This window comes from Rhamphochromis longiceps, linkage group LG12, assembly GCF_057381845.1.
Source record: "Rhamphochromis longiceps isolate RC_006_pf linkage group LG12, R_longiceps_female_GT1.1, whole genome shotgun sequence".
NCBI lineage: Eukaryota > Metazoa > Chordata > Actinopteri > Cichliformes > Cichlidae > Rhamphochromis > Rhamphochromis longiceps.
Genome location: NC_140568.1, coordinates 26,064,226 through 26,197,803, shown reverse-complemented (window position 1 = coordinate 26,197,803; position 133,578 = coordinate 26,064,226). Strand labels below are relative to the sequence as shown.

The 133,578-nt window shown below is 41.7% G+C and overlaps 9 protein-coding genes across 14 annotated transcripts in view; 3 read left to right on the top strand and 6 right to left on the bottom strand.

Moving 5' to 3' along the window:
* Positions 1–3,675, top strand: part of thoc5 (THO complex 5) — an 8,088-nt gene extending 4,413 nt beyond the window's left edge. The window contains exons 8-20 of the mRNA XM_085425397.1: positions 28–160; positions 255–332; positions 429–472; positions 923–1,022; positions 1,814–1,922; positions 2,011–2,112; positions 2,191–2,287; positions 2,379–2,490; positions 2,572–2,675; positions 2,771–2,858; positions 2,959–3,074; positions 3,160–3,350; positions 3,439–3,675. Coding sequence (XP_085281523.1) covers positions 28–160; positions 255–332; positions 429–472; positions 923–1,022; positions 1,814–1,922; positions 2,011–2,112; positions 2,191–2,287; positions 2,379–2,490; positions 2,572–2,675; positions 2,771–2,858; positions 2,959–3,074; positions 3,160–3,350; positions 3,439–3,502 — 1,338 coding nt within the window. The 3' untranslated portion in view covers positions 3,503–3,675. The remainder of the gene's footprint in view (positions 1–27; positions 161–254; positions 333–428; positions 473–922; positions 1,023–1,813; positions 1,923–2,010; positions 2,113–2,190; positions 2,288–2,378; positions 2,491–2,571; positions 2,676–2,770; positions 2,859–2,958; positions 3,075–3,159; positions 3,351–3,438) is intronic.
* Positions 3,676–6,113: 2,438 nt separating this feature from the next.
* LOC146657368 (neurofilament medium polypeptide-like) lies at positions 6,114–10,325 on the bottom strand. Its single transcript, XM_085426951.1, has 4 exons — positions 9,591–10,325; positions 8,181–8,380; positions 7,939–8,063; positions 6,114–7,843 (listed from the first exon to the last, which is right to left on the bottom strand). Exons 1-4 carry the CDS (start codon positions 10,312–10,314, stop codon positions 6,565–6,567), a joined length of 2,328 nt encoding a protein of 775 aa, XP_085283077.1. The 5' UTR covers positions 10,315–10,325; the 3' UTR covers positions 6,114–6,564.
* A 2,533-nt stretch (positions 10,326–12,858) lies between these two features.
* fancg (FA complementation group G) lies at positions 12,859–24,855 on the top strand. 3 transcript variants are annotated; one of them, XM_085425394.1, is made up of 14 exons: positions 12,860–13,036; positions 13,587–13,683; positions 14,582–14,707; positions 14,834–15,006; positions 15,400–15,553; positions 19,470–19,600; positions 19,690–19,836; positions 20,034–20,194; positions 20,311–20,377; positions 20,459–20,775; positions 20,859–20,899; positions 20,992–21,165; positions 21,808–21,922; positions 24,026–24,855. In XM_085425394.1, exons 1-14 carry the CDS (start codon positions 12,968–12,970, stop codon positions 24,117–24,119), a joined length of 1,866 nt encoding a protein of 621 aa, XP_085281520.1. In that variant the 5' UTR covers positions 12,860–12,967; the 3' UTR covers positions 24,120–24,855. The 3 variants fall into 3 exon arrangements, with proteins under 3 accessions (XP_085281518.1, XP_085281520.1, XP_085281519.1); XM_085425393.1 differs by having other exon boundaries at positions 13,584–13,683; XM_085425392.1 differs by having other exon boundaries at positions 12,859–13,036; positions 20,311–20,775.
* Positions 24,856–25,155: 300 nt separating this feature from the next.
* Positions 25,156–34,957, top strand: vcp (valosin containing protein). Its single transcript, XM_085425391.1, has 17 exons — positions 25,156–25,314; positions 27,102–27,213; positions 27,323–27,495; positions 27,579–27,721; positions 27,840–27,970; positions 28,069–28,200; positions 28,777–28,879; positions 29,077–29,210; positions 29,580–29,715; positions 30,701–30,813; positions 31,215–31,379; positions 31,630–31,752; positions 31,855–32,067; positions 32,216–32,524; positions 32,966–33,121; positions 33,234–33,388; positions 34,355–34,957. The coding sequence occupies exons 1-17, from the start codon at positions 25,298–25,300 to the stop codon at positions 34,458–34,460; spliced, it is 2,421 nt and encodes an 806-aa protein (XP_085281517.1). The 5' UTR covers positions 25,156–25,297; the 3' UTR covers positions 34,461–34,957.
* A 561-nt stretch (positions 34,958–35,518) lies between these two features.
* On the bottom strand, positions 35,519–38,148 carry akr1a1a (aldo-keto reductase family 1, member A1a (aldehyde reductase)). Its single transcript, XM_085425396.1, is given in 8 exon segments — positions 35,519–35,572; positions 35,826–35,997; positions 36,098–36,247; positions 36,339–36,388; positions 36,464–36,659; positions 36,772–36,923; positions 37,838–37,957; positions 38,056–38,148. Coding segments are annotated over 8 exon segments (975 nt in total). The 5' UTR covers positions 38,137–38,148.
* Positions 38,149–40,497: 2,349 nt separating this feature from the next.
* Positions 40,498–51,661, bottom strand: dnajb5 (DnaJ heat shock protein family (Hsp40) member B5). 3 transcript variants are annotated; one of them, XM_085425390.1, is made up of 6 exons: positions 51,240–51,661; positions 50,063–50,180; positions 48,601–48,864; positions 47,216–47,877; positions 43,007–43,055; positions 42,352–42,487 (listed from the first exon to the last, which is right to left on the bottom strand). In XM_085425390.1, exons 3-5 carry the CDS (start codon positions 48,809–48,811, stop codon positions 43,014–43,016), a joined length of 915 nt encoding a protein of 304 aa, XP_085281516.1. In that variant the 5' UTR covers positions 48,812–48,864; positions 50,063–50,180; positions 51,240–51,661; the 3' UTR covers positions 42,352–42,487; positions 43,007–43,013. The 3 variants fall into 3 exon arrangements, with proteins under 3 accessions (XP_085281514.1, XP_085281515.1, XP_085281516.1); XM_085425388.1 differs by lacking the exon at positions 43,007–43,055 and having other exon boundaries at positions 40,498–42,487; positions 51,240–51,658; XM_085425389.1 differs by lacking the exons at positions 43,007–43,055; positions 50,063–50,180; positions 51,240–51,661 and adding an exon at positions 49,515–49,647 and having other exon boundaries at positions 40,498–42,487.
* Positions 51,662–52,608: 947 nt separating this feature from the next.
* Positions 52,609–76,623, bottom strand: epg5 (ectopic P-granules autophagy protein 5 homolog (C. elegans)). Of its 2 annotated transcripts, none has more exons than XM_085425386.1 (46): positions 75,713–76,623; positions 75,178–75,372; positions 72,658–73,308; positions 72,289–72,549; positions 72,009–72,207; positions 71,784–71,923; positions 71,577–71,684; positions 71,409–71,482; positions 71,133–71,241; positions 68,728–68,842; positions 68,498–68,648; positions 68,216–68,377; positions 67,962–68,119; positions 67,549–67,700; positions 67,289–67,429; positions 67,001–67,165; positions 66,795–66,917; positions 66,440–66,702; positions 65,940–66,080; positions 65,695–65,839; positions 64,923–65,120; positions 64,644–64,751; positions 64,420–64,542; positions 64,022–64,188; positions 63,695–63,928; positions 63,446–63,569; positions 63,205–63,349; positions 62,642–62,813; positions 62,382–62,544; positions 62,029–62,171; positions 61,762–61,918; positions 61,316–61,510; positions 61,006–61,219; positions 60,338–60,525; positions 59,731–59,938; positions 59,542–59,617; positions 58,994–59,097; positions 58,703–58,878; positions 57,829–58,053; positions 57,520–57,729; positions 56,260–56,404; positions 55,346–55,588; positions 54,992–55,205; positions 54,685–54,903; positions 54,449–54,563; positions 52,609–54,362 (listed from the first exon to the last, which is right to left on the bottom strand). In XM_085425386.1, the coding sequence occupies exons 2-46, from the start codon at positions 75,229–75,231 to the stop codon at positions 54,180–54,182; spliced, it is 7,761 nt and encodes a 2,586-aa protein (XP_085281512.1). In that variant the 5' UTR covers positions 75,232–75,372; positions 75,713–76,623; the 3' UTR covers positions 52,609–54,179. The 2 variants fall into 2 exon arrangements, with proteins under 2 accessions (XP_085281512.1, XP_085281511.1); XM_085425385.1 differs by having other exon boundaries at positions 52,610–54,362; positions 72,652–73,308.
* A 135-nt stretch (positions 76,624–76,758) lies between these two features.
* LOC146657362 (protein limb expression 1-like) lies at positions 76,759–82,817 on the bottom strand. Its single transcript, XM_085425387.1, has 6 exons — positions 82,559–82,817; positions 81,766–81,962; positions 80,995–81,135; positions 80,820–80,915; positions 79,789–79,866; positions 76,759–79,708 (listed from the first exon to the last, which is right to left on the bottom strand). Exons 1-6 carry the CDS (start codon positions 82,632–82,634, stop codon positions 79,253–79,255), a joined length of 1,044 nt encoding a protein of 347 aa, XP_085281513.1. The 5' UTR covers positions 82,635–82,817; the 3' UTR covers positions 76,759–79,252.
* Positions 82,818–83,606: 789 nt separating this feature from the next.
* riok2 (RIO kinase 2 (yeast)) lies at positions 83,607–90,758 on the bottom strand. The gene is made up of 10 exons (XM_085425383.1): positions 90,582–90,758; positions 89,109–89,247; positions 88,866–88,982; positions 87,954–88,129; positions 87,760–87,848; positions 87,446–87,637; positions 87,261–87,353; positions 85,643–86,083; positions 84,435–84,534; positions 83,607–84,113 (listed from the first exon to the last, which is right to left on the bottom strand). Exons 1-10 carry the CDS (start codon positions 90,645–90,647, stop codon positions 83,952–83,954), a joined length of 1,575 nt encoding a protein of 524 aa, XP_085281509.1. The 5' UTR covers positions 90,648–90,758; the 3' UTR covers positions 83,607–83,951.
* Positions 90,759–133,578: the final 42,820 nt, after the last annotated feature.

The following is a 133,578-nucleotide window of genomic DNA, read 5'->3' as shown; positions in this document are numbered from 1 at the left end:
ACATATGCCTCCTATGTATGCTCACAGGCCTCCCTCCCAGTCCAGGAGTTCCTGTCTATGCCTTTTGAACAGACTCAGAAGCAGACGGAGATTGCCCGCCATCTGCCTCCACCTCTCTATGTCCTGTTTGTTCAAGCAAATGCTTATGGCCAGGCGTGTGGTGAGTAAGAATGAGAGACAATGATGTTTTCCAAGACAAAATATTAGTTTTTCTTTAAAGGATTGAAGTTTGGATCGCTTTGATTTTATTGCAGACAAGAACCTGATTGTCTCAATTAGTGGTGATGTAGATGAGGCCAAAGCCCTGTCCAAACCTCCAGAAGATTCCCAGGGTACAAAGGCACACATTTAATCTATGTATAACACACAGACGACTCATTTTGGGATTCATCAACAAACTTAAAACTGTGTATTCTGGTTTTATTCAGATGATGAGAGTGATTCTGATGCAGAGGAGGAGCAAGAGAAAACTGTGAGTATCTGGCACTGCTTTACTCATGAACGAACACACACACTCAGGACACTGAGGTCTATTGTTAGTTAGTATACAAATCACTGCTCTGGACACATGAACTGTCTCTGAAGCCATAGCTGTCATGCATTGAGTGGCAGCTATTGATCGGAGTGGCAGTGGGGGTGTTCTGGGAAATATTTACCGAGAATGGCTCTGTGACTGTAACCGGATCTTAGGTTTGTATTTGATTGCAAATACAGTGTGTATTTCTTTTGTTCTATCTCCATATTTGAGCTCATCTGGAGCACTGTTTGCTTTTCAGGCTTCCTTTCGGTATTCTTTTTAAATGTGCTTGCAGGGGGCTAAGATTTTAGAGATGCTTTGTCACTGGAATTACGTCTTTTATTTATTATTTTTTTCTTTTTTTTTGTCTTTTTATTCAATTGCTTTTTATTGTCCATTTGACAGAAGAGAAGAAGGCCAACTGCAGGTGGCCAGCTGGATGATAAAAGACGAGAGATGCTGAAGAGGCACCCTCTGTCCCTAGGCATAGACTTGAAGTGTAAAGGTAACTCTTTCTCTGTGCTTCATGTCCTTGTTGGCAAAATCATTCTCTGTATTCACACAGCATCCTTCAACCCAAATATTTGCAGCCCCTTTGTGCTCCAACCCTTGTAACGTGACCATATATATATGGTGCTGTGCAACTGTACACCTATCAGATGGCATGTGAAACAAAGCAACTGTGGCTGTGACATGACACCACTTGACCCTTGTGTTCCCTCTGCTGGCGATATATGGAATACAGTGACAGATTATAGGGAGATCTGCATTGCAGGTGTAACTCTACCTAAGGGGGGGTGGAGTGAGGAAGTGAGGGGGAGGCCGAGGGATGGAGGTGAGAAAGATGCTTGCAGCCTTGTAGTTCTGCAGCACCTACAACATCTTGTAAGCAGTTTTTCTCATCACTGCTCTTTGTCTGACTTCTGCTTTTATTTCTGGAGCCCCTCCTTTCCTCAGTTATCCTCACTGCTGCCAGCTGCAGCATTCGGTCTAGTGCAGTAAAAGCAAAAAGTGAGCGGTGTAGGTGTGAGTGAGTGACAGTGTGTCACTGAGTTCACCGTGACTGCAGGGAGTGCAGCGAGAATGATGACCATCGGTGTAGTGGGTATCCCATAGGTGCCATTAGCTGCTGCTATGACCAAGGCCTGTTATTGCTCTGTAATGCGCTGCAGTGTAATATAAACCCAGAGGAGCTATCGCTGGCAGGATTAATGAAAATATTGAGTAGAGAGAATATAAGATTAAGATAGCAATCCATTAGTGTAACACCATGTGTTGTCTTCCTTGTGTCTACAGATGGCAGTGTACTCCATCTTTACTTCTACTACCTGATGAATCTGAACATTATGACTGTCAAGACCAAAGTGTCCACCTCCACCGATCTCAACACGGCCATCAGCGCAGGGTATGTGTGTAAACGTAAGGATTTGGCTCTCTCTCTCTGACCATGACAGCCTTATAAAAAAACCTAACAATGACTTTTTTTCCCCCAGGGAGCTCCTGAAGTCAGACACTCTCCTCAGCTGTCTCTACACCAGCGACCAGGGACGAGAAACACCCAATCCAGCTAATCGCTACCAGTTTGATAAAGTCGGGTAAGGAAGTAATGTTCATGGTTGATGTGGTGTGTACTGGATTACAGCTGGCTGAATTAACCTATAAGTTATTTTTAGGATCATTTCCTTTGGCGATTATGTGGAGGAGCTGGGCCATCCCTACATGTGGGTTCAGAATCTCGGAGGACTTCATTTTCCTAGTGACGCTTCGGAGGTGCGTGTGTGCTAACCTCAAGTATACAGCATGTGTTACAACTGTATAATGTTAACTTTTGCTAATTTTTTTTTTTTTTTTTTTTTTTTAGGGTGTGCGCGTGGGTAGTTCACTGAGTGCGAGCCACATGGAGAACACCATGAAGCTGCTGAGGGGACGAGTCCAGTCCCGCTTGGCTTTGCACAGACAGTTTGCCTCTTTAGGTATGTTATTTGATTACAACCTTGCACACTGAATCATCCTAATGAAGAGATTGTTAAGTTTGTTTGTGTTCCCGTCATCAGAACACAGCATCATCCCCATCTCCAGCGAGTGTCAGCACCTTTTTCCTGCCAAGATCCTTTCCCGTTTGGCACGTTGGACCACAATCACTTACCAGGAGTACTTGGTAAGTGAAAGCAAATTGTCAAACGATTGTACTCAAATGTAAAGAAAGCATTAGTTAGAAGTGTGACTGATTTTGATATTTCCTTTCTTTTGCAGGAATTTCCATATACACGTCATGTGACTGAAGCTGGGCTGGCAAAGGAGACTGATCTGTACTTTATGGGAGTGGTTGAAAGAGGCACAGGTAAATCCTGTCGCTGACAGCATAACTGAATATTGCTGATGTTTTTTTTTGTTTGCTTTGAATGTGATTCTATACGCAAACTCATCTGTGTCCCTTTCAGCTCGTCTTAATGCTGCAGTGGTGCTGAGTCCCAGATACCCAGAGATATCTCCTGTCTTCTCCCTCTCTCTGAGCTGGAAGGGAGAGCGCAGCGGACGCACCGACGACAACCTCCGAGTATGAACATTTCAAAACCTCTCAATATGATTGTTTATAAATACAAGTCATTTTTCACTTTTTGACTCCCTTTTTCACTTTTAAGGCCATGGAGAGCGAAGTTAACGTGTTCAAAAACGAACTACAAGGACCACGTCCTGGGCACCAGCTCCTGACCAATCAGTTTGCACGACTGTGCGTCTGCCTGGATGTTTATTTGGAGACAGAAGGACAAGACGACAGCGTGGAAGGACCGCGAGAGTTCCCCCGTGAGAAGATGTGCCTACGCACTGTCAGGTACAGTTAGAGAAAGAAGTGGGAAACTTTTTGATACATTTGGTGAAAGATTTTATCTCTGACCACCGGTTTGTCTCGTTCAATTCAGGGGTCCTAATCGTCTGAAGCCGTTCAAGTATAACCATCCTCAGGGTTTCTTCAGTCATCGCTAAAATTTGTGTGCACATAATTGTGTGTGTGTGCGCGCGTATGTATATAATTCTCCTTCTGTAGTTTATCACTCTTAACTCCCTCAAGATTACCTTTGTGACTCTTTGACACACAAGTATCCTTTTTAAACACTTCATACCAGTTTGAAAATAAAAGAACATCCTATTTTCTGGAATGAGTTTGTCTTTTTTTGTCTTCCTTCGCTGCGTACAGACTTTGTTGTGCACACAAAATGTTTCTGTTTTATCCCCTTTCCTTCCTCTCCACCCTCACCTCTCTGAGTGCTGCTCTATTTATAGGTGTCGTCTGAGCTTGCTGATTATTATGCCATTGTGGTTCAGTGCTGGATATAGCTGAGTCATTTCCACAGAGGATCTCTCGCATTGAATAAAATATTTGGGCTATTGTCTGCTGTTAGCCTTTGACTTCTCATTTATCATCATAGTTTCAGTAAAGAGCAACAGGTTTTCATGTAGGATACTGATCCTCAATTTCTGACTTGATGCTAAAGTCAAGGAAAACGGTCATTTAATGATTAGCTAGCTTTAGCTTTATAGAAAAATCTCTCCTTTGCTCTTGTGTGTTGCAGCAAAGATCCAGCAGCAGGTAATCGAATCTAGGAATTCAATGCTGCACTGATGCATGGAAATAATGTCTGTAATTGCAAGAGAAAGGAAGCATTACTTATTGGAAAATGGGCAGTAAATGCTAATGGTTGAGATGAGACTGGTAAATGGTACAAAATGATTCAATAGATTGAGAATACTGTAAAGCTTACCAGTGGCACAAACATAAAGCCCAACAGATGAGTGTCTATTGGCTGTGCAAAGCTAGGGGAGCATCTTACAAGCATATTGTTGAGCCAGCCTATCCCCATTTGGAGTTAAGAGTCACCGCTAACCAGTACGAAGTTGTGAGTGATCGTCCATGATGAAATGTGAATACTGAAGTGTTTTCCAGTGTGTCATGGTGGATTGGTTTGCACTGCGACCTCACTGGGTATGAATGCACCACCCAGCCACTGTGTAGAGCAGGGCTCCCCAATCCCAGTCCACGAGGGCTGGTGTCCCTGCAGGTTTTAGATGTGTCCTTGATCCATCACAGCTGATTTAAATGGATAATTACCTTCTCAACATGTCTTGAAGTTCTCCAGAGGCCTGGTAATGAACTAATCATATGATTCAGGTGTGTTAAACCAGGGTGAGATCTAAAACCTGCAGGGACACCGGCCCTTGTGGACTGGGATTGGGGACCCCTGGTGTAGAGTGTGCATGTTCCCCCTGTACTCCAGTTTCATCCAACAGGCCAAAGACATGCACGTTAGGTTAACTTGTGATTCTAAATGGGCCATAGGTGTGAATGTGTATCTCTGTTCGCCCTGTGAGAGACTGGCAATCTATCCAGGATGTACCTCTCCCGCCTTGTGACAGCTGGGATAGGCTCTGCGACCCCAAAGAGGACGAGCAGTTAAAATTGATGGATCTTATATTGGTTCACTTTTGTTCAGTTTGCACCGAGAGCAGTCACATTTAGCAATGATGTAAATGTTTTGGAAAAAAATAAACTTTACAGAGTACACAATCATCAATAAAACAGTCAATTTCTGTTTAACAACAGATGGCAGTGACAGCAGTCAAAGCAATCTCCGTCTTCCGACTCTGGTTTTTTAATGACACAGTCGCTGATCTCATTAATACACAGCCATCTATTAGATGCAGTGAAATTGGATTACAGGGGGGTGCAGTCGTGCCAGGAGAGAGAGCCTCACAATGTCAGCCAAAGTGTGTCCAATGTCAGTGTTTCACCAAGAAAGAGAAGCTTTTGGTGATGGCACAAATCTAACAGTTACCTGCTTTTCAGTAGGATGGTAATGAATGTCTTTTTCATCAGCACTCATTAGAAAATCCTATTAAAAGTAACCACACATTTTATTTCTGTCAAACAAAAGAAATCTTAATATTTCAAAATATTACCAAACCACAAGTGACAGAGGAGGATTTGCATTTCTTAGTTATACGTTTCAAAGCAAAAGCCTGCTCTGTTTAATTTTATGGCTGTGCCTGTAGGACAATTTGATCATTCTGGTGATTTTTAATTAACAATCCTAAGATAAATGTGTGTCCTCTGCTCCTGTTTGTAATGAGACAGGCCTTGGAAATGAGAGAGAGAGTCTGTGCGAGCCGGCGACACTGCTCTTGATTTATACATGAACGCGGTCTGTGGGACATGAGGAGAGTGGGTACAGCCCCCCCTCTCCACAGCCGCAATGCAGTGCAATAACTCGCAGCGTTTACCTTTTGGCATCGCACCTCGTAGAATTTCTCTTGACACTTTATTAATCTTCACTTTAATGAGCTGCAGATTTCTGCATACATGAAGAAAAGCCGCCAAGCCTTGTGTGCTTCATTTTTCATTCTTTATTTTTGTGTTTCATATTGCATATTCTCAGCAGTTTATACAGAGCACAGTCATCATTGTCCTAACACTGCAGACTAGAAGAGTGAGACACTCCAGTTCACCCGTAAGGAGAAGCTGCATTAAGGTGCACAACAAGCAAAATTCAAGTCTTCCTTATTTATTCATTTGTAAATATAACATTTGTGTTTCCCTAAATATAAGTTTTCATATTCAATATCTGTGACAATCTTTAGCTAGACATTGGTTTGACATCTCTACCCTTGAAGGCTTGCGTAGGTGCAGCAGGGTCCTCCTGCCCCCATCAGCGGGAATCCTGTTTAAATGCACTTGATATTGATTAAGGGCAGTTGTCACATTCTGATAAAGAGTTTAAGAGCATTCTGTATTCACTACAGTCATACATCAGAAGCATCAGGGGCATATAATGGCCATACGTAGGGAGCGGGGGGGTATTTGCTACAGAAATCACTATTGCTTACATACTGTTACCTGCTTGGCTTTGGGCATTTTATTGCCCATCTGAACTGCTGGGTACATCCAGCTTCTCTTTCTCTTCAGTCACTTTTTGCCCTTTCCTCACCTCACCTCCCTCCATCACAGATCTTTGGCATCTCCTCCTCTAGCCCTGAAACGCAGCATTTTTGTCTTACTTCTTGGGTTTCTCCTCCTTGCTTTCCTTTGACTCAGTGCCAGAAGATTTCTCAGCCTTCTCCATCTTTGCTCCTTCCTTCACCTCTTTACTAGCCTCCTTTTTCTCCTCTGGCTTCTTCTCCTCTTTCTTGCTATCTTTTTTCTCAGGCTCTGCTTTAGGCTTCTCTTCTGGCTTCTTCTCCTCTGTTTTTTTCTCCTCTGGTTTCTTCTCCTCTGGCTTCTTCTCCTCCTTCTTGCTCTCTGTTTTCTCAGGCTCTGCTTTAGCAGCTGGCTTTGCCTCAGGTTCGGCCTTCTCTGATTTAGGAGCAGAGGGCTTCTCCTCCTCCTTGGCAGGGGGAGTACTCTCTTTAGCCTCAGACTTGGGGGCTGGCTTGTCCTCAGCAGGCTTGCTGGGAGTTACAGGTTTTGAAGCCTCTTCCTTTTTTGGTGTTTCCTCTTCTTTGCTTTCTTTCTTTGTTTCAGGTTTGTCCACCTTCTCTGGTTCTTTCTCTTTGGGTTCCTGCTTCTTCTCCTCCTTCACAGGCTGCTCTTTCTCCTTCTTTTCCTCTTTGACAGGCTGAGGCTTCTCTTTTTTCTCCTCTTTTTCCTCCTTTTTAGGGGTGTCTTTGGCAGAAAATGGTTTGGCCTTCTCCTTCTCTGGAGACTTTGGTTCAGGGCTCTTGGGAGGAGGAGATTTGGACTCAGGAGACTTGCTGGGTGGGGATTTGGACACGGGTGACTTTGACTCATCTCCTGCAGGAGACTTGGCTGCAGGGGATTTGGCTGCTGGTGATTTGGCTTCTGGTGATTTTTGTGGCGATTTAGATTCTGGTGATTTGACAGTAGGAGATTTAGATTGAGGAGATTTTGAAGGAGGGGAAGCAGCTTTTTCTGGAGATTTGGACTTTTCTTCTTCTTCACCTGCCTTTTCTTCCTCTCCTTTCTCCTCTTCCTCTCCCTCTTCTTCCTTTTCCTCCTCTTTTTCTTCCTCTCCCTCTCCTTCCTGCTTCTCATCTCCTTTTTCCTCACCTTCTTCTTCACCCTCTTCTTCTTTGGTTTCTTCACCCTCTCCTTCCTCTGCTTCTTCTTCATCTTCTTCTTTCTTTTCCTCCTCATCTTCATCTGCTTCCTCTGTCACCTCCGTCACCTGTGTTTCATCTGTCTGTTCCTCTACAATGACTGTATCAGAGATCTCTTCTCCTTTTACTTTCAAGTGGGCAGAGATTCTGCTTTCCAGGTAGGAGTATGGGCCTCCACCTGACACAAAGCGATTCTCCTCTCCCTCCAGTAGTTTCCTGTTTGGAAGACAAGAACACAGAGAATGAAAGTGTTAATCACTTTTAGCATAAAGAAACCAATTTAAAGTTACATTTTTTAGATCCCAACTAACCTGTAAGCAGCAATTTCGATATCCAGAGCCATCTTCACATTCAGAAGCTCCTGGTAATCTTTTAGCTGGCTAGCCATCTCCCATTTTGTAGTTTTTAACTCGTTGTCGAGCTGATTGATGGTTTCCTGCAAAACAAACGTAAACATCCTCTCTGGTCACATATCATTCATCAAGTGTCTGAAAAGAGATTTGCAGTATTGGTGCATTTCTGCTTTTTCTGCATGTCTGTGCTGATGCCTTGCCTGTAGTGAGTTGAGGTCGTCTTGGTGTCTGTCTTCACTCTCTATACGCTGCCTCTCCAGTGACTCCTTGGTTCCTCGAAGAGTCTCCAGCTCAATGGTGCGGCTCTGGAGCTTGCGGCGGTATTCTGCAATCTCTTCCTGGGTTCCACGGATTGCATCCTGGTTAGACCGAGCAGCCTCGGACAGATGCTCCATGCGCACTGTGGAAAAAAACGAATTTTAAAAAGTACATGACATGTTTAGAAATCACTTTTAATTAAGATAATCGCCTGAAATATGACACATATGCATACTTTTAAAAGAAAGGGGAACATTTTGAGTCTAAAGACGTAGGCCTTTTTTTTTAACTGAAAATATTTAACCAGTCCTGCTTTAGAGAACAGACAGTTACTACAAAGATCCTCTGTAACCTTGACACTGTCCAGCTGCCAGTCAATAGTCTGACTCAGCTCCCTCCTGCATCCAAGCATGAATAAACCACTGCTGCAGTCAGCTGGACTCAAAGAAGGTCAATTTGTTTGTACCTTTTACTAGCTGTACCAGGTCAAAATGTACACCTACTGAGAGGGATTGGGTATAGACCAATATGTCCTTTGACATACCCAAAACTACAATGCGCAGGAAACCCTTCTGGGCCTTCAAAGTTGTCAGCAGTGTGTTTATGTAGCACCATAAAAGTCAGCAGTGCTGTGTCTAAGTGCTGCTCACAGTGGCTGTAAGATCATGTCTCACTTATTGCTTTGCTAGTAATTCTATGCATCAGATCTACGTCCAGGTGCTTTTATTAAACACATCAGCCAGGAGAAGATGGCTGTAAAAAGCACGACCGACTGATGAAACATTATCAGCCCGCCGCGACCTTGAAAGGTACTTTTCTACTCGTGGAAGTCCAGGGTCAGATCCATCAGCACAGCAAAAAGAGAAACAGGTAGTGAACACCCACTGCTAGTCGGCAAGAGTGCAAATTAATCGTAGTCTCTTCGCTGTGTGCCACCTCACCTCTGCAGGGCTGGCCTTTAATTTTTTTTAAATATTCTTTTAAAAGGTCACTATGCCGCAACTGCGCAGTCATAGAAAAGGGCACCAACTAAGATAAAAGGCAAATTATTGATATTATTTAAGTGATTATTATTATTTTATGTATTTATTTGCGCATTTCCAAACTGGTTACCTTGCTTCTTTCGCGTAATTCGTCACTTGTAATTTAACCTCTAAAGTTTTCGATGTGATAGATTAATAAATGTTATCAACCAACATTCCAACGTAACAGTCGGAGACGCCTCAAATAAATCCCGATCTGGATCCATGAGGCACACTTCAGCACCACGGACAGCGGACAAACGTGACTTTACGCACGGAGACTTTTGATCGTTTCAATAAACTTTCCTCCTCTTTTTTGATCGGACTCACCTTTGAACCACTCCTCGGCGTGCACTGAGGTCTTGGATGCGTGACTGTCCAGCTGCGAGCGGATCTCGCGCAGTGCGGTGGTGACATCCGCCTTCAGGGTGTCCCGCATGTCGAAGCTCACCTGCGCGCTCTGAATCTGCTCCAAGAGCTCCGCCACTTCTTCCTCGTGGTTCTTCTTAAGAAAAGCGGCCTCCTCTTCCAGCGCACGGAGCTTCTTGTCTAGCTCCAGGCGTACCAGCCGGCACTCCTCGACATACTTTTTCATAGCGCGAGCGGCAGCCTCCGACTCTTCCCGGTTCCGCGCTTCATCCTCCAGCCTGACCCGCAGGTGCTGGATGTCCTCTTCCAAGTGCTCGTGCTCCACAGCCGCGCGGGCCTTCTCTCCGGTCAGCTGCTGCAGGAGACCCCTGAGGTCACCCAGTTCCCTCTCGTAGTGCTCCCCGACCGAGGCGCGCCCGGCTTGGTTCTGCCGCAGCGCCGCCGCTTCCGCCTCCAGGTTGCGGTTGTGCATCTCCAGGTTGCGCACCTTGTCGATGTAGCCGGCAAACCGGTCGTTCAGAGCTTGCAGGATCTCTTTCTCGCTCTTCCGAGTCATGTCGCCGTTAAAGGTCTCCAAGCTGTCGATTGAGGATGGCTGGCTGTAGGTGAGGCGACGGCGCTGGGAGTGAAAGCCGCTGGAGGACACGGAGGCGGGCCGAGCCTTGCGGTACGAGCTCGGGCCCATGAAGTGATGCTCTACCGTGAAACTCATGTTGGCTGGGCCGGTGAGAACTGACTGCAGTAGGAGGGAGAGCGATCAGCTTTTATAGGAGGGAGGGAAAAGACAGTAGTCAGCACCAAGACACGCTCGTTTTTAAAGAGATACCTTTTCCTCAGAAAACTACCGGCTGCGCAGGAATGGCAAGACGATACTCGCTCCCGTTAGTGTAGGATCCTGATGATAAGTATGTATTTTGAAGGTATTAGAGGTGTTGATGAGGGGATACTTTACTGACGGAACAATCCTAAATATTGGGACTATAACATGCGATATGTTTTTTAAGCATCCAAAACTGCACCTGGAAATATCTAGGCGATGTTTCAAAACAAGATTGTAATATAAATAATTTTAATCATATTCACAAATGCCTGCTTCTGGGTTTCTTTACGCAGTTTAAAATATATATATTTAAAAACACATGGGAATACTGTGGGCATAGATGTGGCTAAAGTCCTGGTGGACCTTCTTTCTAATATGTTTCTTTAATAGGGACAACTCATCTTAATAATAAATACCACTTTAAAATGTAACAAACTGTAAATGATTTTAGCAAATTTGCTCATTTCCATCTGTGACTGATTGTGTGGGTGTCCACTGTGTACTGCTGATGCTCTCTGTAGCTTCACTGCTGCAGTGTGAGTTTGCAGATCCACAGCCATACCCCCTGGGACTTAACTCAACTGCTGGGCCATTGACAGACTCCTTCTTTTAGTACAGGCACACACACAAAGAGTATTTCCTTCTTTCCCCTTTTCAGAAAGCAGCTTCCCATCACTTAGTTTCTGCTTCTTTTTGAGAGAGCAATTTTAACATGTGCAGAATCTGATTGCAGGTTGAGTGTGTGATGCACACAAATGACACAGAAACCAAAAACAGCAGCATGAGTTACACTGATACAGCATTCACAGAAACCCCAAACAGCTGTCTCTGCTGATCTAAAGAGATGTCTGCTCTGAGAAGAGGAGCAGTTCTGAAGAGCACATACAGCACCTATTGATCACTCAGGGTGAGTGAGTTTATTCTACCTTAAAGGGAAACTGTAGGCCTCGCCTTTAATATGAGCAAATATTTGGAAGAATCCACCATTTAGCAGACAGCAGCGATTTCTCATTTTCAGCCATTCTTTGTTATTGTAACATTAATGTCATCAGCTCAGTGACACCCATAGATGTGTGACACTTAAGTGCTCTATAGCAGATGCGCTACATTTGTAATGAAACACGCAAAAGTCTCTGTGTGCTTTGCATCACGTCTCACACGTTTGGGGTGGGGTGGTGGGGGTTCTCCAGCATAGGAATTACATGCGTCACAGCCCCTCCATCCACTGGCTGCATGTTTTATAGATGAGGATAATGCAACAGAGATGACAGGATTCTGCTGTGAAAGGCACTTTCTGTAGCGCATGTCAAAATGTAAGTGCACATGAAATATAAGCAGCAGGCCAGATCTGAGGTTTATCAGCAGTTATTGCAGTAACTCAAAACAGGCTGGCCTGAAAGCACGAGTATCTGTTACTTGAAACCAAAAATCTTGTAACAGCCAAACTAAGATATATTGCTTGGAATATGACCTCCAAATAACAGGTCACCTGCAGTCTGTCTCCTGCTTTTGCTTCTCAGAATTAACATAATCCTCTCTCCTGTGCTGTCATAGGTGAATTAATCAGTCACATTTTTCAATATAGCTGAAAGCTTGATGACTGCCACTGCAAAGGCTTTTGATAGAAGAGCACAAAGGATGTTGCCATGTAGCGGCCTTGTCCTTGAAGCGATGGATGGACAGACAGCAGCAGAGTGAGACAGATACAGAGATGGAAAATAGCAGAATCGATGCAGAGGAAAACGTCAGAAAAAAGTGAAACGTGTCCCAGAGGAATGATATCTTGCATTTGCAGGTGCACTGAGTTTAGGCTGTGGAGTTTCCCTTGTTTCAGAGGGGTATATTTAGACATTTCAGTGATTTGAGACTATCAGAGAACAGAAGAGCTGCAAGGCTGTGTTGGAAGGCAGACAACGAAGAACACAGTCGTCAGGGAACAAGTGGATGCACTGAAGGAGGGATGACAGGGTGTGACTGGAACTGGGGGACAAAACAGGGAGTCACCTTGGGAATGACATCCAGAAAAATGGTAGTCCGAAGTCTAACGGATGAATCAGCTGTAATTCAATTAAGGTTTAGATAGTGTTTCCTTACATTAGACTTCTGTGTGTTTGAGTATGTGTGCATGCATGTTTATACATGTAACTGAGGCTGATGCTTTTTTTTTTTCAGAACTACACAGCAGTCATGCAGATAATAAAAAATAGCTTTGTAACTGTGGAAATTTACTGACCATAGAGAAGTAGCTCACAGCTTGATCATGGCTCTGCCAGACCCAGAGATTGAACTTTCTAGAAAGCATCTAAACTTGACTCCGTTACAGCACCACCTGCTGGTCAGTCAGCAGAATGCCGGTGTCATCCCCACATGTGTCCACAGGGGGCAGCAGAGCCCCGCTGCCACTCAGCCTGTAACGTTTTATTTCCTGTGTTGCTCGCTTCTCTTTCACAAACGAGGGAAAGTTCAAACGAAACCACTCCAGCTTTTTCACCAAACACCGATGTGATGTGTGGTTAAAATGTATCAGCCGCCCTCTTTACTCGAGAAGTGGAGTCAGGAGAACAACGAGTTGGTAAATAAGTGTAAGGTGGGTAAGGCCGGCTAGCAGGTCTACATTTAATCACAGCTCTGCGATTAATTAGCAATACTAACATCAAATAAAACTGTAACTGCGAATAGATTAGATGACCAAAAATCTCATAGTTTAATTCATGTGCTAAAATGTAAAACAGAGCCAGTTTTTCTCCTGACAGACTGAAGTCCTTCTGTGCTGTCTTTTTCTTCAATGATTGTATATTAGCCTCCCTACCGTAACATAATACAGAAATAGAAGAGGTTTGCGTATGTATTAAGGTGTTATACAATTATGTAAAATACTCTACCTGGAGAACAAGTCATGAAGTCTTCTTTATGATATTGTTTTGGATTATTATTGGAGATGTAGAACAGCGTTAAGTTACACAAAGCCACTTATACCAAACATAAGAAAGGAGTAGGGGGTATCCCTCATGATGGTAGTTTGCAATGTGAAGTGCTCTCAAAAATACTCTCATGAAGGTATCTGACATAAATTTATCCAACACTGTGGTACATCCTGATCATGGTGTCATTTTGCTTTCACTTGATTGTTTCAGCAGCAGGAGGCAGCTGGAGGTGCTGTGAGCCGAGACCACAGGCAGTCCAGCCTGAGGTGGTGTTCCTCTGAATTTCACAAACTTTTGAGGAAAATCCAAGGTACTATGTGATATATTTGTCACATTTTATTTTTCAAATCATCACAAATGTTAATATTAGACACAGATAATTTGAGTAAATACAAAAAAGCATTTTTTAAATGTAAATGATTAGTTCATTTATTAAGAGCTATTCAATAAAAAAAGCTATCCAAACCTACCCACCTCGGAAAGCTGAGAATAGGTTCACTAGCCACACCCAGGTCTGATTACTGCCAGACCAGCTGAATCAAGAAATCTCTTAAATTAAAACAGTCTGACAAAGTGAAAAGTTCTCAAAAAGCAACACATCATGCCACGACCCAAAGAACCACCCGAGAAAAAAAATTCACTGACATCCTTCAGTCCGGAAAGGGCTACAAAGAAATTTCCTACGGCTTTAGGATTCCAGTGAACCACAGTAAGAGCCATCATACACAAATGGAGAAAAACTTGGAACAGTGGGGAAACTTCTCAGGAGTGACCAGGAGGCCAAAATTACTCCAAGAGTGCAGCGACGACTCATCCAGGAGGTCAGAAAATACCCCAGAACAACATTAAAGAACTGCAGACTTCATACGTCAGTTAAGGTCAGAGTTGATGATTCAATAATAAGAAAGAGACTGGGCAACAATGGCATCCATAGGAGAGTTCAAGGAGAAAACCACTGCTCAAACACAAAGACTTCTCGATCCCCAAGACAGGAGAATATTTTGTAGGCTGATGAAATGAAAGGTTGAACTTTTTGAAGGTTTAATAAAAAAAAATTCTGATTTACTCAGTTTATCTTTGTCTAATATTGAAATTAGTTTAATGATCTGAAACATGCAAGTGTGACAAATATATATTTAAAAAAGGAAGTCATGACACCGTATAATTTACCTCAATGCAGCTTCTTTCTACGCGTCTCTCTTCTGCAGGTATTCCTCCTCATGTAGATCACTCGCAGCTGGAGTTGGCAGTGGTGTATAATACGTGTGTATGCTTTACTGCTCAGTCTCAATTTTCAGAAGCTGAGCTGCTCCTCAAAGAAGCCACTGAGCGAGGTAGGCCTCTATGTGAAAAAATGGCCATATATGATACGATTCAGGAACTAATGCCACAAATCCAAGTTTTTGTAAGTTCAGAGATTCTCAAGTGTGAATTTTACAGCCTGCCATTCTTCTTTACAGTGTTACAGGTGACAGGAAATAACGCTGATACTTCTGATCCGCTTGTGCTGTGGAGAGCAGGGCTTAAATCAGCGGGAAACACAGCTTTGCATCCTCATGTTTTGTACCTCCTCTGTCTGCAGTGGGCACTATGGCTGGCCAAATGCCAGCTAGAAAATATAGGGGAATTACAGGTAAGATGATTTTTAGGTTATGTCCACGCCTTTCTACTTTCTTTTTAGTTTTAAACAAACTATAGGATCTATGCATTGATTAGCCACATGAGATGCCTGTTTAACTGCTTTATATGGGAAAAATCACTGTGTTGATTTTGACTTGTTCTTTGTCACCTGACACAGAGTTGGTAGAAACTATTTTCCCACAGTTATTAGCTGGATTCATGCTATCCCAGTGTTTTCTGTCACTGCATGTAATACAAACTACATTGATGATACTCCACAGTGTATAAGCATTTAAAGACCTGTGTGCAGTCCCCATCTGTCGAGTGGAGATGGAAGTTTGATCTTGGATTTGTTTTTGTTCTTGTTTAAAATGATTCAGTTATTGTATTTTTTCATGTCATGCAGGAGCAGATGTCTTCTCTTTGTGAGATAGTATGTGATGGAGTTGGGGATTGCAGTCCAAGCGAGGCAAAAGGAAGGTTGTCAAAGAGTCCTCTGTTGGTGATGGAACCGAAAAGGCTTACCGAATTATTACAGATCTGCACTTCCATTGCTCAAGGTTGGCTACATTCATGCTTTTTAGCAATGTATTTTTGAGGCTCAGTTATAGTTGTTTCTGCTCATGCTACCATAATTAATAAGGCATAAGTCATAGTGTAGATTTCTCCTCTCTGCTTTGCAAATTAACATTTCACCTCGGTGATCCCTTGTCAGCAAACTATTATTACATGCTTCCAAAATCAGTATTTGTGACATGTTTAAAGGTTTGTGTGTTGCTAACAGAGACGGGCAGTAACGCGTTACTGTAATCCGATTACTTTTTTCAAGTAACGAGTAAAGTATGGGATTACTATTGCAAAAACGGTAACTAGATTACCGTTACTTTCCCGTAGGAACGCTGCGTTACTGCGTTACTAAAACCGTGATTTTTTTTTTGCGAGAGTGTCTCATGACAGTGACATAAGCGAGTGCGACGTTCGTGGCAGCAGCTGTGTGCAGATCAACAATGGATCATATATCGAGTACGGGAGAGAGTATGAGAGCCCTTCTCATAATATCAGGGGACTTCAATCATGCCTCTTTGGACTCCACACTGCCCACCTTCACCCAGTATGTGACCTGCTCAACCAGAGACAATAAAACACTGGACTTACTGTATGCCAATGCTGAAGAAGCATACAGTTCATCACCTCTCCCTCCACTGGGCAAATCTGACCACAACCTGGTGCACCTTGTCCCTGTGTATGAGCCCTTAGTGCGCAGGGTGCCACCAGCCACCCGCACAGTGCAGAGATGGTCAGAGGAGAGCGAGGAGGCTCTTAAGGACTGTTTTGAGTCGACTGTGTGGGAGGTGATCTGTGACGACCATGGAGAGGACATCGACAGCCTTACTACATGCATTACTGACTATATTAATTTCTGTGTGGATAACACCGTACCTACCAGGACTGTACGGTGTTTCTCCAACAACAAACCTTGGATTACCCCAGAAATTAAAGCTGTCCTCAAGCAGAAGAGGAGGGCCTTCAAATCCAAAGACAAAGAGGAGTTGAAAAGGGTGCAGAGAGAGTTGAGGGGACTGATAAGGAATGGGAAGGACAGCTACAGGCAGAAGATGGAGAACCAGCTTCAGCAAAACAACGTTGGTGAAGTCTGGAGAGGCCTCAGAACCATCTCAGGCCACAAACAGCAGAACTCTCTGCCTGGGAGGGATGTGAGGTGGGCAAATGAACTGAATCATTTCTTCAACAGATTTGATTCAACCATGAGACAGTCTACAACATCGGCTGCAGACTCACCCACCCCCACTGCTGCTGTTCCACCTCTGACACCTCAGACACTTCACACCTCCTCTATTCACCCTGCTCACTCCCCCCCACCCCCAACAACAGCATCCAATACACACTCAACACAAGGCTCCAGCCTGTCTCTCTCAACCACCCAGGTTAGGAGGGAACTGAGGAGGATTAATGGCAAGAAGGCAGCGGGCCCAGATGGCATCAGCTCGAGGGTCGTCAGGTCCTGCGCGGACCAACTGTGTGGGGTGATGGAGCACCTCTTCAACCTGAGCCTGAGGTTGGGAAGAGTCCCACAGCTCTGGAAAACCTCCTGTGTTGTACCAGTGCCAAAGACTTCACGCCCCAAGGACCTCAACAGCTACAGGCCGGTGGCTCTGACATCCCACCTGATGAAGACCCTGGAGCGGTTGGTCCTGGCTCAGCTTCGGCGCCTAACAAGCTCATCACTGGACCCACTTCAGTTTGCCTACCAGCCTGGCATTGGCGCGGATGATGCCGTCATTCACCTCCTACATCGTTCCCTCGCTCACCTGGAGACCGCTGGAAGCACTGTGAGAATCATGTTCTTTGATTTCTCCAGTGCCTTCAACACTATTCTTCCCTCGGTTCTGAAGGACAAGCTGGAGAACTCTGGAGTGGACCATCACCTCACTACCTGGATTTTGGACTACCTCACCGACCGACCACAGTATGTGAGGACTCAGGGCTGTGTGTCGGACAGGGTCGTCTGCAGTACGGGGGCCCCACAGGGAACGGTTCTGGCTCCGTTCCTCTTCACCATCTACACTGCAGACTTCTCCCACAATTCCACCCAGTGCTTCCTGCAGAAGTTCTCTGATGACTCTGCAATAGTCGGCCTCATCACTGATGGGGACGACAAGGAGTACAGAGGACTGACTCAAGACTTTGTGGACTGGTGCCAGCTGAACTACCTCCAGATCAACGCCAGTAAAACCAAGGAGCTGGTGGTAGACTTCCGCAGGCACAAGCATTCTCCACTGCAACCACTGAACATCCAGGGTATGGACATTGAGGCTGTGGACAGCTACAGGTACCTTGGTGTTCATCTGAACAACAGACTGGACTGGACTCATAACTCAGACGCCCTCTACAGGAAAGGGCAGAGCAGGCTGTACCTGCTGCGGAGACTCAGGTCGTTTGGGGTGGAGGGCCCACTCCTGAAGACCTTCTATGACTCTGTGGTGGCTTCTGCTATCTTTTATGGTGTGGTCTGCTGGGGCGGCAGCATCTCTGCTGGGGACAGGAAGAGACTGAACAGGGTGATCCGAAGGGCCAGCTCTGTTCTAGGATGCCCTCTGGACCCAGTGGAGGTGGTGAGTGACAGGAGAATGGCGGCTAAGCTGTCATCCCTGTTGGACAACGTCTCCCACCCCATGCAGCAGACTGTGACAGCACTGAGCAGCTCCTTCAGTGGGAGACTGCGGCACCCACGGTGTGGGACGGAGAGATTTCGCAGGTCTTTCCTCCCCACTGCTGTCAGACTCCATAATAAAGACTTTAACTGAACAAACACACACATCCACACATGTGAAATAACACTAAGTGCAATAATCTTTTCTGGCATCGTTGTATTTTTACTCAGTTGTATATAGCATTCGTATTCTATTTTTATCTTATTGTATATTTTTATTCTATTTTATTCTACTGTATATAGTATATTATTTTATTCTATTCTGTACAGCTGTGTACTGTATTTATTCTTATTGTATTCTAATTTTTGCGTCATAACTTTTGCACTGTCCACTTCCTGCTGTGACAAAACAAATTTCCCACGTGTGGGACTAATAAAGGTTATCTTATCTTATCTTATCTTAAAGCGTGGAAGCACTGACCTTACTTTGAGTTTGATTCCATAAAAAGTGACAAAAACATTAATGTCCGTTGTGCGTGGGAAGAAAACTTCTTTTTACAGCGAAAAAAACCCCTAAACTTCCAAGCAAGCACCGAGTGCGCTATGACGTAATGTGAAACTCACAGAGAAATTCGCGGATTCTTCCACTGACCGCTGCGGCACACCTGCACCAGGGTAAACCTCCGCCTACCCAACTCCTGCTTTACAGGTGAAAATAGAGCAACAGGACCGCTAGTCTTTGACTTTATTTATTTTCTGCTGTGTTTTACTTGCATCTATTTGAAAGAGTGAGTGTAAACACACACAAAAAAAATTATTTTATGTGCTGGAATGTGCACAAAATAGGTTTAAATATTAAACAAATTTCTTCCAGTCAGAGAATGTTGCATATAATTAAATTTTTGCTTGATGCATAAAGTTAAAAGATTAAAACTAATAAAACAAGTTTTAAAAAGGGACTTTTCCTTTTGATTACATTTTGTATGATGGATTATGTAGAAAAAGTAGAATTGGGCTGAAAGATCTATCGCTTTATCACCTATTCAGGTTGTAAATCGTGTTTTTAAAAAGTAACTAAGTAATTAATTACTCTTGAAAATAAGTAATCAGTAAAGTAACGGGATTACTTTTTTGGGGAAGTAATCAGTAATTAGTTACTGATTACTTTTTTCAAGTAACTTGACCAACACTGGTTGCTAATGTGTCTTTTTACACTAGCGACAGCTATGAACACTGATGATGGTGAAATATGACTGTGATGTATTCATAGACTTCCTCTGTGTGACTCCACATGTTTAAAAAAGGTGCAGAAAAGCTGAATGAGGGTCGGAGTTCAGAAGCGTTGTCTGATCTACAGGCGGCTTCTGCCCTGCCAGCTACCAGGGCTCTAGTGGCATATACACACCTTCTTTCAGGCTCCTGCCTCGCTCATATGGTATACACATGCACTGTAATCATATAAACAAAAGAGCAGCCTTTAAGCAGTTGTCTTAAGTTAATGTTTGTCTTTCCGATTGTCTCTAGAACCGCCCACAGATGGCACTGCAGTGTTACAAGAGGGCACTCGAGACAGACTCCCGTTGTGTGTGTGCTCTGTACCGAAGCATGCTCATCTATAGACAGCTGGGAAACACACAGGCTGAGATACAGGCTCTTCGCCTACTGCACTCAGTGAGTGATGCACATACACTCTCCACATAAAGGCCATACATGCAGACGAGAGAAAGGATGCCGGTAATCCCTGCATGTACATATATTTTTAAGTTAGAAGCCTCACAGATGAAGATAAAGAAGTTTATTTTGATCACTGACATATTTTCAGTTAAATTCAGGCCTGCATCAAACATCAGACCTATCTTTTCCCACAGACTTTGATGTTGCCCCCTGCTACAGAGCCCGTTCTGGGAGGTATCCAACCCCTCTCTCCGTCCTTACTCCTCAGTAGCCAATCACTAAGCAGGCTGCTTTCAGTCCCGTCTGCCCTAAGTGTCCTTTACAGCCTTGCCCTCAAATGTGTGCTCAGTGGCAGGTAAGAAGAGCAGCAGGGATGCTTGCTGACCTCTACTCCAAAACAGAAAATGCCAATAGAGAGGAGGACAAAAGTATACTTGTATTAACAGTGGAGTGTTGCTGATGTTTCTGCAGGGTTACTGAGGGTGTTGAACATTATCTGGATCTGCTGGCTGCTCTTCACTCAGAGGATCAACATGCAGTAAGAGTGAAAATAATAACAAACAAAATCACAATTCAATTCTCCTTAATGGGTTCAATGACATGTATTTGTTTGCCTCAGGTTGATGCTGAGGTTTCTGTCCTACCCAGGATGCCGGAGCTTTACCTGGAGGCTGGCACTGCCTTGCTCTTTACCCGGCGTCCTGCAGATTGTATGGCGTTCTGCAATGAAGTCATCAGCACGACACTGGAGCTGGTACCAGAGAAAGTGGTGTTGGAAGAGCCAGAGGAAGGAATTGGAGGAGACGCGAGGGGTCTGAGTGTGGAGGGTGAAGATAAAGTGGCGATGCTCCTCTGGGCTGCAGCTGCCTACCTCGTCCAGGGTCACTGCCACGCTCACTTGAAGGACTGGAAACAAGCTGTGACTCATTACACGAGGTGTGAGAGATGAAAGTAATTTTACTTGTTTCAGCGTAATTCAGTTATTAAAACAAAACAAAACACTGCATTCTGTATTACAGGTGCATCAACCTGCTGGTGAAGGTGCACTTAAAAAACAGAGGTGAATACCTTAATGAGTTTATAAATACTTGGGAGACTTTTGCCTTTTTTTCTGTCTTTCTGTTATTTTCTGTATTTTATGGTCGATTACAGATTTCCAACCACAGATCCCTGCTGCAGATGTGAATGTTAAGCATGGGAAAGATCTCTGCACCCTGCAAAGAATGAAGGGGCTTTCACTAGCATGGAGGGGTATCAGCTTCACCCAGATGGACCAGCTGAGAGAGGCGCTGAGGGACCTCCAGCTCAGCCTGCAGGCCTTCCCAGGTATACACGCCACAGCTGTAACTTAATCCTGTGAATAGCAGAAGTTGAAGCTATTTCTGACATTTGATATATCAGCAGTACTCTGTCATTGTAGCTAGCTGGTCATACAAAGAGAAAATAATATAAGTCATAGACTCCTAATCTTATACATCAGTGTATTTAATACTTTTTTTCTTATATGTAACATTTATCACATTGTTCTTCACTATTGGCCCACACTCAGTGACAAATAGGGGACACAAGACAAGTTGTATTGCTCATCATTGTTTTATTTACCATAAAGAAAACTAATAAACATGAGGTATGAGGAGTCAGAAGTATCAGTCATTACATGGATGCACGGATGAGCATTACATGTATGTGCTGATGTTGGCATCGGTGTGAAAGAGGAAACAAAAACAAAATCTGGAGGTGTCATTCCTAGGAGCTCAGGCCTGCTTAAACCATGTGGAATATGCTACACATGTGTAAACCAGTTATCCCAATGACCCTCTCCACTACTGTCCTCTGCAGGAGGAAACCCTGCAGAGACAAAAAGGGGAGGGGCCATAACACTGTAGACCACAGGATTGTATTGAGTGTGGATTTGATTTACATGGTATTGTGCTATAACACGTTGTTGTGCTGTATGTGTTGTCTCAGATTATACAGGAGCTGGGCTGTGGTGCGGTGAGGTGCTATGGAGGCTTGGCAGGAAGCACGAGGCAGCAGCTTGCTGGGAAAAGACCTGGAGCCTCACGACTCAGACCTCAGTGGAGTAAGGCTTTCATTCTTGTATTGTTAAATGCCGTCGCTACATTTGAAGTTTATAATGTTAACTGCTGTACGTCATACTGTAGAAGATATTTGATCCTATGGTGACTGGAACTCCGGGACACAGTTGGGGAGCATGATAAGGTCAAGGTTAGAGGTCAAGTTTTCTGAATATCTTGTGAACACAACAGCTCGAAAAGGATGTCACCTAGGTTTTTTGTTTTTTTTTCTTAAAACTGGGTCATTGATGTTTTTATCCAGGAAGGATGTCATACTGGCCTCTCATACTGATATCTTAGCTGCATCTACTGACAGGCACTCACACCTTGGAATTTGGCAAGTTTTATACAATTCATGCATTTTTATTTTTATTTTGCAGGTTTCTCAATACCACAGTATAATATGTAGCTATACCAGTGCCACTGTTTCAGTCTTTTGATAAAGTCACATTCAAAGCTTTTCCTCAATTTGCATTCAGTGAATTTTCATAATGCTGTCAGATTGCTGTAACCACATAGATTTCCAGGCTAGGGCACAACTCGATAGCAGAATCATTTCAACATTAATTTCAATAGATGTGGACATCTTTTAACTCCTATTCACAGCAATATTTATAAAGCATTAGATGTGCTTTATATATCCCATAAGTTGGGAAATTCCTGAGTTACAACAGCCTTCAGTATTTCAAGAAAATCTGAATAATGCATTAAGGTAGAAATGATAGAAAGTTAAATAAAGATAAAGAGAAAAAAAGAAACTCGGTAGGTAAAAATATAACTCGAAAGAAATTTAAATAGTACAAATGTAAAATGCTTATTATAACAATAATAACAATACAACATCACACAATTGCACCACACAATAATAAAATGGCTCAAAATCAATAAAATAAAATGAACCAGTAATGGTGTAAATGTAGTAAGTACATCAAATGTCAGACAGTGTAAAATATGGTGGACGGTTAGATCAGCTAGTCAGATGTATTGTGATCTGGAGATACTGGGTGAGCTTTAAAGATTTCCTTTATCTGTGTTTATGGCGAGGACCTACATTAGCCTGTTTGGATAAGGTTTTCAGCTGCATGTCCTGTAAATTCTGCAGGGGTGGTCAGGATTATCTGTGGTGGATCACAGTTTGTTCAATAACCTTCTCTACAGCACAGTTTCAGATGTGTCCAAAATACTGCTGTGCCATTTTTTTGTTGCTAGTATACACAAAAAAATGTTACCAGGTAATATAAGGTCAAATGTGTATTAAAGAGTTAGCCTTAACATTGCCATCGCTAGTCCTCTGTGGTTCAGTCAATTTCTCTCGCTATGTGCAAATGTTTTCCGGCTGTTTGTATATTCCTTCCACTCTCATGAAAGCAATTTCTCTCAAATGCCTTGAGGAGATTTCTTCAACTTAGACACAAACGTTTAGTTAGGGTCAAGGACGAGCTAAATAAATCAGGAATTTGTGCTGTAGCTACACGGTGCAGTTTCTCAATAAATTGCACAGGGATTGACACTCCTTCAGGTGTTGGTCTGTAGCTTATTGCTAAAAAAAGTTGGAGACAAATAAAGTGGCTTAGAAAGCTTAAAGATGAATTAAAATTAAGTGATTACATCTTATGGCTTAATAGAGCATGAATGAAACAGCAACTTCATTGTTGTTGGTTGACAGTCAGTCACAAGGTGACAATTTGTTTGTTCTCGCTCTTGTTGTTTTTTGTTGGAAATTGCATGTAAATAAGAACAAGCACTCAAAAGGGATTTGAGATAATTTCTAATTACACACACAAAGTGGAGTTTGATTTAGCTGGATTGCCAAGCAGGAGTTTAACATACTTGGCCCGACCAGGATGTTATTCCAGTGGTTATCAGAGGTCAGCACTGTCACCTCACAAAATACAAGCTGACAGTTTGCAGGCTCTCTCTCTGGGTATTCTGGCTTCCTCCCACAGACACACATGTTATGTTAATTTGTGATGAAACTACGTGGAAGGTTGTCTGACCTCACCAGGGTCTTCCCTGCCTCTTTCCCTAGGATTGATAGTTTAATCACTTCTCTATATGCAGATACATTAGCTATGCAATGATGACTCTAATCTTTGTCTGTGTTGCAGAAAACTGCCTTTGTACCTACAGGATCCTCAGTCTGGCCCTTTGTTGGACTCTGTGGAGTTGCGCTTTAGAATACAGGAACTTGGCCTTACCTAATCAGACTGGAGACAAAAGAAGAATTACTTGTGACTTAATGAGCTGGATCGATTTTGCTATGGGTTTCATTTCACACGCCATACAAACATGGACCTACAGGGACAATAAAATAAAGCTTACTGTAAGCATTTGAAACTAAGGATGGGCACAGTGTATGTGTATTGTATGCATGAAATGATGGAAGATTAGGGCATGCATTGTTTGGAGTTGCTGAACTGCCTTTAAGAAAGAAAAGTCTGGTGAGGTGATCTAGCCAATAAAGTTCTCTCTACATCAGCAAACCTTTAATATGCTGTACATGCACTGTCAGCTGAATTTTCAAAAACGGTTAAGCAAAAAAAACTACGAGCTACACTGCAGTCCCCCCTCCACACACCATACAGGGAAAAGTATCTGTCATGCCAGTTCCTCCAGTATAATACTCAGCTTAGTTACCATACCACACTCTAGCTGACAACGGTTCCATCAGCATCTCCATTAAGATAAACTGGACATTGATCATTACATGATGGACTGCCTTGATAAATGATGTATACCATATATCAGACTGTGTGATGGCTGGTGTTAAAAAAGTTTGGAATGAGGTGTTGTGGATGGGTTAGCCGACAATCCATTAAGGGAACATAATTTACTTAGGATGTCTTTGATCAAATTTCAAGCTACAAAAATGTATTGCTATCTAACATCTTGTCTCATTTTTTTTTTTTTAAATTGAATAAATGAAGTATATCCTGTTGTTTTTCTTGGAAAAAATGCATTATTTACCTTGAAAGTGTGTGTATACATGTGTTATCTGTCTTCCATAAATTTAATCTTACACATTTGCTGTTACCAACAGAAAGAGTCAATTTCATATTTTGGTGATTATTCTATATCAACGCGGTGAAAGTTAATTGGGTGGCTGAATTCAGTCGAAGGACCAATAAGAAGAAAAACCTTCGTCCAAAAGACTCGGTAACAACAAACTCCAATTTTTTGATTGGTTGATGGGTTTGACAGACAACCGCTAGCCAATCAGAATGAAGGATGCATCCAGTTCATGGTATAAGTGTAAAGAAAGCACGGAAACCGCTGCTCTTTCGCGTGAAATCACAGAGAAGGTTGAGCAGAGAACCGGTTAAGCTTCTTAAACATTTAGCTAGAATTTATTTATTAATTGTAATCCAGGTTGGACGACCATGGCTTCGGGAGGGGAGTGAGTATAATTATCATAGTGTATTCAGACAATGTTTATTTCGAAAAAAAGACCAACCAACAAATCCCTTTTAATTACCTAATGTAAGTTAAAATACGTTAGTTTATTAAAGTTAGCTGGAATGCTAATACATTGCTAACAGGGTAGCTAATGGGGTCAGTCACTTCATCCTCCGCACTTTTGTCCGTTGGTTAACGTAACAGTGTAGTTCTCACAATTGTACAATTCCCTATGATTGTTGACATTTGTCTAACTGTTGTCATTCAGGCCGTTGTCGTTGACCGGTTAACGGTGCTGAGCGTTAGCCAGCTGTGTGACAAAGCGCAGTCATCGCTGTCGTGTTTGAATGCTAACATTAGCTTAGCAGCACTGGCAAGGCCACAGCCATCCACCATCACACATCATACCGACACAGTGGCCTACCCACCGGTGAATGGCCCGTTTTTAGATTGGTTATCAGATTTTCATTACAGCGAATATAAATGAGCTCAGTAAATGGCATAAACCCATGTTACCTGTTAAAGGCTTTAGTAAAGAAAACGCTAGGCAGCTAAATGGCTATCTTTAAAGCTATAGCTGCACAGTACAAACAAGCTAGCAGGCTAACAGTGTTGGACACTCATTTCAAATGCCTCTCAGTTTAGTTGGATTCTATTTGCCGTTAGCTGAACAGTAATGAAATAATACATGTAAGCAATATGTACCCCACGATTACGTTGGTAGCTAACGTCTGAAAACTCACGCTACATTTGTAGCATGAGTGCTTAGGGAGGACCTAGCTAACAAAGTTTTTCTAATTCTTTTGCTGTGTCATCTGGGCTCGCTTACTCGCCAGTGTGTTAGCGCAAAAGCTACGGTTAGCGTGCTAACAACATGAAAGAGAAACCATATAAACTGTCCCGGACTTTTACAGAATCATATTGGTGATATTATACCCATATATTTTATTTTAATATTTTGAATGTACGAATGATGGCGTGAATTATCCGTATGTAGCACTGAATCACAATCGGCGAGTTGTGTAAACGACCTGTTTGCACTGAATACCTCAAAGTTGGTCATAAGTGCTTAATTACAAGAGTTAATGTAGAAACATGGGCATGGAATATAAAATGGGGGTTTCTGCCACATCCTGTAAATTACATTTATAATACTTATTTCTGTGGGTCATTATAAAAGTCTACAAACAATACACTGACGTACACAACTTAAGCATTTGCAGTAACAACACAAGGTACCAAAATTTTATTGTACAAGAACTCCCATTTGAGTACTAGACATGCCAGTGTGGTTTTTACAGTGTTGCACAAGCAACTTTTGAAGGAGTTCACATTATTGACTCCATTATTAAAGTTTCTTTCAAAACAGGGTAGAAAAAAGTGCTTTGCATTTCCCCAAAGACAAAGCCAGAAACTGTTACAAGTTTCACAGTGTGCACAGTAATTTTTGAGCCAGTTTCATCAACTTTATTAATGATGTTACTACACTTAAAATTGACTTGTTCTATGACATGGTAATGATAACATTTGACTGTTTTTATTTACTAGTTTTCCTTTTCTATTTATTGTAATGTATATAATATGCGTGGGCTTGAAAAAAAATTGCCAGGCAGAGCGTCGTTAACATTTCAATTGATTATCTCAGAAAAAAATCAAGATTTTGAGATGGTAACCTCAAATTTTGACTTGGTCAGCACTTTTTTTTTCCTTCAGTGGTGGAAACTACACATGAGACCTTAAAGGTACTGAAATATTGTGTTTGACCTTTTTATTTTGCGTTCCTCATAGATCCAAAAATGATGATCTTGCAACTGCAATTCTGAAACAGAAGAACAGACCCAACAGACTGATTGTTGATGAATCCATCAATGAAGACAACAGCGTGGTCTCCCTCTCTCAGGTAAATAGTTGGAATGGTTTATCGCTTTATTAACAAGTTCAAGACTTTGATTTGTCATGAAAGGTAGTAACACTGATATTCACAAAATAATGGTTTAATGTGTTTAAAGACCAAAATGGATGAGCTGCAGCTCTTCCGTGGAGACACAGTGCTGATGAAAGGAAAGAAGAGGCGCGAGACTGTGTGTATTGTGCTGTCTGATGACACCTGTTCTGACGAAAAAGTTCGCATGAACAGGGTGGTCCGCAACAATCTGAGGGTCCGCCTGGGTGACGTCATCAGGTATGTAAAAGCACACAACTTTATAAAAAAAAATTTAACAACTTTTGAAAAATTTGTGTTTTTAAGGCTATTATCTCCCTCAGCATTCAGCCATGTCCTGATGTGAAGTATGGAAAGAGGATTCATGTTCTTCCAATAGATGACACAGTAGAAGGAATTACTGGCAACCTGTTTGAGGTCTACCTGAAGCCATATTTCTTGGAGGCTTACAGGCCAATCCGCAAAGGTGAGTACCAGTTTCTTTTGTCAGACCAGAGGTTTTATTTGCATATTTTATCTCTTTCAGGGTACACCAGCTTACCACTCTATTGAAACTGTATGTTTTCAACTTTTACCTTGTCAAGGTGACATTTTCCTGGTCAGAGGAGGAATGCGTGCTGTGGAGTTCAAGGTGGTAGAGACTGACCCATCCCCTTACTGCATCGTTGCTCCTGATACTGTCATTCACTGTGAGGGAGAGCCAATTCGGAGAGAGGTAGGTAGCAGCAACTGTGTGTGGTTTAACTTGTACCGAAAAGAAATGGAAAAAATCAACTGCACAAAAATGTGAACAGCTTGTGTTTGAACATGCAGGATGAGGAAGAGTCCCTGAATGAAGTGGGCTACGATGACATTGGAGGAGTAAGGAAGCAGTTGGCTCAGATCAAAGAGATGGTGGAACTGCCACTCAGGCACCCAGCCCTGTTTAAGGCCATAGGAGTCAAGGTGAGACTGCTGGGGCTATTTCTTTCTTTCTTTTTTTTAAGTTAACTTAAAAAAATGTAAATTGAAAATCCGGTTTAGCTTTCTTCTAGAATTGTAAAGTAAGAATTTTAACTGTATTTTTGGAAAAAAATGAGGCCAATTTTCCCACTCAGCTAAACAATTTATACAGCCTAGAGATCCTAATCTGTTCCAGTAAAAGTATACCTGTGCAGGAATGACCTGTGGAAAATACCTACTGGTAATGACACGGACTTTTAGAGTATTCTTCATCTGTGTGTATGTGTGTTGTTTTTTTTTTCTGTTTGTTTGTTTTATTTTTTGTTCTTTTTTTTGGGCTGCTGTGCTATGCTTATCATATCTAGTATGCATTTCTAGTATTTCATCAAAGTATAGTAAGAGTGCTTTCTATATTTTGTTTGAGTTTCAGTTTGTTTCATGTAATGGTTGACGAGAGGTTCAAAGTTCAAAGAGATTCAGTCTGCCGCCTTTATATCAGTCATAAAATACTTTCAATTTAAGAGAAAAAAAAATCTTGTCTTAAATTTGATTTCATTCCTCACCCCCCCTTATTTACAGCCACCGCGTGGAATTCTGCTTTATGGACCCCCTGGAACTGGAAAAACTTTGATTGCCAGAGCTGTGGCCAATGAAACGGGAGCTTTCTTCTTTCTGATTAATGGTGTGAACGTTAATTTATTTCTTCTATACCTACGTAATCCTAGTTAGGACTGTTTGATGCTGGAGTGGATTTAGATAGGGTTTGCTGTTTTTGTTTTTTAATGTCTGTGATTGATTTAAATGAGTATTTATGAGAGTCCTATCAGTAGCTGATACTATGGGTGGGGTTGCTTTTCAAACTGTTTGCCCGTGTCTTAGGCCCTGAGATCATGAGTAAGCTGGCTGGAGAAAGTGAGAGTAACCTGAGAAAGGCCTTTGAGGAAGCTGAAAAGAATGCTCCTGCCATCATCTTTATCGATGAGCTTGATGCAATTGCTCCAAAGAGAGAAAAGGTAAGCAAGATCATGGAACTGAATAGGTGGCTAAATACACACACACACACACACACACACACACACACACACACACACACACACACACACACACACACACACACACACACACAGAGTCAGTTTTATTATGTGACTCTTGTGAAATAAATGCAAAAGTTTATAGACCTTGGAAATGAAAACAAAATGTTTAGCAATTATTTATGTATTTATTGAAGTTTATTTTTTACTGTGTTAAAAATCTAGCAGCTGCGACCTGAACCAAAACTCTGTCGTATTGATGACTACCTGATTAAGTACTCTAATTCAGTCAGCACTCTAATTTCTACATGGGATTTAAAATGTCCTGTTTTGGTTTTTTTTTTTAAATAGACTCATGGAGAGGTGGAGAGGCGCATTGTTTCTCAGCTTCTGACTCTTATGGATGGCCTGAAACAGAGAGCTCATGTCATTGTCATGGCTGCCACCAACAGACCCAACAGCATTGATCCGGCTCTCAGGAGATTTGGTAAACTGTATTTAAAGCATGTCTTTAATTTACTTTATGGGCCAAAACCTAAAGAAACATCCACTTTGTGTGTGTCTGTTTGTCATAAAATGTTAAGTCAGCAACACACCAGCAATTTAATTTATAACATCTCACCATTTCACTACAAATTTGTGTGAAGAGTAATTTTAAACAATATTTAGGCTTAAATTTAAGACTTTAATCATTTATTTATGTATTTATTTTTGCATAATATTCAGCAGTGTCAGAATATGTTCGTTACAGCTTCTCTTCAGGCAAATTAAAATATAATTTTTCAAGTTAAATCATTACTTGAACAGATTCGTGCACATGAAGTTGTTAGATTTTTAGATAACATGAAGAGTACTGTTTGAATGCCTCCTAAAACCTTGTCGTTGCAGTTTTAAAACTGCTGGTGTGTTGATTTTGTGGGGTCTGCAGTTTAATTGTGGGTCACTTTCTCACAACTCTGCACTTCAGTTTGTCAAAGCTGTCAGAAACATCCTAACAAAGGCTTTTCAAAGAGTTAGACATGGATGTTTTCTGAACATTCAAATATGAATGCTGTTAAATGGAATGATTTATGCTGGTCTTCATACTAAAATACTTCTGTAACATCAGCAGATAGTGTTGTACTTCTCTGTTAGCGAGGCGCTAAACATGGGGTGTAAATGTTTTATTTATTTATTTATTTTAACAATGTTCAGTGAACTATGATGGGGGGATGCATCAGCTGCAATATGTGCTCAACAGGAAGTTAAGATGGGTTGTTACTGTGCAAACACATCAGTCATGAATTCCCACACCATGTTTCCACATTCCTGAAACATGGTGTATGCACCAATGCAAAAAACAATTTTTCTTGTTTGTATTTAAATAAACAGCTAGTTTTACTTTTGAGTTTACTCTTGGACTTTAATAATCTTATTCATGTAACGGTTTCTCATTAAAACTAATACTTGGGTTTAATCTTTGTCACTTTCAGGGCGTTTTGACAGGGAAGTTGACATTGGTATCCCTGATGCTACTGGAAGGTTGGAGATTCTCCAGATTCACACCAAGAACATGAAGCTGGCTGATGATGTTGACTTGGAACAGGTTTGTACACATAACTCCTTTCTTGTAATTGGTGTGGTTTAAAGATACAACACACGGATTCCTTGAACGATGGGTATAGCCATATGGTTATTATTGCCTGAGACTAAGAAGTAAAATTGTACTACATGTTTTAAGTAATTATATGTAACTATTGTTAATCTGCTGTTATACTATCTAATGAAGAGCTACTTTCACATTACTCAGTTCCCAAGCTAACCTTAGTGACTGTACTTGGCCTGGCATTCAGTGTATTATAATTGTTCCTTGTGACACAGTCATCCATTATCAAGTAGCTGAGTTGCATAAAGCTACAGATGTAGGTCTTTGTCACACGTAAGGCACATTGCTTGGAAACCTAGGGAAGAATTCCTAAGTGTTGAGCTCTCTGTTTCCAATTTTAGGTAGCCAATGAGACTCACGGGCATGTGGGTGCAGATCTGGCAGCTCTGTGCTCTGAGGCTGCTCTGCAGGCCATTAGGAAGAAGATGGACCTGATTGACCTGGAGGATGAGACCATTGATGCTGAAGTCATGAACTCTCTTGCTGTCACCATGGATGACTTCAAGGTAAGCAATCTGATACTCCTTCGTTAACTGGGGTTACTGTTACATACAGGGTTGCTGTCATGGTAGGGACAGTACTATGTATCTGAGTCTGGAGTTGGATTGATGCAAATTTCATTAGGGGCTATGCCAGGTTCTGTGTTCAAGAAAGTGCATGTCTGATGTCTTCAGCAGTTCCGGCCTAAGATGGTATTCACATAGCCAGTAGTTGCCTTTTGGCGTCAATACTAACACGATCAACTCTGTTATCCAGTGGGCTCTGAGCCAGAGCAACCCATCAGCCCTGAGAGAGACTGTTGTTGAGGTTCCCAACATTACCTGGGAGGATATTGGTGGTCTGGATGATGTCAAGAGGGAGCTGCAAGAGTTGGTGCAGGTATGAGCCTCATTTAGAAATGTCTGAAACAACTGATACATTGTAAACTGAAGGCTTAGTGTTGTCTCTAACTGTTTCCCCCCTTACTTGTACTTAATTTAGTACCCAGTGGAGCACCCAGACAAGTTCCTCAAGTTTGGCATGACCCCATCCAAGGGTGTGCTATTCTATGGTCCCCCTGGATGTGGTAAGACTCTGTTGGCCAAAGCCATTGCCAACGAGTGCCAGGCAAACTTCATATCTATCAAAGGACCTGAGCTGCTCACTATGTGGTTTGGAGAGTCTGAGGCTAATGTCAGAGAGATCTTCGACAAGGTGAGACTTTGTAGGATATCTGTTGTTGCATTTGGATGTCAGAGAATTTGAATGTTGTTAAATCAGAGTTGTCACATTTAACAGTTTGGTGCTGGATAGGACAGATTTCTTTGTATATTTGATGTGTGTGCTCATCTTCTACATGTAGGCTCGTCAAGCAGCCCCATGCGTTCTCTTCTTTGATGAGCTGGACTCCATAGCCAAGGCCCGTGGTGGCAACGTGGGAGATGGCGGTGGAGCCGCAGACCGCGTCATCAACCAGATCCTGACTGAGATGGATGGAATGTCAAGCAAGAAAAACGTCTTTATCATTGGAGCCACAAACAGACCAGACATCATCGACCCTGCCATCCTGAGACCTGGCCGTCTGGATCAGCTCATCTACATCCCCCTGCCTGACGAGAAGAGCAGGGTCAGCATCCTGAAGGCCAACCTCCGCAAGAGTCCCATCAGCAAGGTGACAAAGCTGCTACTTACTCACACAACTGACATACCCACTTAACTCTTGTGTTGTTTTTTTGTTTGTTTTTTTCTTGGTGTAGTTACTGTAGCATAAAGTAGCATACAAACAGTTGATGCTGAATTCCTGTAAAATGTTGTCATTTTGTTAAAAATTTAAAATTTGCTTCTAATTACTTCAGGATTGTTTATTAGAACAATGATAGATGTTAAGAAATGGTCTTACAAGCAATTTAGAACATTAATAGAAATGTCCCCTTTGAGGTTTCATCAGGAGTGGCATCTGGTGTAAAAACTGCCAAATGAAACCTCAGCAGAGATGCCCAATATGATGGCCCTCTTGTGACAAGGGGAGCAGCCAAAAGTAGCTAACAAAAAATGTGACTTACTAATTGTAACTGAATAGAAGTTAAAATTTGACATTGTCTCCGTTTGATAGGATGTGGACTTGGACTTCCTGGCTAAGATGACCAACGGCTTCTCTGGAGCTGATCTCACAGAGATCTGCCAGCGGGCGTGTAAACTGGCCATCAGGGAGAGCATTGAAAACGAGATCCGCAGAGAGAGGGAGAGGCAGACCAACCCATCAGCTATGGTCAGCACTTGTTTTATCTCCGTGTTCACTTTTTCATATCAGGATGAGCATCTTCAAACTATTGCAATGCTGCTGCCTCTGATCTCTCATGTATAAAATGTTGATTTCATAGGAGGTAGAAGAGGATGATCCTGTACCGGAGATCAGGAAGGACCACTTTGAAGAGGCAATGCGATTTGCTCGCCGCTCCGTCAGTGACAATGACATTCGCAAATACGAGATGTTCGCTCAGACACTGCAGCAGAGCCGTGGCTTTGGCAGCTTCAGGTACTTTCATTTCATACTAAATTTTGAAAGTCATGTAGTTTTAAGTTTTGCAGAAAAGAACCATTAATGTGGATGCTATTCCTTCTAAGTTCTCATTGATTGTACTGTAATTAGAGCTGGGCGATAGAACAATATGTATTGCGAAATAACTTTTTCTCGATAGAAAAATGAAACTAGAGATTGTCGAAAGGAAAGGCCAGAGAAATTCCGTAGTGTGGAGGTATTTCGGCTATTTGAAGTCTGACCAAAAAACAGAGTAACACGCACTGTAAATTGCGCCAAAAGCATGTTCCCACAAAGTCTGGAAATACAACAAACCTTTTTTATCAACTGAAGCAGTGTCACCCACTAGAGCACGCTCAATCTCTGACTGAAAGCGCTAATTCGTCATCGAAAACAACCAGGGGAATCCCTGCGAAGCAGCAACAGTCAATTAAGTCTGCTTTCTCCAGCGTCTTACCATATGACAAAAAAGCTGAGAGACATAGCAACATAACGAATGCCACAGCTTACTGTCTTGCTAAAGACATGCTACCAATAAACACGGTCGAAAATGAAGGATTCAAGCAGCTAATTAAGGTAATGGATCCTTGTTACCAACTCCGTTGACATAAACATTTATCTCAGACAGCACTTCCAAAGCAATATTATATAAGTTAGTCAATTTTGTCTCTTCTTCTGTAAAATAAACTAAGATTAATTTTTAGAATTAATATTTTGTTTCTAAGTGACAATTTAGTAGTCTGTTTTGTTTGTTCTATTTTGAAACTTAAATGCTTTAGTGGCTCATATCATGATATGAAAAAAATCTTATATCGCCCAGCTCTAACTGTAATATGACTATTTTGAATAGAGTAGATTCTTTAATACACTCAAAAGCTGAAACCAGCTGTGTATTTAAAGGATATCTGGAGAAGTTTCCTCTGAATGTAAGAATAAAGAATAAATAAAAATGTTTCCTTTCAGGTTTCCCTCCAGTGCTGCAGGCGGCAGTGGTCCAAGCCATGGTTCTGGTGGAACTGGCACCGGTCCAGTGTTCAATGAAGATAATGATGATGACCTGTATGGATAAACATACACTGCCCCACAGTGGTCAGTACTGGGATCACACCTGTACAAATCTCACCAGATTCCACATTTTTAGGACTTTGTGCTTCTTTCATGTGTTCCTTTTTTTTCTTTTGTATGGTTTGTTTTTTTCCCCCTCTTTTTTTCTTTTTTCTTTTTTTTCCCCCCTTGGAGAAAGCATGTAGCTGCTTGGTTTGCCCTGGCTTTGATGTGGGTGGGGTAAGGGGATGTTGGAATTGGAAGGTGGAAAAACTGACTGTGGATTTCTTTTTCCTGGGGTGGGGGGTGATGTTTGAGTGGCCTCATTCTCAGTATATCACAACCAACATGAATGACTATAGTGATGGAATTCTATGCTAGAAAGAAAAGTGAAAAAAAACACAAACATATTGCTAATGACTTCCTTTTTTTGTTTTGTTTTTTTAAATAAACAGTAGCATATAATGTATTACAAATTTGTCAAGGTTATGTTGTTGGAAAATAAAATCTCACGAAACAGAACTGTTGTCAGTTTCTATTAAGCTTTTTTATTGCTTGTATATTAGGCATTACAAAATTAAGTTAAACAGATACTTGATTCATCAGAGTGAGGTTAAATCATCTGCATTTATGGTACCTGGTATTATTTGCCATTTATCTGCCTGTTTGACAGAGATGTAAATCTTGCAGAAAGACGGCATGTAACAAAGTTTTTGTTTGGTTCACCCCCCTCCCCCCCCTCCTACTTCTTCTACCAGACACTAAAACTCTTTACAGGGCAGTTTGTAGTTGATGAGATCTGTCTGTTCTCTGCTGCCAGCAGAGTGAAAGTATAAAGACGTGATCAGTAGTGCTGTCACTGGGCTAAGATACTGTTCAGTTTCTGTCCACACAGTGTCACTGTAACTGTGAGAGAAACACTGCTGCTTGGATTTTTTTTTCTTTTTCTTTCTTTTTTTACTTCCCCCATACTGAAAATGTAACGGGGGTGAAAATTGATCAAAATTACTGAACTAAAATTGCTATGAAATTAATCATAGTGACAACTCTTCTTAAAAAGTATACATCGACTTTGCTAGAGACTCAGTAAGCATCATGGAAGGGGAAATGAGGATGTTCAGCATCTCTCCACACTCTCTCTCAGTAGAAACAAATGCAAATTGTAGTTAATGGTTTATTTTAATAATTTGCCTATTAATGTACTACTATACCCAACTAACTCCAAACACTTCTGAGAAACTGTTTAAAATCCAAGACCTACTGAAATCACCAGCTGTGAGCCTTCTCCAGAGGGAGACTACAATAGTTCATGCTTTGGTATATAAACATCTAAATATTTAGGCTCTGGGGGAAGAAGCAGTTCAGAATTGTTTTTAGGTGCCAAGGAGACTTGGTGACTTACCTCGACTGTTGGAGCGATGAAACGCTTGTTGTGATTGAAGGATTCAATGCTCTTCGTGTCCTCTTCTGACAAGGAAAAGTCAAACACGTTCAAGTTCTGCTGGATTCTGGAAGGCGTCACGCTTTTGGGAATACACACAACACCCCTCTGAATGTGCCACCTGCAAATGAGTCATTGAGTCATGTGATTAGTCAAATAAATGGAGGACACCGTTAAAGGGATTAGTGGTGATTGTATTACTTTGAGTTTTCCTGCCTTACCGGAGTATAACCTGGGCCGGTGTCTTCTTGTATCTTTGGGCTATGGCTCCCAGTCAAGGATCTGCTAGCAGACTTGGTTCATTAGCGGAGGCCCAGGGTCTGTCTCCACTGCCCAGAGGACTGTAAGCTGTCACACAAACTCCCACTGAGCTGAGATGGAGGTGTGAAACCTGTTACTTTGACATATTAATCTCAGAAAGGATGACTGCCAGTTTGAATGTTAAACAATCATTAAACTGACCGACAGTGTGAGAGGAGATCTGCTTGAGACAAATATGGATGGCATTCAACCTGTAACACAGACACACAATTATTAGGTACAGTTTACTGACTTGTTTGAACAGAGCTGAAAAAATGTAGCTGCACGTGGTTTACTACAGGTTTGTGTCTGGCCATGCTTATGATGTCATCAGTCTGCCTGGCATTGAAGTTGGACAGACCTATAGCCTTGACTAGCCCTCTATCTACGAGGCTCTCCATGGCAGTCCAAGTATCCCTGTAGTGTGTGTCAGAGTAACAAATGCTTCCATCTTCCTTTCGAGGCATCAGTTCCTTCCCCCTCCTGAAACGCCCACACCTGAATAGCTGCTTCAGGTAAAGTGACAATTCAATCTCTGCTCAGTTACAGCCAGATGGAGACGTATTAACATTACTGAGTGTGTGTAGTCACTCACTGAAATGCAATGGGCCAGTGCATGAGGTAAAGGTCCAGGTAGGAGAGACCCAGATCTGCTAAACTGGTCCTGCATGCCTCTTCAACATCCTGGGGGTCATGTTTGGTGTTCCACAGTTTGGAAGTCACAAACACTTCTTCACGCTGCAGAGCCTGGAGCGGAAAGTATGACACGGATACAAACCAATGACTGCTCTGAATACAGGGAAACACTTGAACAGGGCACATTACAGACAGTGACAAGTTTGAGCCTGATGGTAGTGAACTGCAGACTTGAACCTATGTTAAAACCAATCTTCATCTACATGTTTTGGCTTACAGACCAAATATTAACCACTTCTTCAAAACCATTTGCTGACACAGTGATTTGTATACACTCTTTGGACTCTTCTTTAAAGAAACATTATGTTATTTGGGTTTCTGAAATTTATTTGAAAAAAACAAACAAAAAGCAACAAAAAACCCACGAGAGAAGTATAGATGAAAAAACATCTTGGCAGAGCTTCCTAACCTCAGAAATATAACTAAAACTGTCATACATCTCTAACCCTGCAGTGGCCCTCAGGTTTAATAAACAACAGCAACAATCAACAGAAAAACACTTCACAGGTAAGATAAGGAGCAGATATCTTGTTTGTTTATGTGACTAAACTGAAAATATTTATCCGTTTTTTATCTGAATGTCAGTAGATTTATCAGTTAACACTGTAAAGCCTGAAACATGAAATAACTGCCAGGAAATTCTATTTAATTGTAAATAAATAAATAAATAATAATAATAATAATAATAATTAATTTGCTCACAGTAGCACTGCATGTGTCTGATAGGCTACCCTATTACATGGTCCAGCAGATAGCTCCTACAATTCTTAATATCATTCTAAAGCTCACTTTTAAAGCTCTGAGTCAAGAAAGCATGTGGATTGCTTTGAAAAGTTCGGCTAAATATTTGTAGTTTTTACTTTTGTATGTATTTTTATGGCACATGTCCACACCAGCCTACTGATGTGGCTGACGTGAAGAGAATAAAGGCACTTGGAGCTGATTAAAAGACCACCAAAGCTCACCTTTCCTGGACCCACCCAGAGAGCCAGAGCCTCTCCAACCTCCTTTTCATTCTCATAAGCAGCAGCACAATCAAAGTGCCTGTATCCACACTCTAAAGCTGTATGCACCGCCTGCTTCACCTGAGAACACACAGAGACAGACGTAAGCTTTAAAATTCCACCATGTCCAAAAACATTTGTTGGACCTGCTAACTCTGTGTGAGTGTTTATGTCCCTGCCTGTCCCGAGGTACTTTTCCATGTGCCGAGTCCAATCACGGGCATCCTCTGCCGTGTCGAGAGAGCCACAAAGGTGTTCATGCTCCAACTCTGAGAACCTGGCGGAGAAAAGACAAAGAGGAGTGTATGAGGTCTTCACTCGCGAGCTTATATGAGGCTTAGTTGTCTGGTCATCATGACCAAGTCCTAACACTGAGTTACTGATTAAAACACATATGAGTTCATGATCTGCACTACAGCTGGGGTCATGTGTATGAATCATATACTCTACATATGCAAATTCCTTTAACAAGCAATCGTCTTGCTTGCTGACCCACTTTTCTGTTATTAGCTGTTCTTTTGCCATTTGAGCTTAAAACTGTGTTTCGGTGAAAATATAAACTCTTTGTGAACTCAGCCCCGTCGCAAGAAATGGCTGATGCGGCTAGATGTGCAGAGTGCAGAGTTACTGGAGCACATCTCAGGCAGCCTTTCCATGGTTCACTAATTGCCTGTTTTATCCTCAACATGTGGGGCGCACACACAGACTTTGCTCATCAGGCACTGCAGTTGTTTCACGTGATCTCCCAGCACAGATCACCTTCCCTTTGCTCTGCCCAGGGTGCAGGAGAAAACATTTAAACCAGTAACCATCAAACACAACCAGCATTTGAATAAAAAGTCTTTCTTCTCGTACCTGGAATTGCTTCAGAAGATGAACCAGTGATCAGTTGAAGGTTGAGTCCATCAGAATTTTAGCACGCTGAGGTCAGTCTGTCTTCATATGTTTATCTGTAACTACGGCTGATGGAAAATGTCCAAATTCCACCATGCACACTGTTAAACATTCATGACCAGGGTCACAAGGCAGATTTATTTGTTTAGAGGTGCTGGTGGCTGCTCAATTTTTACTTCCATATTACTTTCAGAATTTGGAGTCTTATTCCAGTTTTGATCTTGCTAACCTTAAATGCCCAATCAAATCAATAATCTATCCATCTATCTACGTCTGAGAAGATGAATGCAGCAGGGAAGATGAAAAAATAGTTTTGATACAGAGATTTGTTTACATTCTTTTGACTATTTTCTCTAAAGAAATGTCGGATAATTTAGTCTTCAAACATGAAGTTAAACAAAACCATGACTGAAGATTACACGAACAAATCTTGATGGATCTTGTTAACCTTACAACTGTAATAAAAACTGTCAGATAAATGTATTACAGTGGCCTTCATGCGCAAAGCAAAAATACAAATACACAAAACCCAACAATTTTAACTTTGCAAGCAAGGTAAGGACAGGCAGGTGTCACGGTGGTAAAGTGGTTAACAAGACAGTTACTGGTTCATGTTGGATGGCTGGGGCCTTTCTGTGTGGAGCTTGCATGTTTTCCCTGTGCCTGCATGGTACTCCTGAGGGTCCGAATAACATTCGTCAAACTTAAGTAACGATTCTAAATTGGTCATACCCGTGAATGTCTTTCTATGCTGTCCACTCTTGCCTCTGTACGCAACCACAGAAGATTTCAGATCAAACAGAACTCGAACAGTGTGACTGAAGTGCAAATTTTTAGCTTTAACTCAAAGCATTTTACAAAAGTATTGCATTAACTTTTAAGAAATTACAGCCATTTATAGTCTCCCATTTTCCAATACTTAAAAATTATCGTCTGACACGCAGTTTCATGGCCAGGTGAGATCTGTTCCTTTGTTATTTAATGATAAATGGTGCAGATAGAAGATATGGAGTTGGAATGGACTCCAAGTGATGAACTTGCTTGAGGTACCACAGGAGACAAATATGGTGCTCAAAGACAGAATTGTGTGCATGGTTAAGAGAAACAACATCTAACAAAGTCAAGAACACTCTCTGGTAGGCCTATTCTTCAAACGTCTACATTTGATTATGAAAATAAATACAGAAGGTCTACAACACAGTGAAAACTACTCGTATTTGGTTTTTCAGTCTTATGGCATCCTCCTTCATTTCCATCAATATATCCTTGGATCTCATATTACGGTTTATCCTGGAATAATGAGAAAACAGGCCTCAGTTGGACATGAAACTGGTTGTCAGCCAATGGTCATAATTGTTAAGCAGTGAATGGTGTTGTTTTGTAAAACCCCTTTAATGAAATCAGAGAATCTGCACTTCAAACATCTTTATGCCTGGTTTAAACTCCACTGTGGTGGTGTAAAAGAGGCAAAATTAACAGGTTAAGGTATGTTTGTTGTTGCTGTTGTGCGCTGAGAAAGGTTTTAATCTTATATAATGTTGCATGTTGGTCTTTTCTCCTCCCCCCTCCTTGAGGTTTTCTTCTTTCCCACTGTTGCCAAGTGCTTGCTCATAGGAGTTCTGAGATTATCAGTTTTTCTTAGACTGTAAAGCACTTTGAGGTGAATGTTATTAGGAACTGGTACTTGTTCTCAAGCAGCAATAAATGAAAATGAAGCAAACTTCACACATTTGGTTTATTTGTTTTCATTTTGAAAAATTCATAGATATTGGCATATGCACAATAAGCAGTGTAAGTGAGTCTTTGATTAGCAGCAGCAGCACTTGTTAAGCCTGGTTGTTGCCACAGGACCATCACACAAGTCATTCAAGTCTCTCCCCAAAGAGAAAAAACAACAACATATCTTATAGTTTTGTCTTTCACAATATAAAAGAGAATTTATCAAACACGAAGCATTCAAATATTTTCCTGTACACCTCATTTATTCGACCTACTAGGACTGTCAGCATAACCCACACATATTCTCACCACTGCTGCAAATTACAGCGAGGAAGAGCTCAAGGGCGTCCCCTGCAGCTGAGACAGAGAACAGTTTTTCTATTTGCACTACGTACAGTTTGTAACGTTTGATGTACAGCTGTTAGGGAACAGAGGCATTTATCACATCGGAAACTGAGGACTCCATGTAACCAAAAAAGTAGACAACAATGCGGTCTACTTTTTGGCATTGCTCACAGTAGCACCGAGACATGGCCTTCAAATGCCACAAGAGAAAGCAGAATATCCCACAACAAAGCTGGCTTTCCCACAGGAATCGGTCTAACGTCACGCTTGCATTCCTCTGGGAAATCCAGCAATTACTTGTATGGCACTTTACAAAGACGAATTGGCAAAAATCATCAGTCTTGTATCAAATCACTTCCTATAAATGATCCTTCTTACATACAGTACAGTAAGGTGAATTACTTTACATAGCTTGCTTACCGTTTTTTTTAAAATTACCAGGTCCTGGTGGTAACGCCTAACACAGCATAGGGCATCATGTGTTGTGTTCATGGCTATTTGTCTTTATTATAGTGTGACCTGTATGTGTGTTCACATATGTGGTGTGACACCGGGCTAAGGCACCTAAATGTCCCTCAGATATTGAGCCAGGCTATTCAGTTCACAGCTCAGAAGGGAAAGCACCGATATTATGTGCAGATATCTAAACTTACACTGCTGTTACAGTTACGTGATTGTCATTCCCAGATTCTTCCATTGCAGCTAAACTATGCTAATATTATTGGAGTAATGCAAGAGTTTTTAGAGCTCTGTGGCACTGCATGTCTAGGGATATTTTAGGGGAGACAGATCATACTAATGGCCTACAGATTTTCAAGCATAATTCTTTATTAGATTGAAAGCATGGGGGAGAAAAAAGAAGAAAAACTCTGGCATGTGCCAAAGGAAAGGCTATGCTAAAAACCACTGAAGCTGCTGGTACACTTAATGTAAACATTAAGCAATCCTTTTTTGACATGTTTGGAAAACAAAATCCTGTTCTTGTTATAAAATATTTCACGCTTTATCCTATCACAAAAAGACGAGGATCAGAGTCGGACGGCATATAAAACCACTGATAAATCCGTATAAAACAGTTAAGAAAAGAGGTTCCCTTAAAAACCAGAATCGTGCTGAGCCCATCCTCAGCACCGCTCTGCTGCTCAGGGTGCTTGTGTGTGTGTATTTGTGGGTCTGTGTGTGTCTGTGTGCGCGCGCGTTTGGGCTGAAAGACAAAATAAATATGAGTACTTTACATCCTGATACTGCCATTCTTCCTTTTGTGAAGTCCCTAAATTATCACAGCACATGTTCAAAGCTGTATTCATTCACAGGGACATGAGGGTAACTACAAACAAAGAAGGAGTAGATGAAGGAGTGTAGTTTTTTTCCTCAGGTTTAGTCTGGAGTTTGTGGTGGAGGAGTTAGAGATGTGTCTTTCTAGGACTGGGGGAGGTGTTGTCTGATAATTTCTCTGGACTGAGGGGGGATCCTGTCGGGAAAACGGACCGAAAACTCCACGATGAGGTCACCACGCTGTGAAGGGTTCTTTGGAAAAGGCAGGCCTTCGCCTCTGAGTCGTTTCACCGTCCCTGGCTTGATGATGTCGTGACAAGGGAGGGAGATAACGCGGTTTTCCAGCGTGGGAATGCTAACTGTGCAGCCACACAACGCCTGGAGAAGAGAGGAGATTGAAAGGGTTAATATCATTAATAGGAATAAAATGCCAAATCCATGAATATCTCGGTGATGTAATGTTTCGTTAAAGTCTGCAGTGTTCATATCTTCCCCCAGTACGCTATCGGGAGGCAGTATTTGTTGTGCTTTCGGTGTGGTGTGTGTAAAAGTATGTGAAGAAAAGAAATTGTACTGACAGCACTGCGGGGGTCGAAAGAGCAGTATTTGGAACAGGAACATTTAGGAAAACATGACTTGGCAGTGGGAAAGTTTTCTAGTCTTTGTTTGCAAGTGTGTGTGTGTGTGTGCATGTGTGTTAGGGAGTGTGTGTAAGTGTGTCAGCATTGCAGGGCCTCACATTGCACAGGGGACTAATTTTAGCAACGGTCTCATAGCTGGGACTAATGAAGTGAGGCAGGAATCGGCTGAGCTCGTAAATAGTTGGAGGGCCTGTCAGATCCCCACATGCACACAAACACACACATGCACAGACGCACACTCACTCACATGCCTCACCTCCTTATCACAGTGCCTGATGCATCCAGTCCGTGTAGAGAGCGCTAAACTAAACACAGAGACTTTCCGGTTATCACGACTTCACAGGCTTTCCAGTGAGCATCATTCACCAGATTTGCACTTAATGGAAAGAACTATTTAAATCCACAACAGTGTGAATGGACTTCCCTTTTCTTTTTTCTTTAAATATAACACTTGAAAAATACATCACTACAAATAAAACAGTAAATAAATACTATAAAAAGGTGTGGAAAAGAGAGAGAAAACCAGTGAGAATGACCAGCAGTAGAATTCACTGTGAGCTAAAGGGTTAGGTTAAATAATGAAGACGGGGAGACAGAAGCTTAATTTGGAGATTCCTCAAACTACTCTAAGACAAAGAAAGATATAGAAATTAAAATTAAACATTTTAAAGTTGTTAAAGGGTCGGCTCTCTTATGCCATTTGTTACTGGCTCCATTAACCTTTAGCCGAGGAGATAAAAAAATGTTACTGTTCATCAGGTATAGACCAATTTTAACAGCATGTTGCTATTGTTACTGTGCTACTTTTAAATGCATTTACAGCTAAGGCTGATGAAATACACTCACCAGCCACTTTATTAGATATGGCAGCAACTCAATGCATTTGCAGTTCAAACAGAGCATCAGAATGAGGAAGAAATGTGATTTAAATGACTCTGAACGTGACACGTGGTTGTTGCTGTCAGACAGGCTGGTCTGAATATTTCAGAAACTGCTGATCTACTGGGATTTTCCAACACAACCATCCCTAGTGTTTACAGGCCGTGTTCCAAAAAAGAGAAAATATCCAGTGAGTGTCAGTTTTCTGAGTGAAAATGTCTTGTCGAAGCCAGAGATCAGCAGAGAAGTGCTTTGATCTAATAAGAAGGAAAAAACAACTCAAATAACCACGCATTACAAATAAGGTATGCAAGAGAGCATCTCTGAATGCACAACGCGTTGTACCTTGAAGCAGATGGGCTACAGCAGCAGGAACACCACACTCATGTCAGCTAAGAACAAAAAACTAAAGCTACAATTTACAAGGGCTCACCAAAATTGAACAATAGAAGAATGGAAAAACATTCAGTCTGATAAATCTCTATTTATGGCACGATATTCACATGGTAGGGTCCAAATTTGGCATGAACAACATGAAAGCATGGATTCATCCTTCCTTTTATTAACCGTTCACGCTGCTGGTGTGGGAGATATTTTCCTGGCACACTTTGGGCTTGTACCCACTGAGCATCACTTAAACCACAGCCATCCCTTTATGACCACAGTATGCCCGTCTTCTGATGGCTGCTTCCAGCAGGATAACACACCATGTCACAAAGCTCAAATAATCTAATACAGGATTCTTAAACACTGTACTCAAATGGCTTTCTCAATCCAACATAGTGGCTCTGGGATGTTGTGGAACTGGATTTCATATCATGGATGTGCAGCTGACAAATCTGCAGTATCTGTCTGATGCTGTCATGTCAATATGGACTAAAATCTCCAGCACCTCTGTTTCCAGCAGACTTATAGCAAACCAAAAGCGTGTCCAATCCAGTACTACATACCTACCTAATAAAGCAGTGAGTGTGCATCTAGTACAGGTAACTATAGTGGTGCTAGATATAAAAAGGGAGATCACTTATATCACCTGGGTATCATAAAAGATCAAATCCCTGAAGGATTAAGATACTCAATAGCTAGAGATGTATAAATTCTATCCCCTTCTGGTGTAATTGTGATTTTTGCCCAGAATAATAGCTCCAAGATCCAATCCATGCGCTTAGACACTATTGTACTAATTGGAAGATTTTCAGGCTGTGCCTGTTTCTTTGAAAAGAAACTGGGGTGTAAATGTGGCCTGGAGAGCAGCTGCTTCACAGGACCAAGTTTTCCAGCCATGACATCATCATCATCCTTTAACCCATCACATACATTAGAGGGTGATTTCTTTGACTGCAGTGGAGAGCAGTGGCTCATCCTTCAGTTATGGACAGCTCCATTGACTAACACACGTCTCGCACACAGACAGGTTGCCATGACGCTCAACACACATTGCCAGCTGATCCGAGGGCCCACTGATTGCGTAAGCCTCAGTACAGACAAGGCTTTAGAAACTGACACAGACACACAGTCACTTTTTGCTATATTTGAAAGAACATTTTCTAGACTTGTATTACTGAGGGCCATATGCTAATGTTAACTTTCACTGTTAAAACCCAACAGTTTTGTTACATTTAGCTGTCAGAGCCAGCTTAAGGCGTGCTCATAGTCCGAAGTGTCCTTACAAGTGTGGGCCGCCTGTCACAGAGCCTGTCCTGAAATACTGGTTGCTAATGCTACACACAACAGATGCTGCAAAATGCAAATGCTGTCTTACTCCCATAGATTCAGCAGTTATTTGCCAGAGAGCTGCCTTCAGAGCCCAGCAGCTACAGTTGTCCTGGATGTGGATTTTACAGCAATGACAGGAGCTAGACAACTCAGAGGCTTCATTATTGCCATAGAGCCTACCTACAGATCCCAATATAGACTGGTTTCAGGGAAGCCAGTGTGTCATATTTGAGGTAAACTCTCAAATTGCTTCTGACTGTAACTGTGAAAAGACAGCGGGGCTGAATGTTACCTCTGCTAATGTCTCCCAGGAGTTTATAGCATAGCCAAACAAACTTGGAGACACTAAACTGAGCCGCTGATCAGGGCATGCTTCAGGCAGAAAGCAAAACTGAACAGCCAAATATCTGGAGACTCATACAGCAGCCAAAAATATGACTAAATAGAGATACCTGCTTCAGAAAGGCGATTGCAAATATCAGCATGCCTCAGTCTCACCCCTTTTGGTTTTTACTTTGTAATGAGCACTTGCAGAGATTTTTGCTAATATAATCAATCATCTGATTCGTGAAGCTATATTCTCTACTGAAGAACTGGATAACATTTGCCACATTATGCGTGGTAGGTTTTCTAGCATGCGGCATGCATCTGGTGCTGTGATTTTACTGCAGTATTTAGCATCACATCTTCAAGAGAGCAGTGGAATATGAGCTCTTATTTGCTTTGGATACTGAATCATCTGACCCACTTCCCTAATATTCCCTAGATACCCCCCCGACACACACATCCCAGCCACAGTTCCCCTTCGCTTCCTCATATCAACTTTAGCTGCGTCAGAAATTAAGTCTCTTATCTGGCTGCTGTGGGAGCAGAGGGTTTTAGCTGTGGGAGTTCTGCAGTGCAAACCTAATCACTGTGCTGGTTTGATCAAGTACCATCCCCTGCTTAATGTGACTCAACAAACTCTAATGTGCTCTCGTCAACTTAGGCTTCATTGTCTTTCCGTGTGCAGACGCACTTATTTTCCAGCGCATTAACTGCACGGTGCGAGAGTCAGTGCTGCTTTTAGAGGAAACCTGCTAAAAAAACAAAACAAAAAAAAAAACAAAAAACACAGGCCCGAGTTGAGTAAAAACAACATCTCCCCTGACATCTCCAGCTATTTGAGAACACCTGCCATTAAGCAGATCACGTCGAGAGCAGGCCAGTGAGTGGCAACGCTATTAGAAACATTAAAGTTTGTCTAATATAGAGCCAGAGCAGAGCTGGTGCTGGACTCTCTGCCCTCTAATTAAATGTCCTGCCAGTCACAGTAATAACAGCCTGGATCATCACCAATGTCACACTGCAATCCGTCTTTAACGGAGTGTGTTGGCAAATACGCTTGAAGATGGAGAGTGTGTGCACACACACTTGCTTGTGTGCAGCTTTGTGCTTGTGTGTCTATTTATGTATTGATGCATATGTTTTCATACAGTGTGCAGAACAAGTGAGGATAATGGCTTTGTGCCAGTCGCACAAATACACCACATTCTGGCTTCCTCTATCACATTGCAGTGGCAGAGACTCTGATGCACACACTCTCCCACCTTGGTATGTTTGATATGACCACCCACCCAGCACTGTTAAATTACAGACACGCCTCTCTGGGCTGAATGACATGAATAATTTGTATTTTTAGTTCAAACTTTGCACATCTTCATTAAAAATTAACCTGGGACTGCTCCACTGGGAATCAACATCAGAAGCTTGGCAGCATTATCTACAACTACATGTAGAACAGCAACAAAGAGTTCAACTGGTGACAGAGGGAAAATCAGAAGACAAGACAGATGAGAGAGGGAGGTTAAATCGAAGGAGACAGGCGCACCTCTTTTAGGCTGATCTTGCAGTTATAGATTATGTTGGAACCGTCTCTTTTGAAGTGGGCGTGCCCTTTGTCTTTAAGCACAAACGCTATGTCGGCGGGAATGTTCTCAGGGGTCTCGTCCCCTTCCTTTGGGAAAGTAATCTTGGTCCCCTCCTTCCAGCCTTTCTTGATGACAATGTTGAGGATCTTGTCCTCCGTCCTCATGCTCCGTCCGTCTGGGTTCAACCTGCGGCGCGTGATCTTCATGCGCTTGGTGCAGCCGTGGAAGATCTCTTCCAGCGAGACCTTCAGCTCGTGGACGACCGGAGGATCCTGCTGCTTTCGGTTGGTCCCGAGGCGCTCTGATGGTACGCCTCTCCTCCTGCGGCCTTCCCCTGGGAAGCCATTGTTCATCCCCCCCGGAAAGCCAAACTGCCTCCCAAAATGGGTAAAGGGATCATCCTCGTCCATTTCCGCGTCCTGCTCCGTGTCATTGCTGTGGTCGTTGTGGAAGGAAAAGCCGTTGGAGCGACTGTGACTGCGGTTGGAGCCGAAAAACATATCAAAGGGGTTGGAGCCACCGAAGAAGGAGGCAAAGGTGGCATGGGGATCTCCATGAAAAGTGTAGTGGTACGATGAACTTCCGGGAGGACCCGAAGAGCTGCTGCCTCCTGTTTTTAAGCCTGAGAGATTTAAAAAAAGAGAGTGAGAGAAAGAGAACAAGAACGTGAGACCTCACATGCACACACTCAAACACCCACCAGCCAAAATACACACAATAATATGAATTCAGATACCAGACGTAGGACCTAAACACAAAGTGTGGGTAACAGTAGAGAGAAGAGTGGTGCCCGCGTAGGTGGGAAAAATCCCACAGCATCACCGGTCTTCCAAAAGCACTGCTGTTGGAGAAACTCAGGTCACTCCATCCAACACACTCGCACAGAAACACACACTTACACGCACACGTTTTCAGCAGAGACACATGCACAGAACACCCACAAATGCAAACTACAGCAGTCGCTGCTATTCATATCTGAACCACGTAATAGTCTTATGCCATCTGTCTGTCATCTAGCACACCACACAGACACGCACACAGAGTTACATACACACTCTACGGGCAGCTGAGGTAGACTATAAGGTATTAGAGCTGGTAAGTGTTGTTGACACCGAAGACAACAACAGAAAATTAAACATGTGCCAGCACATAAACATGAAAACATGGAAGAGACGGCATTATTACTTCAGTGACTGAAACCCACCAAGCTGCGATATGAGATGGTTCCTGAGCTATTTCAATAACAACTTAATCCATCATAACCCCGGCTTAATAAGGCTTCACTAACAAAGCCTGCACTCTCTGACCCCTTGCACTCAAATGACCCAGAACACCCTCTCCTTACCTTCCTCTCCCAGCTGATCATAGACCACCCTCTTCTTGGGGTCACTCAGCACCTCATAGGCTTCTGCGATCTCCTTGAACTTCTCCTCTGCGCTAGGATCCTTGTTCTTGTCTGGGTGAAAGCGGAGCGCCATGCGCCGGTAGGCCTTCTTGATTTCCTCCTCGTTGGAGCCCTTGGGGATGCCCAAGGTCTTGTAGTAGTCCTTCCCCATGTTGGCACTCTCAGGAATGGGACCCCCTCTTCAGCTCAGGCTGTTGTCAGTCACTGGTGAGATACAAGACTACTTTAGAGTCTTAAGATGGATACTACGCTGAAGGAGAGGTTATATTTGAGTTGGCAAAGGTGCAGAGTGGACTGCATCCATTAGGGTTTTACTGTGAACACTATTTAATGATGCTGTAGCTGGAAATAGAAGGTGCTGCTTTCACTGCTGAAAAATCAAGAGTGCCGAGGAATCCCCCTTCATCTAATTCATCACAGGGCTTCTGGCGACCAGCTCAGCCTGTTAGGCAGGGTATAGATAATACTTTAATAATAATGGTGATGATTATCTGCCTCCATCCCAGTTTTGTTTAACCATCCGGGCATAAAAACCCAAATGGACAGGCAGAAGCGCTTCGCCGAAGCACTGCGGTGGACACAGCGGGAGCGCACACGGCAGGGGGAAAGCCTGGTTTCATCTGTAACACTAAAACACCCTGACTATCTGCTGCTACAGAAACCGTTCGCTATTACAGTAAAGCCCACTCCCACGGGGAAAAAAAACCCTTTAGCGTGACAATTTCAGCTTTATTTGTGCCACTGTAAAAACCAACAGCGGGTTTAATCTGATTCACATTCCGACAGAAAGGAAAAGCCTAAAAAATAAAAAACGAATAAATGGACAGTGAGAAGAAATACAAGCAAAATCCTACCAGGAAGCTTTGCAATTAATGAAGAATCAGAACAGCATGGCCCGGCTTCTCCCTGTCTCTCTGTCTTTCTTCCCTTCAGCCCCTGCTGTCTGCCTGCCTGCTGCTCTGATGCTGCTGGGTCCTTATAAATTGACGTCAGGACGCCGGGAGGATCACTGGCTCTGAAATAACCGGTGACCAAACACCGAGATCCCCCTGACGTTTCTCTGAAAAATCTCGGACAAATGTCCGTGAACCTTCGAGTCCACATCCACCATGGGTAATAATAATAATACTAATATATATTTTTTAAAAGCAGGGTACCGTTCTCTAAAAAATGGATTAAAGCATGGGTGCGCAAGGAATCTATGAAAAAGTTACTAAGTGATTGTAACTTCTTTGATACGGGGCTGTGTTCGGTTTTTAATAACTCCTTTCACTCTGGTGATGGTTGATAAACCTAACCCCGCTTCTCGTCCGCAGTCGTGTTCTTTTCTGGTCCACCCGACTTTGAAATTTGCGCAAATATAGAAAGCTTTTCCTTAAAAAGCGTCAAAACATTTCCTTACCGAGCCTGCTCCTCCTGCTGCTGCTGCCTTGTTTCCGATTCTGGTCCTGTGTCTGAAAATTGCAGCCGGGAGAGCAGACCCAACCCTCTGTCAGCCAGCAGCGCTCTTTGTTCAGGGTCTGCTCACATACACACAAACAGCACAGGCTGATTTCTATTTAGGATTAAGTTAAATTAGTGGCATTGGTTTAACTTTTTGATTTATGGGCAGTCGAAGCTGGCAGGTCTGGGGCTTGGGTGGACATATTTGGACAGGCGTCGTCCTGATACCTTTCTTTAATTTTTTTTTCTTTTTAAAGGAAAAAGAAAGCGGTGTGTGTTAATGCGTGTGATCCTGCAGTCGTGCCTGGATTTAATCGGTATAAACACTGACTGCTGAGTCATGTGATGACTCCCCTCTTCCCCACACACGCATTTTCATCTTCTATCTTTGTGAAAAGTTAACATCTATTCACAGTCACATCCTACTTTCTCAACACCAAACCTCAACTTTCACGCTTTCCCATCCCTCAAAAACCCATTACATCCTCAACCCAAATCTTATTTTTAATATTTTCACTTTTACACTTAACCTCACCCCCAACACAGATTACCTTTTTCCCTCCCAACCTTTAAGCCTTTCACCTATTATTATAAATCCAAGTTTAGCCATTTCCAAAATAATCCATCTGACCCCAAACCTTGACCCAGAGCTGCTTGGAGATTGTTGGAGAGTGAAAATGGCTCCATCAAGGTTGATGTTTGGTAGAGATTCAACACATACACAGCTTCTAAATAATGTCTTATTAGAATAAGTATATAAGTATATATAATAAGTATAATAAGTCTTAATTTGAACAAATCAGTAAGCAATAAGCATCCACATTTAGGCTTTCATCAGGTTACGTGCTTTACTAGTGAGGATTCCCAAACAAATAGTTAAACTTACCCAAACCTGTTGACAAATGGTCTTAAAGCTCAGAGTGACCCCTAGACTGTCCTTGTGTACAAGTGAACCTGATATTACAAGATTTCACATCTTGTAATATGTGAAATCTATTAATCTTCACATTAATATGAACTCAGATACCAGATGTAGGACCTAAAGACAAAGTGTGGGTAACAGTAGAGAAGAGTGGTGGCCACGTGCTTAAAATCCCCAGAGATACATTAAATAGATCTTGTTCAATAAAATTTACCTTATTTGGAGTTTTTTTTCCGTCTTTCACTGCAGGGAGATTTCATTCCACACATCACATCTCAAAGGAGAAATATTCCTTTGTGCAGATCAGATCAAGGAGCAGCCTACCTAGCTTTAAAAAAAAAAAGTAGAAGAAAATTGCATGTAATGTGGAGGTCTGAGTCATTATTGATGACTTTTAGCATTAAGTGCACAGGAAAGTACACCCAGCAGGGTGAAATGCTTCTTGTCGAATTGAGACGGGGAGAGATAATGAGAGAGAAATAAAGGCTCATTTAGGTTTGAGTCATCACTCCCCACTGGACTGGCGAGGAGGTGCGAGAAAAGTGGGCGTCTCAATGGAGGAGTCTGTCTGACACACGCTTAACATTCAAAATAAAGCAAGCACGAAGAGAACTGGCGTATAGCTGTGCAGGGCACTGGGGAGACATTCCTGTGCGTCTCGATAGATGTGTGTGTTTTGGCAGTGGGGAGGGACTTTGAGCCATTGCAGCTGTCCCACAAGAACAACTGGTTAGTGGTGGAGTGCTATTCGTGCTTGGGAATGTGACTGCCACTGAAACATGTTGAAGCTGACTGCAATGCAACATCCGGTTAGGTGAAGATCTGCATCTGTCTGTATCAAATCACTGAACTGGTTACACAATCGACTATTCTTATTCATTACAGGCAGGAGGTCTTGCATAACTGGTGAGCTTTCAGAGAACAGAGTCACATTTCTGCTGCCGTGCACCATGTGTGTGTTTGTTTGCAAACTAATAGCCATTGATGACTGCCTGGGAGCTCATCCACGTGCTCCTCTGATGCTGAGTGTGCACCGAAACGGGGTGATGCTGGGTTTCCATGGTGACACAGGGATCTGCCAGACAGTGATGTGTCTGCTAAGAATATCAGCAACGGGTCCCGCCGAGCATGTGCATGTGTATGCGGGTCGGATGGGATGGAGGACACGGTGAATGGGTTTGGGAGGAGAAATTTTATGAGGCTAATGTTTCCAGAGCAAACTCTCTCACATTAGTACCGACCACTCCACAGCACTTCACCACCTGAGCTGAGAGACGGGAGAACAGAAGGTCGAATTAGACGGTGAGAGACAAACACACACGGCTTCACAGAACGCACCGAAGGCCGTTTTTGAGAGCCAAGAGGAGACGGTGAGTGTCTGCAAGCATCTCCCACCTCCCCTTCTTTTCTCCCGTCGTCTCCACCTCCTCTCTCACTTCCACCCTTCCAGTAACCATAGAGACCACAGTTGCCCGAAGAGAGGTTTTTCTCTGAGACAGAAGTGGTGGTGTCAAATGCTGGATGTATGCATGCACACAAAAGCTCATTTTCAACACCCCCTGCTTTTTAAAGGCTCTATTTATAGGGGAAGAGTACTTTTTTCAAAACATTTTTTTAGTGGTGGGCATGTACTGTTACTTTGTGCATATGAAGAGAATAGGAGGATGTGGCTGTCCATGAAAATCAGTCCACAATAGGTTCTGTCATAACTGCCTTCTTTGACGAGGAAGATGCAGTTTAAGTCTATCCGTCGGGAGCATTATGAGCAGAATGTGAAGATAAAGACAACTTTGTTTTGTTGTAGAGGCTGAACAATGCATTGTACCTCTAATTGCTGTCTGGACCGGTCCTGTTTGTGCTTTCAGCGGCTCCATGTGCAACATCTGGTCCCAGATTGCTGCGTTATATTGATAAATACCAGCTGTGAGGTGTTCAGTTCCCTTTATTGAGCAGTCATGTCTCTTTTGTTCTGCTTGGCTACGGAGTACACCTCCTGCAGCAGTCCTTACAGACCCATTCCTGATCACTGACTCATAAAAAAGAAACGCTTTTGACATTAACAGTCACCACATAATACCAGCGATAAGGCGAGCTGCAGGCTGCTGAAGTGCAGCTCGATGATTACTGAGATGGCACAGAGCAACAGAAGTGGTGAGTTGACAGGAGTAATTAAAGTAAGAAAGCTGTCCAGTTCTGTTCTAGCTTCAACAGCATTAAAACCTCCTTATACCATTAGCAATTTGAATAACACTGCACATACAATTCTACAAGGAAGACAAGTTGTACTTCGCTTTTCCAGACTGTAGTTTTGGACTTAACGGACACTGATGACACAACCAGAGATCACGGTTAAGGAGGTTTAAGTAGCTAAGCAGATGAAAATAACATCTCTTTGGCAGAACAAGGAAAGCACTTTTGGCTGGAAATGAACATAATACTGGCAAATGTGCTGTTACTAGACATGATCACCTCCTACTGTATACAGCACCTTGGATTGAAATATTTCAGACTGCGGATCATGGATATGCAAGCATCAGCAGCAAAAAACAAGACTTGTGTTAAGCAATGAACCCCAACTACCAGCATTCTTGGTATGTCCCACACCCTATTTTAAGAAGGTACTACCAAACCTATAGGTCTATTAAATGAGTCCTTTAACATCCTCTAAATAATCTGTGGACCCTTCATCTTTTTTTCCTGTTAGATTCCATGTACAGGTGTGAAACTCACACCCACAGAGCCTGCTGCTGAATTCTGATTCATGAGTTCTACTTCAATAAATACATGCAACATCCTCTCAAATCAAGAACAGAACCGATGGAGCTGAAAATCAACAGGCAACTTATGCAAAAAGCAACAAGGCATGAACATCAGAAGAAAATAAAGTGCCTAAATGTCAAAGATTAGCACACATGATTGCTTAAACTTCTGACGGTCTGTGTTCCTTCACTGTACTCTAGCAGTCAAGAGGTTTGTTCCTCACAAATGTTCAGTCAGCTTTAATGAGTAAGTTTCTGTCACACAAGTCCCCCACTGACACAATAAAAAGGCAATTCAGAACAAGTGTCTTCATCACTTAAAACTTTTGTGCTCCTTCAGGATTTTTGACTCTATTGAACAATTGTTTACTCTCAGGTAGAAGGTGAGTTCACAGTCAGCGGATAATGTGCAGGTATCTGAGGTCGGGGTATAGGAGGTTAGCTAGGAGGGCCAGCAGCCGGGGTCCATCTTTGAGACAATGTCCTGGGTAGCGAATGAACTGGACGGCTTTATTCACAGAGTCCTCTAACTCGGCGTACTGCTTATTACTGGGCATGGCTTCCAGCGTCCCCAACATCTGAAACCATCGGAAAGGAAAAAAAGAAGTTATTTTTAGGTGATAATTACAAACTAGAAAATGAAACACTTCAAGTTTTTGCATACTTGCTGTGCTTTTGCAGAGAGCTGCAAGTCAGTGGTGGGTTGAAGTCGAAGCTCGCTCTCTGATGGCACTTGAATGGACAGAAAAGCTGCCAGACTGCGTACCACCACCCTGAACCTAAAGCATTGTATACATAAACAGTTAGGTTATGAACATTTGTGAATTTGTTTTTACACATTTTTTACTCTTTATGGACTACAGGTGTTTTGATTTACTAATAATGTGCAAGCCAGCTCACCTATTAGAGACAGGAGACCTTTTTCCAAGGCCTATAGCTCCGAGCAGGCCGGAGTTCAGTCTTTCTTCTCCCAGTTGAAGCAGCCTAGTTTGAAACCTCATCAGGCCCAAGACCACACCTGATACTTCAGTCAAGCCTGCCTGTGGCTGTAGCTGCTCCGCTGAAAGATTCAGGGATTTGTGCCACCACAGAAACAGCTTGGCTTCATCAGCCGGACCGCTAGAGACAAATGAAACATGTTCATATCTTTACAGCTCACAGAGGACAAACGCTACATGCTACACAAGAGCGAGTGAAAGGGACAAACCTGGGAAAGACCTGATTGGTCCAAGTGTTAATTAGAGCCAGAGTCCTCCTCTCATTGGCTGCTGTGTATTCACTGTTGAGACGCTGCAGAATAAAGGCGTAGAGCGTCAGGAAACTGCCTCCTGATTGGCTCTCAGAAAGGAAGTCATCTACTGTGAGCTCGGGCACCTGCAGCGATGCCAACACAGGTCCCCACCTTACAGACTCTTCCTCGGCTGAATTGAAATCACGGATGTGGAAAAAAAAAATTAGCCAATTTTCGGACATCCTTCAAATGTTTTGAAAAGAAAAGGACTAAACCAACTTTCAGGGGAAATGGTAGCACTGAAGTAGCATACCCTAAACTGCTACTTACCATGGTTGAAGTACCCTGTAATGCATGCCTCCATGATGCGTGTCATGTGTCGCACTGATGCAAGGCAACGGGAGCAGGCTGTGAGAAGGGGAAGAGTTGGAAAGCCCCTCCCTTTCCTGTCCAGCCAGGTAATGACATGGGCAGCGAGTGCCTCGCCTGTTGAGACGCCCACGCCGTTGAGCAAAGCCAAAGCATCACTGAAGAGACTGCAGAACGCCATGTGCCTCTGCTCCAAATCCACCTCTGAAAGGGAACAGGAAGGAGTAGAAATAAGGCTGTAGAAATGGAGTGTCAAACATAAGGCCCAGGGCCAGAATTGGCCTGGCAAGGACTCCAATTCGGCCCAGCATTGAAAAAAAGAAGGAGGGCATACAGTTTGGACTTTTAACTGTATTTTTATAAGTTTAGCAGCTTCTCCTACTGATAAAGACCTCCCCCGTGACCAATCATACTACACCAAAGTAATTAAGCAATACAATTAAAAAAAACCCAATTAAAATCACAGAAAGGTTCCTGTTTTGTTTTGTTTGTTTGTTTGTTTTTAACAATTCTTTACAATAGAAAGTTCTGTTTTAATAAAAAAGCTTCAGAGTAAAAAGCAAAGGGATATTTTCTGCGAGCTAACAGACTCTTTCTTTCTTTTACTGAAATTTTACACATTTATTTCTTCCAATTACATTTACTACATTCACTGCACTTCTTTTTCTTATATTTAGATATTTGAGAGATTAAATGCTCAGTTAAACTTTCTTACGCTGACAGAAAGGAGAGTTTCACTGGTCTGGCCCACTTAGCATCAAAGTGGGCTGTATATGTGGCCCACCACGTAAAATGAGTTTGACATCTCTGTTATAGAAGACTGTTTTTACTGATGGTTGAAGCTTTTGATTAGCAAGATGGTGAGGACAATTCACCTGGTGGGTTGAAGGTTATGATACTCTCCAAAAGTGTTTCCAGTTGAGCCTCCAGGCTGGTGAGGGTGATGCTGCCTCCTTGCTCCAGAGTCACCAGAGATTGCACACACCAGCAAATGTAGGCTCCAGCCTTTAGCGTCTCTTCCTGATATGAAAAACAAACAAACAAAAAACGAAAGAAATTGTAGGGTTTTTTCATATTTTTTTTATTTGTTGTTATACTATTGACTATAAAATATATATCAGTTCTCTGTAAACTAAAGGTTCCTGACTGCTAAAACAGATGAAACACTTTAAATTAATTCAGGCCGAAAATGGACGTGATTATTTTACATCATTAACTCCTATTCTTGTTTTTTTTTAAGTTATTAAAGATGCTGTACAATAATTCCACCCTTGGAAAATTACTGTTTAAAGAAAATTGTTAAAAGCCCCAAATTACCAAGCCCACAATAAATGGAGGTAAACGACCGCATTTTGTCAAAAATTAGACTATTTTTTAGACTAGTGAGGAACTGTTTATTGCTCCTTACTGTGAGAGGAAAACCTTGTAGATAATAAGTAAAATATGTCTGTTTTAAATTTACAGTGAGTTTCATGCTTTATGTTAAATGTATTCTTCTTTTCCACAGCTTTTGCCACGTATTTCTGTTAGATCCTGAAACAGTCGTATGTAAAGTTAGAAGGATTGTACAGAGCTTGCCAATATATTTTTTTGGACATTGGATATTTTGGGAAAATATCACATGATGTATAAAATGTCGTACTGCAAACATACATCTAAAGCAGCTACACAGATTGAGTGTTATTGACAGCACAGTGGCTCTGTGGTAGGATTCTGGGTCAAGGAGCTCTGCCATGAAACACGCGAGTTTTCCTGTCAATCTGCCCCAGACCAAGGCTCTGACTTACATCCTGAGTTCCCCGAACGCTGCAACTGCTTACGTTTAAGTTTCATGTGTATGTTCCAAACCTTGCACTTTTATAGCAGGCATGCCAGTTTAGTGAACTCAAGATGCTGACAGAAATAGAAGTTGTTCAAAAATTCCTATATTCTTCAACACAAGCCATATATTTTATACAGCATAATACTATTCTAATAATTATATTTTATAATTTTCTGTCATTGGTTTGATCAAGTCAAAAGCAAGAGTTGAAACGTTCTCAGAGTAATCCATTTGCTGGTTTAACCTGCCTTAAGAGATTTATGCCACCTTAACAAATCTGATGCAGAAAACAAACAGGATTGTAACGTCTCACCTGGTGTGGAGCTTCACCGGGGCAGGGGTGGAGCCCAGCAGCACTACGGAGTGATTTCAGCAGCAGCTGAGGTGCAGAATCAGCACTGAGAAGCAAAGAGGGAGGGTAGTGGGTGCTAACGTATCCCAGAATGCTCTGGTACGAGGACAGGTCCAGTTTGTGCCAGGGTAGAGATGTGGACTGAACCAGCAGACTGAACAGAGGTGAGTCCTGGAGGTTAAACAGGAAAAAAAGAAAGAAAAATGACTGAAAAAAGGAAACAGGTCTGATTCTTGATTCTGATATGATACCACACTAGCCTGAACTCACCTGCTGACTCAGGAGTTGTTCCTCCTTTGCCAGAAAAACGAGCATGTAGAGCAGGTATACCAACATAGTGTGCGACTCTTTCTGTGTGGCCATTTCTGACACAGTTGGATATGTTGTGGAGCCGGGAGGTGTTTGTAAGTGGTCACTCAGGATGCTGACCCAGTTAACTTCACATAACACTTCTCCCATAAACAGGAAGCAGCTCTTGGGACTTCCTCTCTCCACCTGTAGGCACAAGAAGCACAAGTAATCGAAAAAGCACCAAACACATCAAACCCTTTTGCTTTGGACTGTATTCAAAGTATCAGTTACAACATCTACTTAATGCAAGGTAAATGTAAAATGCACATTTTAGGCTCCTGTTACTGTGAAAGTAGCTATAACAGTGTAAATATCAAGACACTGATGAATTTATTTATGATAAATCATTAAACATCTCCGTAGTAGGAGTATTAAACCCCATAATGATGCACACATATCAAAAGTGTTTAAAGTTTAATATATTAGCTTGAATAATGTAAGAGGTTGCTTGGTAACCTTCTTCATGCTTCCAATATCAATTTCTGCTGCTCTTCAGTGTTCACAGATAAGCATGCATTCTTATCAATCTTTCAATCAGACCTTTATTATTATGAATTCAAGTATCCTATCTATGCCAATAGATTCCACAGGATAGCCTTCAAAGAATGATTGATAGGGGCTTTGAGACACAGCTTTTTTCCAAGAACAAGGAGCTGTGACTGTATTTCTGTAAGTGCAGGCTACTAATAGAAACTGGGGCCAAGGATCATGGTCTCAGGTTAACAAGCTTCCCTGTGACATACATGTCTAAATCAGTGTGAGGTGTTAGGGGTCTAGGGGCAAAGTATCTCACACTGAAGAGTTGCTCCATGAGCTTAGTGTCAGGGTGCAGGTGTCTCCAGGGCAGGCTGCGTAGGTGTGTGTGATACAAGTAGAGCAGGTACTCCGGTGTGCGTGGTGAGGTACAGCTCTCACAGTACTGCATCATACACAGCCACAGAGCACCCCTCTGACCAGGCAGCAGACGATCTGCAACATAAACACGCACACAACGTGAGAGTAAACACATCCTTTATGGTTCTAGCTTCTCCGTGTTATTACAGCACAGACGACAAAGATCACTGTAGATTAAACTGTTACTTGCCTCTGAACTTGTGATGAAGCAGGTCAGTGATCTGAATGTAGAGGCCAACCATACATCCTGCTGCACTCGCATCCGTCTCCAGCCAGGGGTAACACTTGATGTTACTGAGATAAAGATGCAGTTATTGAGATTATTTGTCCATAATTTGCTGTTCCTCTGGTTTGTCCTCTAAAATTAGAATCAAACTGCAAATTCATCTATCAGGTCCCTTCTATTAATGACAATGAGATGTAAAAGGACATACTTTATTGACATTCTTGTGTGCCATTCAATAAATAATTAATGCATTCTTTTTTTTTTCTGAACAATGCTACAGCAGTGCTTTATTCTGGGTAATGTATAGTGTGATTCAGAGGTTTGAAAGATTCAATTCAGTTAAGTAATGACTGTAACCTTTAATGACTGCCCTGTGAAAAGAAACTAAGAAAACTAAGAAAGATCAGCTTATATAACTGCCCCGTCTAAAATTTGCTCTATGCTCACATCTGTTTTAACTCTTGCTAACTGATAGCAGATCTTTGTTCCTGTCTGAGATGTGAGACACTTACCCACCCTCGCCAGCGTCCACAGGAAAGATCCATGGCTTAAATAACTTCACAGTCTTACTGTGCAGGTCCTGCAGAGCTGTGAGAGTGCCATATTTCTTTTTCACAATGATGCATTACAACCGATATGCACAAAACTAGAAGTTAAACTCAGAGGTTTGACATAAATGTAAGTTAATAATCTGCAGCTACCTTTCATTATTTTGCTGCTGCCCACTGACTCTCGGGCGCAGCTGTTGAGCTGCACATTGATGAGGCAACTGATCAAATGGTCCCAGAAGGAAACGACGTCCTCGATGTAGGGAGTCCAGGAAGCATAGAGGCCGAAGCTGCGGAGGTCCGTCTTACTGAGACGACTTCGTAAAAAGTAGTCACTCAGCCAATCGACTGTCTCATCCACCTGTTAGCAACAAATAAAATACAAAAACGAAGATTTAAACGTCATAAAACTGAACAAAAACAAACTTGCATTTTGCAAGAAACTTCGGCTTAACGCGCAGCATGCTGACTCTTAATAGAGATGTGAATCACATATTTACAACGCCAAGACATCCCTGCCTACAAGCTAGGCAGGGATAGCTCAGTAGGTAGAGTGGTGGCCCCATGATTGGAAGGTCGGTGGTTCGACTCCACTGAACGGCTACCCTGAGGTACCCCTGAGCAAGGTACCGTCCCTACACACTGCTCCCCGGGCGCTGCATTGGTGGCTGCCCACTGCTTCACTGGGTGAATGGGTTAAATGCAGAGGAACTATTTCCCTACGGGGACTAACATGCACACTTTACACTTTTAAGACTACCTGCTGAGGAGAGAGGGTGATGGGGGACCTGTAGGGGGAGGCTGGGGGTGCGACACCACGGGTGGAGACTTCAGTGCTGCACACAGCTGCTTCAGCTTTGCCCTTGGTGCTGCGGGATGGAGGTAAACAGCCGAGCACTCGCAGAGTCACTTTCCAGCACTCCGGACTGAGCAGCTGGTTGGATGAGCCTGAGGAGGTTAAAAAAAAAATCCTTCTGTTGAAGAAGTTCCCAACAAAACACCCAAACTGATTATTCTTGATTAGTTCTGTAATCACAGCTGACATCAGCGGCTCCATTTGGAATAATCTCTTAACAAAAACCAGAAAAACAAAAGCCAAACAATGATGAACCACTCACTGACACTAAATTTGCATCTGTTGTTCAAAATGAACTGACTTCATTTTTCATTAATCAGTTTAATCGTAACTTGCATCCTTTCAGGAAGATTAATGCATTTTCTTAGATTCATTTTCTAGAATAAATAGCAGTCAGGGTCTAACGTGATGTGCAAGAAGGGAAAAATGGCTGCTTAATATAAGAGTCCAAGAAAGATGTCTCTTAAGGAAATTTTCATTCTTTACTACACTGAAGGGAAAGAAATGACAAAAAAATAAATAAATAAATCGAGGGTAATCGCAATTTATCACTTCAGAACAGATCAACTCACTGGTCATGAGGAGGCGAAGGCAATCGCTGTAATGGTCGGGGAAATGATGCCGTAAAAGCCAGGTCCAGTGTTTGGTGAAAAGGTGAAAAGGCGTGAGAAACTCAGGCTCGGGGTCTCGGCCGCAGACGCAGAGAGCTCCATGGACCAATTCCAGCAAACGTGTCCTCTCCGAAAACACGGGATGGGCTTCATTCAGCCACTGAGACAAATCAAACTGCAGGGGAAAAGAGTCAGAAGTGGACATTGTAACTGGCACGTGGTTTGCGGCGTATACATCCCATTTCTTCATTCCACTTGCACGTGGACTAACCTTAGTGAGCAGCATGAAAACGACATCGGCGCTGTCGAGGGACAGCGATGTCACGACGTCTTGGTAGAGAAACACCAGCTGACTGGGCGCTGCGTTGGGAGTGAAGAAGGGGGAAATGAGAGGGCAAAGCCGCCGCTGCTCCAGGATAGTCTTCAGGACACGGCCACACTCCTCTGCATTTCCCTGGATAAATACCTACACACAAAATTAAATACACTTTAATTTGAGTAGTTAATCGCAGCTAATCCATCCAACATATCTATGATGTGTGTTCTTTATGTACACAATAATGCTTTATGCCCTCTATTCAAGGTGGTTATGGTTATTCTCTAGTATTCCAGCTGGCTCAAATACCCATTTTTTGTACTTATATATTCCACACAACAATAAATAAAAACACTGCTACTCTGCAATATGTGCATGTATTTGTTAGAGCATATACACACCTGTCCCAGTACCTCCACACATGAAGACAGGTACTGACGAGTTGGTGGATGACGGAGCGTGTCCTCACATACAAAGGAGACCACCTTGTAAAAAGCAGACACACCAACTTTCTGGACTGCAGGAGATTTTTGTGCTTTGTGCATATTCACCAAAGCCCTAAGACCATGAAACAAGGTGCACTTGAGTCAAGACATTCCCCATCTACCTTCATATATGTCAATATAATGCATCTTGATATGAATGATATAAAATCTGATTGCACTGACGTGATGAAGTTTTCAGTGTGAACGGCAGCCTGGGCCAGGATTTCAGGTGGCGGAGCCATAGCATCGGTTTGAAGCTTTTTGATGTCCCTGCGCAGTGATGTTATCTGAGTCTGCACTGCCTCCTGCTTCTGCACAAGCTCACACTACAAATTTACACACACACACACACACACACACACACACACACACACACACACACGCACACACGCACACACACACACGCGCGCGCACACACACACACACGCACACACACACACACACGCGCACACACACACACACACACACACAGATTAATAAAACATACCAAAGCTGTAACTTAAAACGTGGCTAGCCTGCAGTGTGAGAGGTCTTACCGTGACAGTGATGTTTGCAGCTCCTTGGCATGGCTGTCCACCCTTCCCTTTACACTCCAGGGCCATGGTGACTTGCTCTGGTCGGTTCTTAAACAGTACAGGAAGGCTCTCCAGCAGCTCCTGCTCTATTGCCACCTGCTGGGCTTCACGTGCTACAGCAATCCTGGTGCCAAGATAAATTACTTGGGAATCTGCATGCGACTTGTTTATGTTTATAGATAATTCAAAATAAAAGCTTTTATTTTATGATTTACACATACCTGGCTTGATCTTGCAAAATGCTGAGGTCCTGCTCTAACAGTTTACAGGCAGCTTTACAGTCAGTGAGACAGGCGGAAGGCACTTCAGGTACTGGTGCCTTCAGCTTATGCAGTTCAGGAGCTAAACGGGGAACTGGATGTTTCTGCAGATTGGACAGGATACGCTCCCTTGCTGAATTAAGACAATATCAAATGCAAGCATTTTTAGATTTGGAAGTAGAAGTAGATTGTGGCACATATGAAAAGTGAAACAAATACACTTGTGTATAGTTGGTCTACATAATTTTGGTCTCAAAGACAAAGGAGAAAAGGGAATTAAATCAACAAGAGAACAATTCTTTATTACAGGAGTTTCTGACATGTAATAGCAGGAAAAACACTAACAAATAAAAAGTGAAAATGTCTCCTGTGAAAAATATCTCGAACAGAGAATATATTATTTATTGTTCTGAAGCTGACACACAGTATATAAACTTCTTACAGAATTGCATTTTTGGTATCTGTATATTTTCTTTTTAATTAACCCCTGCTTAATCGTTTGGCTATAAAGCTTGGCTCCGTACCATTGCTGAGGCTGGTGTAGTCAGTGAAACCAGAGGTTTGAGTCTGGAGGAATGTTGGCTCACTCTGCACCTTCTTCCAAAGAGACAAAACTTCCCTCTGATCATATTGTAGACGCTCCTGGTCCACATATTCCAGCCAAAGTTCCTACAAAAACCCCCCCAAAAAACAACACAAAACAAAAACAATTAATAAATGAATCATATATTATAATATATATATATTAAAAAAAATTATACTCACCTGATGCCACTGCATGACCTGTGCCAGTCTGTGTGGTTCATACTCTGGAGGAAGAGAGGGAAGATACACTTCTTGCTTCTGCAGAGTCTCGTCATCCAGCCACACAGAAAATACTCCAAACAACCTGCAGACAAACAAACAAGCAGCTGAGAATTTAGAGCCTGCCATAGCCTGGAATATAGGAAATGATCTTTAAACAAAAAATAAGAAAGATTTTATAAAAGCTCTGTCTCAGGATCAGCACCATACCTGACCAGTTCTGTATGTAGCTGAGGAGAAGTGAGGTAAGGTGGTCCGGGATTATTGGGGGTTTCGTCACCCTGGTCTGATGAGGGTGTGTTCGGTGGGAGTACCCGGAGGGCCTGACTGGCAGCGTGGTGGAAGTCAGACACTTCCTGTATTCTCTGCCTCAGATCTCGGAGGAAAGCAGCCTGGGAAGAGGCCTGGAAGAACCTCTTGCCGATACATCCTCCTGCAGCCAGCCTGTTAGAGACACATGGACAGATAGATACAGATTCTGCCTATTCTCTGCTTTCTTTGACTGGGGATCATAACACATGAGCATGTTTATCATACCCGTACTCAGGTCCAGGCCGTCTAAGGTAGAGCTGCAGGAATTTCTGCCAGATGAGGGGTAGGAGGGGGTGATCAGGTGGTGTAGCTGCGGCCTGATATGCCCAACGATATACCTGAAGCCTCTGCAGAGACGGGGCTACCGGCAACTTAAGCCTCTGTTGAGCCTTCTGGCTCAGAAACAGAAATATTGTTAACATCATCTAAACACAACACTCCAAATCATTGAACAGCAGTAGACCAGGATCCTAAGTACTTTCTATGATATTTCTGCTCTTTAGTTTTGCAAATAGTCTGTTCACTTTTATTCAAAGGTCATAGAATACATCTTCTCTGAACAAGGATGTAAAATGTCACATTATGTAATGAGATAATGAACCTTTTACTGATAAACTGTCTACCTTTAAGGCTTGTTCGGGGGAGATATTAAGCTCTGACAGGAGTTCATGCTCAACACAGCGCCTCAGCTGAGAATCTTCCTCAAACACACCCTCCATATTCAGCACCACCCAGGCAAACCAGATCTAAAGAAAACATAAATGTTAACAGGCCAGTGAGGATGGAGAATTCTACTAATGTGATCAATTGTATTTACACATGTGGTTGTTGCTTTGTTGTCTCTCACCTCAGCACTCAAGGATTGGCCCTCGATGAAGGAGGGTGTGGCATTTCCAGAAATCCAACCAACCAGAGAAGAGAGCAGACCCCGGTCTCCATGATAACCCAAAGCAGTCTGCAGAGGGTATGAAAAACAGTAAAAAAAAAACAGAACCCCCCCCAAACATTGCTGCTAATTAGCTTTCCTCAACTTATTCCCAGTCTGTTTGGTTTGTGTCTCATTAAATATTAATGTGAAGTTCAGAGGTTGCTTAATCATGCAAATCAAACACCACTTTGTAAATACCTTATGTTGCTGGTACAGGAGTTTTTGGACACATTCCTCCTGGTGGTAAGTGAAGGCAGCGCAGCAGATCTGATCCATGAGGAACAGGACTGTTTTGTCTCGGTACCACAAGTTCTGTTGAGTCAGAATTCCCACCCAAAACTCCAGAACTGCTGCAGCTCCAACAAGGCCTGGTTTCGAACTTTCTACCACATGACTCTGAAAGATGAGTTAAAAAATGAGTAATGAGTCCCAAAGTAATGAGGACTGAATTATTGAGTGTGTTTACATGTAAAAACAAAAAAAAAGTAAGATAAAACAAAACCCCTTCTAACATGGTTTGGCTGGCTCAAAATTTGTTCAACTACCCCGAATAATTAAATAAAATAAAACTTTATTTATATAGTGCCAATTCACTACCACAGTCAGCTCAAGGTGCTTTATATTATAAGGTGTTGACCCTATAATAATAGAGAGAAAACCCTAACAACCAGATGACCCCCTATGAGCAATATTTGGTGACAGTAGGAAGGAAAAATTCCCTTTTAACAGGAAGAAACCTCCAGAAAAGGCTTAGAGAGGGGCAGCAATGTTGAGGGTGAGGAAAATACTTGGTAATTTAATTACTGTTTCATAGTAATTTAAACAACCAAAAAATAAATGCACATTATTGCATTTTTTCCTGGACACACAATAATTAAAATCTGCTTCTTTTCCATATTTTTTTTTTCATTGTTTCTCATATAAATTCAGGAATCTTGCACACAACATGCACAAAAGTTTCACCATGCACCTGAATGACACTGTTCAGCAGACGGACGTTGTCTCCATAACTGGTTCCAGTGAGAAGTGGCGCCACTCGATGCGTGACCTGCTGCGTCATGCCCTGAGGACACACGCTGTCGTACTGCAAGAACAACTGAATACAGCTTACAAACCTGCCATTAACAAAGAGCAAGACAAGAGGTGTCGGAATAAAGTCAGTGCTCGAGTTAGCTGCAGATTTTACATGTGTTACGAAGGATGCCTGTTTCTTACTGAGCGTTGTTGAGCAGGTAGTAGCTAAGAGGATAGGTTGGGGGTAGGATGTTATCTAACAGATGCACAGCAGCTCTCAGATGGCGAGACTGAATCAGACTTTTCAACAAGCCAACACCATCAGTACAGAAATGTTCCAGGCTGAAAAAATAAAGACAAAATCCACACAAGATTATTCAACTTATACATGTGATTGCCATACAACTAAAGTTAGAAACCTCGCGCATCTACACCTTACATAATATACTGTAGCTATATTAGCCCCTGATACACATTTGCTGAAAAGCAAGAGTTCTATTTGCAACATTAATTGATTAATATTTGTATATCAAATTGTGTTAAATTATTTTATCATATTTTGTATTATTTTCAAATTGTTTTTGCCTTTCTTGGGTAAAACAAGGCTGAGTTTTCCAAAAACTACACCCATCTCTAACCAGTTCAATCCTTCACAATGTGTAAGTCAGCTGTAAATGTTCTCCTAGTGTGTGAATACAAACCTATGTCCCACGGTTGTCATTGCAATGGACAGGTAGCATCCAATCGGTATGCCTGCTTTTACAGCCCTCAGAACAGAGTGCATGCTAGGAGAGTGCGTAAGCTCTGGAGGTGGGTTGGATGCCAAAGCAGGGACCACCCAGGCTCCTTTAGGGTTCTGAGAATTGCCATGAAGCTTCAGCCTCAGCAGCAGCTGCCATGCCCACTGACTAAAGGATGCTTCAGGAGATACGCCCAAACGAAGGACACTTGCAAGGTAAGAGACCTGAAAGGAGATAGAAAGAGAGAGAATGATGTGTAATGCAGAAATAAGCATTAAAGAATTCAGCAGATGTGAGGCAAGTGTAAATGTGCCACCTGTTTGATTCCCTCTGATATGAGCCCACTGTATGGTTTGTCTGTAAGGTACTTCTGATAGGCTTCAGCCACCAGCAGTGCCACCTCATTGTGGAGAATTGAAGGCAGGAACAAAGAGCCATCCTACATAAGGAAACAAGGTTAGTGAAGGTTGGTTGTGACAAACTCACGAATGCACTGTCAGGAGTCTAAGACATCCTCTCTACCTGAGTGTTGAACCCCCAGTTCAGACCCTCAAGGATGACACAGGCCAGCCGGTTCTCTACAGCTGACAGAGGATGCTGAAGGAGCCACGCTCCAATCACGCATATTTCTTCTTGCTGCGGCTGCCAAAGACTCAGAGGCAGCTCTTTACACAAGTACAAAGCCACCTACACACAAACGAAACATGCAAATAAAAACACACGAGTGGATGGATCATGGATCAAATTAAACATTTGATGACTAAAAATCATGTACAGCTAAAACCTTTATTATGGAATCACAATACCAACCATTCCCACAGTCTGTATGGTGTCCCTCAGTCTCTCAAGGAGCACCGAGATAACATATGGGTGGGCTGCTGCTATAGCAGCCAGTAACTCCCTCCCCACCTTGGAGTAGGTTTCTCTGGTGGACACACTCACATAAGAGACCTGAAGCAAAAATGAGGAAATGGATGTCAGACGGAGACAGTACAGATCCTAATCAGGGATGATGAATTGTGTTGTGTTACAAAGTTGATACTAGTTTCAGAAAAATTAGCCCCCCCTACCTGGTAAATCAGGAGAGTTATAGTGGTGATGAATTGTGAGTCAGAGCGCTGAGTGGGTGTCGCCATTTGTGCTAATGCAGTGAGGAGCGAGATGCCGTCAGAGCTGTTCACCTCACACAGCCACTGTTCAAAACTCGCCTGATGCTGTGGGTCTGTATCAGAGAGAAAAAATAAAATCACAATGACAATTCCAGACTAAGAAGACCGACATGATGCAACTTTAGATCCAGGAAAGAAGTACAATAGAAAATGAATTTGTTCAAAGCTCAAATTGAATGTTTTTGGGATATTTTAAAAAGTTCCTTTTTAATATGATGATGAAACTGAGTGGACACTTCTGAGCATTAACATATTCAACAGGCAAGTTTTAAGGATGTGAAAGCTTTGTGTATCTTATGTGTGTTTAATTGTACCTCTGAGAGCCTGAATGCAGGAGTATGTGTCACCAGCTGTGCTGAGTGTTTCTAGCCCTGCAGTCTCTGCGCTCTGCATAACATAAAGAATCTTCCAGAGCATGGAGCTGGACAAAGTCCCATATGGCATCTCAGACATAAACAACCAAATGCCCAACCTGTAGAGGATGAACACACAAAATTAATAACAAATATCAAAGTCTGTAAAGTAAATTGCTCCCAGTTAAAATGGAAACTTGAGGCTAACTCCTCACCTTTTGTTTCTGAGTACATGTAAAACAGCTCGGAGGAAAAGATGATCATATTCTATCTGCAGTTTTTCCAAAGACAGAGAGTGTACTTGAGAGCTAGATCCAGCGGCATCAGTCACACTCACGTACTGGGCCCAGTGATCACTCACATAGCAAACTGTCATTCTGGGGGAGAGCAGAAAAGAAAAGCCAAACATAACATTTTATTAATGCATCCTCTGACTTTGTGATATGGCCTGAGAAGTGTCAGGACATAGAAGCTGCTTATGTGCTTGGCGAACTGACCGTATGATGTGCCCTATTCGTTTGACTAGCTGTCTGTATCGGGATCTGTTATAGGTTTGTAGACCGAGAGCGAGAATTTCAATGAGCGAGGAAGCGAAAGCAAACACCCGCATCATCTTCTGACTGGAGCAGGCCTGGGGCTCATACACACCTGGGGACAGACGCACCTGTTAGTTCACACCGTGAGTCAAACAAACTAACACACAGATGGGTCAGACTGACTCTCTTACCCTGCTTGCTCATCCCAAGCATGTATGAGTAGAGCTGCTGGAAGGGGAACTGGGTAATCAATAAAATCAGATCTTCCTCACATAGTAGCAACCAGCTGGTTTCTGGGTCCTCATCCTAAACACAGAAGACAACAATGTCGTTAGGGGCCGACTTACTACATGTTGCGTGTATTTGCAATATGCTACGACTGGCATTTTTTAATTTTTGTTTTTTTGGCAAAATATAAAGCAGAAGCTACTTGCTTTTTTTTTTTTTAACAGTACACAGTAATAACATGTTGAAAAAAAAAATCACAAATGTGTTTTTTAAAATAATGTGACTTTTAAAAGCTTTGAAAACACCACAGTTCCTAGTGTTGGATTATAATATTATTTTATGCCATGTTAGACCCCTAATTAAAGATTGTGAATTATTATGTAGTTTTAGTTTGCATTATTCTCCTGAATTAGAAGGTGATAACTATTGCCTTTGTTAAACTGATTTGCATTACATTAGACTGCTGATTTATTTTGAATGAATGATATTGTTTTATGATGCATTATACTGCTGAGTTATAAGAAATACTGTTCGCAGAAAGTCATCGCCTTATTTGTCTGATTAGAAGAGAACAGAACATACTGGAGTTTTCTGCCCCATCTCAGCAGGAGCAGATAAACAGGGAGCCAAGGTCGTAACTTAGGCGCTGAGTGAGAGAAAGCATGTGAATGTTCAGGCTTTTATGATAAGGTGGGGGCCACTAGAGGCTATAAGAGTTTGATCAATGCTCCACCATTTTGAGATCTGATGCTGTCTGCGTACGGTGTCCATCTCCCACGCGTGTGATCATTAAAATCATCGTTTGAATCAACCCGGCCGGACCAGTGTTGTTATTGTGGTTTTTCCTCTTGTATCCACCCCCAATATTTGAATCCGTAACACTAGGCAACACATTAGTACTGGCAGCAGTTGTGGTTTTAAGCCAGCAGACTGATATTTAAATGGTCATAGGTGTTCATTTAGCACAATTTCTCCACAGATCATTGATGTGACTCAAGATTAGAAGACAGACAAGAACATTTTGTTTTAAAAAGCACTCTCTACAAATTTACAATCTGTGACAGCTCTTCTTTACAAACAAGCAGACTGAATATTTATTATCGCCTGCATCATAACTGGTGAAAGAAAACAAGAAAAAAGAGACCCTATTTTCAGAGACTATAACATTTTGATGCTTCTTAAAAACATATTGGTTATTTCCAATAAATGTGGTTATTTACAAATAAAGCACACCCTCTTTAACATCTAACATTTTATATATCAAGACATAATAGAAAATGTATCTGATTTTAAGACCTGTTGCTTAGCAGGTCCTAAAATAAGATAAATACAACCTCAGATGACCCACTACACCATGTCATTGTTTATTTAACAAAACCAAAGCTAAAATGGAGAAGCAGTGTCTAAAAATATCAAGTAGACCCTCACTGCTTCCACAGGAATTGAAAGGGTAAGTAGCAGTCAGGTCCAGCTAATCAAATGCACTTGATTAACTGATCATCGGCAAGTATGAGCACCTTTATAAAAACAGAAGTTCTGGCAGTTAGCTGGTCTGGAGCGTTCAGGTGTGTTAACACAATGTCAAGGAGGTAAGACGTCAGCATTGATTAAAAAAAAAAAAGAAAAGGAAAGAAAAAAGGACTTGTTTCTACTAATTAACCTGGGAAAAGAAATCCATTATTCAGTAAGAAAGTTCATGACAGTACAACAAGACGACTGAACAGGCATGGAGTGTTTACGGAGGAAAGCGTTTCCTCTCTAAAAAAAGAGCAGGATGGCTGAGGTTTGTAGAGTGCTAATTTTAAGACCTGCTGACTTCCTGTAATTTTTTTAATGTGTTCTGATACATAAAACCTTAAAAATAAAAGAGGGTGAAGTTTCTTTCTCTTATTTTGTAAGCATGTATGCACCAAAACTGGCCACATTTCACCTAGAGGGCACCAAGGAACTATCTACGGGGCAGACAATAGTCAGTGAGGAGTTAATGTACCTACATTTATTTACAGCTGCTTCTGAATTTTATATAATAATTTTACATTTTATTTTCACAAATAAGCTAACAATACTGCATGAGAAGTTAAATTAAAAAAATATAAATTTACTTTTGTTTTTCTTACAGGGAAACCAATTTAGCTTACAAAGCACTAGCATTCCCTGTTATAGTCACTCATTTGGATCACATTTTTGATATAAAAACTATTTTCTTTTTATTGCCATGTCATGTTTACAATTTCTATGGTACAAATGTATATCTGAAATGGTGAACTTGCACCTCGTACTTTAAATGATTCACTGTTGTTGTTTATTGCAAAAAGAAGTGAACTGTGCCTCTTTCTTCAAAATGAAATTGTTACATTAATAAACTTACCTCCTCTCCACCTTCATCCACTAAGGTCCAGTTGCCAGATTCTTGTCCAGAAGCACCTGAGCTCTGGCTCTCACACGGCTTCATGTGGCCCAGGAACTCTGCACGATGTCTGAGTCAAAACAAGCAAAAAAAAAGTTCCACATTCTGAGATCTTAGACTGTTGGCCCTTAAAAAGATGACCTGGATTCTCATAAAAGCCAAAAGCATAATTTGCAGTGTATAGCTCACAGTCAGTGGGTGAAAAGAAGAAACTCATGTAGAGACTTGCATTTTTACCTGGCAGGTGACATTAGAATGGCCAGAGCTTGCATAAATTGCTGAACTCCAGAGGTGTTCCCCCAAACTTGGATCTGGGTAAGATAATAAAGAAGAACTCTACTCCTCTGTATGTATAGCAATTGACGTGATAAAATGATAAATGACAGGCGTGTGTTCCTAACTAACCTGAAGGAAGTGTGCAGCCCACTTTCCCACCCCAGCAGGACAGCAGAGAAGGTGGCACAGGAGGTACAGGTGCTCCCCTGACCCTCCAACATGCAGCAGGACGGCGACCTGGAGAATAGACCAGGAACACACAAGGATTGCAACAACAAATTGCCTTGACCACTGGGGCAGTACGTTTGAAAAATGGTTTGGGGTTTGTGTGTATACCAATCTCTCAAGCCAGTGATGGATGTCTGACTGGAACTGTGTGTCATCAAGGACTCTTCGTGTGAAACTAAACAGGACGCTGATGGCCTCTTTCAGAGGTTGGAGAGAACACGGCTGTGTTTGGCCATCTAACTGAAAATCTGAGACAGCAACAGACAAAACTGATGTAACACATACATTTTACACTAGTAATATCAGAAGTACAGGTAAAATAATTCTTCCCACCTTTTATAAGACTGTACAGGTATGATTCCACCTGCAGGCGTGACAGCAGAGCGGTGTACGCATGCAGCACGACCTTTTGATGGAGCAGCTCACTGCAAGCTTCAAACAGTCTTCTCAGCTCAGCCTGCACACTCTCACTAAACTCTGCCTGCTGGAAGCGGTGATACCCACATACCTTTGTCTGATCTGCACACACACCCTGTAAGATAGAAATTATAAGTGTGAAAGCAATAGTGGGACATTTGATCTTTCTGTACTATAGATGTTTTGTAAAACACACCTGAAGTGTGAGCTGTTCATCTCTGAAGCTCCACAGACGATTCTGTGTGCTTTTGCACTCAGATGACTGTGTGTGAAGCTGTGTGTGCGACTGGGTCAGCTGTCTGCGGCAACGCCAGTAGTTTTGCAACAGTTCAGTCAGTTCGTGTTTCTCCTGCCGCGCCAGAGCACAAAACTGTGCTGCACAAACCTCAACCCCCTCCAGCCATGCTCGCAACCCTCCGCCTGGCTCCCAAACACTCAGCTGCTCCAGTGAGAACGGCTACAGAGCAAAAAGATTAAATAATACAGTAATACAGACCATTTTGTTGTAAATAAAACTTAGCATTAGCAATAAATTTGATCTCATGGTACATTAGATCACCTGAACCTCTAAAGCTGTTTTGGGTAATTCTGGGTAGAGTTTGCTCCGAGAAAGGTCGGCCACGGACTCCAAAGGCCGCAAACTTGGAGGAGAAGATTCCTGATCAGGAAGTGCCAAAACTGCAGGTTCCTTTCCACATGTTTCCACAGCTTCCCCACAGAACTGTATCACTGAACCTTCTTCTAGAGTAGGAAGAGACGGATACAGTGCTGGGGCACTTGGGACATTTGAAGCTTCAAACTGAGTTAAAACACACAGCTGATTCCATGACTGTTCATCCTTTTCAAGCTCAGTGGTTTGTGGCACAATTTTAAGCCCAGCCCCCTGAGCTTCCTGCACATCAGCCTCCTCTTCCTCCTTTTTGGTCTCTTGCGCTGTGACCTGTGATGTCACTGTTGAGGAGTTCAGACTTGGCTGTAGAGTCTTACTCAGCAATGATGCTGTGTTTTCTGCCTGTTGCTTCTCAGAAGGCAGGTCTGATGACTGTGCTGTGGCTTCAGGATTCTGAACAGTGTCTAACTTATTCTCCTCCTCCTCCTTTTCCTGATAGGGCAGACTCAGGGGGATCTCAGTGAAGTCAGAAGTGGAGGCCTCAGGTACAGCTGAGGGAGCTGGGGCTCTTTTGTCTTCCTCTGCCTGCTTCTGCTTCCTGACCAGCTGTGTGCAAAAAAAAAAAAAAAAAATCAACAATGACACATCAATTTCTCTTTGGAGGAAAACCAAGCTTGTGTAACAGCTTTTTACATGTGACCATAGTCATGTGAGTACAGAACAAACACTGCTATGAATGTGCCAAAAAGAATCTGCATTTGTAATCGTGGATATTTTTGTTGTTTGGATCATGGTGGTATGTTAAATTTATGTGTTTTGCAAGTCATTTGATTTATTATCAATCTCTAAAGAATAAAAGTACAGACTGAAAGAAAAAAAAAGAAAAAGGAAAAACAAAGTGCCTTCACAACAGCTTCAACTTGCATTGGTACATGCTCCAAGTCTCTGGGAGGATCAAGCAGGGATCAAGCTGTTTTTTCATAGGATAGCTACTCGTGTGGTGTTTTGGTGACTGGGGCAGAGTGTCTAATATTTCAGTTTTCAGTTTAAAATCTCCCAAAAAGGTTTAACAGGGATGAGACCTGGCCACTGCAAAAAACCACAGCATATGACTCACATCATCTACAAAATAATCAAACCAATTTACTGAACCTCTCTGGTTCCATGGATGGGGTTACTATACTTACTGACTATAACTGATAGTTCCTCTTTGCTTTGTGATTTGTTTTACCCTCAGATGGCAGGAAATTGCATGTTCAGCAACAACCCAGGAACCACCAAAACTCACATGGCTCTGCCATGAATGGGAAAGTGTTAGAACACTAGTGTCACTGTCCACAGTGAAGTGAGTTTTACATTGTCATTGCGAGGGTGCCGACCAAGAAAGAAGCTCCTGTTCTAAAATCGACACCTTCAAGATCAACTGAAATTTGTAGCTGCCTACATGGAGAGGCCAAATACTCTCTGGTTTTAAAGTAAGATGAGACAAAATTGACTTATTTGGACAACATGAGAAGAGGTATGTTTGGAGAAGTCAAGGTGAAGCTTTCGACCTGAAGAACACTGTATCAACTGTCAAGTCTTGTGGAGGTAGCATCATGCTCTGGGGCTGTTTTGCTGCCAGTGGTACTGGTACATTGCACAAAGTGGATGGAATAATGAAGGAGGACCACTTCAAAATACTTCAACTTCATCTCAAATCGACAGCTAGATGGCTGAAACTTGACAATGCTGGGTGTTCCAAATGGACAATGATCCCAAATACACATCCAAATTTGTTTTAGAATGGATAAAGCAGGTTAATATTAAGCTTCTGGAATTGGCTCCCGAAAGCCCCAAACTTGACCTTACTGAAAATTTGTGGACTAAGCTTAAAAGAACAGGAAACTAGGTAACTTAAATGAACTCTACCAATTCTGCCAAGAAGAGTCGTCAAATATTCAGCCAGAATTATCCCCGAATCTTTGTTGATAGGCACAACAAGTGTCTGGTTGAGGTGTAATTTGCTAATATTATTTGGATATGTAAGAGCCTGTATGTAAAATTTCGACATTCTGTGGATTAGTGAAAATCTAAAATAAATTCAAGTGTGTGTACCTAATTCTTGATTTTTTCTAAACTCATTTAAGATGTATTCTGTACAATCATCAAACCTGAAAAAGAACAGTTCAAAAAACAAAAAACAAACATTAAAAGCTCAAAACTACAATGACAATCATGCCCATGATGAGTGATTATAAACTGTCAAGGGAAAGCAGCAGATCCCCTCTCTAGATGGTTCACAGGTTCAATACTTTCATTCTTGTCACCTGTCTGTATCGAAGTGGATACCTGCAACTGTCCCTACATGTGAAGAGAAATGTATTTTACTGGGGTGTTCACTCTGTTTGGGACGTTTATACTTTGAAGGCCCTTCATTCCCTCGTGAAAAGAGAAGAAGGTAAAGAATACCTGTAAGGTACTTGATTTAATCACCTGAGATTTTCCGCTGGCCTTTGCTTTGTTCTTCTTTGGTCTCACAGCCTCCATTTTTAGTGTCTGTTCGTGTCCGCATCAGCTGTTTTTACAGCTCAGATCACTCTCACAAACAGCTGACTGAGGAGTTTCCTGGTGGAAATGATGCCGATCACCTGAAAACCGCTGATCATCTGAGCAGTCATTATAGGTGATCTAAATATACCAAAAACAACAGGCGACCATTAGCTGGAACAAACAGCGAGGTATTTCCTGTGATAAGCACCCCGTGGCTGGTTGTGCTGACAAGATAAACACAGTCACTGATTGTAAACAAAACACACTTTTATATTCCGTTGACAGGATTCATCTGCGGAGAATATCAAGATTAGCAGGCCACCTAGCGTGAACAAAATATTCAGACAGCACATTTTGGGGAAAACGAAACCATGAAGCCCCACGGAGGTACAGTTGGTGACACTGTACGAAGGCTAAGCTACGCTAACGCCGAGCCACTCGCCCGTTAGGCGGTGTTTCTATTGAGTTGTTTATTTACCAGCGGCTCTCGGTTTTCCGTGCTGCTGCTCACATAATAAGAAATCAAATTTCCACTCGTCCCAGAGAGTGAGACGCAGTGACAGCCACGTCCGCTGCCAGGCTGCAGTTTGTTTTGTTTGTTCCAGGAACTCCTCGATCAAAATCTCTGATCACGTGACTGCTCCACCTCTCTACGGAGTAGCAGATAGGCCAAACCTAATAGGCAAAGACGATTTTCTGTCAAATGTTCATACTTTAGTGACGGGTGTCAAACTCATTTTACATCGCGGCCCGACCAGTGAAACTCCCCTTTCTGTCAGTGTAAAGAAGTTACATATTTAACTGTTTTTCTACACGATAAAGAAAAATCTGCTGTGACAAACAAAGAATCGTGTCAGCACGGCTCTTTGGACTTCAACTGTAAGAAACTGTAAGACACTGCGTCAAATGGCTCTAAGCTACATGCAGACATTTATGAATCGCTCGTGTTCAAAGATACCTTGTATATAGTTTATTTTATGTAATATTCATACAACTGCAATGTAAATTGAGTCTTTTTCAAGGCAGCAAATGTTTATTAAGTGTTTTCCTAAAAGCCTTATTTTTATGCATTTACTACTAGGGACAACACGTGAGGTTTAAGGTATGGACAAGTGTAAAACCTTTAGCTCTCCACAATGGAAAATGGCTAAAAATAAAAACGGGTATCATTGTATCCAGCTCTGAATTTTTTAAATTCTTCACTCAGCTTTGCAGTCTACGATATCATTGAAATACAGCCAGTTGCTGATTATTTTACGTTTTTGCTAGAGATAGGCAGATATCGATAAAAGATACCAATGCTGGTATTGGTATCAGATCTATATTATTGCAATAGAATCGATACTTTGTTTCAATCCTTTAAGTTCGGCATGTAGCCCACTTAATTGTGTTAAATAGATCATTTTTTAGGAAATAAATAAATATACCTCAAACATGCACTATGAAAAATATCTGAAAGTGAGTCATGTCTATTTTATTTATGTCCTATAACACATTTAAACTACAGAAGAGGACCCAAAGTGCTTTAGAAGCAATCTAAGGAACTTGGAAAGAAAAGCGACTGGACTTCTTTAAGTTTCTTGAAGATATTTCATCTCTCGTCCAAGAAGATTCTTTAATCATAAGAGCAGTTGGTGAAGAGTCCCAGATTTTTAAGCCTTATTGGGAGTGTCCCTAGGAGGGTCATTGACCCATTATTGATCATCAGCCTAATCATAAATCATAAACATTTACATTCCAAGTCTCAATAAACCCAGTTTCAAAATATATGAAAAGCTGAGGGGTGTGTTTTGTTGTGTTAACTAATTGTTCACAGTGATTTAGTTGTAGTTAAAATCAGAATTTGCAAATTCATCATGATTTATCTCATAAATCATTACACAGCACTCTTCCCTACATAAACTGCCTTTATAAGTTAAAAGTGTCGGTATCAGTATTGGTATTGGCAATACTGGCCCTCTATTTATTTGGTATCTTCAATACCTAAATTTACAGTATCGCACACCAATGGTCTTCGCTCGTTTTTTCACCTTTTTCCGACACCCTTGCATTTAAATCCAACTTCGGTCGCCTTGTGTACCTGGCCTATAAGACTGAACATCAGTCCCTATTCCTTGTTTCGCATAATGGTATGATGACAGTCTGTCTTTGCATGGTGTGCCTATCAATGTAAAGTCTCACCCCTGCCTGCTCCTACATACTGACGGGCCATTGATAATTGACATATGAAATTCTCTGGCAGGCCGGATGTGGTCCGCTGGCTGTACGTGTGACACTCCTGCCTTAGATAATTATTTTCACTCACTACAAAGTCATAAATGTCTTTATCTGCAAGTTAGTGGAATCACTGCATAATTTCCTCCATCAACATACTTAAAATCTAAAATTTGACTAATGCATTATGACATAATCAAATTATCACAGTCTGAAATGACACATAGGATATTTAAAAAAAAAAAAAAAAACCCCAAACAAACAAAAAAAGTCACAGGTTATGAGGGCAGAAAAAAACATTCATTTTGAAATGTACTTTTAAAATGACGAAATTAACGTTTCCCCTGAACTATGCATTTGCTATGTGTCCTTTATCAATGTAAAACAATCAAATAACATGTAATAGGTCAGGATCTTTCACTGTTCTTAAAAAAACTGACACATTACATGGCAGCCTAGACATGCAGGGAGGAGTGAAGCAGGGAGAACAAGTTTACATACAGTCATGTGAAAAAGAGTGTCTAAGCCTTCTATGATTTCCCGTGGAAAACTAAGGACAGCTTGACTGCTTCCATAGGAACTAAAAGGGTGAGCGGCAGCCAGGTGCTGTTAATCAAATGCATTTGATTAACTGACAAACAGAAAGACTCCACTGGCCTCAGTATGTTCAGTGTTACAATTAAAGAAAGACAGAAAGAGTATAAGTTGTTTGGAAAGTTTGCCAGGGGAAAGCCTATTCTGTCTAAAAAGAACATGACAGCACAAGTTGCATCAGAACAAATGACAAATCTTCTTGAGAGATGAGTCCAAGGTGGAGCTATTTGTTCATAATGTGCAGCACTACATTTGGCAAAGCCCAAACGCAGCATATCAGCACAAACACAACTGTCACCACATGGGGGAGGGTGATAGTTTAAGCTTGTTTTGCAGTCACAGGACCTAGGCACCTTGCAGTCCCTGAGTCCACAATGAACTCTAAAACTTTTATCAAATTGTGTCACGTGCCAGGACAATGATTCCAAGCACAACAGCAAATCTACAACAGAATAGCTGAAAAAGGAAAGAATCAATGTGTTTAGTGGCCAAGTCAAAGTCCAGACCTAAACCTGATTGAAATACTGCAGGTGGACTTCAAGAGAGCTGTAGATAACAAATGTTAACAAACTTAAATGAACCAAAGCAAAGTTGTAAAAAAAAAAGACTGATAAAGTCAAGTTACTGCTACTAGAGGTGCTTTAGGTAGGACTGCATAGAGTGCTATGAAAATGCTCTTTTGTGACTGTGCATGCTACATTGCTACAAGAATGTGCATAAATAAAATGTAGGACAGTGACAGAGTGCTCTTCATAAAACCCCCCAAAAACAAACAAAAAATTGAGGTCCACGTTAAAAATGTAATTAAGTTTTCTACTATTTAATCTAAATCACTTGAATGCTACATTTATTGTTGTTAAAGCTGCTTATACATTACAGTGAGCCATACTTTTATAGTCACAAACTAAATTGTATGTTAATTAATAATGGTCGGGCATCATAATAACACCTCAACCCAATTTTGTAAAACCTCTTTTTAAACTCTCAGTCATGCTGACAAAAAACATTCTAGTTGCCTTCTGTGTAGCAAATGTAGATGTAGAAGATTTTTTAGCTGCATAGGCAAAGAATACCCTCACTAACTTCTCATATGTAAAATATGACAGAAAACACTTCAGAAAAGAGCTTCATGGTTAATCCTAGTGGGCCTTTAGGAGGTATAGAGTTAAATGGCAATATGTTTTGCCCATCCTCTACTTTGTGATTCAGTTTATTCAAAGTCATCTAAAGGCTCAAATGTTTGCTCTGAGCATGGTGAAGGACTATCAGAGAGTCCAGAGGCTTCACAGACTGTTTGCTGTGTGTTTTTATGGACTGGTGGCAAATGGCTTAAGGGTGGGGCTCGCTGGGCTTCTGTTTCCTGGCTGTAAAATGTGTCTAAAGGCAGATGCTCTTGCTTGTATTTGCGACTCAGCGAATGGCTGAAGACCTCAGGTGTGTGGTGAATGTATGCTTGGCTGAGAGCCAAGCTAAGGATCTCTGTTTTTTCCTTGTAGAAGCGCAGCTCTACGCCTCGACGCCGGGCCAACACTAGCTCCCTCTGTGCCACCTGCAACTCAGCTCCGATGAGACCCGGTGATCTCTGCTCCCGTGCGAGCCAATCCAGAGCCATATTGCTGCGCACGTACTCATCAAGTCCTCGCTGAGAGTAATATCTAATCACACTCTGAGATGGAGGAGAGAAAATAGGCCATCATCACTTCATAGATACGGAGATGCTGACACTTAATCAAGCAGGACCCATACCTGTCGAGAGCACTGTCTTTCCCTCAGAGCTTTCAGAGTCCCATTCCAGTGCAACAACTGAAAAATTGTCATCATCTCCTACAGAAAGATGAGGTTGAGAAAGAAACACAGTCAGAAAGGAAAGTTTAATGCACCTCCACGAGTACTGAGTTAAACCTAACAAACCAGATTAGCGTTGTAAGTTTGACAAAGACAAAAATATGAATATTTATTACATGTAAGTGGTTGGTTTGACAAAACTATCACAAATCCTCAAGCACAAGGTATGTTTCACCTCGATTTATAAAACACCAACTGGGTGAACAGCTGCCATGTGTTGGGAAACTAGTGACATTACTGTTAAACAGAGAGTCCATACATTAACTTAAACCAACATAATTAGACGCAGATGGAAAGTTGTTTCAGGTTGACATCCGTGTTGTACCTGCTGCTCTGTTTACAATTCTGCTGCACTATGAAACCATTTGACACCTCCTGCATTAACTGCAATTATAAATTATACATTCTAGTGACAGCTGCAAAGCTTATACTCAATGCTGCGTGCAGACCGGTGCACAAGTGTGACTACATTTCAGCCCATGTGCATGTGGATAGTGTGTGTATTACTTGGACACAATCCATCTCTATGAGTTGAGTTTTAGCAGGAATGATAATGACCCCATTTCCTTCTACTAATAACCCCTCTGTCTGCAGGCATGTGCTTATTTATACAAAAGGTAGAAATATTAGGTGTTTAATAACACATGTCTCTGCCAGGGTCTGAGAGATATGTAAGAGCAGAACAGAGGGGTAAACGATTCCAAGGAAGGACAGAATTGCCACCCTGTGGGTGGCCTTTTCTTTTTTTTTTTGATGTTTGCCTTATAATAAACTGTTGATACTTAAATTGTGGGTGTTATTATAAACACTCTATTTATAGTGCAAAGTGGCACTTTACATTGTAAGTGTAATGCTTGGAATCTTTCAGTCTATCTAGTCATGAAGCCATATTTATGTAAAGCAAAAGAAACGAGTGTTTCTTTGTCCTTTACCTGGAACTCCAGCATGCTCCTTCCAATGTAGGAGTGAAGCAGCAAACTGTAGGTTCCTATACTGGTACCCGAATCACATGCATCTTCTACAGAAACCTTTAAACGCATCACAAAGCCTGTTAATACTGAGACATACAAGTTGTAATAATGTGTGTTTGAACTAGCTTACACATACAGCACTGTCTCTGGCCGCCTGACGCAAACTATGAGCGATGAACTCAGGGTCAATGCGTCGACATGGCAACTCATTCACAAGTGAGTTCATCAGAGCCACACGAGCCGCGTCCCTCCGAGCTTCTGCTTGAGTTTCACACACCTGAGTATGAGCAGAAAACCAGCAGAGTCCGTCAAAAGGAGTGTGTGGGCCTCAGGCTGCGTCCACATGTCCATAAATGGGCACCCAGTCTTGTATTTTTTTGATAATTTTGCACTTGACTGCAGCTAATCATGGGATCTGAACTCACATCACTATTGAGATTAGGAATTCACAGATACCCAATCATATGCTGCCTCTGAGCTGGGGGCTGCTGTCTGGATCACAATGAGCCCATTGAGAAGCATCATGAGATTTAAACTGAACAACATCATTTTAAAACGACTTTTAAAGTCAGTGTGAAAATGTGAAATTTGATTCTATAACACTTCTATAAAACCAAAAGAATAACATTTTGTTTAAAAGCTTGCTATGGCTTTTATTTGCTGGTAATTTTGTTGAATTGTGCTGGTGCAAAGCAATTTTGTAATACTATTAAAAGGTGAAACAAGTGATAATGTAGCATAAGTTAATACTGTTATTACTATTACTTGCTCTAATTCTGTTATTTATGTACTCAACCTTTAGCATATAGTGGTATATTTCCTGTAGGGCTTTAAGGATAACAGCTGTTTATTCATATAAGCACATTAGATGAAAGTGTCGTTAGAGCACTGTTGATATCAAACACACCTTATAGTTACCAAAACAGCTTCCTCCAGGAAGCGTGACATAGCAGACATACGGAGGTCCAGGAGAAGGTGCAGATTCGTACAACAGCAGGCTCTCTGTCTGGCCAGCTCCCTTCCCACCAAAACCATCCGAGTCACTGGAGGAACCATTCAGCTGCTTCTGCTCCCAGAAGTTATGAAGAATGGCCACCACGTTTACTGCACATACATGCATGTCAGCACGAAGATTGAAAATGTTTGTGAAAGGCCACTGTTAGGAATTCTTGCATTTGTATTAAGGAGATGTTATTCATCTGTCTGGGGTTCCCTTATATCATTCTGCTAACTCTCCTGTGTCATCACACTTGCTGAGCAGAAATTTTGACTTAAAAATAGAAATCAGACATCTGTGTTTATCTGCATACCCAGACAGCTTATATTGAAGTAGACTCTGGAACTGAAGGGAAGCACCTCACCACTTGACAATATTAGTATTTCCGAATACTTTTGTGCTCACTCTGACCCAGAAATGGGTTTAAAAGTTCCCAGAGTCCTTTACTTCGTGGCAGGAAAGTCACTTTAGGGCCATTTATGGCAACAGGGAGAACTTAACTCGCATTTATTTGAGCTATGGAGGAAATGTTACAAAGTAAAACAATGAAACACTCCCCTGACTTTCTTTTAATGTGATGCATTATTGCCTTGCTAGTGGTAAAAACCACTGTTAAGCAGTAAGACTTGTAGCTGTGCTCTCATATCTTCTTTGCTGTAAAAACTAACCTGTAAGTTTGTCACAAAGTTTCTTGCCTACTCACAGTCTTTGGGGCCGGCGCCAGTCTCAGTTTGTGATAAGTACGACATGATGCTCTCCTCCACTTTCACGTCACTCATCTTCTCTCAGCATTTAGTTCCTGCTGCCTCAAACACGTTCAGACCATTCTCTTATTAAAATGATCCACCAAAACAGCACGTCTGACTCTGAGTAGCTAAGTAGAGTAATAACTGAGTAGCCACCACCGTCACCATGGCTCAAAATTAGAAGGAACCTCCACTCCCCTTTCTCCACCTCCCCAAATCCCCCTCCTCCTCGTCTGTTTGACCATCTCGCCAGGGCTTCTCTTTTGAAGCAGACCACCTTTGTCACCCTCTCTGCCAATTAGCTCAGAGGGCCCCTCGGTCCTCTTGTACATGCACACACACAGAGGTGCAGAGCTGGAATGCTGAGCCCCTCCTCTGGGGCTGTGCAGCTGCCTAATCCTTGAGCACAGTCGGACGGTTTAAACTCGACCTAGCAGCCAAGTTGAAACCACAATTTTTTATAATGAAAAAAACATAAGAGGAAATTATGTGAAGAGGTCCAGCTTAAAAAAAAAAAAATGCCCGTTCTCAGGATTACAGCGAAAATTTTTACCCAGGCCTTTTTTGGATATGTGGGGGGTGGGATATTTTTGACTTCACACGCAAATTTGGGCCCACTGAGCTTCACTCACTCTGTTCACTATGAAAGGCCATTGTTCATGTGTGAATTCAGACGCTCTCTGAAAGCCTCCTACGCATAAATTAACTGAATTTGAAGAAAAACATGTTTCGTTTTCTTCCTTCGGACTGCCTCAATATGTAGCCCATCCATTTCCGTCACTCTTTCATGATTAATGCGTTGGTGTGTGCTCTCTGTGAATGTGCACCATTTGAATTTTAAATCCCTGTCCACGTTAGTCACTTTGTAAGCAGCACATCCAGACTGAGCATGAACCTTTGACTCTGTAACAGGAAGCTAATTAACATTGTTCAATCTGTTGTAGAGCTCATGTAGGTATCAGCACACACACAAAAATGAAGCACTAACACAGTGATAAATAAGTGTTTTGTGAAAACAAGTGCCTTTATTTAATAAGAAAAACACTTCCATAGTTTAATCATACTGTTTTGCTATATTAAGCAGTCCATATTTGTGTATGCAAGCAACAAAATTTTACTTAAGTTTAAAAAGAAAACCAAGAGATTTTATGAGAACAGCATCCAAAACAGTTTTCACTTTATGTGACCTCCACTTTGATTTCTCTGTGATGATTCAAATAAGCTGAGTTTTTGAATAAATACACAGTATTTATTAATTGTGTTTACAACTTCAGACAAAAAAAAATTCAAAAAGCCAAAAAAAGAAAAGAAAAAAGGGTGTAAACATGAATTTCATCAATGCTGTTCTCTTTATCCCCAGAATTCGCTGGTCTCCATGCTAGACTTGATGTTATTTTGGTTTTCCCTCCTGGATTTGGTTTCCAAGTTGGCCTCACCCTTCTGTAGACGTCTCCTCTGCGCCGCCTTCTGCTGTTTGGTGAGCTGCCTCCGCACCTTCTGACGGATTACCTCCTGCAGGACACACGATAACAACAACAGGTCATAACAGATGAATATACTCACCTCCTGTCTCTGAAAGCCAGACACAACACTGTGCTGGCATGTTGTTTCTGTGTTAATTCACCTTCTTACAAACTGAAGCTCTTTAGCAACACCTACGGGACATTTTAAGATTTTCCCCAAAACTGTATAATGTGTCTGCTGCAGCACTGGCTGAAACTTCCAAATAATGAAGACATCAAATCTGTCACCATGTTTCTGGTTACTGGGTAGATTAGCAGAGTGTCCCTGTCAACCAGATATATCAACAGTGTAAATCTATGTTATACTTACTGGTGGTATGGTAGAGCAGCTCCCTGTGCTTCCCATCGTGGCCTCACTGTCTGTCCTTTTCCTCCTGTGCTCTACAATTTGTAGAAGACTATCTGCATCTCTGCAGGGAGATAAAAATTACATCATAGCAAAGCACATAAATGTACTGTAATGTACATACTTCATTAAACCAGCTTAATTTGACACAAATTAGCATAGATTTTGATTCATTGTCTCTATAATTCACTAACAATTCAGAAAAAAATATTTCTGGCTTGTCTCAATAATACTTTGCCAAACAATCCTATTAAAGCCTCAGATCCACGGGATAAGAGACTGCTTTGGTTACTAGGGAAAAACGTATATTCTCTGACAGGTTGCAGAGTGGTTGTTGCCTGTCGTTAGGCTGCTTTGCTGCACCAGAAAGAAACCTTTTAACTCTTTTAGCTCTGATCGCTAGCAGGTTGCTGCAGTTGCCTGTAGTTTGCATGGAAGACACAGACTTGTCCTCAAACACTCACCATTTACTCTGAGCTGTACTGAAACTTGAAAAAGCATGGGACAAAACGAATGCACAGCTTCAAGGTTTACGATGCAGATTACTGTTACCACCAACACGTTTCAAAAGGAAAATATTCCATTAGTCTTACATAGTTTCACTACCGTAGTTGGCATCTTTTGTCTAAAGTACTTGTAAATGTAGCAGTGACCAAAGCAATAACAAGAAGGTTTCAGTGCAGTACTATACCTCTTTACAACCGATTTCACACTAGTGAGTGCCAGCAAACATTTGCCGACCGATTGCAGAAAACACCCTTTTCCCTTGCAAGTGGCAGCTGCCAGAGGATCACAGACAAGTCTCTAGCCCTGAGTCAATAAGGTTTAGCAACTGATTTTAGATTACCAGCAACCCCCACAACTACTTGTCAACCTGTCAGGTACAACAAAATTTACTAACCAGTGGTTGCCAGAAGGTCTGTGACTGGTCTTTAGACTGCTATGATTGGGGCTTTATTAGCCAGCTGCAGACTTATTTGAACATTACAAAACACAAATGGTCACATAAAAGGACATACCACACAGATGAGCTAAGCAGTTCATCAGCAGTTGTCTTATATTTCCCATATGCCGTTTTCCTGCAGTACCATTTATCTAATAGTGGCACATAATCATCAAAGAATAATCTTCATTTTGGGGGTTTTATTGTGTTGGCTATTCACTGCTTTTACCTGAAAGGTTTAAACTCCTTGTTGGAGGCAGAAAGGTCTGCCAGCTCTGGGAACTCATCCTCTGCTTCCTCCAACTCTTCATCTAACTGCTTCTCTGTTTCTTCATCACCTGGAGGCGAAGATGCAGTCTCAGTCTCTTGATCCTCTTGAACCTTGTTCTTACTCTTTTCACCGTCCTGATCTTGTGTCTCTGCAGGTGTTTCGCTGATTCGTAATCCCTCCAGTTCCAGTATTGCATGTTTATATTCCTCCATGTCCACAGCCTCCTCTCTTTCCTCATCTGTTGCCTCTTTGGCATCCTCGTCATCATTGTCACCGTCGTCGTCCTCCTCCTCCTCCTCATCGTCCTCAGGTCCAGCTGGGTGTAGCAATGCACCATCTCGCTCCATGTCTTTCGTAAAGCCACTGGCTGAGACTTCAACATCTAGAGAATATGACCGCCTTTGGAAAGAAACAGGAGATCATGTTAGAACTGCTTTTCAGTTCAGAGTCTGGCCTCCACATTTACCATTTAAAATGTAATTCAGTTCCCTGTATTCATACATGTTTGTTATGTTTTAACTAGGGATGGGTACCGGTATCCGGTGCCATGATGGCACCGGTTCTGACATAAATGGTAGTAACCAGACCGAAAAGCAGCGCACATTTCGGTGCTTTAATTTTCCTGAGATGTGATACACTTTAGATTCTAGCCAATAATTTTACGTTTCCGAGGATAGTAGGCGGGTCCAGGTACGTACGTTCTTTTAGAGCAGAGCTACATATTAAAAATGTCCAAGGCGAAGCGGTCAAAAGCCTGTCTGTACTTCACAGCAAAATATGCAAACTCAGCAGCCTGCAACAAGTGCTTTAAGCTGATACTGTGATACTGTCAAAGGAGGTAACACCTCAAATCCGATGAAACACCTGGCGACGCCGAGTGGTTTTTTTTAAAAGCCGAAAAATGCGCCATATTTGATAGCTTGCTGCGAGACCTCACACCGAGCACATCTACTGCGGGTGTGGTGCCTGTTATCGGACCCGGAGTTAGAAACATCCCCCAAAAACACGAAGAGGAGAGTCCTGGCCCCTAGCCCTGCCAGTGCAGCAGAAATGATGACGGATGATGATCGCAGCAGCAGCCGTTCTTCTCTGCGTGAGTAGCTTAATGTTGTTCGTGTGTAATTTATGTTGAGTAGGCTAACCACGTTATTACATTAATGCATGTAAGGTGAACTAGCAAACACCATCATAGGTACATGCGGCTGTCTTCTTGTTTGATGGCAGATACTCCCTTCACCCTGGCCAAAAAGGCTAAAATGACCAAAGAAAAAGTGGAAAACATGAGAAGTTTTTGGATAAAGTTTGTGTTTTTTCCATTGTTTAAGCACTGCTTCCAGCCAAGAGTGATGCCCTAAATCCCCTATAGCTGCAGAAAAGGCTAACATTGTTATCTTTTTACAAAAAAACAGCTGAACATTAGAGGTTTTTGGACCAATTTTGTGTTCTCCATTCTTTAAGCACCGGTTTGAGCACCGTTTAAGCACCGTTTCAAAAGTACCGGTTTGGCACCAGTATCGGATAAAACCTAAACGATACCCATCCCTAGTTTTGACTAAAATAAAGTACAAGCAGTTACCTGATGTCTTTGAAAGTTGGAAAGAGCTCGCTTTCATAATTGAATCGCTTTGCAAAGAAGTCGCGGATACATTTGACGTCTCGATCAAAGTACCTACAAAAAGGAGTCGTAAAAGTAGACAATTATAAGTTGTATGCTTTGATACTTTTAACTGCCAACTTTAAAAATCGAGCAAATAAACCCACCATTCAGCATTGGGGTGTGATGTAGACACCATCTGAGGGAAGTCAATCATTGTTATGTGGTCCTGGTCATCCAACATGAGGTTGAACTCGTTAAAATCTCCATGAATCAGGCCATGATTGGCCAGTTTGACTATGAGGTCCATGAACTCACTGTACAAGGCTGATGGATCCTGTAATTCATGAACCTGACACCTAGTAGAGTGAGACAATGCACACAAATTATGGAAGAAACCCCCCCCCCCCAGTAGGAACAGTACGTTATTTCTATTTTAATATACAAATAAAAAGAGGAAATCAATGGCTTGTTAACATACAGCGGATATCCATTGATGAGCTCCATCACTACAGCATGTCTGTTATAATCCACAGGTTTGGGAACTGGAAAGCCTCGATCGTACAATGCCTGGGATTAAAGAGGAGACAGACATTAAAATCCTCCAACAAAACAGTTTTTTCTATCACACTTGTAAGTGGTCCAGAACAGACTCTCACTCATTTGGTTCATTACCTTCATGTAGGCAAACTCCTTCATGGCAGAGAGGCGGGAGAGATAGAGCCAGGACATGTTCTTCCTGTGTTTGTGGTAATCTCTCTTGTTCTTCAGATTCCTGAAAGATGTACGCCCCAACCTGTGCAGCTTCAGAGCATACTGCTCTCCGCTTGGACTCGCCACAATATATATATCTACATGCAAGGTGAACAGAAAGAAAGAAATATTTATATAAACATGAGCACATAAATATGGAAGCCCGTTTCCGCCACTAAAAAAAAAAAAAAAAAGGATCCATAACTCAAAATTTCGAGTTATTTTCTCGAAATTTCGAGTTATTATCTCGAAATTTTGAGTTTTTTTCTCGAAATTTCGAGTTATTATCTCGAAATTTCGACATATTAACTCAAAATTTTGAGAAAAGCAACTCGAAATTTCGAGTTAGCGCTGCCAATCAGTAATCTACGTGAATGACGTCATTTCCATGTTACCCGGAAGCTGAAGCCCTCAGCTACAAATGCTACAGCTAAGCTACCGGTATTACATCCAGTCGTGAATGCACAGATTGCTGAGTGTTTTCAGCCTGGCTTCACAAATGATGAAATCCCTGTGTTATTAGCTGAATCACATGGTGTTACTATCAGCAAACATACTTTAATTTGTTGGGATCCGTTTTTGAGTGCGCGGTCCTGCGCCATATGCTTCCGGGTAACAAGAAAGCGACCTCATTCACGTATATTTTTGATTGGCAGAGCTAACTCGAAATTTTGAGAAAAGTAACTCGAAATTTCGAGTTATGGATACTAGCTTTTTTTTTTTTTTAGTGGCGGAAACGGGCTTCCATACATAAAAGATTGACGGTAAAAGCCTGAAAACCTGAAAGAAAACACATTATGATTATAAATTTAAAAAACAAAACAAAACACTTACCCGACTCTTTGCCAACACCCATTTGGTTGCCAACAGAAATGATTATTTCTCTGGCGCACAAAGTCTTTAAGGCCAAGTAGTCATATCCTCCATAATTCAACTTGTAACCCTGGACAGCTGAGATCAACACACGCCATCATGTTAGAAAGCTAATCACTTACATCATAACTTGTGAGACAAAGCTAGTGTTTTTAGAATAGATAGAATAGAATAGATAGAATACGTTTTTGTAAGTTTTCTTACTCTTGGTGCGCTCATAGACCACGAGCTTGTGTTTCACAAGCTCTCTGAGGATCTTGTTGCAGCCACCGTGCTTGAGGCTTGCAATGGAAGACAGAAGACTTACTGGAACAATCTCATGGTTTTTCATCCCCATCTCAACCTGCGTGAAAAATTATCATCATTGTCATCAAAATTATCATCACCAGTGAGCTGACAGATTAAATTACAAGCTTATCTGCGTTGTAATGTATATTTCAGGAAAAACAGCCTTTGCTCATTCCTTCTATGTCCTTAAAATTCCCATGCTAAATTCTTCTTCCAGTTACTTCCTTCAGGGGTCACCACAACAGATCATATGCCTCCATCTCACCCTATTCCTAGCATCCTCCATTGACTCACCAATCTTTGCTTGTCCTCCTTCACTAGATCCATACTCTGTGGTCATCTTCTTTACCTCCTGGCTGGCCACTCCATATTCAACATCCTTCGCTCAATATATCTACACATGTATCAAGTTTGCCTCACCACCTTAGTCTCCAAACTGCTCAGCCTGAGCTGTCCCTTTGATGTAATGATTAGATGTTTCTAATCCTGTCCTTCCTGGTCACTCCCAACAACAATATTAGTCTCTTCAGGTATGCCACCTCCAGCTCAGCTTCCTGTCTGTTTTTAGTGCCACTATCTCCAAATCATACATTATAGCAGGTCCTACTGTAAACCTCCCCTTTCCCTTAACCTGGAGAGCTGTTCCCACCATTTTGCTACCTCTTTTGCTACCTCTCCAGACTCTTCCACCTGCTCCCTACTTTCACTACAGAGTTCATAATATCATCTGCAGATATCATAGGTCACGATAATCCATAGATCAATGAAGGAGGGCATGCAGCAAAACCCAGGACCCTAATTTTGTGCCTAAAAGACTGAAAACAAACACTAACTTTAGAAGAAAGCTGCTTTAATGGTCTAACACATATCACAAGGAACATATTAGCCTCAATGGCAGACAAATCCCTATAGGGCAACTGAAGTGCTGCAGCAGCAATTTCACATTACAGATATTAGGTAGATAACGCAAGGATTAATACATATGCAGATCAAGCGACTCTTCAGAGCTAGTGTGCACAGGACAAGTACTTATGTTTGGCAACCAATGTCGCCAGTGGTTTGTTTGTTACTAATGACAGATCCCAAACTCAGAATATTTCTACCACTGACACTCATATTTTGAAATTAATTGTTTTAAATATGCGTGTTGTGAATCCACCATCAGTCACTAAACCACAGGAGTACAGTGAAACGATGTTCCGTTTACCTGACATGAACTATGAATGCCTGTGTATGTGTGCTCGCCTTCATTACAACTACATTAACATCTCGCATGCTGCTGTAACAGTGGCATGTGTAAAAGTTAATGAGCAATAACCAGCTGACCAAGCGCTGGCTTAGCACAGGCTAACCAACTGGGACCGAATTAGCAGTTAGCTTTGTACTTACCGCAGTAAGGACTCGGAAGTCATCTCGGGATAAATATCTCAATATCACAACATTTAACTTTCCCATATTTTAGCCGACACATACACGGTTACACTGAGCTAGCTCTTCAAACTTTTTTTAACCTAAAGGTGCCACATTTCTTGTAAACACACGTGCAAGGCGGAAGTTCTAGGAACGGAAAAGACGTCACTTCTGGCTCTAGAAAAACTGACGCCGGATTGGACGCTGCGGCAAGTACCCTGACCTCCAATCACAGCAGAGTCCACTGTGTCCCGCCGGCAGATGGAAACGTGCCAGAATGGATCTGCTGGAGGGACAAAGTTTTAACTCTTATTAGCCAAAACAGGGGCGCATCTACTGCATCTACTGTAGGGGCATATGATGGGATGTGCCACCCTAAAATAATCTCTTGTCCCCCCTAGTGTCACCCTAGTTTTCCATATTACAATGCTGTCTATTTATAATAAAACAAGGAATAAAAACAGTCATGGCCAGGGGGCAACAGAAATTAAAATATAACTATAAAAATAAAATTCTAGTAGACACAATCTGCACAAATCCTGAAAAACACTAAAAGTCTGTTTAAAATATTAAAACAGCCAGTGTCCCAAACATCCTCTTCAATCCCTTACTTCAGTCCCAAACTACTAATAGAAAGAAGAACATTGACTGTCATTTATTTTTTAAAATACTAGTCTTATCTCATTTGTCAGTTGGGTCAGTACTTACCCTGGGTGAGCAGAACTCTCAACTCTACCCGCCACTGATCAGAACGCTCCCCTGCCACCTCCAGGCACTCACCTGACGGGTGTCCCTGCACTTCACCATCCTCTGCAGCCTTTTTTCTTGGTGAATCGAAGCAAATCAACAATAATAATCAAAAATAAGTAAAAAAGCAAGGGAATACAAATGAGCTGTGATTCACCTTCACAGTGGCTTACTGGAAGACAGAATAAGGTCACTGGTAATGTTATTAGTAACCAGTGTTGGTCAAGTTACTTTAAAAAAGTAATCAGTAACTTTACTGATTACTTATTTTTGAAAGTAATTAGTTACTTAGTTACTTTTTAAAAACATTTTACACCCTTTTTCTGCATAGTCCACCATATAAAATGTAATCAAATGAAAAAGTCTCTTTTTTAAAACTTGTTTTATTAGTTTTAATCTTTTAACTTTATGCATCAAGCAAAAATTTAATTATATGCAACATTCTCTGACTGGAAGAAATTTGTTTAACATTTAAACCTATTTTCTGCACATTCCAGCACATAAAATAAAATAGTTTTTTGTGTTTACACTCACTCTTTCAAATAGATGCAAGTAAAACACACCAGAAAATAAACAAAATCAAAGAATCAGCAGTCCTGTTGCTCTATTTTCACCTGTTTAGTAGGAGTGGGGCAGGCGGAGGTTTGCCCTGGTGCAGGTGTGTCGCAGCCGTCATGTCAGTGGAAGAATCCGTGAGTTTCTCTGTGAATTTCACATTCCCATGGCAGCGTACGTAAGTTTTCTTCGAACAGCAGACGCTAATGTTTTTGTCACTTTTTCCAGAATCAAACTCAAAGTAAGGTCAGTACTTCCACACTTTAAATGCTGCACGCTCATACTCTCTCCCACACTTGATATATTATCCATTGTTGATCTGCACACAGCTGATGCCACGAACGTAGCACTCGCTCGTCATTGTCATGAGACACTCTAGCAAAAAAATCACGGTTTTAGTAACGCAGTAACGCAGCGTGCTCACGGGAAAGTAACAGTAATCTAATTACCTTTTTTGCTATAGTAATCCCTTACTTTGCTCATTAATTGAAAAAAGTAATCGGATTACAGCAACGCGCTACTGCCCATCTCTGTTAGTAACACTTGTGTTTTCCCTATTATTCAACTCTGGTAAACGGACTGGTACTTTCATAGAGCCTTTCTACACAGTTAAGCATGCAAAGTGGTTTCCTCAACATTCACACACACACACACACACACACACACACACACACACACACACACACACACACACACACACACACACACACACACACGCCCCTTTTATCTACGCCTAAGCACTTTCTAACACACACACAGTCATGCTGTGGTTGATGCTTCAGGGGTAAATCAGGATTCAGTATTTTATCTGAGGATGCCTTGGTAGACAAGTAGATGACTCAGGGCTCAAATCACTGACCTTCCAATTGGTAGACAACTCACTCTATCAACGATCGGTCCAATATCACCCAAACCTTTTTCTCACCTGATGAAAAGGCCAGATAAATGTTTTGTAAAAGAGTATAGAATAAAAATATGGCAGTAGGTTTGAATGTTGAGTGGTATGGAGTCCTGCTGTCATGATAGCTCACTGCTGTGAATAAGAGACAGGTTTTGCACAGGAGCAATAAAGCATAGCGCATTTTATTGAAAAAAGTAAGAAATATCTGTAAAAGCTGAACTGCAGGAAACACTGTGTCAACCCTGTGAAATCTGAAGGTCAGGTGTGTGTGTGGGAGAAAGTGTTGAACAGAGATTTACTGGCAGGTTTTTGAATGCCCTACAGCAGGTTAGGTACACAGACACATTACTCATCCTGCTCTCCCACACACTGGAGCCTCTTTGGGAAAGTTGAGTATAGAACTACACAGTAAGACTGACAGAAAGCTCTAGAAAAAGATGTTTCAAGGTGCAGGAACCTCTCTGGCAACACATATGATAACACGCACAGAACCACTTTAGCAAAGGGTACATGAATGTGCTTCCTTAATAATAGCACCTATGCATTTACAATTATATCATGTTTTGACCATTTGTTCTAAAGCTTTCCTGTAAATCCAAACACTATAGAAACTCATCATCATTATATAAACAAAAAGATAGTTTGTTCACAAACTGTGAACAATATTATGTAGTTCATAATAGTTTTTGTCTTTTGTTAAATGGAAGCCTGAGTCTGGATTATCACTGAATTACTTACATTAACCAAGACCGGAAGGCTGGAGTTCAGCTTGCTGGTAAGTTTGTCTCCAAATTGTCTTCTTGTTTTATGTAATTCCTTCTGGGATTTGGATCCAACAAGTTAAGCATGTATATTATGCACACACACAAACACACATGCAGCTATTGTTGAATGAAGACATTGATCTGACACATGTAAAATGTGGCCCATTGTGTTTATTGTTCCCCCCCATCTCCCAACCCTGTGTTCTCAAAAGGGAACAGAGGATTAGGAGATGATGGAGGAAATTGAAAGTTGGGGGGAGGTTGCAAGTTTCTTGCAACTTTTCTCCACGTCTTCTAATTGTGCTTGTTTTTCTTCAAGCTTGTCTTTCAGTTCTTTAAATGTTGCCTCCTCTATTAGCTTTGCCTTGTTTATATCTGTATTTATCTGTTCTACTTTCTTGTGCATGTCTTCTAAGTGCTGGTTTCTCTTCTGGATTTCTTGAAGTGTACACTGCAGGTCTTCATGTGTTTTCTGTTATTGTTGCTTTTGCGCCTGGATTTCAGTGTATTTGTACTTCAAGTTGTTAGAAAGTTCCTCAAGTTCTGTGTTTTTTCTCAGCATTTCATTGATGCTACGCTGCATCTCTGAGCATTGTTTTTCCAGTTTTTTCTTTTCTCCTTCCAGTTCAGTTGCTTTGTACTTCATTTCATTATAATATTTTTGGAGTTTTTAATTTTTCCTCTGGAGAATAAGTGTTTCTTCTTTCTGTTGTATGTCCTGTTGCTTCTTCTCTTGAAGCAACTCTTGATTTTGGAGCAGTGTTTCATTAAGAGTTGTTTGGAGCATTTTGTATTTTTCCTCCATGTCTTCAAGTTTGCAATCCATTTCTTCCTCTTTTATGTCCTGCTGTTCTTTCTCATGAAGAAACTCTTTATTTCTGTGCAGTGTTTTATCGAGCCTCATTTGCAGCACTCTGAATTTTTCCTCCATGTCTTCAAGCTTGCAGTTCATTTCTTTCTATTTTATGTCCAGTTGCTTCTTCTCTTGAAGCAACTGTTGTTTTATTGTGCTTCATCTGCAGCGCTCTGTATTTTTCCTGCATGCCTTGGAGTTTGCACTGCATGTCTCTTGGTTCTACAGGCAGTGCAGAATTATTAGGCAAGTTGTATTTTTGAGGAATAATGTTATTATTGAACAACAACCATGTTCTCAATGAACCCAAAAAGCTCATTAATATCAAAGCTGAACGTTTTTGGAAGTAGTTTTTAGTTTTAGCTATCTTAGGGGGATATCTGTGTGTGCAGGTGACTATTACTGTGCATAATTATTAGGCAACTTAACAAAAAACAAATATATACCCATTTCAATTATTTATTTTTACCAGTGAAACCAATATAACATCTCCACATTCACAAATATACATTTCTGACATTCAAAAACAAAACAAAAACAAATCCGCGACCAATATAGCCACCTTTCTTTGCAAGGACACTCAAAAGCCTGCCATCCATGGATTCTGTCAGTGTTTTGATCTGTTCACCATCAACATTGCGTGCAGCAGCAACCACAGCCTCCCAGACACTGTTCAGAGAGGTGTACTGTTTTCCCTCCTTGTAAATCTCACATTTGATGATGGACCACAGGTTCTCAATGGGGTTCAGATCAGGTGAACAAGGTGGCCATGTCATTAGTTTTTCTTCTTTTATACCCTTTCTTGCCAGCCACGCTGTGGAGTACTTGGACGCGTGTGATGGAGCATTGTCCTGCATGAAAATCATGTTTTTCTTGAAGGATGCAGACTTCTTCCTGTACCACTGCTTGAAGAAGGTGTCTTCCAGAAACTGGCAGTAGGACTGGGAGTTGAGCTTGACTCCATCCTCAACCTTGCTGGCGTCTGATTCGGACTGGAGCTCTCTGCCCTTTACCAATCCAGCCACGGGCCCATCCATCTGGCCCATCAAGACTCACTCTCATTTCATCAGTCCATAAAACCTTAGAAAAACCAGTCTTGAGATATTTCTTGGCCCAGTCTGGACGTTTCAGCTTGTGTGTCTTGTTCAGTGGTGGTCGTCTTTCAGCCTTTCTTACCTTGGCCATGTCTCTGAGTATTGCACACCTTGTGCTTTTGGGCACTCCAGTGATGTTGCAGCCCTGAAATATGACCAAACTGGTGGCAAGTGGCATCTTGGCAGCTGCACGCTTGACTTTTCTCAGTTCATGGGCAGTTATTTTGCACCTTGGTTTTTCCACACGCTTCTTGCAACCCTGTTGACTATTTTGAATGAAACGCTTGATTGTTCGATGATCACACTTCAGAAGCTTTGCAATTTTGAGACTGCTGCATCCCTCTGCAAGATATCTCTCTATTTTTGACTTTTCTGAGCCTGTCAAGTCCTTCTTTTGACCCATTTTGCCAAAGGCAAGGACGTTGCCTAATAATTATGCACACCTGATATAGGGTGTTGATGTAATTAGACCACACCCCTTCTCATTACAGAGATGCACATCACCTAATATGCTTAATTGGTAGTAGGCTTTCGAGCCTATACAGCTTGGAGTAAGACAACATGCATGAAGAGGATGATGTGGACAAAATACTCATTTGCCTAATAATTCTGCACTCCCTGTATGTTCTCCTGTTCTTTCTCTTGGAGGATCTCTCTTTTTTGTGTGTTTCTTAGTTTTAAACTAGTTGATTAGTCTACTTGTTTCCCCCCCTTGTGTAGCCGACTAAAAAATTAATTGCCAGGAGCATCCTTGGTGTGCAGGGTTACCACTGCCATTTCCGGCTGAGGGTTTTTTTTTTAATCTGAGTGGAGATATTGTCATTAGGAAACTGATACTGCAAATCTGAGCCACCACTAGGCAGAGGTTGGAAGCAATGTACAAATACTTCATTATTGTGCTAAAGTAGAATTTTCAGGTAGCTGTACTTTACTTTAGTCATTTTTCTGTCAACTTTGTGCTTTTACTCCTTACAGTTCCAAAATGGGCTTGTTACTTTTGTTTTAAGGCATTTGAGGGAAGTTATTATTTCGTCTCTGCGGGCCAATGAGAAAAAAAAATGATATTTCAAATTGTTAAATTGATATTTTGAATAACCTGAAATTTTGACTTAATGATTCCAAAAAATGTTGCTTTTTTAGCATCTTCCATAATTTATACAAACAGTCCATTTTAAAGGTTCAGTTTAATGATATTTAAATCTCACTGTATAAAAACAGACTGTGCTATCAATTAATACATTGCAGTTTTTCATGTTTCAGCTAGATGGCACTGTGACACAGGGCGCTCTGAAGATTCTGAGCTGCTGTCCTTTGTCTCAAACGTGTCTGTGTATCGACTCTGTCTTGAGTTATAAACACACTGTGTCTGGAAAAAAAAGGCAGACCTTCCATTTAAGGAGAGAAACGACGGGTAATTTAACATTGCTATTTTGGTGAAATTTTCTTAGTTAAGCTCATAGATAATGCTGATATCATTTTAATTGTCTTGAACAATGATGATGAATGCTCCTTTATAATTCTGACATTTTCCAAAAATGTTTGGATTCTTGTTACCTGCTTTTCGTACTTTGCTCTCTTTTTTTCCCTTTCTGGAATCAAACTAAAGCACATGACAACTCTCTAAGTTCACTGGATAATCATAGACCATCTCTGTTTTAGATTAGATCATCATACCATCCTATAACTCAATTTCTCGAGGGAATTCTCTTCATATTCTGGTGCTGCAATAGGTAGAAATTTGATTGATGGAGAGGCTGAATGTGTTGTATCATTAATAAAACTTACAGATTGCTTGTTTGGCTCTCAGTTGTGGCAAACCTAAAGTCTTGTTGCATATGTTCTTGGTAAAAAAGAAAAGAAAAAAGAGCTGGTTAAGCAGCCAATAGCAGACAGACTTGACAGTTATACACAAGTCCAGACAATGTGGTCAGTAGTGTGTCCGTCCATGCAGACTGGGAGCACAGCGGGAGAGTGTGGCCCCGCCTGAATGTGGAATTAACTGGAATGTAGTGAAACAGCCATTCTTGCATGCACACCTGAGCACACACACACACACGCACACACACACACACACGCACACACACACGCACACGCACGCACGCACACACACACACACACACACACACACACACACACACACACACACACACACACACACACACACACACACACACGCGGAAACAGTGAGATAGTGTCTTCTTTCCAGATGTGGTGAGGGAACATTTTACTATGTTTCAACACAAAGCAGCTCATTTTTCAATTCTAGCCCCATTCCACCCCCCTGGCCATCTCCTTTTTTCTCCTTCTTTCCAATGTTGGGAGTATAGAATTTAATACATTAAAGTGTTTTAAATACTGGATCACCTCCAGGTAACGTGTTTTGTTGTGCAAAGTGGAATTCAAATGTATTGTTTGAAATGTGTTCAACTGATCTTTTTTTCCGTGTATACAGAGCTGGTTTATTGTCAGTGGATCTGCAGTGAACCAGCTTCCTTTGATATTAAATTAATGAGCCCCTCGTTAGCGTAAGATGAAAGTTAAAGTTGGATAGGTCAAAATGATGAAAGGACCTTTGGAGTACTGACTGAAGTGAAATGAAGTACACGTAGTCTATCAAAGCTATGAACCCCCACCCCTAGCATGTACATAAAGAAAGAAATTACTGATGGAGTTTTAATAATGTATGAGAACTTAAAAGTGAGAGCATACCTACCATAGATTTAAGGATAAGCACAGACTACAGAGACAACTAAACTAGCTGCAAACCTTATTGCAAATGTTATTAGTTCATTTCTGTACATATTTGACCACGTGGGCCAAAATTAAATGCATCACTGGCCACTCTTTTGGGTACATCTGTTCAACTGTTGAATGCTAAATGATAACATAAATATTACATCACATTAGCCAATCACATGGCAGGAACTCAGTGTGCTTAGGCATATAGGCGTGATCATGATGCATACTCAAGATCAAACTGAGCACCAGAATGCGAAAGAAAGGTGATTTAAGTTGTTGGCAACAGACAGGCTGGTTTGAATGTTTAAGTAAGAAAGTGCTGATCTTCTGAGCTTTTCCCCACATGACCATCTCTAGAGATTACAGAGAATGACCTGAAAAAGAGAAAAATATCTAGGAAGTGGTAATCTGGGAGAAAACGTCTTATTGATGAAAAATATCATGTCAACATGAACCAGAATTGTTGGACATTGTTTAGAGCACCCTGTTGGAGTTATGCAATGAAGACCCCATTGTTCCTATTAAAGAGGTGTATATTTAAAGGGTTGATGTCTTTGTGGTGTTTGTAGTAGTTTTACGTTTCCTTGTTGTGTTTCTACAGAGTAAACATGGGATCATGACAGACTTATCTCCATCATCCCGCAGAGGATCCCTGCTACCTACCACCACCACCACACACACACACACACACACACACACACACACACACACACACACACACACACACACACACACACACACACACACACACACACACACACACACACAGAGGCCGATAAATTGTTTTCCAGCTCTAAGCTTCAGGGAGGGAACGCTAAATTGAGGCAGGAATTGGAGAAGCTTAGGTAAGTCTCCAACAACAAGCGTGGGCTTTGTCCCTGGGTTATCATCACTGTGCCTTTAGCCAGCTGCTGTGTGTTTAGAAACATCAAATTTGATTAGATTAGAGGAGAGCAGATCCACTTTCTTTGCCTTTTTGCTGCCAGTCTCTTAAACAATAATCTGCTCTCAGGTGCTGGTACAAGCATCCAGCAAATGAAGGGCCTGAGGAAAAATATGTGGAGGGGAAACATAATCTAGTCTGGAGATACACACAGACACATAGACCCATGAAAGGCTGACAGAAAACCTCCATATGTTTTATGTCTTCCTAAAACATCAGCTCTATAAACACTTTACAATTTAGACGTGCAGGGAGCCTTTATCACCCTCATACACAGTCAAACAAGTGATAAGTTAATTTCACACCTCACAGCTTTTATATCTGAAACTTTATGATTTCTTTTGTGCAAACTGCATGTGTGTTTCTTCTACTGTTAAAATGCACATAAAGCATAATATGTAGCCATCCACTATAAAGATACCTCCTGCGTAATATATGTATAAAATTATTACATTGTTATCACTGTTATCACTTCTGTGAGGACAGCATTGTGCCATCACGCACCAGGGTGAGTTATAACAATGACAAACCCTGGTTTACTCCTAAACTCAAAAAGCTGTGGCTGGAAAAGAGAAAGGCGTTCAGAAGCGGAGACAGGGACTGCTACAGAGAGGCCAAGTACAGGTTCACTAAAGAAGTGGACATTGCTAAACATCAGCACTCTGAGAAGATGCAGCAGCAGATCTCAGAGAATGACTCGGCCTCTGTGTGGAAAGGTTTTAGGAATATCACAAACTACAAGCCTAAAACCCCCCACTCCACTGATGACTTGCTCTTAGCCAACACCCTCAACGACTTTTACCGCCGTTTTGACGAGCCATCAGGCAGCCTTCACACCTCCAACGGCCCCAACAATAGAGGCACTTTGGACACTAATTCCCCCACCTCTCCCCCCTCCATAGAGCCATCACCACCTTCAAACTGTTCACCTACAACACCCCCCTCCTCACCCCACACAAAAGAGGATTTCACACCACCTCCTCCCACCACAACTCTTCATATTCATGAAGCAGATGTGAGGAAGCAGTTTAAGAACCTGAATGCTCGGAAAGCTCCCGGCCCAGACAGCGTGTCTCCTGCCACCCTCAGACACTGTGCAAACGAGCTGGCCCCAGTGTTTTCTGGCATTTTCAACTCCTCACTGCAGGCATGTCATGTGCCTGCCTGCTTCAAGTCCTCCACCATAATCCCTGTCCCCAAGAAACCTAGGATCACTGGACTAAATGACTACAGACCCGTGGCTCTGATATCTGTGGTCATGAAGTCTTTTGAGCGCCTAGTTCTCTCCCATCTCAAGACCCTCACGGCCCCCCTCCTGGACCCCCTGCAGTTTGCATATAGAGCCAACAGGTCTGTAGACGATGCCATCAACATGGCCCTACACTTCATCCTGCAGCATCTGGACTCCCCAGGAACCTACGCCAGGATCCTGTTTGTGGACTTCAGCTCTGCCTTCAACACCATCCTTCCAGACCATCTCCGAGACAAGCTTTCCCAGATGAATGTGCCTGATCCCATCTGCCGGTGGATCACTGACTTCCTGACGGACAGGAAGCAGCATTTGAGGCTGGGAAAGAATGTCTCGGACTCCCGGACCATCAGCACCGGCTCCCCTCAGGGCTGTGTTCTTTCTCCTCTGCTCTTCTCCCTGTACACCAACTGCTGCACCTCCACCCACCAGTCTGTCAAGCTAATCAAGTTTGCAGATGACACCACCGTTATTGGGCTCATCTCTGACGGGGATGAGTCTGCCTACAGGAGGGAGGTTGAACGTCTGGTGTCCTGGTGCAGCCACAACAACCTGGTGCTGAATGCCCAGAAGACAGTGGAGATTATTGTGGACTTCAGGAAGCACACAGCCCCACTCCCCCCCCATCATCCTGACTGACACCCCCATCACCTCTGTGGACTCATTCCGCTTCCTGGGTACCACCATCACCCAGGACCTGAAGTGGGAGCCCACCATCACCTCCGTCATCAAGAAAGCCCAGCAGAGGATGTACTTCCTGAGGCAGCTGAAGAAATTCAACCTGCCAACACGGACGATGATGCAGTTCTACACTGCAATCATCGAGTCCATCCTCACCTCCTCCATCACCGTGTGGTACGCTGGAGCCACTATCAGGGACAAACAGAGACTGCAGCGTGTTGTGCGCTCTGCTGAGAAGGTGATTGGCTGCAGACTCCCATCTCTGCAGGACCTGTACACCTCCAGGACATTGCGGCGTGCAGCTCGGATCTCAGCTGACCCTTCTCACCCTGGACACAGTCTGTTTGACCTGCTCCCCTCAGGCAGGAGGCTCCGGTCCATTCGCACCAGAACCTCTCGCCATAAGAACAGTTTCTTCCCCTCTGCTGTTGGACTCATGAACAATAACCATATGACTGTTCCCACCACTAACACATGACCCTACGCTGTGTCACTGCATCATTCCATGTTTGGCACTGATCACCACCTGCACTCATGTATATATCTTTCTACGTAGCACTCTTAATTCTTATTCTCATGTATATATCTCATGTATAGCTCATGCACATATCTTTCTACGTAGCACTTTTAATTCTTATCCCTACTTTTATTTTTTCATGTCTATTTAAGTGCTATTTATGACACTATGTTTGCACTGAAGCACCGCAGCAATTTCCTAATGTTGTAAACCTGCTCAACATTTGGCAATAAACCCCTTTCTGATTCTGATTCTGATTCTGTGTTTGCACTTTATGTGAGTGGATGTCTCTACGTCTCATTTAAGTGTCTCTCTGTCGGAGCTGTCTGGTGAAGCAGGGCTCCAATCTCTCTTGAATCTGCACAAGAAAAATAAGATACTGGGAGGTCAGGTTTGCAGAGTAACAAGCTGGGAGTACAGTTCAGACACAGTGCCACACCAGTTGTTATAATTTTGTATTTTCCAGTTTTCCAATGGTTTTTACTTTGGTTTCATTTTGACTTTTTGTTTTCAAGTCAGTTCAGCTTCACTTGGTTTCCTGTGTGAATTTTCTTGTTTCACTTTAGTTTTTATTGTTTGAAAATGTCTTTAGTTTAGTTTTATTCGTTTTAGTCTTAGTTTGAATTATTAGTGCATGGAGGGCATATGTCAGAAGTAACATTTAGGAGAATCAGTTCAGGTTTTACAATAAAAACTGTAGGAAAACAGTTGGCTTACATACTTCTAGACATCTAGAGTCTCAATAAACATGTCCATAAATACCTCATCAGGCAAGATGTGTGTGTATATATATATATATATATATATATATATATATATATATATATATATATATATATATATATATATATATATATATATATATATATATATATATATATATATATATATATATATATATATATATACCAAACTAACAACTATTAAAACTCAGGATTCTTCCTCTGCTTTTTAGTTTTAAGTTTAGATATAGTTGTTTAGAATCACACTCAGCATTTAGGCCCCTGTTTTATTGTTGTTAAATGTTATAATTGTGTAAATTTATACAAATGCCTTGTTTGGTTGCTGACTAATTAGATCAGTCTCTATAATCTAAGTTCTGGAAGAATCTTTGTTTACATTACCAACAACTAGGAGATCATTTTTGAGCCTCTGTGACACATGTTCAGTCTCCCAAAATGATAATGACCATTTTGGAGATTAAAATTTTATTTCACTGATTATAGAGTTTCAACAAGTAAGCTTCAGTCAGTTTTACTGGGACTTACATGCTGGCACATGTCTTTGCCAAGACTACCAGCCTAACAGTGGAGATGCTAAAAAGCCACTGGGGCTGGCCAAGAAACGGTCCCAGTTTGTAACTCCCTTTATAAACACATATGATCATGTTGATTAAACAAATGAGTACAGCTTTTGGACAGAGCCGTGACAGCTTTCTTTTCCCATCCTGGCTATATCTCCTTGATTCAAGGTCCATAATAACTTATTATTTGTCCCTCTGGTGCACAAAAAATGCAGTCATATTCTCTGTTTCATTCATTTACAGCTATCACTATGCTTGCAGTGCAAAACACAATTTCCTTTAAACGTTCAGCTCTTCTGTTTTAGCTGTGAAAGCAGACTAAACCTTCCTAATATTGAAAAATGGAGATTGTGTCATTAAAAAAAGAGTTTTATGTTTGCATTTTGCTCCCTCTGAGAGCTTCTGAAATTGACAGCTATATTAAAACTTGGAGATCTACCTATTCATATATAATAGAGAGGTAAGTGAGCGGTGGCAGTCAATTAATCTAAGTCTTGACCATAAAACTAAAAGGTGGTTTTCCCAACACATGAAAAGAGAGGATTTGGTGACTGGAGAGTATATACAAAAATATCAAGACAAATCTGTTTCTGTTTGACTGTAGATGTGCATGTTTTTATGTGCGGACAGGCACACATGTGTGTTTGTGTGTAAGCATGAGTGATGTCACATAGGCTTTTGCCAGATAATAACATGCCACAGTGATCGAGAATGCTGCTAACTAACAGCATTTCTGAGCTGATTTTCCCCATCACTCACACACTTGCAACCCTTGCGTGGCAGAGTCTTGTAATGGGATCAGTGAGGGATTGGTCCTGCATCAGTCACAGCACAGATGCAAATTTGTGCTCACACACACAAATATATGTACAGACATATCATCTAGAGGCTAAAAATGGCTGTGAGTGACTGGAACAGGAAAGCTGCCATGCTGAGGGAACATCAGGATCTGAACAACTGCGACTGAGGTTGCAGCTACATCGTATTGGTGTGTTCTTGGGCACACGTGTCTGTCTGTTTGAATGTATGCACATGTGAGTGTAACTGTGTGTCAAGTTTTATAGCATTAACTCCATCAAGCGTGAAATGAGATGGTCTCCCACTATCTGTCTTTAAGAGGGGAGCACAAAGAGCAAAGGATGAACTGAAGTGATGGATCATGCAGGCCGTCTGTGAGATGAGCCTTTTAGCTGTAAAGAAACTGGAGAAGAGAGTCATAACCATGCATGTTACGTTATTATGGACAACATGGGATGTACCTCTGACTGTCAACAGACTGCATCCAGTTTATTTCAAAATTGTGAGGCCACGGCTTCAGTTTTCACACACGAGCCAGCATAGTTTCATTGTATTTTTCTAGCATAAATCAATATATACTCAAGTTCAGATTGTTAAAGAGAATGCATCTTGTGTGATATTAGCTTTCACTGCTGAGAAGTGTAAACACTAGATTTTTACATTGTCGTAAATTCAAAGAAGTGCTGGAACTCCTAACCGGAGCCTTGGCATGCAATCAATGACATTACCACATAAAACCTTAAACATGTTGTCTGGGCCTCCTCTGCATGTCTGATATCTGCCAGAGACAGTAGAAATCAGACAAATTCATCCCCAAAACACTTATTTTTTTCTTGTCTGTTAGTCTCAAATGTTGCTTGTTCTGTCCAAATCCATCTCCCTGTTCTGCAAGAGCTGCTGCCCTGTGAGTAGTGAATTAACACACACACACACACACACACACACACACACACACACACACACACACACACACACACACACACACACACACACAGAAATGCACATTTTACACACAAGCACTGACTGCATTACAGTAATCACAGCGCAAGGGATGCTGGGTAATTTGGTTAAAGATGTCAGGAACGTAAATCAACTCCAATCACTCCTGCTCTCTCATTGGTCATTCCTTCCGCCTCCAGAAGAACTGCATTGGTCACTTGTTTATCTCTGTAGGTCTTGTATCAGCTGTTGCTCACCAGGGCATATAAGTGATATAACGGCCTCCAGGCTCCTGTGTGAAAGTAAAAATAGAAATAACTTCATATGAGCTGGCTAATTAAATTGTGAAAAGAGCAATTTGGGTAAATTGAAACAATTCAATTCAGTTTTATTTATATAGAGCCTAGTTACAACGACAGTCCCCTTCAGGTATTTTATATTGTAAGTAAACTGTAAACTGTACAATAATTCAAAGAAAACCTTGACAGTCACACGGCCCCCTTTAAGGAGGCACTTGGTGACAGTGGGAAGGAAAAACTCCCTTTTAACAAGAAGAAACTTCAATCAGACCCAGGCTCAGGGAGGGCAGCCATCTACCGCACGCAGCGTGACATCTACAGGACATAAGAGAGCCAGAGATAAATAATAACTAATGACTGAATGTAAAGTGGTGTCCAAAAATAAGTGAGTGAAGAAGAAATGCTTGGCGCATCATGGGAACAATAACACTTGGATTACTCGTTAAGGAATGATTAAACTTTTTCTGAAATATTAGTATTCACTTTCTAACAGAGAGGAGTGCTTAAGTGTGATGCCAGCCTTTCGTGTAGCTAACCAATTAGTAGATCGTTAGCTTGACATATAGCGTGAACACATAAGGTCACTTGCTTTTTAAATGCAATTAGCCAAGCTTGACAGGACTCCTTCTTCAGCGATATGGCCTCCCTTCCTTTCTGGTGTCCATTATTTGGTTTAGAGGTTATAGCAATGTTACAGTCATAGCTCTGTGCAGCTGTCACAGCAATACAGATGCAGAACATGGACTTTTTGAAATCCTGCTATCCTTTTTGAAACACCAGGCCTGTCATGTATCCTCCCCTGACACCTGATCCAGCTTTGTCCACAAAATATGCCTGCAAATCTAATTATATGATTACAAAGTCAATTACCAGCCTTTGGCCTAGAGTAAACACCCTTTTGCTCGAACATGGTGTTCTTTATGGACAATTTGATTAGCACATAAGTCCAATAACACTGCACTGCTTAGGTTCATTTGGGGCAGACTGTTCCTCCCAGTAGGTTCATGTTCTCCAGTGGAGTCTCCAGCTGGGGCAGCTTCCAGCACCCAAACCAGGGACTTGATATTACTACAACTGATCTTCAGCAATTCGAAACAAAAGTCGTGACTTGTTCCCTGATTCATAAGTGTATAGAAACAAGTCTTCCATCACCTGAGGAAGATGCTAACATACAGACAGTAAACTGGTTCCCTCAGATATACTCATGTCTGGTCCTTGCCTCTCACCGAGGGCAATTCCAGAGTGGAATAGAGTACCAGTTTATTAAAACTTGAGCTGTGTATTGAAGTGATCAGAACTATAGTATCTATCTCTTAATGGGCTTCTTCGCAAGCTGAGAAGTGATATTATATGTCCCAAAAGAAGATCCTCTTGACTGCCATGATTCGATTAATTGACCAGCTGTGTTTTATTTGTTTAATCCATACAAAACCAAAATGCAAAAACAACTTGAACTGGCATTACCGAGATGATTTGTGAACAAATAAGATATAAACTGTTAAAGTGTTTTTCGCTCAGTCTATTTTCTACCTATCCTGGAGAAAGAAACAAAATAAGCTGAAACCATTGATTTCATGAACTCTTCTCACATTCTGTGCTGGTGTTTCAAGTTCACTGTGAATATTAGTCGGCTACTTTATGCATTGTAACTGACTTTCACTTGGTGGTTAAAGCCCAAAACAAACAGAAAAACAACTCATTTATAATTTTAAAACAGCTCTTGCATCAAATTTGTATTAAATTTCAGATGCATTTGAAAAATCCCGTTATGAAAACCTCTAAAACCTTCGCAAAGCGGTTTGTTACTAACTTAGAATGCAGTGATTGAATCAAATATTAAAATTAACTGTACTGTTTGCTGACTGCCTTAGACTGTAAAACAGGTGCTGGACAACCTTCAGCCCCCTTTTCTGTCTGTGCCCTGCAGGGGGATGCTGGAAGACCTCTCTCTCTCTCTCTCTCTCTCTCTCTCTCTCTCTCTCTCTCTCTCTCTCTCTCTCTCTCTCACACACACACACACACACACACACACACACACACACACACACACACACACACACACACACACACACACACACACACACACCGCTTTGATTTTCTGGAATCTGCACTACAGGGTAAGCATCTAGAGAGCTTAAAAAAACGCTCTCACACCTTCACTGGGTATCTAGTGCTAATGATTACTTGTTAAGCACAACATTCACACAGCACTCACACACAAACACACAGACATGAGCTCAGATTTAGCAATTCTGTGAGCACTGCACATCTCAAAGCCTTTTCCAGTTGGTCAATCCCTCCAGGCAAGGACCTTCATCAAAACACTGGCCATTGATTGGGATGATACACAGCATTAGTAAATAAAACAAGCACATTTACCTGAGAGAAGACACAGTCACACAGGTAGAAATATGTTTGACATTTCCAGGTCTGCTGAAAATTATGATGTGAACATCAAAATGTGACAGCGAGTATTTGCTTTCCTGGACAGGGGCAGTGGAGGTGATGGACAGTGAAAGGGGCATACAAATGAACAGCCACCCACGGGGAAAATCATCCCACCTTCGATGTTTACTGCACAGGGACTGTACTGTGCGAGACTGCGGTTCACACTAAATATTCTTGGTATGTGTGCATGTGGTACCTTCTACCCCTGGGAGGAGGTGCTGTGTGGAGGTCTAGAAATGCTGTGAAAAAAGAGACGCTGTGTGCGTGTGTGTGTGTGTGTGCCCTGTCCAGGTGGACGTATTCTAGGTCAGGCTGTTTGTCAGCGCTGAGACCAGATCGATGTGGCTCTAATCTAAGGCCATATGATGTGATTGATTACCTCATATTCTGAAGGCCTACACATAGACCTCCACTGGGTTTGATGGACACACACACAAAAACACACATGAACACATACACAAACACATGGAGACACACTCTACGGTCAGTTCATCCAAGCACAAGAATAAGAGCAGATTGGTTTTGCTGGGCACAAGATTGGACAGTCTATCCAATAGGGTCAGAAAAGATGATGGGAGCAGAAAATGTTCATTGATACCATCTTTCATGTGTGAGATGTTGATATGTGTGTGTTGTTTCCTGAAATTGGCTTTCCCTAGAAGCAGTGGTTGTGCTATTTTTTTGTCTGTCTTGCCACCCCTGATGTCTGCTTGTGTGTTAATGTAAATGCGAGAGTGCACGATGTTGACAAGATGTTTGTTTTTGTGGAACATTGACAGATGAGAAAAGGGTTCCGTCTGAGCGGCTGGAGGAGTGTGTTAAATGAGCAGAGCTGCTTGCCCCCACAGCGTGGCAGGGTGTTTGCATAATTTTTCACGTTTGAAATGTTAATGACACCTGTGGGCTATGTTATAGTGAATCTGCTCAAAAGTGAATAAAACGAGATAGTGAAGTGCATGCGTAATTATGGGTATTTTTGAGAGTTGCCTGATTTTTTGTCAGTGAGAGTGTTCGCGTCCTTGTCTGAGTGTGCTGGGACAGTGTGTGTGTGCATGTCTGTGTTTTCACACACACTGCCTCTCTTCATTGACATGCATGGTGTCAGGGACCTCATTTGAACTACTGGTAATGGGTTTTACTGCGTATTTGCCTGCTGGGCTGCACTGCCCCTCACAACTGAGAACTAAAGTATTGTTTGAAAATTCACCACACCTAATCCAATTTTAACTTTGCACCGAAACATGTTTTTTCCTTCACTTGAAGTAAATGCAAACTGTAATTATTTAATGTTTTATTTCAAATATCTACTTTCAAGTGCACTAAGCTATAGCATGCTATATGTTCATGTAAAAACTGCTTATAGATCTGACAGTACAGCAGCTGAGGTATGGAGTCTGTCATACATTCACTGGCCAGATAATTAGCTATAACTTACTACAGGGAGTGCAGAATTATTAGGCAAGTTGTATTTTTGAGGAATAATTTTATTATTGAACAACAACCATGTTCTCAATGAACCCAAAAAACTCATTAATATCAAAGCTGAATGTTTTTGGAAGTAGTTTTTAGTTTGTTTTTAGTTTTAGCTATTTTAGGGGGATATCTGTGTGTGCAGGTGACTATTACTGTGCATAATTATTAGGCAACTTAACAAAAAACAAATATATACCCATTTCAATCATTTATTTTTACCAGTGAAACCAATATAACATCTCCACATTCACAAATATACATTTCTGACATTCAAAAACAAAACAAAAACAAATCAGCGACCAATATAGCCACCTTTCTTTGCAAGGACACTCAAAAGCCTGCCATCCATGGATTCTGTCAGTGTTTTGATCTGTTCACCATCAACATTGCGTGCAGCAGCAACCACAGCCTCCCAGACACTGTTCAGAGAGGTGTACTGTTTTCCCTCCTTGTAAATCTCACATTTGATGATGGACCACAGGTTCTCAATGGGGTTCAGATCAGGTGAACAAGGTGGCCATGTCATTAGTTTTTCTTCTTTTATACCCTTTCTTGCCAGCCACGCTGTGGAGTACTTGGACGCGTGTGATGGAGCATTGTCCTGCATGAAAATCATGTTTTTCTTGAAGGATGCAGACTTCTTCCTGTACCACTGCTTGAAGAAGGTGTCTTCCAGAAACTGGCAGTAGGACTGGGAGTTGAGCTTGACTCCATCCTCAACCCGAAAAGGCCCCACAAGCTCATCTTTGATGATACCAGCCCAAACCAGTACTCCACCTCCACCTTGCTGGCGTCTGAGTCGGACTGGAGCTCTCTGCCCTTTACCAATCCAGCCACGGGCCCATCCATCTGGCCCATCAAGACTCACTCTCATTTCATCAGTCCATAAAACCTTAGAAAAACCAGTCTTGAGATATTTCTTGGCCCAGTCTTGACGTTTCAGCTTGTGTGTCTTGTTCAGTGGTGGTCGTCTTTCAGCCTTTCTTACCTTGGCCATGTCTCTGAGTATTGCACACCTTGTGCTTTTGGGCACTCCAGTGATGTTGCAGCTCTGAAATATGGCCAAACTGGTGGCAAGTGGCATCTTGGCAGCTGCACGCTTGACTTTTCTCAGTTCATGGGCAGTTATTTTGCGCCTTGGTTTTTCCACACGCTTCTTGCGACCCTGTTGACTATTTTGAATGAAACGCTTGATTGTTCGATGATCACGCTTCAGAAGCTTTGCAATTTTGAGACTGCTGCATCCCTCTGCAAGATATCTCACTATTTTTGACTTTTCTGAGCCTGTCAAGTCCTTCTTTTGACCCATTTTGCCAAAGGCAAGGACGTTGCCTAATAATTATGCACACCTGATATAGGGTGTTGGTGTCATTAGACCACACCCCTTCTCATTACAGAGATGCACATCACCTAATATGCTTAATTGGTAGTAGGCTTTTGAGCCTATACAGCTTGGAGTAAGACAACATGCATGAAGAGGATGATGTGGACAAAATACTCATTTGCCTAATAATTCTGCACTCCCTGTAGTACTGGCTTAGACACAGTTTTGCTCTCAGAACTGCTTTAATTCAGTGAGGTGTTGGAAATGTTCCTCATAGAGTTTGGTCCATGCTGACATGATAGCATCACACAGTCGCTGCAGCTTTGTCAGTTGCACTTCCATGATGATAATCTTCCGTTCCACCACATCCTAAAGGAGCTCTATGGGACTGAGATCTGGTGACTGTGGAGGGCATATGAGAACAGTAAAGTCATTGTCATGTTTAATAAATCAGTTTGAGTTGATCTGAGCTTTGGGATATAGTGTGTTATCCTACTGAAGCTGCCATGGTCATAAATGAATGAACAGATGGAATACTCAGACTTTTGTGTTTAAACTATGCTCAACTAGTACTAAGTGGCCCAAAGTGTACCAAGAAAATATTTTCCATACCATTAGATAACCAGCAGCAGCCTGAACTGTATATAAAAAAACAGGACAAATCTATATTTTCATGTTGTTTAAGACAAATTCCGACTCTACCATCTGAATTTTGCAGCTAAAATTGAGACTCAGACCAGGTCATGTTTTTGCATTCTTCAATTGTCTAATTATGGTGAGCCCCGCATGAAATGTCGCCTCAGTTTGGTCAGTGTGGTCATCTGTTGCTATAGCCCATCTACTTCAAGGTTCAATGTGTTGCACATTCAGAGATGCTCTTCTGCATACCTTTGTTGGTTATTTGACTTACTGTTACCTTCCTATTGGCTCATAACAGTCTGGCTACTCGCCTCTGACTTTAAGACGTTTTCAATCAGGGCAGTGATTCTCATTAGATATTGTCTCCTTTTCAGACTGTAGAGATGGTTGTGTGGTACAGAAAGAAATGCATCTATCCATGCCACGTTAGAAATAGTTTAAATCACCTATCCGCCTTCTTCTTATGCTCGTTTGAACTTCAGCAGCTCATCTTTATTGTGTACATGCCGGAATGCGCTGAGCTGCTGCCATGTGATTGGCTGATTAGACATTTGCATTAACATGCAGAATAGATGCACTTGATGAACTGTATGCGTCATTCATAAAGCATTCAAGCAATAGTTTAATGTTTTGGGAAACGTATAATAGTTTTCTTGTAGAGTTTTATAGGATTATCATATTTAAAACTAACAGATGGTTAGCTCAGCTTAGCATAAAAACAGGATGTCTGACTCAACCCATCAGTAATAAAATCTGATTATCAACACCCCTAAATCTCTCCAGAGAGCCCAGACCTCGACATTATTGAAGCAGTGTGGGATCAGCTCATATTTGCCATATTTTGGTAGATTGTGACCCCATTCTCTATTTTAAAAATTCTAAGCAAAATATAAAGAAATAACTTGTGACTGAAGACTACTGTATTGGTAGAGCACAGGTAATCAAACTTGGATGTGTGTTTGAATGAAAGAGAGGGAGTCAGCTGTGTGTCCGACTGCAAGTTCTGTCTATTGGATTTTTTTTTCTGCCTGAAATACTAAAAATTAGATAGTTTGAGTATTCATTCATAGCTTAATTTGAAGTCTGACACTTGCAATCTTATCTTGGACTAATAAATGTTCGAAATCAAAAACAACATCACAGGAATCAGGTCCAGTCTCAGGCGCTGACATGTAAGCGCTGTGATATATATCACTGTCTGGCCTGTAGCTGGACAGATCTGCTCCCTTAGCCATACAGGACAACACACACCACAGGGAAACACACAAGTGAACACAGATAAGCCCAGTCTTGTGGATTTACCACGGCTAGTTTCACTTGCCAAATCTGCCAAATACTCCCTGTCTGTCCACGTTTGTCCATCTCTCTCTTCTCCCCCTCTCCCTTTGGACCTGCATCGATGGGTCGATATTGTTCTTTTATCTGAATCCCATTCCTTCCTTTCCCATCAGTCACTCTGCCTCTTTGCACCATGGGAGGAGGAGGATGTCCCTTCATGTTGTGCCCAGCTTTGCCTCTCTGAAGTAGCTGTATGTGTGTGTGGGCATGAAAGTGACAGAGGGAGCAAAACACCATTACAGAGCAGGTGTCCGTCCATCTGTGCTGATCACAGTTTACTTTTTCCCCCTCTCCCTCTGTCTGTCACACACATCCACACATTTACACAAAGACTTTTGCTACAGGACAGCGTGACATTACTGAGTGAAAATGAGAAAATGTGAAAATATGTGAAGGCGAAGGAAAGGGGTGCAGAGTGGAGAGTAGAGGGGTGATATTAAAGGGGAAGAAAAAGCGACAGGCTGAGCAGAGTGATAAGGGACAAAAGGAAGGCCGAGACAAAAAAAGATGCTACGGAGAGGAAAAATAACCAGCTTTTACAGGAGGCGAGATGTGAGCTTTTATGTGGAAGAAACATGTTTTTCTGAATAAAGAAATGGGGAAGAAGAGAAATGAGGAGACTAGAAATGAGGCAGAGATATGTGTGAGGTCACCGCTGCTGATATGCAGTGCGTGCAATTTTTCTGCAGTAATGTACAGCAAAATAAAATACATTGCAAACCATTGCATCCTGCACGGTTTTATTTCAATTTCAGACAGCTTTCAAACTTTCTCTCTATGTGTTGGGGGAACAAGAGGAGCCCAAATTTCAGGCTTGGCATTAAAATATGACTGAAGGCTGCAGGAAGCAGCTATGCCTCTCCCAGGGGAGAGCAGCTCACTGCCTTCACTGCCTGCATGAATGAACTGATTCTACGAATGTTTACGCACATGCATGCATGGATGAACAGTATTCATTGGTAGTTATTTTTCAGGTCTGTCAGAATAGCTGTTATTTACAGTCATGTAGTTTCAGTACTTAGCCGCACTGTCCTCTGTAGTAGTGCTATCAGTAGCACGGCTATCAAAGGCATACATGAGCCTGAAAGTGGCCGTCAGTGTTTTGTGTAGTGATCCTTGCTGAGTTGCTTTTTGCAGTGTTCTTCCTGGAGATCAATAAAATGTGCTCTCAACTGTGTTGTGCTGATGTTTTTTTGTTTTTAAATCTGAAATCTAAGTTTCTTTGCATCTGGGATTTTCGTCTGTTTATCCATTTATGGCACTGCTGGCGAGAGCATTCATTGTGCCTTTGTTTCAAAAACCCTGCCAGCAAACTGTATTATGCTTGAGTTGACTTTAGAGTGCTACATTATATTACACATATCTGCGTAAAATTTTTGCATGCAACAATAAAACACAGAGTTATTTACAGGTTTACCACCAGTAAACAGGTACACCCAATGTACACCCAATTATGTCACGTTTATGTCTATGACCTGGTATATGAAATAATGCCAAGTCAAGGTGCTGTTTGGCTCAGTTTGACTCACTGTGATGGCGAAGCATCTGTCCACGATTCATAAGAACTGCTGCCAGCTTTGGGCAATTTCATTTTCCTCAATTAGGTCCTAATTGTATCATTTACTCTTACTAGTAGCAGTTTATGAAGAAACACAATTAATATCGAATAGATGGGAAATTTTGATGTCGATCCCTGTCTGAGAGTATTTTTGTGAAACCTACACACAGTGGTCACCTGATGTATTTTCACCCAAACTGTGCATTTGTCTTGGACATGGCTGTTTTTGAGTCTCTACTTCTTAGGAGATAGCAACAGGAGTAGAGCGCCTGAATTTCAAAGCAGCGAAGGGATCTTTAGGAGGTGTACAAATTAGAGATGGCACGATACCACTTTTTTATGTCCGATACCGATACCGTTATCATAAATTTGGATATCTGCCGATACCGATATGAATCCGATATAGTGTTTTTTAATCAACAAAACTGTTTTTTAAATATCTTGCTGCATTTTATATAAGTTCATACTCAAGTTTAAAACAACAACTACACTAAAGCTATTCTGTTATACCTGTATGCAAAAAAAAAAAATTCATAGTTCAGCAATACTGATCAATCTAATAAACTTAAACCTACACCATCCTCCCTATTCTGGTATTTTAAAGAGTACTTAGCATAAATATTAAGCAACCTAACTAATAGGGTTCCAACTCCCAGCAACAACAAAAATAAATAAATAAAAAATAGGGAACCACCCCTCACGCTCCACCTCATGATGCTTAATCGACGTAATCAACCTTAATTTGATGCAGTGTGAAAAAAAAATGCACAGAAATCAATTATTTTTCAAGAAATATTAAATAGATTCAACATCTTTCTTCAACAAAATTGCAGACTGCACAGATGGTACCTTCCCAAAGGAAAAAGTACTATAGCTTACTAGGGTATCTTAGACTTAATAGTTACTATATACAGTAATTGACTTCTATTCATTTTACATCAAATTAAAACTTTGGGTGTCAGATAATTATTTATTAAAAGCTAGACATTTTAAATGAGAATAAGAAAGAAAAGTATGTCTTTGTGCCCCCTTTTCCCTGTTCATGCCCTATCGGCCCCCCTGGCTAAACTTTGCTAGATCCGCCCCTGCACAGTTACCAGCCGTCAGCTACGTAGAAAAAGATCCTCGAGTAGAAAGTAATAATAAATAAATTCTAACAACAGCTGATCAAGCTTAAACGTGCTGCTGTTGTTCAGCCGCTGGTTTCCTCTTTCTGGTGCAAAGTGGGCCAAAAGCAAACAAGAGAGACAGGCTCGCACAGAAAAGCCGATCAGCTGATCGTTAAGCAGTTTCATGATTGAAGTAGCAGCAAGAAGAGGCAGTCGCTTGTTAAGCTTAACGTAGGAATGCTTTACAAACATTCAGAGATGGACTTACACACTTGCTTTACTTCTCTCGGGGATAACTTTGTCGGAGATGAAATGCGGGGTTGCTAGCGAAGCTCCACATGCTATCCAGACCACCGACAGGTCCCGCATGCCACAGCCGCTCTATCACGTGATGCATACTGCGCCGACGTGCTAACGTTCTGAGGTGAGTTACGGCGTGTTGCAAGTTTTGTGAGGTGCTTTCGTGATATTTAATGGATCGGATTACATTTTTAATTTTTCTCCGATATCCGATCCAGTAATTTAGGTCAGTATCGGACCGATACCGATACGTAATATCGGATCGGTCCATCTCTAGTACAAATGAGCATTTTCACCTTGAAGCATTGTGGCATTGTGGAACAGCTCTGAATACATTTGTCACACAAGCAGCCAATTTTCACAATCACACACTTTCCCCACAACAATGGCGTGCAGGCTCTTGCCCCACTTTTTTCTCCCTTAAGCATAAAAATGCCCACCAATCCAAACATGTTACTGTAACATTGAACATTGTGCCATTTCATGTGTAGCTCTCCTCAGAATCTCTAGACTCACAGCAGCTCCAGGTCACCCAGAGGCCAGCCAGTCACAGAGCTTGTAGTAAAGTCCTCACCAGACCTCCCCCTGGCAGAAACAGCATAACAGTGTATCATCTAAATCAAACGGAGAAGCTGCAGCTATTAGATTCATCTGTCATATGTCTGGGTTTTCTAAATGGTATATATCTGGTAAATTGTGCCTTACACCTTATTTGATCTGAATAATCCTACTCTCAAGGAAGCAAAAAATAATAACAATTCTCCCTAAAGGATGATTTAAGGGAGCAAGTAGCTCTTACAATCCATGAGCCCTACAGCCAGACATCTGGATGTATCCACTCATCCGTGTTTGTGTATGACTGAATGTGTAATTCTGTGTGATGTACTGTAGCAGGCACCTGCTGGTGCACTTTTATGGGATTGACCTCACAGACACACTCGCTGTGCTCCAGACGCAGGTTTAATGCACTCAGTTTGTTGGTGGTAGTGAGATGGAAAAACAGCATGTGCAGCCTGAAGCAGAGCAGTTTGTTTTATTTGACATCATTGTGCAAATAAGTTTACTCGTTCATGGTTCCAGACACTGATTGTTCTGTTTTAAGGCATTTAAAAGGCAGCGAGGTGCTTTTGAGATTACTGTGTAGCTGTATTGTTTGGGATTTTAAGAGTACTGCACAGACTGAGCAATGTTCTTATACTGTCAATCTTGGGATTGACAGCAGAGTGAAAAGTATCAAAATGAATGCAGGAAAACCAGAAATATTGCCTTTATTAATTCCTGTTAATGTTGTGGTTTTTGTCTACATTAAAATAATAAACTCCCCAGATGGAGAAAGAAACTGCTCCATGATGGTCTAAAAAACACCTTGTTGTTATAATTAGTGGCTAAATTCAGAACAAGTCTAATTTCTGTAACATAAGCAAACTATCAGAAGCTAAAAAGAAAACAAGATTCATGTTGTCCCAAACTTTGATATCAAAAACCAACCATAGCCCCCAGCAACACAAACCTAGAGACTTGTGTCATGAGGGAAAAATTTCTTTTCCCCAACTGGTTGCAAGTCGTTGCTGGCAGTCGCTGTGAAATGGACTGATATAAAGCCTTATTCACTCAAGCCTATAAACTTGTCAGTGACCATATGACAGCCAGTGGTTGTTACAGAAAAATGTGGATTTTGTGACCGGTTGGCAACTGGTTCCTGACACCTACTAGTGTGAAACTAGCTGCAAAGAGGCGCACAAAGCTTCCTCTCTCCAATTGTTTTGATTGCTTGTAGGTTGCTGCAGTCACTTGTATACATGGCAGACTCCATTCAGGTGACACCGACTTGGCTGCAAATGCATTTGCAATAAAATAGTGTGACTGATCTCACCCAGAGCCAGCCAGAAACCTCCAGCAACCACTCGCAGCAGTTGCCAGATGGTCACTGTGTGTATGAGGCCAAAGAGTTGGAGACAATATATGTCAAAGCAATGAGTAACTCTCCTCATTGTTACTCTTACTTTGTTCTCACAGATTTAGAATTGCGAACCTTACATTATTGGCATGCTTTGGTTTGATGTTAAGGGCAAAGCTGTCACCAAATTATTAAGTCCCTTTGTGTTTCTGCTGGATCCAATACCTCAGTGAAAACAAAAAGCATGAAAGGTCAAATTAGACAGCTGTTCTTTGCAATGTTTGTTCCCAGTCTCTCCAAACCTTGTTGCTACTGTCAAACGATTGTAGGAAACATGCTAGTGAAATGACTGCTAGAGAGCTAATGTACATAATCTGACTTAAGGTGATTAAGACTGCTACAAGATGGTTCTTTGTGGTTCTGCAGCTAAAAGACTTCTTTTTAAAAGGAAAGAACCAGTCTCAGGGTGTTAGCCATCTCACAATGTAAAGAAAGAAATAAGAAACGTATAGAAAAAACACACATTAGTGTACTCTCCTCAAACCATTTCAGGTTGTAGAGTGATTTTCAAATTTCAAGTTATCAGGGTTTTTTTAAATTGTTTTTTTTTTTAATTACATGTGAAGTAGTACTCTATAAGCAGACTATGTAAAGTCAGTGAAATCCTCCTTAAAACAAATTGTATTAAGACATTGTTTGGTTTTATCAGTGTTTGACAGTGATTGTGCATTTGATTGCACTTCTTTTAGTGTTTTTTGTATGTGGAAAAACTTTAATAGCAACATTTATCATGAACATGTGCCTTGCGGCGGTTACTTGAGCCCAATCACAGCAATTAAAAATTCTATTATTGGAGGGGAAATTAGTTAGTTGAATCTAATTGGAATTTAATTAATTACACATTTTAATTACTGCCAGACAAAAAATTGGCATGTCAAACTTAAAATTAGCACGATTGTTTTTTTTTTTTTTTAATGCAGCGCTATTACCTTAATGTTCCATAAAATATTAGCCTGAAGGTTTCTAACTGCTGCACAGATGACTACTTTCCAGCTACGTGCTGCTGGTGGTGGCGATATAATTTTCATGTCTGATTAGATATTGTCTTATTTTCGTCGCGTTTCTATATTAATATTTGCATGACAATTGTTAGCTTTAAATTTGTGAGATTTTCTAAAAGACCAAGACAGCCAATTTGTCCCCAGTTTCCTGAAATGTAATTTAGACCTGACCACAGTAATAACAGTATAACAGCATGTTGCTCATTTGTTTTGGGATGTCACACAATTTGCTGTCCTCATTTAACCCATCTGCCTCCCAGTAGCTCTTTCTTAGCCTCTCACCACCCATTTTCATTTCCTTTGCTTGGCCTTTCCATAAATGTTCCCCCTTGTCTACTTCCCTTTCTTTCCCTGTCCTCTGCTTGACTGGGACTCCTCCAGTTCCCTACATTGCTGTCCTCTGTCTGACAGCCTCAGAATGGAAACAAAAGGCAGAGCAGAAGATGGAGGGAGAGAGATAAAACAGCAAAAAGCCAAGTGAAGTCTTACACACACACACACACACACACACACACACACACACACACACACACACACACACACACACACACACACACACACACACACACACACACACACTTCCATTGCCATCCTCTCTTTTCTCTTTTGCTTAATGTTTGAAAGAGCTTTTATTTTGCAAATTCTCCTTGCTCTCATGAATAACACATGAGAATCAACGGCAAACTCTTATCCCCGCCCTGTCCTACTCTTTCTTCCTCGCTAAAGCACACACACACGCACTTCACTCACAGATGGCCTGGTCCAGGTCATTTCCTCTGTGGATGGAGGATAACTGGATTTGCCAGTCTGTTGTGTTCTGTTGTTCTGACAGATCTGTTATGGACAGAAAAACACAAAAAAATAAGAAGCTAATAAACTGTACCCTTGTGTGTGTGTGTGTGTGTGTGTGTGTGTGTGTGTGTGTGTGTGTGTGTGTATAAATCCCTCAGGACTTTAACTTTTGCAGCCACAGAACCCCTACAGATGATCATACTGCCCGTACAGTTCAGTAATAGTGGTGGATGTTAATAGCGTATCAACCACCTTGTGACAGTATAATGTTTAGTTAATGTGTTTAGCGGATTATTCCATTACGGCCCTCTGTGTTTTCCCGAGAAGGCATAATGGTGTTATTTCTCATTTCTGTCACTGTGTGTGGTTTCCATTTTTTTTCTTTTTTGCTGCAGTACGTACTTACAGTTCCCCATGCACATTACATTACTCTTCTGAAAAAGCTATTTTACCCATCAGGTTTGATAGAGTTTCCAATAATACCTCTGGCCCTGTTCAAAACTCAGAAATGTCACTTTGCAGAAAATGTTTCGCCATGTAAAAAGTAATGTGCCGCATCCCTTTAGAGCTAAATGAATAAAGCTCCCCAGGAGATTTTTCTATCTATTGAACACTTTTTGAATCTCTAAGGGAACAATTTGGCTGCAGTAGCTGAACACTCTTCCATTGGTTTCCGCAGACAGACATGTTTTCCATACTTGAAAAAGGAGATTAGTGTCATATGAGTATCTCAAGACTGCATGACAGTGTGTCACATCAGTACAGCTCTCATATGCCAGTAGTAAAGTTTGGAAGTAACATCTGGCTCGAAGAGACTTTATGTTTAGATTTCAGCATGTGTGTGTTGCTTGTGTGTGTGTGTGTGTGTGTGGTAGATCCAGGTCTGCCCGTGGAAGTAAGCGTCGCACGGAAATAACCGAGTTGGCCAATTAACTGTGCGTGAAGTCATCAGCCCACACAGCCCTGCTGCAGTTTGAATGCCCTCATGCTTCAAAATAAACACATGCAGGAACACACACGCACATACACACACATACACACCTCCAAACCAAACAAACCATTAAGGTTAACTATCCTTCCCCAGCGTGGCGACTGTCAGGAAGTGCTAAAACATAACATATTTCATGTTCTTTGACTTCAGCTGTCAGTCAGCTGCCAGTTTTACTGTAAAGCAGCACCGTTCCAGTCTGAGATCATGGATCAGCTGACAGGCATGGAGGCGCAAAGACGCACCGGCCTGCACTGCCAGAGGTTTTCTGTGTATGATTTAAACAGGGTAGGTGTCATGCTGTGCAAAAGTAATGCGGACATCATAAAGTCAGTTCTTAATATCGTTGAAGTTCTGTGTCCTTTGTCATTTGAGTGATGGGGCTCAGGGCCGTTCGATTTGATGGCTATTTTGTGTGCCAGGTGGAAATAGGGCTGGTTGAAATCAGATTGATTACTATATGTCCTCTGAGCACCTGCTTAAACACGCACGCACGCACGCACGCACACACACACAAGTGGATGAATTCCCAGTCCTGTGTTTGAGCTGCATTACAAATGCATACATAGTGTTTAGAGTGGCAAAGAGCCCTTTTCATATGGAGATGTAGCTAACGACTTCAGGCTTGGACCTGCCACTGCATATATGGTACAGCATTACACCTGCAGCCGCCCCCTCTGTCTTCCTCTCTTCCTCCTCTGTTAGGCTGTTTTCCTTTGTGTCTGCTCCATATATATTAATAACAACACGCAGCGCAGAGGAACCTCTATTAATAGTGATGACAGTGATGCTGTCCCAGTTGTTTGCCTTTGTTGGTAGCCTAGATACTAAATTAATGATTCTAAATCCAGCAACTGTGAATAAGGCAGCACGATAAAGGCCTGAAATGTAAATGTGCAGTACAGAGAAAATGAGAAGAAAAGAGGTCCCAGATAGAAGAGCAGACCGCGTTTTTCTAGTCCTTCAGGAGATAAATATGATGGAGATGAATGTCAGCAAGGCTCATTGTTTGGCTGCCATGGGAGGTTTGCGACTCATCATGTATGTCAGTCTGCGCTTTGTGTGCGCGCGTGCTAATTATATGCACGCTTCGAGCTCCAAGTCTGATTGTCAGTCTGACATGTGCTCACCTTTGTCTGAGGGAGGAGCGCAGACGGAGAGCAGCGGGAGCGTGAGAGAGATGAAGATTTGGACGAAGTTTAAGAGGAAGCAGGAGGCTCTGATCAAGCTTTTTCTTTTTTTGTCAGAGATTTGTGTGTCTATGTGTGTGCGTCAGAGACAGAACAAGAGGGAAGCAGCTTTGCCATGACAATATATCCGTTGCTTAGCAGGTGCAGGCTGACCTGCCGCACTCTCCCCACTGCATCACTCTGGTTTTCCTATTTTATCCCCCCCCCCTGACAAACAAAGGCAAGGAAGTCAGTTTCTCCTGATGTCAGGCTGAACAAAGACACAGGATGAAACACTCTTTTGTAGTAGCACTGCCTTTTGTGCACACAGCTTCAAAAACCCACTTTTCCACCTACTTTTCTGTGATACATGCTACCATCGTTTTGCGTCCATGCTGATTTTTATTTCCTAAGTAGGACACTGTCTGAAGTTTTGAAAGCATGTGCAGCATTTTATAACAGCCAAACCCAACTGATTTTTAACCATGTATACAGTTATATTTGCTCTTTGCCCCACTTACAGGGGAACACACACGACCTTGCTCAAAGATCAGTCATTGATCTTCTCTAGCTCCCCAGCCTGGGCAATTATCTCCCTAATTATTCAAAATCCATCTTCAGCTCAGTGTAGGCCATCAAACTAGCAGAGTCTGCATATACGTGTGTGTGTGTGCGTGTGTGTGCGCACGGTGATGTGTCACACGGTAGGACAGAAACTGTTTCCCTAATTGCTTGAAAAAGACAGGAAGCCTGCTTTGGCTGACATTTGCTTGCACCCTGCAAACAGCTGCCTGCAGTGTAAATCAGGTAACAGTGTATGCGCAGGCCTCTCTGTTCATTATACACACATACTCACACATGCACACACAAACACAGGACCACCACACGGACAATATGTCAAGCCTGTCATATTTAGAGAGCCATTAAGGGAGAGTCAGCATCCTGGCTTTTATTAATGATGTCACAGTGGACAGTATGTCGTATTAATGATGTCACAGCTGGGAGTGAGTTACAGCAGCGGGCATTTATCAGCCTACATGTGTGTTTATGTGTGTGTGCGTGCGGGGTGGATAAGAGAAAGGTGGAGCAGTGTTTCATTTGTAACGTGGCCCGACCTTGGTGACTGGAAATAAAGGATGGGGGAAGGGACGAGAGTTGCAGGAGGAGGTGGAGGAGGATAGACAGAGAGGTGTAACATCTCTTTGTCATCACCCTTCTTTTCCGCACGAACCTGACGCTCCGCTCGGTGTGTTTATGGTGGCAGAGGTGTACTTTGCGTGCATGTGTGTGTTTTTGTATGGACAGGCTCACAGCATCACAGCATTCCTCTGCCCTGATTGGGATTACATTATGCAGTCATGCAGGGGAAAGGGAGGGCAGAATAAACAAAAAGCGAAAGAGGAAAAGTTAAACAGGAGCATAAAAATAAAGGTGTCTAATGAATGAATTCACCTCAGCTTCACTTCAGTAACAGCTGAGATAAAACAACAAATATTCCAGCTCTGTAGCATAAAATGTTTAGCTGTGACAAGAAAAAAAATGCTTTGGATTAAATATTTAGGCCTCTAAAAGCTGATGTCAGAGCTTTACATTAGGCCAATGTCAGTTTTGAGTGTTGAGGTCAGGTTGTGAAGACATAATCTATTTATACAGCCACATTGTGTGTGTGTGTGTGTGTGTGTGGGGGGGGGGGGGGGGGGGGGGTTAAGATTGTGTTTAAAGTTGGGTTAAGATTAGGTTCAAATGTAGAGTTTTGATTAAGAAAGCAGCAATGATGGTTTCCAGTAGGTGATGAATATGAGATAGTGTGAGGACCTCTAAATGAATGGAAAGTCATCTGAATGGGTGGGAATAGTGCTGGATGTGTATGTTTGTGTGTATGTATGAGGTGATGGTGTGCACATAGGTGCTGACTGCACTGTTTCACGCCTCACCAAGGTGAACGAACACAATGAAGAGTGATTTATGCTTTGATTCGTTACAACTCAGTTTTGTGGCTTTGTCAAAGCTGAAACAACAGACGTAGCACAGGTCTGTTCTTGCCTCCTCTTTGTCTTTATCAGTTTCATAAAAAATATGTAATTTAAAAATGCTTCTGTGAGTTTATGTGCATCAAAGAGAAGTGATGCTTTTCCTACTGCGTGTTGAGCGATTGCCTGACTGGGTCTCACTGCGGTACAGAGCCCCTGCTGGCATCAGTATTAGCATCTGGGGAAACAGTGTGTGTTCAACGTGTATGAGTGTGGGTGTCCTGTAGTCTCAGACTAATGATGTTTTTGACCCGCTCTTTGTCTCGAAACAAAGAGCAGCTTGTGGCCACGCTCCTTGTGGTCACGCACATACTAATACACACTTTTGAAAAGACAGCTCTAACTGTGAGTGTGTGTGTGTCTGTCTGTGTGTATGCCTTTGACAGCTGCGTCCATGTTAAGGACTCTTCATTGAGATGCATTGCAATTATTGGCAATGTTTTCTGAAGCAGCTCTTCAAACAGGCCCCAGACCTCCTCAAATCACCTCTACTTCGGTTCGCGCTTGTTAAAGAGACGCGTGCGCATGTGTATTATTGCACAGAACATGTCTGGGGATGTAATCTACATAAGTGATGACTCAAGAGCGCAGACACATTTTGAGGTAATTATGTCTATTGGTCAATGTTGCCTGCACACACACACACACACACACACACACACACACACACACACACACACACACACACACACACACACACACACACACACACACACACACACTCGCACTCAGTGGGGGTCGGCATATGTGCTTCAATTATCTCCCATGTCACAGTGTGCTCTCACAAACCAGAGCTGGAAATACCTCAGCAAATAGCTGTGGACAAACAGATGTGGGCAAATGTCATATTCGCACATTTAGTGAGTGATCAGCTCCAAACATAAGCCTCATTAACACATTTGCATTTGCATACTCACACACACGCTAAACAACTATGTCTGAGATGTAGATATAAAGAGGTGATTTTCTTATTGGGTGTCAAGCAGACCTTCCAGGTCCAACCTGAAACCCAAGTCAAGGTCATTGTTGTTAGCTGCTTGTATACAGTGTACAATGTACATTGTAGCAAAGCACTGCGTATATGGTGCAAGGAAAACATTAACATGTAGGTGAATTGAAATATATTCGTTTTTTAATGCTTGCCTGTTTTATAAATTTAATCAGCAAGTCAAATCATTTCAGAGCTTCCTTAGTTGTTATTCAAACACTGACTTCCATTACTGTCTTCTCAGCCAGTTCCAACAGATGTGTGTGGTAAACTCCAGCTTTCATGCAGCTTGTGCGACGTGACTTGCCAATAGCTTCTGTTTACACCTTTTCACCCAGTACTAACAAACTAATCCAACTCAAAAACAGGTCAGTCAATCGATAAACTTTTTCCCCCCAGGTTTCTTCCCATTAAAAGGGTGTTTTTCCTTCCCACTATCACCAAGTGCTTGGTTATAGAAGGTTGTCTCATTGTTGGGCTTTAGTATTGCAGGGTCTTTACCTTACAATAAAAAGAACCTTGATGTGACTGTTGCTGTGATTTCTGCTAAATAAGAAAATAAATTAATTAATCAAACTGAGCTCACAGAAGCATCTTAGGCTCCTGGAGGTTTTTCTTTATATCAGATATTAAGATGTTATCATGTTGCCTAGCAACCACATAGTAACCTACTCACAAGCTTTGTAATGTTTTTGCACCTACAACACCTGAGAAAAGCATTGTGTCATTTTAATTTCCCAACAGCGACATCTCATTTGTAGCCACAAAACCTTCATTATGCATGATTATATTATGATATCACCACGTTGCCTAGCAATCACCTAACAGCAGTTTGTAAAACTCAAATCAAGCTCATTCAACAGGACCATTTAATGTTTGTTAAATGCAAGGATTTGTAATTGAATATTAATTTGAATAATTTAGTTTATTGAGCTATTAGTTTAGAATGTACCACCACATAAGTTTATTATGATTGATGGCATGTAACGTTGCTCTGTAATAATTTATTTTTTATTTATGTTGATTACATAGCCACACACAGTCTGCTATCACCCACATCTAATACAGGAGAAATGTAGGAGGTGGCTTTACAGTTTGAGCACCTGTAGAAGATTTGACTGGTTCGATGGCAGTTTTATAAGATGATCTAAGCAAATAGTAAGAACTGTAACAAACTGAAATCATCACTTTTGATTGAAGGTGACTATGATCACAGAATCAGAACTGCATTTGGCAAATTTAAGGGTCAATGCCATGCAGTGATATGTTTTAAATGACCAGGGCATCCATAGATGTTGTTTTGCAATGTTGCAAATTTACCAAACGTAAAAATGTAAAATATTTTTAACATTCGATTGCCAAAAAAATAGAATCAGGGATTTCCTACTTGTTACAAAGCATATATTTCACAGTTTAATCAAACCAAACAAGTTGGCTTCATAGGCTAGAATCTAGCTTTACTGTTAAGCAATATACTTTATTGCTCATGCTTCTTTTGTCACGATAATTTCACTGTGTGCACAATTAATTATGCAATGAAATTATCTTGATAAGTACTACTTAAAAGATGATGCAGACTTTTGTTGGAGTTGTGTTGCATTGGGTGTGCCGGTTTGGGTTGTACAAGGGATTCTAACGCACATTTAACAATATTAAACACACACACACACACACACTATTTTCTTAAGGGTCTGGCAGCTAGTCGCCCATCTGGGACTGAAGATAACCCTCCGGTACCCACTGGTGTAGCAGTGTGGAGTGTATGTGTGTATATGTGTGTGTTTATATGAGCTTGTGTGCACAGCTAACCCTTTCTTTCTCTCCGTCTCTCCCTCTTTCTTTCTCTGTCGTCTGGGGTTGCAGAGGACACAATGTGTTGCTGAGCACCGGACTTCAACATCTGTGCAGAAATCTGTGTGTGTCTATATGTGTAGTCAGGGATAGCTATGGGAAAGGATTAGGACAGCTTTAAACAGGCTTTGTTTAATAAGCAGCACAACGGCTGCTCCGGGTGGGAAACCACCTACTCCCGTACACACACACATATACACACATATGCACACACACACCCATGCAGAACACTACACCCACATAGTAAAGATAAGAATATAGGCTAAAATTTGGACCACTGGTTTCTTATGGTGGAATCTGGGTTATGGTCAGTGCACTGTATTTATGTGTGCATGTGATGGTGTGTGTGTCGGTGTGTGTTTTAGTGTGTTGAGGTTCTGTTCCAGGGATTGGGGTGCCTGGCTGTGGTAATTGGGACCGATGGAGCTGAAAGCAAGGGATGAACCAGGGGATAAAGGATGGATAAAGGAAAGGATGGAACTGTGCACATTGCCCAAGGAGCTTTTTGCTGATTGGCTCAGAGTGACCGCCTCTGTGTGTATTCATGTGTATGTGTGTATGTACGTGTGCATTTTTGTGCGTATGTATCCCTGCAGATGTGCGAAGCTTAGCAATTTTCTCAGCGGACCAATTAGATGCAAGGAGTTTGGTCCCCAGGTGTGAAAGCCTCTTCCTGGTAATTCGGGAGCTTGATTAGTGGGTGTTTTAACTGTGTTTTAACCAATGTGGCTGTGGGTGTGTGAATTTGCTCGCGCCCTCTTCTGTGTGTGTGTATAGGAGAGAGATTAAAGTTGGTTTTCAGCAATTTGTGCTTACTTTTGAGGCTAAATCTTTGCGCCCGATTCTAGTCAGTGAAGTGATGCTAATTCAGCTAACGTAGCCCCAAAGAGGAGGAGATGAAACCCATCCCTCTACTTAATGCATGCAAATGGATTCCTCATTCAGAGATTTCACTATCAGAACATTGTTTCTCAACTAGGTCAGTGGAATCAGACAGGCATAGATATGGAGCTAAAGGCATAGAAGGACTTAAAGGAAGAACTGCAGCAGTGCTGTTATCCCACAGAAGCAGCATGCCAGAAACAAGCCCTCGAATAAAGGTAATAGTTAATGAAAGTGTGATGGGGCTGTGTAGGAAAGAAGAAAGAGGAGGCAATGATAGGAATGAAGAGGGCCAGATGAGAGAGGTGAGGCCTGCCTCTGAACACCACTCCTGGGAACATAAATGCTTCTTCTTCAGTAAACAGTGAATAATTCATCTAGTTACACACACACACACACACACACACACACACACACACACACACACACACACACACACACACACACACACACACACACACACAAAACTCAAAAATCATATTCATGTCATAGACAGGCCATTTTTACAGCAGACAGACAGCCCAAGTCAGTGTGGAGCTTTTATTATTCACTAGCTCATGAACTCTGCAGGACCCTTCACTTTTTGACTGTCTGCACGTGTGCACATGTGTGTATTTGGGCCTGGGTGTGCGTGTGCACGCGTGCACAATTTGTGTTTGTGCGTATTTGTGGCATGTAGCAGTTCCATTTCTCCACATCTGTGAGGGTGAAAAGGAGGACAGAGAAGAGAGGCACGCAACGTTCCCCTATCCGTAACCCCGAGGCGTGCTCATGCAACACGCGCATGCACGCAGAAATGGCTTCTCTGGCTTTATCCCAGAAGCAAGTATGAACTTCCATTTTGCCAGGACCTCCTGTATATATAACAGCAAAAAAAATATCGATCCAGGGTTCCACAATTTACCCACATATTTCTCACATATGAACATGTGTTCACAAACACATGGCATGCAGACACAAACAGCGCAGAGGCAGCATTGTGAAGGTGGAATTCTTTTGGACCCTCAAATACTTTAATTCCAGCTAAAACTTTAATTCCTATTTGTTACATGCAGATAACTTATTGTAATTCTGCTGCAGAATAAAAAAACATTTTAAAAATATCTATTTTATTCCTAACTTCAGTCTGTGAATTGTTGTTATGCTAATGTCGAGAAAATCACCACAGCTGTGTGCTAAGGTGTCAGACTCTGTCTCTTTGCAAAGCGAATGAGGAACACTGTGAGAGACAATAAACGCTAGTGTCTTTCATTGCTTTTTGTTCAGTATTTGATCACAGGAGTATTTCACATTTTAAACTGAACCAAATATGAAGCGAGTGCCTTGACATGGTAATGAGGTACATGAGGAGGAAATGAGTTTGACTCTGAGTAAGTTCAGTCTTGTCTATATGTGTGTGTGTGTGTGTGTGCGTGTTGTATAAAATGAGTGATGTGTCTGATCCTAACCTTTGCCCCAGAATGCTATGGACACCTGTCTTCCCACGCAAGATTCTCCAGGACTCTCCTGTCCAATGCAGGCCTGATTTATTAGACCCCAAGGGCTTCCTCCTGCTTGCTTTCTGTCTGTCTCATATTCTTCTTCTTTCTCCCTCTCTGACACACACTCACATATACAGACACACAGACAACCATCATGACAGACCATAGAGAGAAAAGGAGAGAAATGGCTCCTGTCATTTTCCTCTTTTAACTGGAGCTCTGCAGCATTCTCTGTCATAGAGCCCCTGAGGGGAGGACATCCAACAAAGGGAGAACCTTTCACACTTTATTGTCTTTTACCACAGAGAGCTCATATCTCTTTTCTCACACTCTCACTCCATCTTCCTTCTTTTTCACACTTCTCTCACATTCCTTCTATTCATCATCTTTACCACTTTTCCTCAGTCTCTGTACATCTTTTTCCATATCTATATTTCATAACTTATGGTTTGACAATGCCCTTTGAGTATGCCAGCTTGTCAAAAATACTGAAAGGCCGAGGGGGGGGAAAATGGGGGCAGAGCATAGAGGAAGGCAGAGACTGCAGAGCAGCTAACAAACATATTGAGTTGGAGGGAAAAGAGCTGGACCTCTGTCTCAAACCAAACAGCAGTCTGTCAGATCAGAGGGATGTTTAAAATGCTTATATACAGGTGCAGCTCGAACAGCAATCTGCACTTACAAAGCAAGAAGAACTGAAGTGTGCTCGAAGGATCACACGATAATAAACCTATGGGCTCAAATTGTGGTCATAAATATTTTGTATTTGTAAATCAGTTTTGTACTTGCAAATCAAGATTTGTATGTGTAAAAAGAATTTGTGTGTGCATAAAAAAGATTTGTATGTGTAAAAAGAATTTGTGTGTGCATAAAAAAGATTTTGTATGTGGACTTAGCCCAAAAAAATACGTGTGAAACTCTGCAAGTTGCAAGTACGAATTTTGACCCTACTTTTCTTCCTTTCATCTGATTGGCCAATGTCATGTCAATCACAAATTTAACTATCCAATCAGAGAACAGATGGGGTTGGCTATTGGAGGGGTGCTTTATGGAGCTTCAGGTCCTTGAAGGGAATAAATGCCCCTTTACATGCCAGCCCAGCGTTTTCCTTCATCACCATCACCTTTGGTTTACGTGCCTAATACAGGGACTTCCACAGCCTTTTCAACAGCGCTGCGGAGCGCGGAGGGGGCAGTGTTTTGGAAATGACAGTCGTCACTAGTGGGGATAGTTACAAAGCTTTCTTTGTTATGAATTAGCATACATGTTTTTATTGAACATTTGAAGAACTAGCAAAAAAACCAAAATCTTCTAGAGGACAAAGTCCGAGATAGAAACGACAAGGAGCAGGTGCATCTAGTACAGGTAGAGCTGCTGCAAAAACTCACAGAGCTAGTGATGTTCGATTCGTGAACGAAACGTTCAATGCTCGAGAATCACTTTACTGACTCGTGAATCATGATTCACAAGCGCAATTGACTCACTGACTCATCCCTGTTGCTGTTAGCAAACTAATTCCATTAGTAGAAATACATCTAGCTTATAATTAAAATTGTGGGGGGAAAAGACAACAGCCAGTTTCTTAACAAAAACATTTCTGCTCTGAACTGGAAGAAAAAACCCTGAGTAGAAGCTCACATCAAGACAATAGCTCCTCGGTTCACAGTAGCATTGCTCAGCTAACATGCTAACAGCACATTTGAGTTACTCCCCCCCTCCCTTCCTGTGCTGAATCGTAGCATAGACCAGGGGTCAGCAACCTTTCACATCCAAAGAGCCATTTGGACCCGGTTTCCACGCAAACGAAAACACTGGGAGCCGCAAATACTTTTTGACATCTAAAATTAAGATAACACTGTATATATTGTTTTTTACCTTTATGCTTTGTGTGAACAACTAAGGTGTGTTGCTTATGAAATCCTTGAAGTGCTACAGAGAAAATTACATTTTATTTATGTAATTAACACATTTTGAACTCTTAAAGAAATATAACAAAAGGAAAGACACCCAGCTGAACTAAAATGATCCAGCAAACAAAAACTGTTGTGAGCCGCCTCCCTCATATAGCCTTTGGGCTTTTGGAGCCTTGACCTGACTTTTAAAAAATAATTGGAAAAAAAGCACTATGCTGCTAAAAGATGAAAAATAGATATTTGCAAAATTCTGCCTAAATATGTATTTTACCTGGTTAATGTGTGTGGCGGGGCGTGGTCTGCAGCGCCGCTGCAGGGGAGGCGACGCACCTGAACGGCACCCGCAATCACGCCTCGCCACCTTAACGTCTGTGCTATCTATGCTGTTGTGTTGGTATGTGTCGGGCTGTGAGCTGAAAAGCTACAACCGGCTGTATGTGTACAGCAACTGTGTGTGAAAAGTGGTCAATAAAGAGATGCTGAAAAGCATGTTCATGCAAACAGCGTCGGGTCTGCCGTAGTATGTTTACAATGGAACTTCTGCTCCTGAACCTGTAAGCTGTCATCTGTGAGGCGTGAGCGGTGTTTGTTTTTAACATAGTTCACGGTGGAGACAGTGGCGTGTCTAGAAAATTTTTGTTGGGGGGGCCAGGTAGGGGCACAGATTTGGAGAAGGGTGGCAGATGTAATTGGCAGATAATGTTTAAAAAAAAAAGTCTACCAACCATTAACCATAATTCAATAACCCTATAAACCTAATAACCGAATGCGCTTTTAACTCTTATTAGAATGAGATTTTAACCACTACGGTGCAAAGTTTTTAGATACTGCGTTGATAAAGTACAAGAGATACAATCAGTGCTTTGTCAGTGTTTACTCAGCATTCAAGGAGAGCAATATTTGCATAGTATTTTTACTGACATATAGTGCACATATGTTTTGGGCAAAAACATTTTTGAATATTAAAATACGAACATTTGTAACAAACAATTGACAAATTAGCCAGTTCCAATGTGAAACTTTATCTGCCTATTAAAAAAAGAAGATAATCTTCTCACAAACTGGTGTTTGATTTTGAAACAGGAAAAAAGTGGGGAAACAACTGAAAAGACTAACATTTGAATAACACCTGAAAGCAAGTAAATACTTTCTATACTGCCTTATGGTAAACTTTGGTAATATTGATAAAGAACAACACTGACTGATGATGAAATACAGTCAGCTGGCATGGTGACACTGCCAGTATTAACCTGCAGGGCTGGACTGGGACAAAAAATCGGGCATTTTGACTACAGACCGGCCCACCAGGTATTAAAGCCATAAAGCCTTTGAATGAAAACAAATGCTGTTGTGACAGTGATGTACAGTCTTGTTGGTATATGTATGATTTCTATACATTTTACGTCAGATAGAAACTTTGGTTGTAAGATTTAGATAATTATTTAATAAAAGCTAGATATTTTAAATGAGAATAAGAAAGAAAAGTATTTCTTTGTGCCCCCCTCTCTCGGTTAATGCCCTACCTGGCCCCCCTGGCAAAACTTTCCTAGATCCGCCCCTGCAACGTTACCAGCTGTCAGCTACATAGAAAAGGATCCTGGTGTTATTTGTCTCTCAGAAACAGTTCATAACTTCCCTTCAACTCATTCATGTCACCTAAAAGGTAAACCTGTTTCTCCATCACCTGTTCAGCTCTGATGATTCAGTAAGGACATCTCCTGGTTTCATCTTCTTGTTTCCCTCTCACCAGATAACCAAACCGATATCATGACCAGCAGGTTTACAGCTGTGGCTCCAGCAAACATCAGCTGATACTAGAAATTAATATTAAATAAATTCTAACAACAGCCGATCAAGCTTAAACGTGCTGCTGTTGTTTAGCGCGACATCTGCTGGTTTCCTCTTTCTGGCGCAAAGTGGGCGATAAACAAACGAGAGAAAAGCCGATCAGCTGATCATTGATCAGTTTCATGATTGAAGTAGCAACAGGAGAGGGAGGGGGGGAGAATGAGAGGAGAAGAGGCAGCTGTGCAGCATAAAGACAGAATAACTCCAGCTTTGTGCCTTTTTTTCATTATAGCGAAAGTCCGGGGACAAACTGTGTTTCTTCTCAGCTCAATACGAAACGCGTAATATTTTCTCTGAATGAGGGACCATTCCATTTTTTTAAGGAGTCGTTGGCAACTCTACTAACTAACCTTATGAATAAAATACCCAGCTGTATAAAAACTCCGTCAAGCTGGCTAGAACGCAGTATGAGTTATTGCAACTGAGGGTAAAAAGTCAGCACAACGAAAATAAACTCCACCTAAACTTGGTTTATATCTGACCCAGATAGACTGCAGGTCATAACTTCCTAACCTGAAGTTCAGTTCACCTGACACTCGGACTGGCGGCTGCCTCGGGGCTCTCCTCCTGCCTCCCCTTCCCTCATCCACCTGCTGGCCTCTGTGGAAGCCCCGCCATAGCCAGCACCAAACAACTGAGTTATTTTTACACATCGACCTGCATCTGGCCAATCCACCACCTCTCATTGTTTATGCCGTTACAAAAAAATAAATAAAAAATAAGTCACCGGGCATATGCCTGGCATGCCCAATGGCCAGTCCAGCTATGTTAACCTGCAACCAAATCTGCAGCTCCATACAGCAATGTTATGACTTAGATTATATCTTATAACTCATAACGCATTACCGTCCCCTGGCTCACAGCTCAGTGGACATTTAGATGAGAAAATATATATTTGACACATTTAAGGAAAATACTAATAAAATAAAATAAAAATTAATAAATGTTCCCTTTTGCTTTTCCTTTTTGCTCTATAAAATAATTGTTCAAAATTCTGAAAAACTGCTGTTCACAAACGCTGAACTTAACTTGCACTTTGTTCTCTCCCTGTTAAATACGGCAGCTGGCCCTTTAGTTACTAGAACACTTTGCAACAGACTGCACACAAACAGTTTCTGTGTTTGCTGATGTTTGTTGAGCTGATAAAAATGTTGCATCGGAAAAAAAAAACGTATTTCCTTAACGTTCACTCCTCTTGGGCAGGGCTAGCTAAATGCTAAAGTATCACACAACTTACAGACACCTGCACTCATTCCAGCACACTCTGATCCCCGAGTATAAACGCAATAAATTATACTGCTAACGAGCCTGTATTGAAAGTGTAATGAGTAGAAAGTAGAGATATTTGTCCAGAATATGTAGGGAGTAAAAAAAAAAAAGTTGTTAGGAAAAAAAATACTCAAAGTATAGATACCTGAAAGTTATACTTGAGCACAGAAACAAAGTTTTTGTACTTCATTAATTCTCACCTCTGACATTATGCTAACACAGACCTGAATGCTCCA

Bases quoted from the DNA above. Each gene is read 5' to 3' on its own strand.
- LOC146657368 (XM_085426951.1), bottom strand. From the start codon at position 10,314: ATGGGCCCGAGCTCGTACCGCAAGGCTCGGCCCGCCTCCGTGTCCTCC. The intron at 8,381-9,590 runs GTGAGTCCGATC...TTTTTTCCACAG, and splicing joins CGCCGAGGAGTGGTTCAAAG to TGCGCATGGAGCATCTGTCC. The intron at 7,844-7,938 runs GTTAGTTGGGAT...TCTTCCAAACAG, and splicing joins ATCGAAATTGCTGCTTACAG to GAAACTACTGGAGGGAGAGG.
- fancg (XM_085425392.1), top strand. From the start codon at position 12,968: ATGTATCAGCCGCCCTCTTTACTCGAGAAGTGGAGTCAGGAGAACAAC. The intron at 19,601-19,689 runs GTATACACATGC...GATTGTCTCTAG, and splicing joins GCTCCTGCCTCGCTCATATG to AACCGCCCACAGATGGCACT. The intron at 20,776-20,858 runs GTGTGAGAGATG...TCTGTATTACAG, and splicing joins GCTGTGACTCATTACACGAG to GTGCATCAACCTGCTGGTGA.
- vcp (XM_085425391.1), top strand. The intron at 27,971-28,068 runs GTAGGTAGCAGC...TTGAACATGCAG, and splicing joins GAGAGCCAATTCGGAGAGAG to GATGAGGAAGAGTCCCTGAA. The intron at 29,211-29,579 runs GTAAGCAAGATC...TTTTTTAAATAG, and splicing joins TTGCTCCAAAGAGAGAAAAG to ACTCATGGAGAGGTGGAGAG.
- dnajb5 (XM_085425388.1), bottom strand. From the start codon at position 48,811: ATGGGGAAGGACTACTACAAGACCTTGGGCATCCCCAAGGGCTCCAAC. The intron at 47,878-48,600 runs GTAAGGAGAGGG...TAAATCTCTCAG, and splicing joins TGATCAGCTGGGAGAGGAAG to GCTTAAAAACAGGAGGCAGC. The intron at 42,488-47,215 runs GTGCGCCTGTCT...TCTCTTCTCCAG, and splicing joins GCAAGATCAGCCTAAAAGAG to GCGTTGTGTGGCTGCACAGT.
- epg5 (XM_085425385.1), bottom strand. From the start codon at position 75,231: ATGGAGGCTGTGAGACCAAAGAAGAACAAAGCAAAGGCCAGCGGAAAA. The intron at 61,919-62,028 runs GTCAGTGCAATC...TCATGGTCTTAG, and splicing joins CACACTGAAAACTTCATCAC to GGCTTTGGTGAATATGCACA. The intron at 60,526-61,005 runs GTGAGTTGATCT...TAACCTCCTCAG, and splicing joins CCTTCGCCTCCTCATGACCA to GCTCATCCAACCAGCTGCTC.
- LOC146657362 (XM_085425387.1), bottom strand. From the start codon at position 82,634: ATGAGTGACGTGAAAGTGGAGGAGAGCATCATGTCGTACTTATCACAA. The intron at 81,963-82,558 runs GTGAGTAGGCAA...ATGTATGTGCAG, and splicing joins TGGCGCCGGCCCCAAAGACT to TAAACGTGGTGGCCATTCTT. The intron at 80,916-80,994 runs GTATGTGTAAGC...ATGCGTTTAAAG, and splicing joins AGGCGGCCAGAGACAGTGCT to GTTTCTGTAGAAGATGCATG.
- riok2 (XM_085425383.1), bottom strand. From the start codon at position 90,647: ATGGGAAAGTTAAATGTTGTGATATTGAGATATTTATCCCGAGATGAC. The intron at 87,638-87,759 runs GTATGTTAACAA...TCACTCTACTAG, and splicing joins CTCATCAATGGATATCCGCT to GTGTCAGGTTCATGAATTAC. The intron at 86,084-87,260 runs GTAACTGCTTGT...TTCTTTCCAAAG, and splicing joins CCAACTTTCAAAGACATCAG to GCGGTCATATTCTCTAGATG.